Raw genomic sequence first — 144,179 nt, 5'->3', positions numbered from 1 at the left:
TGTTACAAACAGTTGAAAGGGGTGTATAGTCCGCGGTTTTTTACCCTGGGAATGAAATTGATGGAAGGGGTGCGGACTATGCAGTACTTCATGAATATTTTTTTTCCAGAGTTGGGATACGATGTTGAACGAGGTTTGGCCACGTAAACAGAAACATCATGTGTTGTCAATGTTATAATGTATTCTTGACAACTCTTTGTATTATTTAGAAATAAAAGTATTCTTGACTACTCTTTGTTATTATTTTTAAATAAAATAAACAATCTAACAGTGTTGACTTAGTAATTTGCATAAAAATCAGCCTTTGATCGAATGTCCGCTTTGTTTCGGATTTGGTAAAATTTGTGTCATTGCATCTTTAACAGTGTACATGAATCCTGAATATCAATAAAAGATGAACCCTTGAATGGTAAAACCATTATAGTCAAGATAAAACCTAGTGAAATCTTCCCAAGATCGATTTCGTTTAATGTTATTCACGTGTGTACAGTACAAGTAAACCACGATGCGCCACTTTGAATATGTGTGATTAAAGTATCAAAATTTTCGTATTCCGACTTTTTGTGTTTAACTCTAAACTTATCGACTTAAATAAATCAAGACCTAACATTTTTTAATTGTAAATTGTAACCATTAATACTGAAAGTGTAAACCTGAAAGAAGTGGAATTTTGTATACGAAACTATATATATATATTTCCAGGTGAAAGGTCACATTGTACAGGTGTATCGTCTTACATGAATAAGTTTACAGGTTTGTGAGTAAAGCAATTAATTAACCATGTCAACTTTAGATTTTCGTCTAAGTTCAGTAATTTTTAACTAAAACACGATAAAGGAAACCATCTTGAAATGACCTTAATTGACATCCACAAAATCTATAAATACGTATTCAAATGAGGTCCCGATTGATATTGCAATGGCCCTGATCGAGTATAATGTTTGGGGGTTTACACGATGCATAGCAAGTACGGAGAGACACGATGACAAATAATAACATCAGCTTTCAGCTTGCATTAAATAGTTAAATAAAATTCATACAATGTAGAAATAAAATAATCAAGTATTCTTACAAATTCAAGACTTACACAGATAGGAAGTAGGACAATGCTTTTAAATATTTACCTTTAGTAGGATGGAATCCACCAAATTCAACGGCGTAATAGCCGCAAAATAATATCCATGCGCCATTCATGCCATTTGGCAAATTTTAATGCCTTCATTACAAACATTTTCGGCGATGAAATTATTCTTACAATAGTTCACTTACATCTTCATCAAAAGCACAGACGATAAAAAGCTATGCTTAACTTTTTAATTAGCACTTTTTCAAATGGGGAACATCAATTGTTTTGGGAAAATCGACGATCATTTAAGGTAATCTTCCTTATATTTATTGTTTTTTATAACAAAAAGTGTGAAAAAAATGTCTAATTAGTTATAAAGAATCTACCAGACCTGCCAGATCAGAGCAATGGCACTTTTTCAAAAATTCCCAGAGGGGAACCCAAATCCAGGGTGCTCGCATAAGGCAGCTTAACTGCCTAAAAACCACACACGACTCAGAACTATGTCTAATTCACTTGGACTACTAATATGCAAACCTAAAAACAAAAAGAAATGTATCATAAAATAGTGATTGAAAAATTCACAACACTTTGAAAGGATAATCCAGACACGTGTTACACGGGGAGCATGTTTGTTTACAAATAATAATGTCACGTGATCGCGCACTGACCTCGCATGTTGCATCGCCCTTACAATTCACCAATACATAACCATGTTCATGCAAACATGCAACGTGAATGTGATTGGTTATCAAATAATACAAAAATAATGCATGAACCGTTGAAGAAAAAATTATTTCATCAAATAGATGGATTTTCACTTTCGACACGAATAGGTCGAGTTGACATTTCTGTCATCGGAGATAGTATTGAGATAAATGGGATAAAACGGACCGTCAAAAAGGTCTAGAGAAGCACATCAGTAGAACCTTAACATGAATAAGTAATACTTACAAAAAATTCTCTAATCGATAAACTATATGACTAAAATTTCACGAAAATAACAATAAATAATTTTGTTCTTCGTGATGAAACTGCTTAAATTGGCGCGAAAAAATATTCTTACTCCTACTGCTTCACGTAAAAAAAAATGTATAGAATTGAATTCGACTACAGTTCAGCATAAAAAAACGTGAATATGCAAAAGTCTGATAATATGTTAATGAAAAAGTGTGTATAAATTTTCGTAAACGAAGTTACCTGTATACTTCACCAAGAACTACATTTGAGCGCAAAGATCGTATGTGTGATTCGGCTTATGTAACAATCGTCAATCGGAACTACTCGGCTATTCACTTCGTGCAACCAGAAAGGCCGAGTAGTTCCGATTGGTAACAAAGTACAACATGATTAATGGAATTTTTTGCGTTGCTATTAAATCATTGAAACCACGTGATTGAGGCCATCTATTTTTATTGCGGGTTCCACATATCTAAATCGGAATTATAGAAAAAATGGAATTTTGTGAGCAGAATCAAAACAGAAATGATGAACACTGCAACATTTCCATCAAAATAAAAATAGGATGGAGGATCTGTGTATTCACATTATTTGTAAAACTCTCCTTCTTCCTGTGAAGCGTGTGCTTTACATCGAGGCTTATTATGCTAAGCATCGACGCCACAGTACTTCAACCAATCAGACAATGTTTATTTGGGGCATTCTATCTAATTTTACTCAGATTTTGGAATATTTTAATCGAAATTATAGAAAAATGGAACATTGTTAGTACATATAAAATAGAAAACGATGAATACTTTTAGCTGGAGATAATTTGGATGGGGGTTCTGTGTATTCACATTATTTGCACAACTCTCCTTACTGATGCCATATTTTGGAATTTCCGTGACCTAAATGGTTCGCGAAAATTAATATTTTTATATATAGTATAGTAATTATAACAAGGATTGGCGGTAAAAGGAATAGAGAATATATTATTGATCTTTATTATAACAAAGATTGGCGGTAAAAGGAATAGAGAATATATTCTTTACCTTTATTATAACAAGGATTGGCGGTAAAAGGAATAGAGAATATATTATTGATCTTTATTATAACAAGGATTGGCGGTAAAGGGAATAGAGAATATATTCTTTACCTTTATTATAACAAGGATTGGCGGTAAAAGGAATAGCGAACATATTCTAGATCTTTATTAGAACAATGGTGGATAAAATAAGGAAGTTATTTCGCCGGAACTCTCCAGACATGAACACGTAAGTCAACTGTTTTCCAGTTACACTCTCCCCAGAGTTAACTTGAGATTCATATACTCGTGTCAGGCTATTCTCCAGTCGCCGTTTCAGTCCAACACATTATGAATACTATTCTTTTGTGTCACTCTGTTTATATACTTTTGGTAACTGATACAAAATACTTCAATAACAATGCCGAAATACATCAAGAAGCACACAAAGACGTGCTCAGCGTCTACCACTTTGTCATGATAATCATAGTGCTTTAAACGAACGCGATCAATTTAAAAATTGTTGACAATTAAATTTTAAATGTCGTCGCAGCGTCCACCTACAAATATTTTCCACAATGCATTAGTTTCAATAACAACGTTAAATTGACAATTGCACTGACAAAATTGTTACATTGAAATCCTGTTGAAGTATTTATCTGAAGTGTGCTGACACTCAGTCATTATTAAAGGGGCCCTTTTATGGCAAGCCGTTCTCGTCAAAACTATGTTTAAACCATTTTTCGAAAAATTTACACACTGAGAATTACAACAAAGCACACTGAGATTTAAAAACATCAAAACGCACATTGAGAATTGAGAATTACACACTGAGAATTGAAAATTACACACTGAGAATTAAAAATTACACACTGAGATTTCATAAAGACGCACTGAGATTTCAAAAATGAAAAACGCACACTGAGAATTGAAAATTACACACTGAGAATTGAAAATTACACACTGAGATTTCAAAAAGACGCACTGAGAATAAATAAACTGAAAACACACACTGAGAATTAGAAATTACACACTGAGAATTTAAAATTACACACTGAGAATTTAAAATTACACACTGAGATTTGTGCGCACTTTTTATGCGCACATAACTTATTAGCATACTTAATCTGAATCTATTACAAGCTTAAAACAACAAGGGGACAAAACTCGTTAGTCCTTCGATTTGCAATCGTAACTACTCGGCCATTCTCGCTACGCAGTACAATAGCTTTTCTTCGTGCAACCAGAAAGGCCGAGTTGTTCCGATTGCTTCGATTTGGTTTCAAATTATTAATAAAAAAAACTTTAAAAATGCAAGAACAAGAAAAATACCAACTTACTCTTATTACAAAATATAACCAAATGGTGAAAAACTTTATTAAAATTATAAGAAAACATTGAAACAATCTGCAAAAGAATGGAGTGAATTTTTTACTCAAGAATCTATTATAGCATATATATAAACGTAACAAAAATATAAAAGATTAACTAGCGAAATCAGGGAAACAGTTGGAAGACTTTGAAAAGGGACACATGTTTAATTACTGGTAGTAATGATCTGAATGGGCGTACGACATTTGCGCCGATTTTGAAAATATTCATTCTTTCATTTGCGCCGATTTCATTTTTTCATTTGCGCCGATTTTATATTTGCTCCTAATTAGATTTACAGGTAAGTTAATACTTGTACATGTACTATGTACTGTACTATACTATTGGTAAAGTCTGGTTATAAATGCTGTTCATTTATGTTAATTTTGATTCATATTGTTCTGAAACTTCATAGTAACATGATAGACATATTGCACACTGAAACGAGTCGAGGAGTCAATTCTAATCATCGAGGGCCATACATATCGGATGATAAGTGTCCTGAAACACATTTTACTAATGTACCATAAAATCGTGTACAGCCAGAGTCACCACGGATTCTATTGTCAAAACACAGAACGAGCATAACCATGTGGTAGATGTCCGAAAGACAGCGGGTACAGTCAATGTAAAGTCTGGAGATGTATCTTGTAGGACTTCTTCCACAACAGTTATATACAAGTTATGATTGATAATTCATTAAATTTGTACAAGTGGCCAACTGAGGAGGTCTATAATGATAAATGAAAAAGAACATGACTTGGATTGAGTTCATTCATTGGCACTCATACCACTTCTTCTAATATCTATTCACCTGTAATTTACATGTAAAAAAAATCGGCGCAAATGAAAAATAAAATCGGCGCAAATGAAAGAAAAAATCGGCGCAAATGAAATGCAGATCGGCGCAAATGCAAAACGCCGATCTGAATTATAGGCAACAAACTTATAAATATGAGCGATGTTAAGTCTTGAAATTTATTACGAATGTTGGTTGAAGGAATCGCATTTCATTATAATGACAAGAGTTCTTGAGATCAAGATATAAATCTGTTGAATTATTCATCTCATGAATTTTCATTAGTAATTTGCATATTAATCTGATCTCAGTGCGTATTTTTGAAATCTCAGTGTGTAATTAACAATTCTCAGTGTGTGTTTTTCAATTTATTTCATCTCAGTGTGTCTTTTTAAATTCTCAGTGTGTGTTTTTTATTTTTTTAAATCTCAATGTGTAATTTCGATTTCTCAGTGTGTTATTTTAGGTTTTTAATTCTCAGTGTGTATTTTTTTCAAAAAAAGGGTTTAAACATAGTTTTGACGAGAACGGCTTGCCATACCCTTTCATTCGTCTCAACTAGGCCGATTCCGAACCCTCATCTAAGGAGAGTAGCGGATTCTACCGAGGATTGCCGAATGGGGGCCCTTTATGGCTTGCTGTTCGTTGTGACCCAAGGCTCTGTGTAGAAGGCCGTACTTTGACCTATAATGATTTATAGCTTTTACAATTATGAATTAGATGGAGAGTTGCCTCATTGGAATTCATATCGCATCTTCTTATATCTATGAATATTGTCAAATGTCGTATCATTTTAGCTTGACCAATTTTGGTGTATTGTGCAAATAAATCTGTCGTTATTATTTGGTTTTTTTTCAGAAACTTGTGATAAAACATTCAAGGAATGAAATCGTATCTTAAAATGTATATAAGTAGCGCGAAAGCGATATAAAATGAAAACTGTTCATATACTAGAGTTAAAAAGGATATGAAACTGTTTTCTTATATCGCGTTCACTTTCGCGCTACTCATATTTGCATGACACTCGCTCAAGCAAATTTGACCTGATTGGTTTTGGCTGTTCTTTTTAAAGGATTTGGGATTTATGTCTCGTCCTTTAAATGTATCTAACCAAACATGTGGTCCAAATGGAAACCCTGGATTAAGGTTATCTAAATACAACAAACAATCTAATAGAGTTTCTTTTTTCGGACACTGGATAATGCATGTAATCAGGCTGTTAGTTTTCTCGTTTGAATTGTTTTACATTTGTCATTTCACAGCTAGCTAGAAAACGAAGCGATCAATAAAAGGGAATCTTTGAAGCTTTATAGGGAAGAGAAAATTACAAAAAAAAATTGACTAATAATGAAAATAGCATACATGAATCAGCTAACAATTTTTTTTCGTAAAGTTTGTGGTAGTATAAGAAACATGACTGTGTCATTTCCTCCAAAGTAAATGAGTGTAGGAAAATTGGTACCGTTAATTTAATTACTACCACTGGGTCGATGCCTCTGCTGGTGGACTGTTATCAGCCCAGTAGCCAGTACGTATACTTCGTTACTGGCATGAAAATACGGATTTTTTTGTGTTATTAAAATTTGCTGTTACAAAATGTTAGAAATTATTATAAATTAAGGAATGTATCTCCCTCATGCAAAGCTTTGATTCCTTTCACGGATTTGGCTATACTTTTTGGACCTTCTTAATTATAGCTCTTCATCTTTTACATGAGCTTTGGATTTCAAATATTTTGGCCACGAGCATCACTGAAGAGACATGTATTGTCGAAATGCACATCTGGTGCAGGAAAATTAGTACCGTTAATGTTATTATACAAAAGTCGCTTTTCAACGAATAAAGTTCCATAACTCCTCAATGTTATTTCAGAAATCTATAAAAAAAAAAAAAAAGTCACAAAAGTTTCATGAAAACTGCTTAAAGATTTTTTGAGTTATTGTCCGAAAACTGGAAACACCCCACTGTGTATGAATAAAATCTAACGGTATATATTAAACTTAAAAAATTCGAAAGGGAGCTTACGTGAATAGATATAAACAATTCACCAAACTTTCAAACCTATTTGAGTTACTTTCCGACATACTGAGAACGACCGCGCTGAAGTACGTCCATTATTCATAGTTCATTATTCATTATTCAATAATGAATAATGAAATAGTTCTCTATTCACTATTCAATATTAAAAAATGAATAATGAATAATGAAATAGTTTATGTTTCATTATTCAAATTGAAGCGGTGAATAGTGAAATAAATATAAAAAAAAATTGACTTTTGACACTAAAGCTATATTTTGATTCGCAATGACCATAATAGGGTTTACGGAGGACCTAAATGCCACAACATGCGTAAAAATGAGGAAATATAAAAAAGAAGATGTGGTATGATTGCCAATGAAACAACTATCCACAAAAGACCAAAATGACACAGACATTAACAACTATAGGTCACCGTACGGCCTTCAACAATGAGCAAAGCCCATACCGCATAGTCGGCTATAAAAGGCCCCAATAAGACAATGTAAAACAATTCAAACAAGAAACCTAACGGCCTTATTTATGTAAAAAAATGAACGAAAAACAAATATGTAACACATAAACAACATAAACAAACTACAACCACTAAATTACAGGCTCCTGACTTGGGACAGACACATACATAAATAATATGGCGGGTTTAAACATGTTAGCCAATTTTGAATAATGAAATGGATATATTGAATAATGGCATGGACTGGCAGGACCCTTCAGCCTCTAATTACAGATATATATTATACATCGATCGAAAGCTTATTAAGAGAAGAACAAAAGGTATATAGTCAATATGTTCCGCAACGCATATTAGAGGAGTAACGAAGGACTTGAATATCGAAATACGCCTGAACATTGAGAAATAGCCAATTTTGAATAATGAAATGGATGTTTTGAATAATGGAATAGACTGGCAGGACCTTTCAGCCCCTAATTTCAGATATATATATTACCTCGATCGAAAGCTTATTAAAAGAGGAACAAAAGGTATACAGTCAATATGTTCCGCAACGGATATTACAGGAGTAACGGAGGACTTAAATATCGAATTACGCGTGAACATTGAGAAATAGCCAATTTTGAATAATGAAATGGATATTTTGAATAATGGAATGGACTGCTGCGACCCTTTAGTCCCTAATTATAGAAAAACCTTATACCTCATTCGAAAGCTGATTACAAGAGGAACAAAATGTATATAGTCAATATGTTCCGCAACGAATATTAGAAGACCTATACGCCAAAATACGCGTGAAAATAACGAAATAGCCAATTTTGAATAATGAAATGGATATTTTGAATAATGGAATGGACTGCGGCGATCCTTTAGCCACTAATTATAGAAAAACCTTATACCTCATTCGAAAGCTGATTACAAAAGGAACAAAATGTGTATAGTCAATATGTTCCGCAACAAATATTAGAAGACCTATACGCCAAAATACGCGTGAAAATTAAGAAATAACCAATTTTGAATAATGAAATGGATATTTTGAATAATGGAATGGAATGCGGCGACCCTTTAGCCCCTTATTATAGATAAACCTTCTACCTCATTCGAAAGATGATGACAAGAGGATCAAAATGTATATAGTCAATATGTTCCGCAACGAATATTAGAAGACCTAAATGCCAAAATACGCGTGAAAATTAAGAAATAGCCAATTTTGAATAATGAAATGGATATTTTGAATAATGGAATGGACTGCGGCGACCCTTTAGCCACTAATTATAGAAAAACCTTATACCTCATTCGAAAGCTGATTACAAAAGGAACAAAATGTATATAGTCAATATGTTCCGCAACGAATAATAGAAGACCTAAATGCCAAAATACGCGTGAAAATTAAGAAATAGCCAATTTTGAATAATGAAATGGATATTTTGAATAATGGAATGGGCTGCGGCGACCCTTTAGCCCCTAATTATAGATAAACCTTCTACCTCATTCGAAAGATGATGACAAGAGGATCAAAATGTATATAGTCAATATGTTCCGCAACGAATATTAGAAGACCTAAATGCCAAAATACGCGTGAAAATTAAGAAATAGCCAATTTTGAATAATGAAATGGATATTTTGAATAATGGAATGGACTGCGGCGACCTTTAGCGCCTAATTATAGATAAACCTTATACCTCATTCGAAAGCTGAATACAAGAGGAACAAAATGTATATTGTCAATATGTTCCGCAACGAATATTAGAAGACCTAGTTGCCAAAATACGCGTAAAAATTAAAAAATAGAAAATTGGAATAATGAAATAGATATTTTGAATAATGGAATGGACTGCGGCGACCCTTTAGCCCCTAATTATAGATAAACCTTATACCTCATTCGAAAGCTGATTACAAGAGGAAAAAAATGTATATAGTCAATATGTTCCGCAACGAATATTAGAAGACCTAAATGCCAAAATACGAGTGAAAATTAAGAAATAGCCAATTTTGAATAATGAAATGGATATTTTGAATAATGGAATGGACTGCGACGACCCTTGAGCCCCTAATTATAGATAAACCTTATACCTCATTCGAAAGCTGATCACAAGAGGAACGAATGTATATCGTCAATATGTTCCGCAACGAATATTAGAAGACCTAAATGCCAAAATACGTGTGAAAATTAAGAAATAGCCAATTTTGAATAATGAAATGGATATTTTGAATAATGGAATGGACTGCTGCGACCCTGTAGGCCCTAATGATAGATAAACCTTATACCTCATTCGAAAGCTGATTACAAGAGGAACACAATGTATATTGTCAATATGTTCCGCAACGAATATTAGAAGACCTAAATGCCAAAATACGCGTGAAAATTAAGAAATATCCAATTTTGAATAATGAAATAGATATTTTGAATAATGGAATGGACTGCAGCGACCTTTAGCCCCTAATTATAGATAAACCTTATACCTCATTCGAAAGCTGATTACAAAAGGAACAAAATGTGTATAGTCAATATGTTCCGCAACAAATATTAGAAGACCTATACGCCAAAATACGCGTGAAAATTAAGAAATAACCAATTTTGAATAATGAAATGGATATTTTGAATAATGGAATGGAATGCGGCGACCCTTTAGCCCCTTATTATAGATAAACCTTCTACCTCATTCGAAAGATGATGACAAGAGGATCAAAATGTATATAGTCAATATGTTCCGCAACGAATATTAGAAGACCTAAATGCCAAAATACGCGTGAAAATTAAGAAATAGCCAATTTTGAATAATGAAATGGATATTTTGAATAATGGAATGGACTGCGGCGACCTTTAGCCCCTAATTATAGATAAACCTTATACCTCATTCGAAAGCTTATTACAAGAGGAAAACACAATGTTTATAGTCAATATGTTCCGCAACGAATATAAGAAGACCTAAATGCCAAAATACGCGTGAAAGTTAAGAAATTATAGCCAATTTTGAATAATGAAATGGATATTTTGAATAATGAAATGGACTGCGGCGACCCTTTAGCCCCTAATTATAGATAAATATTATACCTCATTCGAAAGCTGATTACAAGAGGAACAAAATGTATGTAGTCAATATGTTCCGCAACGAATATTAAAAGACCTAAATGCCAAAATACGCGTGAAAATTAAGAAATAGCCAATTTTGAATAATGAAATGGATATTTTGAATAATGGAATGGACTGCGACGACCCTTGAGCCCCTAATTATAGGTAAACCTTATACCTCATTCGAAAGGTGATTACAAGAGAAACAAAATGTATATTGTCAATATGTTCCGTAATGAATATTAGAAGACCTAAATGCCAAAATACGCGTGAAAATTAAGAAATAGCCAATTTTGAATAATGAAATAGATATTTTGAATAATGAAATGGACTGCGGCGACCCTTTAGCCCCTAATTATAGATAAATATTATACCTCATTCGACAGCTGATTACAAGAGAAACAAAATGTATATAGTCAATTTGTTCCGCAACGAATATTAGAAGACCTAAATGCCTAAATACGCGTGAAAATTAAGAAATAGCCAATTTTGAATAATGGAATGGACTGTGACGACCCCTGAGCCCCTAATTATAGATAAACCTTATACCTCATTCGAAAGCTGATTACAAGAGGAACAAAATGTATATAGTCAATATGTTCCGCAACGAATATTAGAAGACCTAAATGTCAAAATACGAGTGAAAATTAAGAAATAGCCAATTTTGAATAATGAAATGGATATTTTGAATAATGGAATGGACTGCGACGACCCTTTAGCCCCTAATTATAGATAAACCTTATACCTCATTCGAAAGCTGATTACAAGAGGAAAAAAATGTATATAGTCAATATGTTCCGCAACGAATATTAGAAGACCTAAATGCCAAAATACGAGTGAAAATTAAGAAATAGCCAATTTTGAATAATGAAATGGATATTTTGAATAATGGAATGGACTGCGACGACCCTTGAGCCCCTAATTATAGATAAACCTTATACCTCATTCGAAAGCTGATCACAAGAGGAACGAATGTATATCGTCAATATGTTCCGCAACGAATATTAGAAGACCTAAATGCCAAAATACGTGTGAAAATTAAGAAATAGCCAATTTTGAATAATGAAATGGATATTTTGAATAATGGAATGGACTGCTGCGACCCTGTAGGCCCTAATGATAGATAAACCTTATACCTCATTCGAAAGCTGATTACAAGAGGAACACAATGTATATTGTCAATATGTTCCGCAACGAATATTAGAAGACCTAAATGCCAAAATACGCGTGAAAATTAAGAAATATCCAATTTTGAATAATGAAATAGATATTTTGAATAATGGAATGGACTGCAGCGACCTTTAGCCCCTAATTATAGATAAACCTTATACCTCATTCGAAAGCTGATTACAAAAGGAACAAAATGTGTATAGTCAATATGTTCCGCAACAAATATTAGAAGACCTATACGCCAAAATACGCGTGAAAATTAAGAAATAACCAATTTTGAATAATGGAATGGAATGCGGCGACCCTTTAGCCCCTTATTATAGATAAACCTTCTACCTCATTCGAAAGATGATGACAAGAGGATCAAAATGTATATAGTCAATATGTTCCGCAACGAATATTAGAAGACCTAAATGCCAAAATACGCGTGAAAATTAAGAAATAGCCAATTTTGAATAATGAAATGGATATTTTGAATAATGGAATGGACTGCGGCGACCTTTAGCCCCTAATTATAGATAAACCTTATACCTCATTCGAAAGCTTATTACAAGAGGAAAACACAATGTTTATAGTCAATATGTTCCGCAACGAATATAAGAAGACCTAAATGCCAAAATACGCGTGAAAGTTAAGAAATTATAGCCAATTTTGAATAATGAAATGGATATTTTGAATAATGAAATGGACTGCGGCGACCCTTTAGCCCCTAATTATAGATAAATATTATACCTCATTCGAAAGCTGATTACAAGAGGAACAAAATGTATGTAGTCAATATGTTCCGCAACGAATATTAAAAGACCTAAATGCCAAAATACGCGTGAAAATTAAGAAATAGCCAATTTTGAATAATGAAATGGATATTTTGAATAATGGAATGGACTGCGACGACCCTTGAGCCCCTAATTATAGGTAAACCTTATACCTCATTCGAAAGGTGATTACAAGAGAAACAAAATGTATATTGTCAATATGTTCCGTAATGAATATTAGAAGACCTAAATGCCAAAATACGCGTGAAAATTAAGAAATAGCCAATTTTGAATAATGAAATAGATATTTTGAATAATGAAATGGACTGCGGCGACCCTTTAGCCCCTAATTATAGATAAATATTATACCTCATTCGACAGCTGATTACAAGAGAAACAAAATGTATATAGTCAATTTGTTCCGCAACGAATATTAGAAGACCTAAATGCCTAAATACGCGTGAAAATTAAGAAATAGCCAATTTTGAATAATGGAATGGACTGTGACGACCCCTGAGCCCCTAATTATAGATAAACCTTATACCTCATTCGAAAGCTGATTACAAGAGGAACAAAATGTATATAGTCAATATGTTCCGCAACGAATATTAGAAGACCTAAATGTCAAAATACGAGTGAAAATTAAGAAATAGCCAATTTTGAATAATGAAATGGATATTTTGAATAATGGAATGGACTGCGACGACCCTTGAGCCCCTAATTATAGATAAACCTTATACCTCATTCGAAAGCTGATTACAAGAGGAACAAAATGTATATCGTCAGTATGTTCCGCAACGAATATTAGAAGACCTAAATGCCAAAAATACGCGTGAAAATTAAGAAATAGCCAATTTTGAATAATGAAATGGATATTTTGAATAATGGAATGGACTACTGCGACCCTTTAGCCCCTAATTATAGATAAACCTTATACCTCATTCGAAAGCTGATTACAAGAGGAACAAAATGTATATAGTCAATATGTTCCGCAACGAATATTAGAAGACCTAAATGCCAAAATACGCGTGAAAATTAAGAAATATCCAATATTGAATAATGAAATAGATATTTTGAATAATGGAATGGACTGCTGCGACCCTTTAGCCCCTAATTATAGATAAACCTTATACCTCATTCGAAAACTGATTACAAGAGGAACAAAATGTATATTGTCAATATGTTCCGCAACGAATATTAGAAGACCTAAATGCCAAAATACGAGTGAAAATTAAGAAATAGCCAATTTTGAATAATGAAATAGATATTTTGAATAATGGAATGGACTGCTGCGACCCTTTAGCCCCTATTTATAGATAAACCTTCTACCTCATTCGAAAGCTGATTACAAAAGGAACAAAATGTGTTTAGTCAATATGTTCCGCAACGATTATTAGAAGACCTATACGCCAAAATACGCGTAAAAAATTAAGAAATAGCCAATTTTGAATAATGAAATGGATATTTTGAATAATGGAATGGACTGCGGCGACTCTTTAGTCCCTAATTATAGATAAACCTTCTACCTCATTCGAAAGATGATGACAAGAGGATCAAAATGTATATAGTCAATATGTTCCGCAACGAATATTAGAAGACCTAAATGCCAAAATACGCGTGAAAATTAAGGAATACTAGTAGCCAATTTTGAATAATGAAATGGATATTTTGAATAATGGAATGGAATGCGGCGACCTTTAGCCCCTAATTACAGGTAAACCTTGTACCTCATTCGAAAGCTTATTTCGAGAGGAACAAAATGTTTATAGTCAACAAGTTTAGCAACGCATATTAGAGAAGTAACAAACGACCTAAATATCGAAATACGCTTGAACATTAAGAAATAGCTTACGTATTTTGAATAATGGAATGGACTACTTCAACCCTTTAGTCCCTAATAAAGGCAAATTTTATATTCCAAATTAACGCTTATTAATAGAGGAATAAACTGAGTATAAACAATATGTGCCGCAATGACCATTAGAGGGGTTGCGGAGTACCTAAATGCCAAAATACGCATGAAATTTAAGAAATAGCCAATTTTGAATAATGAAATGGATGTTTTGAATTATGGAATGGACTGCTGCGACCCTTTAGCCCTTAATTATAGATAAACATTATACCTCATTCGAAAGCTTATTACGAAAGGAACAAAATGTATACAGTCAACAAGTTCCGCAACGCATATAAGAGAAGTAACGAACGAGCTTAATATCGAAATACGCTTGAACATTAAGAAATAGCTTATTTTGAATAATGGATCCGGAATGACTACTACAACCCTTCAGTCCCCAATAAAGGCAAATAATATATTCCAAATTTAAGCTTATTGATAGCGGAATAAACTGAGTATAAACAATATGTGCCGCAATGACCATTAGAGGGGTTACGGGGGACGTAAATGTCAAAATACGCGTGAAAACTAAGAAACAGTCAATTTTGAATAATGAAATGGATATTTTGAATAATGGAATGGACTGCTTGGACCCTTCAGCCCTTAATTACAGACCTACCTTTTACCTCATTCGGAAGCTTATAAAAAGAGGAACAAATGGTATATAGTCAATTTATTCCGCGCAGTAACAAGGGACTAAAAATCGAAATACGCGTGAACATTTTGAGGGTAATTTCTGCTGGGACCGCACCTAAAAATCCGAAAATCTTGCACGCTCGTTGACGAGATTAAGAGGGCAAAACGTTGTTGGTTGGGTTTGAATCAACGATGGAATATAGAGCCATAGTATGGGACCCATACACGGTAACAAACACAAATAAGCTAGAAAGGATACAACGTCAAGCGGCAAGATTCATCACCATCTATTACAAGTCAAGAAAGGACGGTTGTGTCTCCAATATGATTGCCAAACTGGAACTACAAGACCTCTTTAAAATTGCAAGACGAACAAGCTAGAAGTTGAAGTTTATGTACAAAGTGGTTCAGGGGCTGATTCCCGTTATTGAAGCAGACGAATTTCTAAAAAAAAGCACGTCCTAAGAGAAACATAACTGCCAAGAAGTTCGAAGAATACCACGCAACAAATATTGTGGAAAACAAGTTAGAATCACTCTAAGTGTTTTGACATTCCACTAAGCAAAACACCACAATACTCAAACTCACTCTTTGAAAAGACAGTGGTCGCGTCGAATCAGCTACACAACACTGTAGACTAAGTGCTCGCATGAAGCGTAGAGAGCGTCAGATCTGCTCTTAATGCTCGTCAATATATCTGCGCGCTCTCTCAAACCGTTATATTAAATCCAGAATTGGTATCGACAATGTATTCATTTTTTTCGAAATATTCTTTCGATATATATAAAGCACAAAGGTGTCAGTTTTCACCTCAGAAACTAAGAAAACCCTTGAATAGACTTATTAAGAAGGAATATAGATACGATACTGTTGTCAGGTCATTAAAGATTGCATATTTTGGCGTTAATATTGATTCACTTATAGGGTTTTTGCATCGGAACTAAACACATTTATCAAAAAACAGTTGTTGGCATGACACGGGTTATGTTCTTCTCATATATGTTATGATGGTATGATACTAAACCCCTAACGGGAAGGATTGTGCCTGATGTTCATATTATGAAATCTTAATCTTTCAGTCAGTTTGATTGAAGATTGGAGCTGGCATGTCAGTTAACTGCTAGTAGTCTGTTGTTATTTATGTATTATTGTCATTTTGTTCATTTTCTTTGGTTACATCTTCTGATATCAGACTCGAATTTCTCTTGAACTGAATTTAAATGTGCGTATTGTTATGCCTTTACTTTTCTATATGGCTCGAGGTATAGGTGGAGGGTTGGGATCTCACAAACATGTTTAAACCAACCGCATTTTTGCGCCTGTCCCAAGGCAGGAGCCTCTGGCCTTTGTTAGGCTTGTATTATTTTAATTTTAGTTTCTTGTGTACAATTTGGAAATTAGTATGGCGTTCATTATCACTGAACTAGTACTAGTATATATTTGTTTAGGGGCCAGCTGAAGGACGCCTCCGGGTGCGGGAATTTCTCGCTACATTGGAGACTTGTTGGTGACCTTCTGTTGTTGTTTTTTCGGTCGGATTGTTGTCTCTTTGACACATTCCCCATTTCCATTCTCAATTTTATATACAGATACAAATACAGAGGATGTCGCGGTCGTTGTTAATGTGGAAAATAGGGTCTCCCCTGCACTGCTTTGTTTTCATGTGGTGGTGACAATGAATGAATATGTTTTTTTTTAGCCAAAATAGTAGTAATTTGATTTTTTTTAAGTGTTTTAGTAATTTTATTTTGTTTTAATCAATCTATCTAAAACTCTAAATCAAAGATGTGGATTGAGGACTCATTTCCTAAATCTACACCATATGTTTTTTTACCGCAAGTGTTATTTAAAAAATTTAGATCAGAATAATTTAGTGGTTTTGAGGACAACTAGAAAACAAAGTTTAATGACAAGCAACAAAACCCACAACAAAAGCATTTTCTTTTTATTTTGAAAAAAGTTGAATATTAAAATAGAAAATAGATATTTCTATGTCCGCCATTTTGGATATTACCGGAAGTAATGTTCTTAAAGAGATATTTCTTATACATTGTATCCACGAGAAGCACAAAAGAAAGGTTTGTTGCACAATGTAATGATAGTAGCAATACATTAAAGCACATTCCATTTACCCTCCCTAAAAATAAGCTTATTCTAGTAGTATGTTGGCCATGTTGGACTATACCGGAAGTAGGGTTTTTGAAGACAATTAATCTCTATCATATAGCCAAAGGTAGTAGATAACAAAGGTTGGTACTTAATATTATGTTAGTAGCATGATAATAACACCTTTTCACATATTAGCCTTCGATATAGGGCTGATTTAAGTATGATAACCGCCATTTGGATTTTACCGGAAGTGAGACATTTTTTGCAGATGTCTCCGTTTCTGAAATGAAAGAGTAATAGTTGTGGAAGGTCTATGCCAAATGTCATGCTTGTAGCAGGATGTGTAAAAATCGTCTGAAATATACGTGTAGCCGCCGCACTAATATCACTATTCCCAAGACTGCTGTTGATTCTGATGATATTTACAATGTGCTCCCCTTCTTGTATAGCCGTTTGTGATCAAACCGAACGTGTTAATCTGCCACTTGAATCCCAAGACGGTGTTGATCCTATTGACAACGTTGATAGAGTCTGGCGAGAGTCAGCGTTGCTCTTAGGGTCGCCCAGTTGGCATCGATGATGATCTTCATTTTGTGTTTGTTAAGCTGTAGCTTCCGCTGGATTTCATTGTTGATGTCTTTAATGTCATAGTAACATGTGCTCAGTGCGATGGAAAACCAGTTGGTACCATCGCCGGGAGAGTAGCAGAAGGAATTGTTACCTGTATGCCTATGAATGTTAGGGATGGAGTTATTGGTTTCCAGGTTCACCAATGCCATCTCGTAGGTCTTGGATTCCTTGAGTTGCAGTGGGGTTGAATCGGGTAAGGATTTGGCTATCGTTTCTAGAAACGATGAAAGAAAACCCATGCTTGGGGTTGGTGTTTTTATCAATTTGCTTGAACCATGTGTTATCGATTTATTTATGGTACACCATTGTCACATATATTTGCTTCCACTCTTCGATACCGTCATACTTCTAAGTTGTTTAATTACCTTCACCACGATTGCATATACTTCGGCAGGGCGGCTGGTAAAGAGGAGTTATTTGAAGGTGAATTTTATCCATTTTTTTTAACTTTTGTACACGACATTCATCTTCTGACCATCGGATTCAAACTGCAGGATTCTGTCGGAAATCACAAGTGCAAATACCTCGGTGTTTGCAGGTACTTTGCGCTCGAACTCGATCAGGATCTGAATGTCAACCCTCGATTCTTTCAACCGCTCGTACTGGTGACTCACATTAATGACAAGAAGTGGGTACAGTTCGACGAAATCGGAGAGGTTAATGTTGAAGTAGTTTTTTAAGAACTGCGACTTTCTTGTACACTCTGGCGATCTTTGTTTGTGTGAAACTCGCATTAAAGTCTTCCGCCGGGTAGCGTTCTGCGATGAGAGTGACATAGATAGTTCGCAACTGGCAGTGGTCGAACACGATTGCATTTTGAGTCTGATCGTACTACGATGATGTATCTCGGTTTTCCCCGACCGCTCTTGGCAGACAAACGCCAGTGGAACTGTAAGTTTGGGGTAACACTTGTAGAATCACACTGTCGTATTCGGAAACCACAATCGATCTTACTCTTGCTCTGGATGGTCTTGTGCAACCGCAGTTTTTTTTTCATCGAAAGGAAGGAAGGACGTGAGGAACAAACCAAGAGATCTTACTCATGTTGATATTCGCCACGTCCACAGGTTGATTTTTGTCACGTCGTTGACGGCGTAAGAGTGATAATTCGTGCTTGATCCATACACAATCTTGTTGTAATCGTCTGCAAAGCCGAAAATGTGTCTCGGAGGTATGGTGAATGAAAACGATCCTTTGTTGGCGGGCTTGGTGATAATAATTAATATACCCATGACCTGCTGCAAACCCTCTGTTTTCGGCCTCGGCTTCGGTAGATGGTTCTTTTACCACAGCTAGTTGAACCCTTGGAATTTGGAGAAATTGTTGGGATAAATCAACATTCCCATTATGATGATGGCAACGACTGGGATGTTCGATCAGATAGCTTGAGAGCTTGCATTAATTGTAACTGATGGTCTTGAAGAGATACATGATCCCATTAAGAATGAGAGACACTAGATCTGCATAAGCAGATGCACTACCGTCGTTATTGTACAGTCACCCCTCTACCAAGAGATAATTTACAGCGGGATGGAGGAACAAGTCTTGGGTTTCGATGTTGATTCGGATCTCACCTGGATTATTCAGGTTGGCACCAGCTTGAGGTTTGTATTCGTGAACCTGATATTCTTGGAGACTTTCGTCGAAGGCCAACCCTTCGGTGGTTATAAGGATGTTGGACATTATGTATTTATTTAAAGCGCTGCACGAAGTCGTGGATGGTACCAATGCCAGAACCGGAGATCAGGTTGTTCAACTTGGTTTGCTGCGGTTTGCTGCGTTGAACACTGGACTGTTGAGTGACATTCTGCGGTTTAGGGGGCGGGTAACTTTATCAACCACGTAGTCGACGGCTTTGGTGCCCCTTTTGCAACACCTTTTATGGCTGCATTGGTGTTTACACTCACGGCCTTACTTCCTGTTGTTTTGGTGGCAGATGAAGTAAACATGTATCCAGCCAAACTGGCGATTGTTTCAAACAGTCCTCTACCACCGTATGCGTACTTTCAGGCGTAACCTTTCTTGATTATCAACATTTACTTATAGGATGCTATGATGAAGCGCCATATATTCTTCGATGCTGATATGTCTACCCTTTTTCATAGCATGGAAAATTGATACAATTTCGTTGCTCACACCATTATTTCCTACTCGGTAAGCTGCAGCACACAGTTCCAAGCTGAAGTTGAAAAAAAGCACGGTTTGCAGCTCAATGCCAAACTTATACTTCTGGTAGATGTGGGACACGATTCCCTTCCACTTGTAATTCTTATTCGCCTTCGGTATTCTTGAAAGGATGGAATTGCCTTTATACATAGTACCGGAACTTTTAAGGATCTCTGCATAGTCGTCAGGGTCGTCGAGCTCGAACGATTATGGTTTCTTTTTCACCATGACTTCCCGGAGGCCAAGGGTTCCTTTGTACTTCACTCTATCCATAAAAACAATATCGCCGTCAAAAGTAACTAGTGAGCTTCCGATGAAGATACCAACGTTTGCAGATCGCAATCCAAAGGCGTAGTCGGCGGAAAAAGTCATACTGAGCTGCAAATGCTGCTGTGCTCGAGCTCCGAGGACGGTGTTTGTAGGTGGTGCAATGAGTAGTGGGTCGGCAAACTCTGGCGGTGGTGAAAGGATAGCTGGCTGGCACTGTTGCAAGAAGGTCTGCCATATTTTCGGTGATCTGTGAAGCTGCCTCTCGCTGAGCCTCAACCACAGGCTTGAACACCTTTTAAAGGTCCCGGCTAATATAAAAAAAGAAGATGTGGTATTATTGCGAGTGAGACAACTATCCACAAAAGACCAAAATGACACAAACATTAACAACTATAGGTAACCGTACGGCCTTCAACAATGAACAAAGCCCATACCGCATAAGTTCAGTCTTGTCGAGACGATGCTGCATATAACTGGCTTGAATCTTCCGTTTGGTGTCTTGCAACTTACGTCATTTATCTAATAGATCGAATGCTGTTGCACGCCGCTAAGCGTTTGTGTGAACGCCCTAATTTATGAGTTGCACATGAAGGTATTACACAGCTGATACGGATCCCTTTTCTTCGATAGATTCACGTATCATGGGTATGTGCACTGGTGGCCTCAAATCGTCTTGGCAGGGCATTGGGATTGAGAAAATTGCTCCACCTTACCATAATGGTGGAGGTCCATGCGTTGAAATCACCTCCACCGCTTTAGATCGGGTGAAGGATCACGCAACTGCATTTTCAACATATGCTCCTCATATCGACTGGAATCCACTCAAAATTGCATTTGCAGGGCCATTCGAACTTGCAGGTTTGGGTTCATCTGTGTCCAGATATTCATCATACTTAAAGAAATATTCGAGCTGATCCATTCTTTATCTTATACCGCATAGAACTCATTTAATTTGCATCGATATTTTCCATTTGCCTTGCACCAGCAATGCTTACACAGAGCTTCAAACTGTTTCTTGGTGAGATCGTTGCAGTGATTGCGTCGGATGTGGTCGATATTCTTAGCGTTCTGCTGGAAGAGGCAGGAGAAGTAGGTATTCTCCCGGGTCGACTGGCTGGGCAGTGTGACGTAGTTCTGGCACAGGTAGAAACAATCGTCGTTGTCTTCACACGTGTTCTGTTTTCTCAACATCGTCGAACACCATGAGGTTCACCATGAGGTTCTTGCGGCTGGGGTCAAGTTCTCGGGGGTCTAGTACATCGCTTCCTTGCTCGAAGAAAAAAGTGTCGATACTCCGGTGTCGTGGTGGTAGTAAGGTGTTGACCACATCGATCAACGAGTAGGGTGACTTGCCCTTGTACTGTAGGAGGTCTCGGATATCTTCTTTGGGGAAGCTTTATTCCAGCGCTTGCTCCAACAGCTGGGAGCTAGGTTAGTGAATGGATTATCCGAAGACGAACTGATTGTAGTCGGAGCCATCCATCGCGCAGGAATAGGTTGTTTAGCTGCGTCATCTTACCACAGTCCGACTTCCCAATGATCGACCGTCTTATCGATCATTGAAGTAGGAGGTAGTGAATACTGCTCGTGTGGGCATTGGCACTGTATAAAACGTCCTTAATGTTCATTTATTAAAATAGAATAGCGATTTTCTGTGTGAAAGTCGTAGGAAGACGGACACAGTTAACACCAGCGAGATAATGACCAGCAACGGGCGACGGTGAAAGGTTGGCAACTGCAAGATGTGCGATGCCAAGATGTCTGTTTGTTGCTACAACCGGTACAGGATTCATGAACAATCTAATCAACCGATTACCCATGGAAATGCATCTACCCGGACACAACTTCACCAGGCCAGGGACTTAACTTAGAAAGCGACTACTTCCCGACGGCACCCTGAAGGCTTGGTCAAAACCCATTAATCAAGTTGACGAGGCAGCATATCACCACGATCTTTGTTATGCCTAGTACAAGGATTCATCCGCACACAACTCCATCGTTCACGAAGCTATGTTTCAATGTAGCCTCGCTTAACACTTGGACTGCAGCATCGTCGGACTCATCATCGGTACCAAAGTTGGATTCGGTCTGGGTGTTAAAAAAATGTTCGCTAGACCGATGAGGTTGCTGAGGGGTTCACAAACCAGTTCGACGCTAGTTTCATAAACGCACCACGAAAGATAAAATGTTCAAATACTTTTCAGCCAACTCCACACGCACCTATATCGATGTCCGGGACGATCTTGTTCGCCAGTACAATACCACCAAGCACCGCTATCAAGATGGCCCATGTTGCCGCAAGTCATAAGGAGCATGAAAAACAAGTTGTATTGGAACCTTTCTCTCTCATACAACCACCGCGAATTTCCGAAGAAGAAAGTTACATTCGAGAAGGGATACACCCCCGCTGGACCGAGGAAGTATTCACCATTTCCCTAGTTTTGTCAGAGGCCCACTGGGCCTTCTACGATCTTTTTATCCATCTCCTCAAGAGTTTCAACAAAGTCCGCGGTGAAAATCTAGTTTCCCGAGTGAAAGTATCCCTCGTTCTCATCATCCGCCTTACCTGTTGGATTAATATTTACAAAGGTACATACAGTGCATGATCACATTGTTTTGCCCTTTAAAACGCCCAATCGTCTATAACTTTCATTCGTGACATCAGAGAGACCTTAAGGGAGGTATGCACGTCCATGCCAATAAGCGGGGTCATATTCCAGGTAGTAAATAAATCTTTAAACGTTTTTTTCGGCGAATGTACCTCAATTTTATCCGCAATGGCTTTCCTATCTTCCAAAATCTTTTCCTGCACCTTCTTTAGCAATCGATCTATCGACAGCCTGCTAACCCCTTTCAACCCAAGTTGTTTTGCCTGGGTGACAATCTCCTCGTGTGGGGTTTGGGACGACGATGGATTTTAAGATTTGTCTTCGTTTCTATCAACTCTCAACCAACTGATCTTTCCTCAACCGGGATTACCTTCGAAGGTGGTTCATTTTGGCTATACCCCTCAGGGCTTTGACGTTTTCAACTACTAACTCCATGTTCACTATTGGATCAATGTCTTTATCCTAACAAAAAAAATTTAGGTCACCCCAAAACCACCATTCCCAATTTACTGGTTTTTAGACTCAGTTTTCGGGCCTACAAAACATATATATTCGAACACCTACGATCCTACAATCCTTATAAAAAATAAGAAAGTCGTGAAACGTACGTGGTGCGTCATGATTTTTCATCCCATAGCTCACAATTTGCACAGCTCCATCGGTTCTCTCTTTGCCAAGACGGTAGTCAGCTGCTTATTTAATCTCTCACATCCCCATGTGCGAATAGTTTCCGCTTTCCAGCACAAGGTTATAATTTTGCAGGCCTTTACTTCGTGTCGAAGTCTTTAATGTCCCTCAAAATGGGGGTGTGGCAGAACTTTCATAATCATGCTACTGTTCATCTCTTAATAAGCTTTCAATTGAGGTATAAGGTATATCTGTAATAAGGGGCCAACGGGTCACAACAGTCCATTCTGTAAGACAAGTGTTCTGTAATTCAAAATATCCATTTCATTATTCAAAATTGGCTATTTCTTGATTTGCATGCGTATTTTGGCATTTAGGTCCTCCTTAACCCCTCTAATGGTCATTGCGGCACATATACTCAAGTTATTCCTCTATCAATAAGCTTTAATTTGGTGTATAAAATTTGCCTTTATTATGGACTGAAGGGCTGTAGTAGTCCATTCCATTATTCAAAATAAGCTATTTCTTAATGTTCAAGCATATTTCGATATTTAGGTCGTTCGTTACTTCTCTAATATGCGTGACTATATACATATTGTTCCTCTCGTAATAAGCTTTCGAATGAGGAAGAAGGTTTATCTATAATAAGGAGCTAGAGGGTCGCCGCAGTCCATTCCATTATTCAAAATATCCATTTCATTACTCAAAATTCGCTATTTCTTAATTTTCACGCGTATTTTGGCATTTAGGTCTTCTAATATTCATTGCGGAACATATTGAATATATACATTTTGTTCCTCTTGTAATCAGCTTTCGAATGAGGTATAAGGTTTTTCTATAATTAGGGGCTAAAGGATCGCCGCAGTCCATTCCATTATTCAAAATTTGCTATTTCTTAATTTTTACGCGTATTTTGGCATTTAGGTCTTCTAATATTCGTTGCGGAACATATTAACTATATACATTTTGTTCCTCTTGTAATCAGCTTTCGAATGAGGTATAAGGTTTATCTATACTTAGGGCTAAAGGGCCGCAGCAGTCCATTCCATTATTCAAAATATTCATTTCATTATTCAAAATTGGCTATTTCTTTATTTTCACGCGTATTTTGGCATTTAGGCCTTCTAATATTCGTTGCGGAACATATTGACTATATACATGTTGTTCCTCTTGTAATCAGCTTTCGAATGAGGTAAAATATTTATCTATAATTAGGGGCTAAAGGGTCGCCGCAGTCCATTTCATTATTCAAAATATCCATTTCATTATTCAAAATTGGCGATTTCTTAACTTTCACGCGTATTTTGGCATTTAGGTCTTCTAATATTCGTTGCAGAACATATTGACTATAAACATTTTGTTCCTCTTGTAATCAGCTTTCGAATGAGGTATAAGGTTTATCTATAATTAGGGGCTAAAGGTCGCCGCAGTCCATTCCATTATTCAAAATATCCATTTCATTATTCAAAATTGGCTATTTCTTAATTTTCACGCGTATTTTGGCATTTAGGTCTTCTAATATTCGTTGCGGAACATATTGACTATACACATTTTGTTCCTCTTGTAATCAGCTTTCGAATGAAGTAGAAGGTTTATCTATAATTAGGGGCTCAACGGTCGTCGCAGTCCATTCCATTATTCAAAATATCCATTTCATTATTCAAAATTGGCTATTTCTTAATTTTCACGCGTATTTTGACATTTAGGTCTTCTAATATTCGTTGCGGAACATATTGACAATATACATTTTGTTCCTCTTGTAATCAGCTTTCGAATGAGGTATAAGGTTTTTCTATAATTAGGGGCTAAAGGATCGCTGCACTCCATTCCATAATTCAAAATATCTATTTCATTATTCAAAATTGGCTATTTCGTTATTTTCACGCGTATTTTGGCAACTAGGTCTTCTAATATTCGTTGCGGAACATATTGACTATATACATTTTGTTCCTCTTGTAATCAGCTTTCGAATGAGGTATAAGGTTTATCTATAATTAGGGACTAAAGTGTCGCAGCAGTCCATTCCATTATTCAAAATATCTATTTCATTATTCAATATTGGATATTTCTTAATTTTTACGCATATTTTGGCATTTAGGTCTTCTAATATTCGTTGCGGAACATATTGACAATATACATTTTGTTCCTCTTGTAATCAGCTTTCGAATGAGGTATAAGGTTTATCTATAATTAGGGCTAAAGGGTAGCAGCAGTCCATTCCATTATTCAAAATTGGCTATTTCTTAATTTTCACGCATATTTTGGCATTTAGGTCTTCTAATATTCGTTGCGGAAGATATTGACGATATACATTTCGTTCCTCTTGTAATCAGCTTTCGAATGAGGTATAAGGTTTATCTATAATTAGGGGCTCAAGGGTTGTCGCAGTCCATTCCATTATTCAAAATATCCATTTCATTATTCAAAATTGGCTATTTCTTAATTTTCACTCGTATTTTGGCATTTAGGTCTTCTAATATTCGTTGCGGAACATATTGACTATATACATTTTTTCCTCTTGTAATCAGCTTTCGAATGAGGTATAAGGTTTATCTATAATTAGGGGCTAAAGGGTCGCCGCAGTCCATTCCATTATTCAACATATCTATTTCATTATTCAAAATTTTCTATTTTTTAATTTTTACGCGTATTTTGGCAATTAGGTCTTCTAATATTCGTTGCGGAACATATTGACAATATACATTTTGTTCCTCTTGTAATCAGCTTTCGAATGAGGTATAAGGTTTATCTATAATTAGGCGCTAAAGGTCGCCGCAGTCCATTCCATTATTCAAAACATCCATTTCATTATTCAAAATTGGCTATTTCTTAATTTTCACGCGTATTTTGGCATTTAGGTCTTCTAATATTCGTTGCGGAACATATTGACTATATACATTTTGATCCTCTTGTCATCATCTTTCGAATGAGGTAGAAGGTTTATCTATAATTAGGGGCTAAAGGGTCGCCGCAGCCCATTCCATTATTCAAAATATCCATTTCATTATTCAAAATTGGCTATTTCTTAATTTTCACGCGTATTTTGGCATTTAGGTCTTCTAATATTCGTTGCGGAACATATTGACTATATACATTTTGTTTCTCTTGTAATCAGCTTTCGAATGAGGTATAAGGTTTTTCTATAATTAGTGGCTAAAGGATCGCCGCAGTCCATTCCATTATTCAAAATATCCATTTCATTATTCAAAATTGGCTATTTCGTTATTTTCACGCGTATTTTGGCGTATAGGTCTTCTAATATTCGTTGCGGAACATATTGACTATATACATTTTGTTCCTCTTGTAATCAGCTTTCGAATGAGGTATAAGGTTTATCTATAATTATGGGCTAAAGGGTCGCAGCAGGCCATTCCATTATTCAAAATATCCATTTCATTATTCAAAATTGGCTATTTTTTAATTTTTACGCGTATTTTGGCATTTAGGTCTTCTGACATTCGTTGCGGAACATATTGACTATAAACATTTTGTTCCTCTTGTAATCAGCTTTCGAATGAGGTATAAGGTTTTTCTATAATTAGGGACTAAAGGGTCGCAGCAGTCCATTCCATTATTCAAAATATCCATTTCATTATTCAAAATTGGCTATTTCTCAATGTTCACGCGTAATTCGATATTTAAGTCCTTCGTTACTCCTGTAATATCCGTTGTGGAACATATTGACTGTATACCTTTTGTTCCTCTTTTAATAAACTTTCGATCGAGGTAATATATATATCTGAAATTAGGGGCTGAAAGGTCCTGCCAGTCTATTCCATTATTCAAAACATCCATTTCATTATTCAAAATTGGCTATTTCTCAATGTTCAGGCGTATTTCGATATTTAAGTCCTTCGTTACTCCTGTAATATGCGTTGCGGAGCATATTGACTATATACCTTTTGTTCTTCTCTTAATAAGCTTTCGATCGATGTATAATATATATCTGTAATTAGAGGCTGAAGGGTCCTGCCAGTCCATGCCATTATTCAATATATCCATTTCATTATTCAAAATTGGCTAACATGTTTAACCCCGCCATAATTATTTATGTATGTGTCTGTCCCAAGTCAGGAGCCTGTAATTTAGTGGTTGTAGTTTGTTTATGTTGTTTATGTGTTACATATTTGTTTTTCGTTCATTTTTTTACATAAATAAGACCGTTAGGTTTCTTGTTTGAATTGTTTTACATTGTCTTATTGGGGCCTTTTATAGCTGACTATGCGGTATGGGCTTTGCTCATTGTTGAAGGCCGTACGGTGACCTATAGTTGTTAATGTCTGTGTCATTTTGGTCTTTTGTGGATAGTTGTTTCATTGGCAATCATACCACATCTTCTTTTTTATATTTCCTCATTTTTACGCATGTTGTGGCATTTAGGTCCTCCGTAAACCCTATTATGGTCATTGCGAATCAAAATATAGCTTTAGTGTCAAAAGTCAATTTTTTTTTTATATTTATTTCACTATTCACCGCTTCAATTTGAATAATGAAACATAAACTATTTCATTATTCATTATTCATTTTTTAATATTGAATAGTGAATAGTGAACTATTTCATTATTCATTATTGAATAATGAATAATGAACTATGAATAATGGACGTACTTCAGCGCGGTCTGAGAACGCTCCGAAGGATGGACAATCCACGGACGGATGCGCGTATAACGGTATTATATAATACGTCCCACAAACGGGATAGTGATAAGATATGTTCACCATTTGCGAGTATGGTCTTGAAGAAACGATGATAGTCCGTCGGAGGGGGCGATAAATGGCTGACCCGTGTTTAGAGAGAGCCATATATCTTGCACGTAAAAGAACCCTTCGCTCTTATAGATTTCGAAAAAGAGGTTAATGCCGCTACAATGCAGCACTTGCACACCCAAAGTGTAAAGGAATTAGTTACAATAACTTGTTTCCCAATCCACTATAAATGAATATGTTTAAAACAGTAATAAGAGATGTGGTATGATTGCCAATGACACATCTAGTCACAACAGATTAAATGATGAAGTGGATGTTAGCAAATATAGGCAACCGTACAGCCTTAAACAATGAGAAAACCCATTACCATATAGTCGGATATAAAAGGCACCGACATGAAAGATTATGAAACAATTCAATTGAGAAAAAAAACGATCTAGTTTATAATAAAACAATTTACGAAAAACAAGTATGTAGATATAGGAAGATGTGGTATGCGTGCCAATGAGACAACTCTCCATCCAAGTAACATTAAATGTCAAGGTACGGCCTTCAACACGGAGCCTTGACTCACACCGAACAGCAAGCTATAAAGGGCCCCAAAGAATAACTAGTGTAAAATGATTCAAACGGGAAAACCAACAGTCTATAATCTATAAAAACGAGAAACGAGAAACACGTATGAACTACATAAGCAGACGACAACTACTGTACACAAGTCCTTGCAGTCATAAAACTTTCGAGTCTGTTTTGTGTACTTGTACTCGCAAATCAACCAATCAAAATGCTGGATTTCATGTTTCGAGCATGATTTTTGTGCTCCGAGCACTGAGCAAAGTTTTATGATTTCACAAAAAAACTTACGACTAAGATTGATTGTAAGTATACTGAATTGTTCATGACTTACGACAAATCTTAGTCGTAAGTCTTTTTTGTAAAATTGACTCCAGAATTCTGACTTAGGACAGGTGCAAACATTAACCAACGAAAAACCACTGAACTACGGGCTCCTGACTTTGGACAGGCAAATACATAATATGGCAGGGCTAAAAATGTCCAAAGGCGCCAAACCTCCTCCTTACATGGATCACTTAAAAATTTATGCAGAGCATTTTTTTTACATTTGTAATTCATCAAAAACCGATGAAAACAAGAAAACACGTCAATGAATCAAAAACATTTTCTCTCAATTCTAAACCTTCAAAGATTTGCATTTATTGATCTTTCGTTTTCTTTGAAACTGAATATTTTTTTCCATATCATATATGTGTTTAAAATGATACAACTCTCAACAAGAGACCAATTGACATAGAAAACAACAGCATTAGGTCACCGTACGACCTTTAAGAATGAGCAAAAACATACCGCATAGCAACAGATTTCGCGGGGGAAACTCAAAGTACTAGTAGATAAAAAAAAAACCAAAAAACAGTCACACTAATAAAAAGAAATCTTGTTATCAAACCGGAAAATCTCCTGCATATATTATATATACAAAAATCTTATTTATGACGCATTTCTGATAAAACCGTATCCACTTGTAATGTATTATAAGAGGTGAAATTTCTTTGCGTATGTAGCCCACTTTCTCGCGTCCCAAAAAAATAAATCGGATATTTTTAGTCAATTGTCCTCCAAGGTGAAAAGGGAAGTACATGTTCCATCAAACAAAAAAATCCATCGGTGGATCCAAAAGGGGGGGGGTCCGGGGGTTGGAACCCCCCCCCCCCTTTTTTTAGGGCGATCAACGCATTTGAATGAGGACATATAGTTGGAACCCCCACTTTTTAAAATGGCTGGATCCGCCCCTGAAATCATATCATTATCAATATTCATACATTTTCGTAATTAATACATAATCTTTAACCTTTAAATACCATATGAATACCTTATTAAATTTAAATTAAAAAAAAAATCTCTCCATTCTAAACCTTCAAAGATTTGCATTTATTGATCTTTTGTTTTCTTTGAAACTGAATATTTTTTTCCATATCATATATGTGTTTAAAATGTGACAACTCTCAACAAGAGATCAATAGACATAGAAAAAAACAACAATAGGTCACCGTACGACCTTTAACAAAGAGCAAAAACATACTGCATAGCAACAGATTTCGCGGGGAAAACTCAAAGTACTAGTAGATAAAAAAAAAAAAAAAAACAGTCACACTAATAAAAAGAAATCTTGTTATCGATCCGGAAAATCTCGTTCATATATTATATTACTGATATTATATATATATACAAAAATTTTGCATCAGATTTGACATGGTTTAGACGATGAAAACCACCACCAATATCATAAAGTCAGCTTGAGTTTGCTTTACAGGACAAGTGGAATAACATTCCTCGAGATCACATTAAACGTCCGGGATGATCAATTCCACGGCGCTGTCGAGATTGCGCTGCACAACGGGGTTGTAACATTTTTAGTTAGGACTGTGATTTGATGATTCGACATTGGATGTTTCGTTTATCTATTGGGCCCGAAAGATGACAATGAAACATTTTTGTTTGATATCGATCTATTGTTAGAATTGTTACTTTTCACGAACAATTCATTTTGAAAGATTATGATTTCTAATATAAATTTTATTTTTGAAAAACCAAGTGTTGCGTTTTCATTGGCACTCAGTATATATAAATAGAACCATACAAATAGTTAGCAAATACATATAAAAAAAGATGTGATATGATTGCCAATGAGACAATTCTCCACAACAGACCAAAATGACATAGAAATTAACAATTACAGGTCACCGCACAACCTTCAACAATGAGCAAAGCTAATGCAGCATAGTCAGCTATAAAAGGTCTCGAAATGACAATGTGAAACAATTCAAAGGAGAAAAATAACAGGCTTATTTATGTACAAAAAATAAAGAAAAAACGAATATGTAACACATAAACAAACGACAACCACTGAATTACAGGCTCCTTATATCATGTTCTCAGATATCATCTCCCAATTTAAAAAAAATCACGAAAAATTGAACCTATTATGTGTTGCTCTCCTAGCTATAAAATGTATCCAAAATCAAAGATGTGGAACATATTCTATCATAATCATTTGGTAACTAATGCAATTAGTGTCTCTTCCATGCCTGTCTTGAACATTAAAACTAAACTAAATATAAATTAAACAATACTCCTAATGCTCCGGTTGGTTGTCATCGTGCAACACAGTTAATAACACATATAGGAAAATCATAGAAATACATTTATTATAAAACACTGTCAAACATCCAAACATACTATCCACACTCATCTGTGTCCACACTTGTATATATACAAAATCTTATTTAGCATAAAAATCGTATCCATTTGTAATGCAGTATAAGAGAAATTTCTTTGCGTATGTAACCCACTTTCTCGCGTCCCAATAAATAAGTCGGATATTTTTAGTCAATTGTCCTTCAAGGTTAAAAAATAAGTACGGGTACCATCAAACAAAAATCTTATCATTATCAATATCCATACATTTTTGTAATTAATACATAATCTTTAACCTTTAAATACCATATGAATACCTTATTAAATTTAAATCAAATGATTAAAAATCAATATATAAATTTATTTAAATATAAATATCAAAACGAACACGCTTTATCAATTGATACTAAAGTCTTTCAATAAACAATGAATGTCATTTAAATCCATTTCTCAAATACGAAACTAACGGAGCATATCTTTAAATAACTTACCCAGGGTATACAATAGATTTGTCCTAATGTTTTGGAAACACCTCGAGAAAATACACATAGCTACACTAAATGAAAATTAAAATGTGGGATTTAAAAGAACCATGTGATAAAAATAATGGAATATTTTGAATTCAAGGTACGTAATTTATTTATTTAGAATATTTTTTTTATCCTTCATTCCTATCGATGCCACCGTGGGGATCATGCCACATGAACTGTGAACTATGTTCTGAAATGATATGTTATGTTTACAGTTATCGCAGAGTTATTTGTATTAAATAGTTCCAGATACTGACCTTCGAAAGAAATAAAATTATATATTATATATCAAAAGTTTTTTTTTAATTGGGAGCATATTCATAATGTTGGGAACAACCTCTAAAATGAGGGGTAAATATCCCTTTTATGAGGTGTATATTTCAACTTAAGGACAAGTGATAAAAAATATTTTTTTGTAAAAACCACTTTTAAGTACTGATGGTCAAATATATATCATTTGAAGAAACTTTCCGAAAGAACTATACATCTACCTGGTATTATATATTCAAAACAGTCCAAGATTGTTGTTATATTACTTGACTTATATCTTTTTTATTATTAAAAATAAGTGGACCCCTCTTTTAGAAAAGATGTTCTAAATATAATATTTTTCTCACTTGTTTTCTATTTTTGATTTTTACAATAGTAAAATGACCCCTGGTCTCCGGAACAGTTCCTCATTTAAGGAATATCCCTCATTTTAGAGGTAGTTTACCAACCTGTGCAGAAAAAAATGAGTAAATCAAACTTGGGCTACCTTGAAATATTTACCGATTAACAAATTAACTAAAACGACAAATATAATTAAGTTGCGCTCGGAAATATTAAGATGTGGTATGATTGTCAATGAAACAACTCCCCATCCAAGTCACAATTTGTAAAAAGTAAACCACCATAAGTCAAGTACAGCCCCCCCCCCCCCCCCCCTTATGAAAAGTTCTGGATCCGCCACTGAATCTATAAAAACGGGAAACACTTATAAACCACATCAACAAACAACGATGAACTGGAAACAAATCTTTTCAAACCAGTTTTCATAAAAACATTCAAATATCGCTGGTTAATGGCAAACAAGTAAGATGTAATGTTTATTGGCAATTGTTTTGTTTTTTGTTAAGATCAGGAGAGGATAATCCATCGTGATATATCCAGATGCCTAAAGCAAGAACCACCTTTTGTCTGTACATTTTAGTAAAAACAAGTCACGTCTACGTTCAGTCTCGTGAGAGTGTACAAATTCTGAATGGTAGTCGAGATATCATGTTTTCACTTATTTAAAATTTCCTGACCAGGGAGAAAAAATAATACAACCTTCAACGTAAAAAAATATTGGGGGCAATGAACATCGAAATTCAATTTTCTTAACATATGATAGTGTTAAAAATGTTTAGACTCAGAGATATTTAGCTTGAAATATTAAATAGACCCTTGTTTATTGGTGAAGATCGTATTAGTTAGGCTGGTCCTCTCCCTTGCAACAAACATGTATCTCATAGCCAAACAGATAATGGACAGAGAACCAGTCTATGTATTGATTATCTCTAAATTGGATATTATTTAGTCCGTTGGGTTAAAATTTATGTTTAAAAAATTTTAAGTTCAGAAATTTCTAACTACATTGGGTTTACAGAATAGATGATAATGGGCAAACAATTTAAAGAATAGAGAATTATTCAAGCTACCATGAACAATCTACAAATTAACAAATTAATTAAAACGACAACAACATCTCTTAAGTTCCGCTCTGAAATTAGTTTGGTGTTCTTTTGTGTCCGATATTACTACCATATATATATATATATACGGTTTTTTTTCATATTCTATTTTTCATTACATTCGTCACGTCCCTTCTATGAGACATCGTAGTATAGTGTCAGTGGTCAACTTTTCGTCTGTCAACCAAAACTTTCTAGTTGCAGTCTTACTGTTGTTGGTTTTTTTTTTTTGTTTCATCGCAAATATGGACATTGCAAAAAGTTATTTATGAAAAGCTTAGTGTCATATAGTGTTGCTGGTCATTTCATACCCCAAATGCAAATGACAAGGGTTTATTCCTTGAATGCCAACATCCTTTGATCTACCGACAATATACCTGTAAAATTATGTTGGCGTTCAAGGAATAGGTGCAAGTAGTTATCACAACAAAAGTGCATGCTTATCAAAACAATCATACTAATTAAACAGATAGGTAAATACAGATAGCTAAAACAAGTTCATGTTTTTCAAGTTTTTGAAAATCATGTGTTGCTGTTACTGCATTTGTACTTAAATAAATATGGATTATCTTAAAATGAAACAAAGTCAATATGTGCATAAGTCAATATGTGCATATTGTCATGAAATCCAGTTTGCTCAAATTCTCATTGGACTTCAAAGTTTTTTTTCAACATTTATATAGTTGTGTGTGCTGTAATATTCTCCCATATTACTTGATGGAATCAATTTCTTGAAATTTTGTATCTCATGTTAGATTACTATGTTTTATTTTGTTCAGTTTGTTCAGATATTTTTCTTGTTTTTAATATGTCCCCCTTTTTGTCGAGCCTGCGACTTTTGTCGCAAAATCGCAAAAGAGATACATAGCCATCCTACATTCCCTTGTAGCTGGTGGCGGCCTCCATAAATATTCATTCTGTGGTAAAAGGTTTAGAAATGATAATAACTTTCTCAAATTGTCATTGGCTTCTGCCAAACTTGGATAGAACCTTGTTTATGATCAAAAGCTAGTATCTAGTTCCGTGGAACCTTTTAGAATTTTCTATCGTAGGGTTTCATAGAATAACATTGTTAAGGTGATTGTTATGGTCACAAGTCATCAGAATTCTTGTTACCCTATTTTATGGATTTTTCTTAAAACCTTGTAACGTTTCCAGCTTGGAAGTTATCAAATATACTTTTATATTAATTAATTCTGATGATTTTTAAAGGTAAACAAATTGTTAAATTGAAATCTTCGTATAGTTTATATTAACTTATAAAATATTTAAAATGAAATCATGGAATTGAATAAATGTTTAATATTCTTTTTTTTTTTTTTTAGAAATATCTGTAATCAACTAAAATTTCTTTGATATATCTAATAAGTCTTATGTAAATAAACACTTCCATTCCCAAATTATCTTTTTTTTTTCAAAAGAAAGCAAGGAATTGTAAAAACATTTTAATTTTATTTATTTCTTTAAAATTCATAATAATTTTAATTTTAAAATCTACCATTTTTCTTATCAAAAAGTAATAAAATGTTGCATTTTTATCAAGTTCACTAATTATTTTAAACTTTTAAAAACATTTGGATAGTTCTAAAAACACCTATTGTTATTATATAAACATCTATTGAAATATTTTTGTTGGCATTCAAGGAATAGATCACATATAAAATGTTGGCATTCGAGGAAGACACCATGACAAGACATAATATTGAGTGTACTTTTAAAGGTATTGCCTGGACAAATAACAAATTTAACACAAAACCAACGTTCGGAATTTTTGCTCCTCAAATTCATATTTTTTTTGCCATTTACTTTTTTGATTCGAGCGTCACTGGTGAGTATATTGTAGACATACAGATTAAGCCTTGTATCTTTTATGGGTTTATTATTGTTTATACCCGTCTTATTATGTAAAACATTTGAACTCCAATATATTATTAAAGATCATTAAAGTGGATTTTAGATTGAACTTTGATAATTAAAGGTCAGAGTGTCATAACCCCAAATACTTACCTTAACCCTGCGTTCTTATGTCATAGTTCGTAATGTGTAGATAGATTCAAAATGTAATCTCCGTTTAAGTTTAAACAAATTCTAAAAACGATTAAAAGCTTGACCTATTGTACAGACACCTGTCGGCTAGTTTGTTTGTTGTATTAATGTCCCATTGACGAATTTAATATGAACCCCCAATGGCGGATCCAGGGGGGGGTCGGGTTTGAACCCCCCTTTTTTTTGGACGATCAATTCATTTGAATGGGCAGAGGCGGATGTAGGGGGTGCCCAGGGGGCCCGGGCCCGCCTTCTTGGGAAAACATTGGTTGCTTATATAGGGAATCACTGAAGCGTTACTGGAGCGGCCCCCCCTTAGGCAGTCAGTGGGCCCCCACTTATGAAATTTCTAGATCCGCCAGTGATGGGGACATATACTTGGAACCTCCCTTTTGTCCTCGGTTGGGAACCTTTTTAACATGGCTGGATCCGCCCCTGACCCTATTATCTCCTTTTATTTTTATTATTTAACATTGGCGGATCCACGATCTCATCCTTTGATTAATTAAATTATGTTGGACCCCCCTTTTTACATGCTTAATTATGTGAACGTTTCATTGCGTTCCGGAGGTTAAAATCACCATTTTTAAAATGACTGGATCCTCGTCTGCTATACCCACTAATATATACCCTAACATTAACCCTAACCATTACCCTCACCCTCACCCTCACCCTCACCCTCACCCTCACCCTACCCTACCCTACCCTACCCCTACCCCTACCCCTACCCTACCCTACCCCTACCCTACCCTACCCTACCCAAACCCTCACCCAAACCCTTATCCTTACCCTGATCCTTACCCTTGCCCTATATCAATCTGTATAGGAATTTAGATCTAGAATTATATAATAACTTAATTAAATAATTGATAGATATAAATATTGATTACAATAGAGGTTACCTGTAGAACAATTCTATTGATCTACGTCACCATCACAACACTGCAAACTCTTATGTATATGTTACATCAATAGTTATGGCGGTTATTCTGAAGGTAAGTTCAGAAAGAATGTGTTCATTGTGGTTTAATATGTTTATCGTGTATGTCCTTTACCATGTATATCTTATTGATAGAGTAGGAAAATGTCGACGTCTTGTTTAACAGTGTGTTGTAATTACGTTTTTGGTATTGTCGTTGTCCCATTATGTCTATGCCATACATATACTTTTCTAGTCATGGCAGTCATCATTGTAAACACAATACCACACTACATCCTATTTGGATGCAAAAAATCATCACACACCATAGGCAGATCCAGGAAACCAGCCCCCTTTTTTGGTGGGGAAAATTTGGTTGATTATATAGGTAATCACTGAAATATGACGGGAGCCTCCCCTTTTTATACGTCCGTCAAAATTTTGACGGGACGTATTATGGTATACAAATGTCCGGTGTCCGTCCGTCTATATGTCCGTCCGTCTATCTGTCCGTCCGTCTGTCGTACCGTCTGTCTGTCCGTCGTAAACATGACGCACCGTTACTTGAGAACGACTTATCTAAATTTCATGAAACTTAATATAGTTTTTTTATGATGGCCAAATGATCTGTATACTTTTTGGTGAAAATAAGATTTAAACTTTTTGAGTTACGGAACTTTTGAGTTATTGAGTATTTTGTAAAAAAAGGGGGAGGGTTTTTTTTACATGTCGCGCCGTATCTCAAAAACGATTTATGATTATTGCTTAAAACTTTACACACTTCTTTGTTATATTAATCTAAAGATCTGTATACTTTTTGGTGATGACTCAACATTTTATTTTTGAGTTATTGAGTATTTTGTAAAAAGGGGGAGGGGTTTTTTACATGTCGTGCCGTATCTCAAAAACAATTAATGATTATTGCTTAAAACTTTACATACTTCTTTGTTATATTAATCTAAAGATCTGTATACTTTTTGGTGATGATACAAAATTTTATTTTTGAGTTATTGAGTATTTTGTAAAAAAAAGGGGAGGGTTTTTTTTGCATGTCGCGCCGTATCTCAAAAAAAATTTATGATTATTGCTTGAAACTGTACACACTTTTCTTTGTTATATTAATTTAAAGATCTGTATACTTTTTGGTTTGATTCAAAATTTTATTTTAGTGATATTTGTAAAAAAAAAATAGATAGGGTGGGGGGGGGGGGTTCACATGTCCCGCCGTGTCTTAAAAACAATAAATGGTTATTGCTTAAAACTTTCTCAGAAACTATTTATGATTATTGCATAAAACTACCACACAAGACGTCGGGCGTATCATGCGCTCATGGTGCAGCTGTTTATTTTAGTCAGTCAGCCCCCCCCCCTTTTTATGAAAAGTTATGGATCCGCCATTGTACACCCCCTTTTACGCAAGACATCATAACCAAATACACAGATACTTGGGGACAAGACAATTGTCCATGTCATTAGCTTATGATATATACAGCGTTTGAAATACCATCGAGGTTCACCATGTAACAAAAGTTCGGCATAAAAAAAAGTTGCTATCAAGTGTATTACATAATTACAAGGTTACTCTGATATCAGCGGCTGTGCTAAACAAGCATTCTGTAGTTTAATATAAATAGTTCTATTTGTCAATGATATGTCCGCTCCATGTAAGATCATGTAAATGTATCTGATTATTTCGTGTCATATTATGTAATTGTAGGATGGGATGTGGATCAAGTAGTGATGCTCCAGAAGGTCCTAGGACCGTTGTAGTTTTCGGGGCAACTGGCCTACTGGGAAGCTCTGTAGCGCGGGCGCTACTCGAGGACCCATTTAGATTTAAAGTAAAATGTGTAACTAGAAGATCATCCAGTGATAAAGCCAGAAAGTTGGCTGAATTAGGTTTGTTCAATTTTATACTTAGTTTGATAGTAAACATTAACTCGAACTATATTAAAGTCGAACACTTTCTTCCGTTGACCAAAATCGACAGCAACGTGATGTCAAATTTTAATTTTTTTTACTAAGAGTCTGAGTCTAAATTGAAAAAAACATGTAAATATTGATTTTCAATGCTAAACAGTATATTTTAAAATCTCAGTGATATATTTGCCTTTGATATGAACTGTAAAAAAGTCTTCAAACCCGGTTTGATTAAAACATTCAGCAAATATCGCTTGTTGATAGAAAACCAATAAGATTTAATTCTCATTGGTATTTTTGTTTTTCGTTACGAAAAGGAAGGGATTAACGATCTAGATATATATGACCAGAGGGTTAAAACAAGATACATTATGACCAGTATCCTTTGTCTGTATTTTTAGAAAAACAAATTACGTCTCGTGGGAGTATACAAAGTCTGGTCGGTACTATATATAGTGTTGATGGGAAAGACGAGATAATATATTTTCACTACTAACAATAGTAATACAAATAATTTCCTGACAAGAAAGAAAATCTTACAGTCACTGCAAAGGGGGTAGGGACATCGGAATTCAGGGGCGATGGACATCGGATTTCAGGGGCGATGAACATCGGATTTCATTAGTGATGACAGTTTTTATAATCTTTTTGAAAAGCTTTCCCAAACATTCTTTTAACAAAAACGATGACATAATTGATCTTTAAACATGAAATAGACCCTTGTTCATGTGGCTAAGATCGTATTCTGTACGTTAATCTTTGCTCGTCAAAGGTCAAAAGTCCAGAATACTTTCTTTGAATAGAGCTCTAGGTGGTAACCTTTGACTAGCAAATTTAGAATTGAGAATGGAAATTGGGAATATGTCAAAGAGACAACAACCCGACCATAGAACAGACAACCGAAGGTCGACAATGGGTCTTCAACGCAGCGAGAATATCCCGCATCCGGAGGTGGTCCTCAGCTGGCCCCTTAACAAATTTGTGTACTAGTTTGTTAACTTGTACTGTGTGATATCATTTGATCCGTTGGAGTGAAATTTAAGGTCGGAGAAGAAATACAAATTGTTTATGTAGTATAGGGGAATGCTGACTATTCTTTATCCCGTAAAATATTAAAGTCCCGATGGTTGGATTAGAACCTAATACCACAGAAAATCCTTCAACAATGAGCAAAACTCATATCGTAGGCATTCCTATTAATCCAACAATATATATCATCTGATATTACTTAACAATAAGATGGTAATTACATACTCGTCAATCTTACAATGGAAGAAAGTTGGTAGTAATCAACTCATGTTTACTATTAATTGAATATAAATTGCAACTGTACTTGTAAACACCTTGTAACAATCAACAGATTGCTTCATCTTGAAAATGCATGGAAAACTTACAAGAAATATATATAACATGATTCTATTTCATTAGTTCCATTTATCTGATAAACTATCTGATATGAAGAATAAAAATAGACGTGATTATAACATCAACAAGGGGACATCTACAGTGATCAACAGTCTTCAACAATAGACGCTTTGTTCATATTTTTATACTTTACAAAGCTATCATATGTAAAACAGTTTTAGCAAAATCTAAAATTTTAAGAGTTGAAATCCACATTTTAAGGTCATTTATAACTACATAGATATAAAAAGATGCGGTATGAATGCCAATGAGAGAACTCTCCATCCAAGTCACAATTTGTAAAGAAAAAAACCATTATAGGTCAAAGTACGGTTTTCAACATGGAGTCTTGGCTCACACCGAACAGCAAGCTATAAAGGGCCCCAAAAATGATAAGTGTAAAATCATTCAAACGGGAAAACCAACGGTTAAATCTATATAAAAAAACGAGAAACACCTATGAACTACATCAACAAACGGCAACTACTGAACATCAGATTCCTGATTTAGGACAGGTGCAAACAAATGCATCGGGTTTAAATGTACATTTATGAGTTGTTTTTTTTTTTATATTTGCAGGTGCTATAATATGTACAGCAGATTTAGATGACCCTAAAAGTTTAGAGAGGGCCGTAGATGGAGCAGATACTATGTTCCTAACTACTCATTACTGGGAGGATAAAAATAAAGAAAAGGAAGTCATTAGAGTATGTATGAGGCTCTGGAGGGGATTTACAGTATACAGATTTTACAGAAAAATCGCCCAAGTAAAGAAAAAAGAACAAATAGACAAACAAATTTGTATAGAGTAAAAAAGGCAAAAAAAAGAAAGAATTAAATGATAGATTAACTTCCACGACATGACAATGGTCTACTGGAAAGTATACCAAACAATTTTATAACTTGATAATGACCTATCTTAAGAATAGATTAATAGATTAGTATCTGCAAATTTCATAACATTTATATAAAAATCTGAATTTCAGGGATTGAACGCTATTGATGCTGCTGTCCACGCTAACATTAGACATCTTGTTTTCAATGGATCTGAACTGGTAAAGAAATACGTAGGCAGAGAATGTGCTCATTTAGATTCTAAAGCAGGGATAGAGGAATACATCCGGGAAGTTGGTATGCATTCAAAAATGTCACGTGATTAATAGCTGGCTGTTTTCATTGGCTTAATCTGTTGTATTGAGTCAGCAATCTAAATGCCGCTTATTATGCATGCACTCTAAAGAATGTTTCGGCGGTTTGCTAAACTTTATATGTTGTATTAAGTCAGCAATCTAAATGCATGTACTTCAAACGATGGTTTTGCTTTTTTTAAACTTTAATACGGCGGAATTTTAGGATGAACATATTTTAAACAGCAAATGATCGTCCGATCTAAAATATATTTATACTGTTCGTTAGAATATTTATCCCATGTTGCTGTCTTGTAAAATGACACATCTGTTATATATATATATACACACTTGCCAAATAATTATTAAAAGGGAAATCTGGAATGGTTGTACTGAAGATGATTGTTAACATAATTCCTCCTCAAATTAATGATTTTAGACATTCCACTTTCTGGGGTCGCTAAGCTTATTGATTAAATTATTAGTTGCTGGCTCGACTGATTCGTCGCCGCTGTATATCTAATAGTAATAATTGTGAAACTAGACGAAGCCTTGCAAATTACTCGGCTTTGTAACTTGCTTTGTATAATTCCTGTTCCTATCATATAATTGAATAACGAAATCATCCAACTGAAATGCATCACGATACCATTCTAACAATATGGGAACGATGGGTAAGGGATACATTTGACTTTTTTTACATATCAATCTTCATATCATGAGTCCGTTAAACAAAATTGTACAAAAGAAGAGGACAGACCCGGGTAAAGGGAGATAGCTCTTAAAATCTGTAATGCGTTTGTTAAAGGGAGTTACATAAATTCTTTTAAACATTCGTGAGAAATATAATTTAAAAAATCTAGGTTATTTAGAAGCTTAAAATATTTTTATGAAAAAGGTTGTTAAACAAAAATTCTAGAGATTTGAAAGAGTTGTGTCATTTAAGCTGGTCTGGTCCCCTTAAGTTACATTTTAAGATATTTTTAAATGTTTAAATTTTGAAAAAATCATTTCTTTTACATAAACAGCAAACATAGTACCAGGTTTGTAACAAAGAGTTTGTGTTTTATTTCAGGGATTCGAATTCACGTTGAAACGATCGATCATAGGTTATAATGGATTATTAAAAAAAAGTGCACTGCATTACTCTAATTTTTTCAATGTATACTGTGAACTAGTTTATTTTTCTAATAATCGTTCTATTTTTAACTGTTCGGATATTTTTACTATTCATGTAACTGAATTCTAACTAAAACTATTTCCCGCGAAAATGTAATAATTCGGTACTCCACATTGGAATTACTGAGACATATTTTTTTATCAATAGTATTATAGTAATATACTTCCCTAGTTATTCAAATGCGTTTCTTTAAAAAGAAAGTTGCAGACTTAAAGATAATGAATTCGAATTCCTGTAAATGCAATATTTTAAATGGTATTTTATGACTTAACCTCGGGTATGATTTTAATTCAAAACTGCAGTGATTTAATCCTTACCAATACTATTAATCAATTACGCTGCTCATAATTAAACCACTGCCTGCATCACCCTAGCTAGGTCTTCTTAAAATATTTTATTGATCTTCATTGCGCATGTGTGCGTCTATTCCACCCTTCCCAGAGCATCGTTAAATTCCTTATTGTTTCCTGCATGTACCTTTATCATTATGGCCAGTTCATTGTTAAATCTCAGGAATGGTTCTTTCTTGCATGCAACTGAATCCTTTCAGAGTCCTTCTTTAAATCCTTTATTGGTCGCCAGTGGCAGAAAGTGATGATCGGTCAATATATCAACCTTGACCATAGAATCGAGACAATAGTGTAGTTTTATGAGATGACCATGATAACAAGATTTTTGCAGTTCGCTATATTTGTTATTTTACTTTCTTAGCGTAATATCACACACACAAAAATACATTGCTAGAAGAGAAGATGAGGCATTGTTAGTAGAGAGGGTGAGGTATTACTCAAGGTTATGAGCCCATGAGCCCTGAACTCGTGAAAATCTTGCTGGACTTGTCGTATCAAAACTGTTGAGTCCAAAGATTCACCAAGATTGTTTAATGTAATATCAACTGACTGGCACATGTATCATAATGTTATTATAAAAGTTAAAAAGGGTTCTAAATTTAACATAATTTAGTTAATCTATTTTGTCGACTCATGGTAACTTAAAAAATAGGGAAAATAAATTATGTACATGTAGCAATAAAATTCCATCTACACACTGTTTGCATCGCCATGACCAAAAATGTTAAGTTCCTGGACTCGTCTTTTAAATCTCTAGTGTGAACCCTGATTGCTTATAGAGAGAAAAAGAGACTAACGGCGGACATACTAGGTGATAGGAGAGAGAGGGTGAGACATTGATAGGAAAGAGAAGGATGAGAAAGATATTGCTAAAAGAAAAGGAGAGTATCCTTTTTAGACATCCCGTACCTTTGACGATATTATGGCTAGTTGTGTTAAACTCTGATCAAATTCTTATATGATGGTTTGAGAACCAAGTGTGAGTAATTAAATATAAATATATATTTTCAGGAAGTAGAGCTGGTCGAGCAGGTATATGACAAATTCCCCTCCACATACATGTTGTGTGAAACCTCTACTTGAATTTACAAAAAAAAAACAATGACCATAACATGCATAAATAACATCCTGTAATAACATCTTACGTTTGTCCAGTTGTGTGTATCAACTTTTCAACGTTTTTAATAAACTTTTTTTATTTTAAAAAAAATGAAGGCCTTGAGAAGCACTTATTTAACAGAAATTGCGCATCTGTTGCAGTAAATTTGGTACCGTTGCTATTATTTAGACATCAATTAATGCGAATAACAAAGGAATGCTTAACCAGTTTACAATGTTAGGAGTCTATGTGGCTGTTTTTAACTAGAAAGGACAGATATTGAAAAAAAAAATGGATTCGTGTCGTATGATAATAAGATTAGCCTCTATCAAAATAAAAAAATAAAATAGATAAATAAAAATCTTTATTTCAAGTTAAACCCAATCTACCTAAGAGTCCACAATTGGGTTTTTTATACATTTTTTGTTAGGGGTGGAGTAGGGTAGAGGGCGAGGAATTTTATAAAAGAATTCAATTAGAGGTGTTTACATATAACAGTGTTCATATATACAGTGTGAACATTGTACGTTCTTCTATTGAGTGTACAATTGTTTGTGTAACAAAACTACACCACTAAAATCATCCGTCTTGTACACTGTGTTTGATATATTGTTTGCTGAAATTTATTTATAAAATTCACTTGCAATTCCATTTCAGTGAACACGTCTGTGGTTAAATTACACAATAATAACTTCACTTCAGTAACAATTGTTGTTTTTCAAGCAGTCGGCAAAGCACAGTCAATTAGAGTTATCTCGCTTAGATCTTATGTATTTTAAACGGTCAGCACGGATGTATAATGTATCTTATTTTTAAATAAATCTACGTTTCAATCAATTTAATTTGTTTTTTGTTATTGCAGGAATCACGTATACAATCATACGACTCCCATTCTGGTACGAAAATTTCTTCACAATATTCAAACCACATAAAATTAAACACGGAGTGTATGCCATAGGTAAGAAATATTCTTATTATTCTTTTACTTGTCTTGGTTTTAAAGGTTTTCGTTTCCGTGTGAGGTCAAAATCGATCATGCCTACTTGGTTAGTACCTATATCCGCTGTACTGATGATACACGGTTCTTCCAGAGGAAAACATTCTAAATAACCTAGTCCACATTTAATTGGCCTTTTTTTTTTGTAATGGTGGGGATTGATTTTAATGTTAATTCCTCTTACTTACAAATCTTTTGTATTTCTTTTAATCCATACATTTGATTTATATAGATTAGACAGTTGGTTTTCTTGTTTAAATTGTTTTACACTAGTCATTTTGTGTCCCTTTATAGCTTGCTGTTGCCCTTTTAAACTTGCTTTTGACCTTTTTAACTTGCTGTTGCCCTTTTTAACTTGCTGTTCGATGTGAACCAAGGCTCCATGTAGACGGCCGTACTTTGACCTATAATGGTTAACTTTTCATACAACGTGACTTGGATGGAGAGTTGTCTCGTTGACATTCTTACCACAACTTCCTGTTTATATCATACAATAGAGTGTCAACCCTGTGTTGATAAAGTAAAAGTTTTGACAATTGTGATAATTTTTTTTATATAAAATAGCTAAATAAACTGGTTTATTTGGATATCTACATTGATAAAATAAAATTGAGAATGGAAATGGGGAATGTGTCAAAGAGACAACAACCCGACCATAGAACAGACAACAGCAGAAAGTCCGCAACAGGTCTTCAATGCAGCGAGAAAATCCCGCACCAGGAGGCGTCCTTCAGCTGGCTCCTAAACAAATATGTATACTAGTTCAGTGATAATGGATGTCATACTAAACTCCAAATTATACACAAGAAACTAAAATTAAAAATCATACAAGACTAAAATAGGCCAAAGGCTCCTGACTTGGGACAAGCGCAAAATTGCGGCGGGTTTAAACATGTGTTTGATAGTTATTTGTATTTTTTCAGCATTGCCTTTAGAAGACAATGACATGGAAGCAATATCGGTCGAGGACGTCGGAGAATGTGTAGCTACAATATTTAACAAGCCAAAATTATATGCTGGAAAAACCATAGGTTTAACTGCTGGTCGATTAACAATGAAAGCTGTTGTTGAAGGATTTAATAAACAATTCTCAAACAGAAAATTTGAAGATCCTAAGGTATAAATGTACAGTGATTGATACGGTAAAGGTTTTTATTGGTGATTTTACAAGTCGAAAAATAGATTTCGCTATTTATTTCCCTTGAAGATTGTCGTGGGTTGAGGTAATGCTGTACTTTAGTGGATATTTGATTTACTGGTTTTGTCGTTGGCCGTTGTATGTATGTTCCGTATCTCCCTCCTTTGTAGGAGCACCACCATGGGTTATGGTGTAAAAAGGAAGACATTTAACACACTGTATCGGTACAGATTTAATGTGAGCATTTGCCTTTCCAGTCTCCCAGCCTGGCCGTGACGGGTCTTACAACCAGAAAGTTAACCTTCCCCAAAACAATAAGTACAATGTAATAAAGCATACGAACACACCCACTCACCTGACTCGCTCATCCTCAAAAATATAAAATATGCATAATATAAAAAAAAAAAACATTATATACAAAATAAGGGATAAGGTCACCCCGGATGCCGCACAAATGCCTAGACAACGAACGGGAAACCGGAGAGGACATACTTGGAATCCAAACCGATACCGCTAAATGCCCAGCTGTATTCCTGGTAGAGGAAAGCCGAAAATCCTATGATAAAGGATCTCGGAAAGAAACTACCGATCCATTAGGGGAACAGCTAAAACCCTCAGACATCAAATAGATTGGTCTGATAGTTTCCCACATGGAAACTACTAATGGATCCCATCTGACTACATGTCTCAAACAAACCTGAAAATATCTGCAGAAACCTTTCTCAACAAAAAAATATAATCCAAATCATAAAATATACGATGTAAGGATAATAATATTTATCCATGAAATCAATTTGACAAAACAATTTCAATGATGTTGATGGATTGTCTCTGCAAAAAATTTCACGTCCGCTCTCATCGGCATGCTCGACTCTCCCCGTTTTGTCTATAGGAAGTTTGTAATTTGTTGAAAAATGGCATCCCACGCAGTTGAAAATGAATCCACACTTATGTCATTTAGTTTATATCATGGATGTCTCATTGACACATCTCATTTTTTGTATGCCTACACAAAAGGATATAATTAGTTACACAGTGTGCAATTGTCCTAATACGAGAATTTATCGGGTCAATAAAATTCATATCGGGTGAGGCGAAGCCAAAACCGATATGAATTTTATTGACCCGATAAATTCCGTATTAGGACAATTGAACACTGTGTAACGAATTTATCCTGATTTTGTTATTTTACATATTATTATGCATGTTATATACAAATTCATTTTGAGGACAATATCAATCAAATATATTAAAGATATTTAATCTGAAAATGTGAAATTTTTAAATATTAGCACTATAAAGCAACTCATTTTTTTTATTAGGTCAATGGTATAAGGGAGATAATTCCAATTGACGTGATAAAAAATTGTACTGAAATTTATAAGGACAATATAAGCCAATCAAATTGCGAGAAGTTACTCTGAATCAGGATAAAATTATTTATCTGCTTGGTCTTTTAATTGTGCGGAATATTTTTTATTTTTTTTTGTTCTTTTGAGAATATGTTTAAAAAAAATAACTGACAGCTAGGAAAGGCGCTGGTTGAAGTGATCCTAATGTTGATAGCTAGTCACATAATTGTGCTCATCTGTCCGTCCTCAACCCCAAAACTGCATTTTGTAGCTTAGCTGTTATTTTTCATGATACCCATTCTCTTCTTTTTCAGATACGATGTAAAGATTTTGAAAGATTTCAGTTCGTCGGAGCAAAAGACTTGGCGGCCATGTTTGATTTTTTCACATCAGATCATTGTGTACGAGACTATAAATTAACAAAGAAATTAAATTCTGACATTAGATCGTTTGATAAATGGTTATACCACAGTAGAGAAATTATAGACGAAGAATTAAAGAAGGATTGATTATTATCTTATATGCAAATTTTCCAAACATACTTTGGAATTATACTCTTCAGTTGTTGTTATATATGCGGTTTTATAAACGCTTGTCTGGTATGGGAATTTTAAACAGGAAAATAAAACCCTTAACTCTGACTTACAAGTTAGAAACAATAGGATTTTGTTCCACAGTTTACATATTTTTTTGAATATTTTAATTTAGCCGCCATTGTTGATCCAGAAAATGTTTTGTCTTAGAGATTCCACTTTATTAATGGCAAATTTGATTACAGATTATTTTGAATATAAACAAGGTTTTGGAAAATATGATATACTATAATGAAGAGATGTTGTAATTTTGCCTAACATTAATGTTTTTAAAATTATACATCTTTACAATTAAGAACCAGGGGACTGTTAATCGAAACTGTCCTAAGATCAGTCCTAAGAATTTGTTAGGACAGAAGTTAGGATAAAGTTAGGACCGAGTTACGACACGTCTCAGCATGCACGCTATCTTAGAATTATATTAGTTAGTACTTCCTAACTGATGTCCTAAATATTGGCAGAAAAGACAATACAAATTGAATATGAAAAAAAAAATTATGATATCATATTTTATCAATAATTTTATTTCAAATATGGTTAAACTAATAACTTATAAGTAGTTTTAAATTAAAGGTAATAAATATTTTTTTGTAAAATAATTGTACATTTAAACTGTATGACACAAAATATGAGACAAATATAAAAATTTAACAAACTAACTGTAAATAAGATGCATAATATGTAAAAATCATAACATAACAGTGAGTTGAATTCGAAGTGTCCATTTTCATTCTTTAACAGTTCAAATGCAAATCTCGTGCATTATTCATATCAATATTGAGAATTTCAACCATTTCTTCTTCTGCTTAAATTAATTATTATTAAAAATAATACGCGTGAAAGACGAAATTCGAATGTATCTTAAAGTCAGGACCATCCAAAGACCATCTTAAGACAACTAAATTGTTATCCTAAAGTCAGGACAATTCCTAGGATTTTCCTAAGTTGCGACATGTTTGATAAACCCATTTAGGACTAAGATGTGTCCTAACCGAAGTTGGTCTTAGGACGCGTCCTAATCCTAAGAGAGCTTCGATAAACAGGCCCCAGATTGTGGACTTTTTGAAATTCAATTCAAAGCCATTTTTGCCAAAATTTTCACCCCTGAGACATCCTATGCAAATACTGTGATCTTTATTGATTTTTGCTTTTGTTATTGGATTGCTTCTTCCTCGACATTTCCTTTTAATCCTGAATGTTTTACATTTCACTTTTATTTCTTAATACTTTTCTATTTTATTTTTTTTTATATAATTTTAACTTACAATATTTCATTTCTGTTTTATAAAGTATTGATTTGCATTTTAACATAGTATTATTCTTGAATTTTAAGAATTTTAAATATGTTGCATTATTGTAATATGATCAGTGGCGGATTCACGGGGGGGCGTAGAGGGCGTACGCCCCCCCTTTGCTCGGACTTTTTTTTTTTTTTTTTGTAAAATTATTTTATCAGACTAGACTTCGTGAACTTTGCCATTTCCCGAGTATTTAATTTTTATACGACAATTCTTTACTTAATATAAAGATATTTTTCGGTGGTATTTACTGATTGTCAAAGTCATGTGATTTGCTATGGTGGAGTTGACCAGTGCGTTGAAAAAACGGCACACGACGGTCATTTTGAAATTAAAATTACAGTAATAAACATTGCTTAGGCTGAGGATGTCATGACAATCAGGAAACCTTCAAAGCAACACAGGATTGAGCAAGAACGTATTGACTTCTATTTCACTATTCCACCAAACAGAAAGTAATAGTAAATACTCTATAGACTATTGCACCCTCAAGAAAAAGAAATTCCACAATATTATTTACCTACGAAAACATGTTTAACCCCAAATGCACCAGCTTATTTTATAAATAACAAATTGAATAAAGAACCCCTGTCACCCCGCCTCATTTTTGCGCTTGTTCCAAGTCAGGAGCCTCTAGACTTTGTAAGTCTTGTATTATTTTATTTTTAGTTTCTTGTGTACAATTTGGAAATTAGTATGGCGTTCATTATCACTGAACTATATTTGTTAAGGGAGCTACCATTTAATTTTTATGGGGGGGGCTAGGATGAAAAATTTTGTCCTGCATTTTTTTTTAGTTGTAATCTCTGTCCTGCCTTTTTATTTTTCACTATATTCGGTCCTGCCTTTTTTTTTATTAGTTTATCCTGACTTTTTTTACCTAAATTGTCATCCTGCCTTTTTTTTTGCAAAGTGTCTCATCCTGCCTTTTTTTTTTACTCAAAACTCCTGTCCTGCCTATTTTTTTCAAATTTCATCCTAGCCCCCCCCCCCATAAAAATCAAATGGTAGCTCCCTAATGGACCAGCTGAAGGACGCCTCCAGGTGCGGAAATTTCTCGCTACATTGAACACCTGTTCGTGACCTTCTGCTGTTGTTTTTTTGTGGTCGGGTTGTTGTCTCTTTGACACATTCCCCATTTCCATTCTCAATTTTAGTATAAGCTCTATAAGAATTTCAAGTCTCAGGTACGAACCATTTGATTTGAGGAGACAGTCTTAGATATTTGAGAGAGAAAAATTGACTCTGATTCTTGCCTTAAACAAAAATTCTGAACCGTATCTGGATTAAAAACAATAGTCTTGTCCAGTTTTTTGCTATTAAAAACGAAAATTTCCAACAAAATTATTTAGCATGAAATGAACATGATGAAAAAAACGGGCGTAGTTTTTTGGGGCCGGGGTTTGCGTGTCTGACTTGAATGTCTGTTTCGCCGGACTTATATATATTGAATACTTTGTAACCTGCCTACTGGGTGTGACCTTTATGTCTCCATTTGTCGACCATCAGTCTAAATTCGTTGTCATTTCAGACACTTTCGTAATCTTTGGGGGATTTGGAACCCCTCACTTCCGTTCTCTAAGTTATGTTGGGTGAAACATATATCAATCAAACATTTTGATAAAAACTGCTTGTTTGTCTTTTTTAACTCGTGTTGGTCGTATTGTAAATTTCATCGAATGTCCATGTCCATAAAAAAATGTCCAACCCTTACACTTTTAATACAGCAACTATAAAATATACATGCCCCAAGCCAGGAACCGTTTAAATTGTGCATATTACACTTATTTTATGTTTTTAGCCGAAAAAAGGTCCCAAAATTTTTTCGCCTCGCTTCGCTCGGCGACATTTATAATCTTCGCCCCCCCTTTACAAAATCCTGGATCCGCCCCTGATGATATTGAATTAGACGAACAGTATAAAAACTCTAGTATAAAATAACAATGATGTGCATTTTATTTTGACAATTTGACCAGTTTTGCATTTATTTTATCATTGCTGTTATAATTTTTGTTTTCATATACAACAATAAATTTGAGAAAATAAAATGTGTTAGAACGTCCCACCATTGTAACCATGGTTACTAGTTAAAAATGAAGGAATAAATTAAACATTACTTTACAATACTAGTGGTGACGCAAGAGCGAACCATTTAGCTTTTTGTTCAGTTCAGTCGAATGGAATAATTAAAACATAAATTTAATTTGAAAATAACATCTATATTGATCAAGCAAAATGATAAAATATTACACAGTAAAACACAACAGTTATGTAATTCCAAGTTTAAACATGAAATAAAAACATAGTTATAGCAATCATTTATTCTTTTGTCTGCGTTGGAGGCGTCAACAGTTAGGTGGAGTCCATGGTTTCATATTTTACAAAGGAGCTTGTCTATGACCAGACTATTGTATCCAAAGCAAAATTTAAAAAATTAATTTTTCATTTTTTCGAATTTTACTGAAAAAATTGACTTTTTTCGCGCATTCTGTTATTCAGATTCAGTCTGAGGTTACATTTTTTGAAGTCACTAATAACTTTGTCAAACCGTCACGGAATTTTATGAAATTTTGACAGAATCTTGTTTATGTTCAAAGCACAGTATCAAGAGCAAAATTTGAAAAATATTTATATTTTAATATTTCCATATTTTAATGATAATTGAACTTAATTTATTTTACAATTAACAAGTAGATACAGTCTGGGGTTAAAACTTATTACACATCAAATTCTTTGTAAAACCTTCATAGAACTTTATGAAATTAATCACAACAGAAGCTTCCTTGTGATTAAGTGCAAAATTTGGTTCAAATTTTGAAAATATATTTTCATTTTCAGTGTTTTTCGGATTACACTTTTACTTTAACATCAGACATCGTAGGCGAGAGACAGGGATTAACGGAACCCCTTACGAACTTTATAATATACCTTTTAATTGAAGTGAATCTCATGATCCCAACTCTAAAGATCTATTTTCCCCGAATGTGACTAACCGAAATAACACTTATCACCGGGTATGAATCTGGCTTACCCAGTTTCGGAGCTTCTGCAATCACCTCCAGTTTTTGTCGAGCCTGCAACTTTTGTTGCAGAAAGCTCGACATAGGGATAGTGATCCGGCGGCGGTGTTAGCTAACTCCTTAAAAGGTTTATATTTTAGAAGGTGAAAGACCGGATGCTTCATACTTTGTATATAGATGCCTCATCATCGATTACGAAGTTTCCGTCAGTCACATGTCCAATGTCCTTGACCTCATTTTCATGGTTCAGTGACCACTTGAAAAAAAAGTTCAGAATTTTTGTAATGTTGAATTCTCTCTTATTATAAGTAATAGGATAACTATATTTGGTATGTGCGTACCTTGCAATGTCCTCATGCCCGTCAGACAGTTTTCACTTGACCTCGACCTCATTTCATGGATCAGTGAACATGGTTAAGTTTTGGTGGTCAAGTCTCAGATACTATAAGCAATAGGGCTAGTATATTTGGTGTATGGAAGGACTGGAAGGTGTACATGTCCAACTGGCAGGTGTCATCTGGCCTTGACCTCGTTTTCATGGTTCAGTGGTTATAGTTAAGTTTTTGTGTTTTGGTCTGTTTTTCTCATACTTTATGCAATAGGTCAACTATATTTGTTGTATCAAATGATTGTAAGGTGTACATGTCTAGCGGGCAGATGTCATCTAACCTTGACCTCATTTTCATGGTTCAGTGGTCAAAGTTAAGTTTTTAAGTTCTGGTCTTTTTATCTAATATTATATGCCAAAGGTCAACTATATTTGGTGTATGGAAATATATCATGATCTATATGTCAGTCCCGCAGGTTTTATTTGACCATGACCTCAATTGCACGGTTCATTGCACAGTGTTAAGTTTTTGTGTTTTGGTCTATTTTTCTTAAACTATAAGTAATAGGTCAACTATATTTGTTGTATGGAAGCTTTGTTAGCTGTACATGTCTGCCTGGCATGGTTCATTTGACCTTGATCTCATTTTCATGGTTCATTGGTCTTTGTTTAGCTATCTTGGTTAATGTTAAGTTTATGTAACAGTTGTAATAAAGCTTTATACTTAGGACTATCAACATAATATCAATGAGTAAAGAAGGCGAGACATTTCAGTGTGTTCACTCTTGTTGAAAAGGTTTTTGGTGAGGTTTGTGTAGCTCAGTCTTTGGTTTTCTATGTTGTGTTTTGGTGAGGTTCGTGTTGCTCAGTCTTTGATTTTCTATGTTGTGTTTTTGGTGAGGTTCGTGTTGCTCAGTCTTTGGTTTTCTATGTTGTGTTTTTGGTGAGGTTCGTGTTGCTCAGTCTTTGATTTTCTATGTTGTGTTTTTGGTGAGGTTCGTGTAGCTCAGTCTTTGGTTTTCTATGTTGTGTTTTTGGTGAGGTTCGTGTAGCTCAGTCTTTGGTTTTCTATGTTGTGTTTTTGGTGAGGTTCGTGTTGCTCAGTCTTTGGTTTTCTATGTTGTGTTTTTGGTGAGGTTCGTGTAGCTCAGTCTTTGGTTTTCTATGTTGTGTTTTTGGTGAGGTTCGTGTTGCTCAGTCTTTGGTTTTCTATGTTGTGTTTTGGTGAGGTTTGTGTAGCTCAGTCTTTGGTTTTCTATGTTGTGTTTTTGGTGAGGTTCGTGTTGCTCAGTCTTTGGTTTTCTATGTTGTGTTTTGGTGAGGTTTGTGTAGCTCAGTCTTTGGTTTTCTATGTTGTGTTTTTGGTGAGGTTCGTGTTGCTCAGTCTTTGGTTTTCTATGTTGTGTTTTGGTGAGGTTCGTGTAGCTCAGTCTTTGGTTTTCTATGTTGTGTTTTGGTGAGGTTTGTGTTGCTCAGTCTTTGGTTTTCTATGTTGTGTTTTTGTGAGGTTCGTGTAGCTCAGTCTTTGGTTTTCTATGTTGTGTTTTTGGTGAGGTTCGTGTTGCTCAGTCTTTGGTTTTCTATGTTGTGTTTTTGGTGAGGTTCGTGTAGCTCAGTCTTTGGTTTTCTATGTTGTGTTTTTGGTGAGGTTCGTGTTGCTCAGTCTTTGGTTTTCTATGTTGTGTTTTTGGTGAGGTTCGTGTTGCTCAGTCTTTGATTTTCTATGTTGTGTTTTGGTGAGGTTCGTGTAGCTCAGTCTTTGGTTTTCTATGTTGTGTTTTGGTGAGGTTCGTGTAGCTCAGTCTTTGGTTTTCTATGTTGTGTTTTTGGTGAGGTTCGTGTAGCTCAGTCTTTGGTTTTCTATGTTGTGTTTTGGTGAGGTTCGTGTAGCTCAGTCTTTGGTTTTCTATGTTGTGCTTTTGGTCAGGTTCGTGTTGTTCAGTCTTTGGTTTTCTTTGTTGTGTTTTTGGTTAGGTTCGTGTAGCTCAGTCTTTGGTTTTCTATGTTGTGTTTTTGGTGAGGTTCGTGTTGCTCAGTCTTTGGTTTTCTATGTTGTGTTTTGGTGAGGTTCGTGTAGCTCAGTCTTTGGTTTTCTATGTTGTGTTTTTGGTGAGGTTCGTGTAGCTCAGTCTTTGGTTTTCTATGTTGTGTTTTTTGGTGAGGTTCGTGTTGCTCAGTCTTTGGTTTTCTATGTTGTGTTTTGGTGAAGTTCGTGTTGCTCAGTCTTTGGTTTTCTATGTTGTGTTTTTGGTGAGGTTCGTGTAGCTCAGTCTTTGATTTTCTATGTTGTGTTTTGGTGAGGTTTGTGTAGCTCAGTCTTTGGTTTTCTATGTTGCGTTTTTGGTGAGGTTCGTGTAGCTCAGTCTTTGGTTTTCTATGTTGTGTTTTGTGTACAGTTGTTTGTTTGATTTATCGGCTCGCTACCTGTCAAAATTCTAGTTGCAAGTAGTTAATACATATTCACGACGGATATAAAATTCACACAAAGGAGAGTTTAGCTCTCACGACGGATATAAAATTCACACAAAGGAGAGTTTAGCTCTCACGACCCATTTGGCAATCCTCGGTAGAACCCGCTACTCTTCTTACGGAATCGGCCGGGTTGAGACGAATGCTCACAACCATGTTCAATCCCGCTATATTCTTTGTGTGACTATCCTATGTAACGAACCTGTGATATTTCACTGAGTTGTTACCAGTGTTTGCTATCTGTCCAATTTGTCTTTTGTTCCAATTGTTTTTAGCTTATAAATCAAACCGTTTGTTTTCTTTTCTTCATACCAGTACCATGTGTAGCCTATACTGTATGGATTTTACTCAGTGTAGAAGGCTTTAATTACATGTGTAGTGTCCTTGTCTTCTTGACAATAATATATACATCATTTGTTTTAGCTCACCTAGCCCGAAAGGTCAAGTGAACCTTCATTTGGTGCCCGTCGTCCGTTGTTAACTTTAACAAAATCATCTTCTATGAAACTAATTATCCAAATTTAATTAAACTTGGCCACAACCATTATTTAGTTATAGAATGTGTCCGATGACACCGTCTGCCAACCAAGATGGCCGACATAGCTAAAATTGGAACATAGGGTAAACTGCAAATTATGTCTGTTATCTTCAAAGCCACTATAAAAAAAAAGAGAAAAAATGAAAAGGACAAAAATGTTTTGAATGCATGAGGATATCTTTATCTAGAATGCATCTATACTTCTTAACGGTCAGACGAATTTTCATAGGAGTTATTGCCATTAATGACGAATTTTACCAACTGTTTTTAAATGTTTGCCTTCTCCCTTAAAAAGTATAATAATAGTAGATAGAGATAAACTTCAAATAGAAAAATTATCAACGAGTCAAGTATTGAAATCTTCTGACGACCCCTTATTGGAGTTATTGTCCATTTATAATGGGTTTTGCCATCATTCTTTTTTTGTGTATTTGCCCAAAAATATATTTGAAAAGACTATAATAGATAGATAGAAAAGAAATGAATTAGCAATAAGGATCAGCAAGACAAGATCTACAAATAAGATATATATGGTTTAAATAGGACCCCGTAATGGAAGTTCTTTTTAATAACGATTTTTGTTATATTTTCAAATTAGGGAGGGGGTGAAGTATGTGAAAAACTATACATATAAAAACTTAAATAAGCAAAAATGATCAGCAGGACTATATCAACAAAGTGGGTATTTGTTACATGAATTCTTTTCTAGTCAACGAAGATGAAAGTCAGTCCCTCATCAATTTTGAATAGTAAAATACTAAAATTTGACTTTCCTTTGTTAAAAAAAATAAAAGTCTCTGTTCAAATATTTTGCCACGAAAATCAGTAAGGTGAAATAATTATAAAAAAAAACTGTTCTATAAATATGGATATATATGAGGGGCTAGGTACAGAATATATATATCTAAAAATGGGTCAAAAGATCAAGAATAAATTAAAATGAGAGAAAATAATTGGATGCTTCTCAAATATGAGGTCCGATCTGGACTGATATGATTTACAGATAGAGAATAGTTTAAAAAGGCTTCATATTGTGTCGAACAAAAAAAAAACATGACTAGTTTGTTGTTGTAATTCATTAAATTTAGTATAAGAAAAATTAAACATCACATAGATGAACAGTTGATAGAGCAGATAGTTACCCCTGGAAAAAAAACCAATGTTAATTAAAGGCAACATGTTCGAAATTCATAAACTCGATTGAGGAAAAAACAAATCCGGGTTACAAACTAAAACTGAGAGAAACACACCAAATATAAGAGTAGAACAACGAAAATGGTCATTTTCCTGACTTGGTACAGGACATTTTAAGAAAAAATAGTTGGTTGAACCTGGTTTTGTGGCTAGCCAAACCTCCCGCTTATATGGCGGGCACAGGACGTTTGAGATTTTTTACCTGTAAAACGATAGGACATTTGCGCTTCAAGTACTATGGACATTTGCGCTTTTAATTTGATTCACCTGTAATAAATTGACAGGACTTTTGCGCTTTTTCCTTATAGTCGTCTACCTGCAAATGAATTTAAATTAAACATGTATTTAACAATTCATTATAGTAAGACAAATGGTCCAGAATCCTTCCATGTCCACTATAATGAATAGTTCTACCTCAACTCATCCCATTTATTTTTTAAATATATATTTGAAGAGTATCATTGAACAACAGTCGGCGAATTACATTAAGATTCGTTCTTATGATGAACAGGCACCACAGTCATGAGTTGAGAAAGAGAAACTTAATTATTTATTTGAAATGTTGGCACAATACCAGTCAGAACAGATAACAAGGGCTAAATATGTTCACTCTTTGTACATCAGATATCAAGCGAAAACTGACCTGTGATGACTGTACGTGATTTAATGTCTTTAAACTATTTACTTTTAGCTCTATATAATCTTTAAATATATGTCAAAGTGCTATGACATGAATGTGCTATGAAATTTGCTATGAAGTGATTTTGATGCTTATAACCATAAAGGAAAATATGACCAGTCCCAAGTCCGGATAAAAGAGGATGAGTAGTCATGAAAACCAAATATTGCAAAAGCGCAAATGTCTTATGTAAAAAGCGTAAATGTCCTTTTCTTAAAAGCGCAAGTGTCCAAATAAAAAAGCGCAAATGTCCTATGAAAAAGCGCAAACGTCCCGTGCCGTTTATGGTAATGTTAAATATAACATTAAAATGACATCAATAAATGACAGGACTTCAATACAAATAAATGGGAGAACATACAGAACAGAGATCGAAACACAAATAATAGCTATCGAAATAATTTATAATCTAATACGCCAGCTAGACGCGCTTTTCGTCTTCATCATGTGACGCTCATTAACCTTGGCTCAAGTTTATCTCAGTTGAAACATTTTTTTTCAGGGTTATAATATGCTCTCAGTAAAGTGTTACAGTACCTGGCCAAAAGTATTCGTCACTTGCATTTTTTTGCTATATTATGTATTTCATATAAAAACACATTTATTCAAAAAAAAATATTTTGAGGGCATTTATGGTTGGATTTTCATCAACAAGGCCTTAAAAGACGTAGAATTGTCTAAGTATGTTTGCTTTTTTAGTACAAGTTTTGTCTTCAGGTGTTTTTGTTTTCTCTTTATGTGAACACATACAATATTTTTTTAGAATCTAATTTGGTTGAATATATAGCGAATTTCTGACCAGAAAATAATATCTGTGTTCATCTTGTAACAAAATGAAAATGATTCACAAAAAAAATATAATCAAATAAACAAATAAACCTGTAACAATTCTGCTTCTTTTGATACCAATTTGCTTAAAATCAAGCCAAAAATGACCTCAAAATATTTTTTTGAAAAAATGCAGTTTTATATACAATATATAGCGAAAAATATCAAGTGACGAATACTTATGGCCACACTCTGCATCTATAAATAATATGATATAATTAAAATCTGATTTATCAGGGGATTGTATTTGTTTGTATCATTGCATGACAAAACTCAAGTATTTGAACTCAAGTTGTTTGTTTCGCCAGCAAACCAGAAGATGACTTTTTAGGGAACGACCATTTAACTTCGGCAAGGTCAATGGTCTTATGTTTTTTCTTTAAAAATATTGACCCCAATTTGATAAAAAAAAATCTTGTCAGGCGCAGTAGTTCAAATAATTATGACGTCTTAAAAAATTGCTTTGACGCCTTCCTATGTAAATTAAGGCATCAAAGACAAAAAAAATAATAGCCTTTCAAGATGTCATAATTATTTGGACTAGTCAGGCAGGATATGAGCTCAGATGACAAATACAGATCTCCACCATACGGTGTTAAGTTTTGAAACAAATATAATTTTGATTGATTCTGTAGCGTCAGACTCAGAAAAAAATACATAACCTCATAAAGAGCATCTTTAGTATTGCGGGTTCATTCTCTAATCTGTATAAATATCCGTCCTCATACTTGTAAGTAGTTTTTCCGTAAAAAGAACTATGCTTTTCGGTTTACGAGAAAGTTTTTAGAATTTTATCTGGTTCCTGGTTTACAAATTTCTGACATTCTTTCCTCCTGATACATCTATTTCAACTTGTAGAACCAGACCAAGACAATATGTCTCCCACGTGATTTTAACAATCGGAATATATTCAATGACAATTAGTGTATAGCATTGAAATTACATAATGGCACAGATTTTGAAATTGTACATGCGTGCTGTTGAGAAACATCCTTTACGAACAAGTGCATGTACAACAGGTAATTGTGACGGAGCTAAATTAACAGTTCATTATTTAGGTCGATGTTACAGACACAGTTTGGTTCGTGACTGTTTCTGTTTTTTTGTCAAGTTCACATCTTATACCAAAACCTTTTATATGCTCCATTTATGGGCAATTTTTTTCTCGTCTGTTAGTCCGTTCGTTCGTCCGACCGTCCGTACCGCGTCCGTCCGTCCGTCTGTCCCGTCTCCATGGTCTCAGGTTATAGTTTTTGGTCGAGGTAGTTTTTGATTAAGTTAAAATCCAATCAACTTGAAACTTAGTATACATGTTCCTTATGATATGATCTTTCTAACTTTAATTCCAAATTAGAGTTTTCACCCCATTTTCATGGTTCACAGAACATAGAAAATGATAATGCGGGTGGGGCATCCAAGTTCTACAATTATGGACAAAGGAAGATAACCAATTATAAAAATGTCTTTTAACAATTACATCATTGATATTTTTAGAACAGATATTAAGTTTTAAGAAATAAGTGATGTAAGCAATACTTTATTGTAATCTTAGCATGGGCATGATGGGTAGGCATTATATTCTTGATTATTTTTGCCCAAGCGATAGTGAGGGCTAAAATAACACAAATATATATAATGCCTATGCCGTTCGGGTTAATCAGGGTCACCCAAGCCATGCAGTTTAATCCAATATAGCGACTTGCTTGGTCAATAACTATAACTTATTCTTAAGTAGTCAATATACCCATATGCAAACAAATTTTATTGGATTTAGAGCATGGGTTTATTCATAAAGTGAATGAAGCACGTCCTATTTGAATCCTATTTTTTCATTCGTAAAGGGAGGTAACTCTTGAGCGGTAAAAGTGACGCCTCCAAAATTCAAACTTGATCTGAGTTTTGTAGTAACAAGAATTTTGTATTATTTAAATAATATTTGGTTGAAGCAAACTAAAGTTGAAGAACGGAAACCAACTTTTGGACGTACCTACAGAAGGACAAGGGTTAAACTTAATGCCCCCTCAGCTTAAAAAAGGTATACTGTAGATAAAATGTAATTGTATAATTATGTCCACATGAGAGAACGATCTTTAATTTAGCATGCAACTAAATTTAAGGACAACAATAGACAATAAAGAGTTTAAATTTATAAACATAACTATTAAAATCTACTTCTCATCATAATTGCACATCAGTAGATTTTAAACAACCAATCATGAATCAAATAGACCATCAAACATCAGTCCTGAAGGTATGGACCATTGCACTAAGGCGTAGACCAATCGCACTTAAGCTTCCTCATCGCACCTCCAAGTCCTACATATACATGTACAATGTACATTTGTATATGTCTGTTTACTGTTACCCCTACTTATACATGTACCGATACATGTATATGTCTGTTTACTGTTACCTTACTGACCTTACAATTGAGCAGCAGCCCTAAGACTAAAAAGTCATTTTATTCCTGTTTTAATATTCAAACTTAACTTAACTTGTGTCAAAACAATGGTATAGTTTCTAATAAAATAAACGATTGCGTAGTACTGTACAGCTAAATGTTCAAAGTTGTGGATATGACTGCTTAGTCTTAGTCTACAGTCAAGGGTGTAATTTCAATAAGTTATTAGAGAAAAATAACATACATGTACTCTTTCATGAGTTGTCTGCTCTTTCTTTTTTAATTTGTAGTAACATATGTTTGTCATGTTTGTTATAATTATTAGTTAATATTTCAAAAATATTTTTATTTTTAGTGGGCTCTAAGGATTTCTTGAATCTTTGTCAGAAACTTAATACATAGCCTTGATAATTAATTTTCCACTTCAATCAATACATTTTTGATAAACCATGGTTAATCAATGATACATTTGTACAAGGCTTTGAAGGGATATAATAACTAAGCTGTAATAACAAGGCTTAGTTATTATAGGCATGTAACTTTTACAATAATGAGAAACTTGGGAATTATTTGGCAGAACCTTATTGCATACTCTTTCTAAAGCTTAGTATGAATAAAGTCAAACCAATAGAACTTGTATACAATTTAACAAAGTAAGGGATGTATACTCTAAAAGATATCAAAATTATCTCCCCTTGACCACTGATTCTTTCCTCATGCATTTGAATTATTATTTTATTATTTTATGTTTCTTTAATCACTCTGTAATGTTTATGTCATGTTGTAATTAATGTTATGCTCTTAATGGGCCCTTTAATTTGGAAAATAAAAATATTGTATTGTATTTAATATTGCCTCTTTGAAACATGTAACATACATCATAGATATAGGAAGATGTTGTACATGATGTATGGGTGCCAATGACAAAATGAATGAGACAACTCTCCATCCAAGTAACATTTATACAAGTAAACCATTATAGGTCAAGGTGCAACCTTCAACATGGAGCCTAGTAGGCTAACAACAAAGAGCAAGTTATAAAAGGGCCCCAAAAATTACTAGTGTAAAACCATTCAAATGGGAAAACCAATTGTCTAATCTATATAAAAACGAGAACACGTATGAACTACATAAACAGACGACAACCACTGTTTATCAGATTGCTGACTTAGGACAGGTGCAATTATTTGCAGCGGGATTAAACATTTTAATGGTACCAAACCTTCTATGTTATTACAGGTTTTTTTTTTATATTTTAGCCAACAATAACGACATGTTACTGTCATGAATGTTATTTTTCTGTAATGACTTATTTCACAAGTTACACCCTTGACTGGTTTAAAAAAACTCATGACTAGCGTAACTGAAATAATCACTTTGCCGCCATATTTTTCCAAAGGAAATATTCCAATTATTAGAAATACAGGTCAACTCACATTATATCAAAGACGAAACAGTACGACTCAAAATCATATCGCACAAAATGAAATAATAAAATCATTTTCCAGTTACTAAGGATTCATTATTATTAGTTGGATTCTAATTTTCGTGGATACTGACATGACAGAACCATGAAATTAAGTATTCAATGAAATAAAAAATTTCTATAAGGTAGTGCTAGCAAACCCAGGAAATCAAATATCCAAGAACATGCAAGTTTTCCTCAATCCAAGAAAATAAGTACCATTGGCGGATCCAGTTGGGGTCTCGGGGTTAGAACCCTCCCTTTTTTATATGCCCGTCTTTTAGACGGGATGTATTATGGTATACCGTTGTCCGTCCGTCCGTCGTCCACACCTAGGACAATAACTCAAAAACACTTTCACCAATTTCCATGAAACTTAAGTGAATTGTTTATATCTATTGACGTAAGGTCCCTTTCGTTTTTTTTTAATTTCAGATTTTAAGTTTTGGATTTATGGGGCTTTATTCATAAAAAAGGGGGGATTTTCAACACTTCGGACAATAACTCAAAAAGGCTTTCACCAATGTCCATGAAACTTTGGTGAATTGTTTATATCTATTGATGTAAGCTCCCTTCATTTTTTATAAATTTCAGATTTTAAGTTTTGGATTAATGGGGCTTTATTCATAAAAAAAGGGGGATTTTTAACACTTCGGACAATAACTCAAAAAGGCTTTCACCAATGTCCATGAAACTTTGGTGAATTGTTTATATCTATTGATGTAAGCTCCCTTTCAATTTTTATAAATTTCAGATTTTAAGTTTTGGATTTATGGGGCTTTATTCATAAAAAAAAGGGGGATTTTTAACACTTCGGACAATAACTCAAAAAGGCTTTCACCAATGTCCATGAAACTTTGGTGAATTGTTTATATCTATTGATGTAAGCTCCCTTTCAATTTTTATAAATTTCAGATTTTAAGTTTTGGATTTATGGGGCTTTATTCATAAAAAAAGGGGGATTTTTAACACTTCGGACAATAACTCAAAAAGGCTTTCACCAATGTCCATGAAACTTTGGTGAATTGTTTATATCTATTGATGTAACAAATAATACTTAATAAAATCTGATGAAAACATAAAATTTGTAAAATCTTTAGTTCAATTTAAAACATTAAATTTCTTGTAAAAAATACATGTAGGTTCCATGAATGTCATACGTTTGTACTATTATTGAATGGTTGCAAGGATGAAAGCACATTAGCAGTCCCTGAGATACTAACTGTTTCCTGAGGCATATATCATTTTATGATTACATTTTTACTATCTAAGCTATGGATAAAAATCAAATACTGTTTTTGCATATAGGATGTTTTACTCTTGTTAAAATTGGTTGCAATTGAAATCACAAATGATACCTTAGCATTGCAGCTTTTTTATAGAGTTCGGTTTCGGTGGAAGGGTTGAGCGCAATAAAAAATGTTATAAAACATAACTAGTCTACAATAGCACATAATAAGTAAACAAGTGACAACATGAAAATCCTAACATGTGACTAAATATTCCTTAAATGTTAAAGGGTGTCATTTTATGAAAAAAATAAGGAAATCAAGTCTCCTAAACATTTATCAATATGATCATCTTGTGAATATTCTAAACAATAAAAAGGTAATAATCATTATCCACCATATTAAGCACCATTTGAACAACTTTTGCATACAGCTTTGTATAATTTAGTATGCATTCCTTACTGTGTTCAACAGAATCTAACTATGAGCAATATACCCCAAGAAAATTACCTTCTTTCAACATGTTCAAACTACTATAAAATTTGGAAATCAGCCATAGAATTACTAAAAGCCATAATCATATATCACTTTCCTTATATTGCATTGAAGACTTCTATGTTATATGCCAATGTTAATGATATTTGTTTTTTATGCTAAATATTGAAAAGCTGAACTAGGTTTAATCATCAGTGTCTTCTTCACTGTAATCACTGTCCTCATCATCAGAAAAATCCTCATTTTCATTCTCAGAAGAGGCCTCCTCATCATCAATGAAATCTTTATCTTCATCATCAATGAAATCCTTACTTTCATCACCTACTTCCTCATTTAGATCATAACTTTCAGTAGAGTCACTTTCACCATCTTCACTTTCCCTGTTATCTTCTTGCTGCTCCTCATTGTCATTGTAGTCTTTTTTGCCATTTTTATACGCCCGTCGTCAATGATTCCTTACTTTCATCACCTACTTCCTCATTTAGATCATAACTTTCAGTAGAGTCACTTTCACCATCTTCACTTTCCCTGTTATCTTCTTGCTGCTCCTCATTGTCATTGTAGTCTTTTTTGCCATTTTTATACACCCGTCGTCTTTCAAACAACGGGCGTATCATGCGCTAAAGCGCAGCCCTTTATTTTTGGATGATCAATGCATTTGAATGGGGACATACAGTTGGAACACATCCCCCCTCTTTGTCCTGGGTTTGGAACCCTGCCCCTTTTTAAAATTGCTGGATCCGCCCCTGAGTACCTACGAAAATGAATGAATTCACAGAAAATGAATACCAACCTACAATGTATCTACATTATACCCTATTTTTTAATCATGTAACCTTAATCAGACTTTTTTAGAGGGGCTAATATTTACAATTCAACTAACTGCCTGTACAATGACTTATCCATGTTATTAGAATCAGTAAATCTAAAACATCTTAACATGCTTAAGTGTCCCAGAGCTGTCAAGTTTTCCTGAAGCAAATGATTGAGATTTGGCAAAAATTGTAAAGCTGAAATAGAAAAAAAGCAGATCAAAGGAAAATGACCCCAAATAAGCATGAAAATTCAGATAATTAAGGTTGAAGAGACTTGACTGCACTGCTAAATTTTTGTTAAGATCAGTACTATTAAGAGGGTCAGAATGGGGTTTACAGAATAGAGATTAAAGGGCATCAAAACAAAAAATAATTGTCAAGGACTAGTTATTGCCCCTTTCATTTTATTCTAGAACGAAAGCTTTGCATTAAATTAAAACTAACAATTATTTTAATGATGCCTCATTTTCATGCACATGTATATGTAGAATACTAGATGTTAGGTGTATCATGCTTATTATAAGTATGATACACCTAATATCAAGTATGGTTGATGTTTAGACGAGTTGTATATATACATAATGTACACAGCCATGTATCACCATCATTGCTGGTGATCCGATGGATAAATCTGTTGTAGAGTTGTCACTGACTCAGACAAACTTTTAAATATAATTATTTTCTGTGACTGTATCTTGAATTAATTTGTAGGATCCTTTACTATAGATATTGAGCTGATCTGTAACAATAACATCTCCATGCCTTATATCATGTAAGTACTGTATTACGACGCTAGATTAAAACTGACTAGGAAAGGTAACACCCAGCAACCGAAAGCTTTATTATTGTGAAGCCAAGGTGGTCATGTGGTCTAGCGCACCGGATACAGTGCAGGCGATTTGGTGTCATGATATCTCAGTAGCATGGGTTCGAATCCCGGCGAGGGAAGAACAAAAAATTTGTGAAAGCAAATTTACAGATCTAACATTGTTGGGTTGATGTTTAGACGAGTTGTATATATATATATATTGGTCTTTAAAGGGGCACTAGCTGTCAAATTCATTGTAACCGATTTGACTCAAATTCTCATATTTGGTTTATAACAATGTAAAACATTTATCCAAACTATCAAAAGTCTAAAATAAACAGTTTACAGAGCATGGGGTAGATAATATATAGGTTCGTTTCGTGTGTATTTTAGTCCAGACGCTATCTAATTAACTATCGATTTGACCTCAGATGACCATATAAGCGTTGTAAACAAAAATAAAGATACGAATAGATTAAACCAACACGTGCAATTGCATTTTTATAGGTCTGTTTGATTTTATTTTCTAGATTACACACTGTTAAAAATAGATGTTTAACATTGTTTTTAACCATATAAGAATGATTTTATGTGCATCGAATTAGTAATCAAATGATTTACCGTAGTTTCACTTTCATTGTTGACATTCTTTTTCTTTAAATAACCAGTACACGTACAATGCATGCGTTGTCAATCTCTATCTAGGGGTTAACTTGAAGTTCACATGAATACCGGTTAGAATGATGATGACGTTTTCACTTGCAAGTGAATCAGTCAAAAATTATGTTTAATCGCTTATTTCAACAAAATTAAAGGAAATTGATTGCTAAAAGCAAATTATTATTTCATTATTCCAATTTGATTAATGATTGATCTAAAAAAAATCATACTTTATTTTTTTATATATATCGTAGCTAGTGCCCCTTTAAGTTAACCAATTTTGATTAAGTTTTGACAAGTTTAAAGAAGTCATTCATTAATTGGAACATTTAATTTTTAATACATGTCATTTATATTTTGTTATAAATATTAATTGACAATATGGATTACCTCCCTTTTTTTCAAAGTTATAATTTGTGATACTTTGTTATTTAAAAAAGGGAGGGCTAGTCCATTAAACATGTAAATTAAGACCTTCTGAGAGTCGGATTATTTATGTCTTAACTCTGACTGGTAATTAAAGCTTTGATTTACTTTATAAGTTTATTTTAACATGTTTAAGTTATTATTCTGTGATGAAATTTTGTAAATACGCTAGTTAAAATATCAGCCAACTTTAAATATGGATAACTTTAAACTCACAAAAAAATATTTGATTTTATAATCCAAAATATGTTGTATGTTTTTAATCCAGATAATTATTATACATGTACATGTAGTAACCATTTTAAGATTAAAATAAATCTCGTCATAAATAGTACTTTCTTGGCTTCAAAATCAGCACAATTTGGATACAATTGTTTGGACTAGAATGATTTTGCACCATAAATCAATTATATGGCTAGCAAACTATTACATTATTGAAATACATACATCACGTATATATGTCCTTTTTTTTTATGTATTAAATAATCGCCCCATAAAAATCTTATCAACCTAGAATGTCATACTCATAGATCCTTAGAATATTAACGTTTTGAACTGCACATTAATTTCAGATAGCAAATAGACTGGTTTCACTGTATAGTAAAAGTAAGCTGCTAAAACTCCATCCTTAACAGTTACAATTGTATTGTCTGAATGGCATTTAACAGAAAAATTGTTCAATACTGCAGAAAAATTTGACTCAAAAAACAAAGAATAGAGAAAAATGGGCCATCAGAAATAAAGATGAGAATAATTGGGTGCTGAATCATATACATGATATAGAATAGAGAATAATGGCCAAAAAATGTAAAGGATGCAGATTCGTAGAACCCCATAATCATGATAATGAGACCCCCATATATCACTTTTATTCTTACAATATATTTTTTCTAACAAAAGTAGGGTAGTGACAAAATGTTTATATTGATGATCTAGCTAATTTTTCATCAATGCATTTGTATATATAACTTCTTTTTGTATAGTTTGAAAAGAGGTATTTAAAAATTCTTATGTACATGATATGAGGTAGCTGGTTAATTCTAAATGTCTATGTGCATGTATAAGTTCTGGTGGCCTCTGTGGTCAAGTGGTCAAACTACTGTATCACAATCCTGTCAACATTGAGATTGTCAGTTTGAATCCAGTATGTGGCAGTTGTGCTCGATTCCAACCTTAATTAACAAGGATTGGTAGTTTTTCTACTAAAGGTGTTTCTCATAGAATACTCCAGCTTCCTCCACCAATAAAATTTGCCCTCCTGGAAATACAAAAATGAAATAGCACAATAGTGCTGCAAGTGGTGTTAAACACCAATCAATATACAATTGTAGGTTTGTTGTTGTTGGGTTTTTTTTTGCATTTTTTAAGTCTAAAATATTAAATGTAGCTGATTTCTTCAATGTGGGTTAACCACATGTTATTCATGTGATCAAGTGCAATTGTTGTTATTTATACAAGTTTATTAGGCCAATTAAAATTAATTGGTAGATTTTCATCCCCGCCCGCCCCTCTGAAATCGTCCCGCCCCGATTTTTGTTATTTTGAAAAATTTTCGATTTCCGGATTTGTTCATCTCCGTTTCCGGTAACCGTCAAAGATTGTGTTTCCTTCCAAACTTCCTGTTTCAAATTTTGAAAAGAAAATTAAAAAATAAAATCCTCCCACCCGCCCCATTTTTTTCAAAAATTTGGATGAAAATCTACTTAATTAATTTTAGTTGGCCTTAAAGTAAGACGTCATTATATAAGTACATGTGTAATAATAATTAAATAAGGATGAATATTAATTGAATCAGTAAACTGTTGCTGTTGAAAGTTTGCCAAATTATGTATTTTACATTAAATTCACCATTCAATACCTTCCCTTATCATAGCTTATGTAGTCAACATAATGACTCTCTGACTGCACTGTAGTGATATATAATAAGCAAATAGATTTTATTGACTTGAGCGAGTTTAAAGTCATGAATGAATGAATTATTTACGGTTGCTGATTCACACGTATTTAAACCATGGCAGGATAAGTGGAAATTTTCCACAGATTTTAAAAAGAAGAGAACTTTGTGTATTTGTGATGGCTTTAGCTTTGAGAATTTATTCACATGCCTACTTTCGACATCCCATGTCAACATGTGCTATTTCTACAGGTATTGTTTTTTTTAATGATTATTTCTTTAATGTCTCTGCAGCTCACAGAGATGGAGTTTGCTAATGGCAACTACCTAGTTTGAATTTTAATTATCAATGTATTAAATTTTTGCAAATAGCTATACACAGTAGTGATGCTGAATCTTGTAATTTAAGTCTTCCATTAAACTAAACGCTTTAACATGTTTAAATGTCTTTGTTTAACTAATCCATTTTACTCTCAATACCATATATAAAATTATTGATACATGTAGCTTTGAATATTAACTTTTATAAATTTTAGGGGTTGACCCAAGATTTTTGAAAGTGGGGGCATATTTTAAAATTTTATACAGCGGTATATTGTATTTTGATTTTTGTCCTTTAATTTATTTTCATTTTAGATTATTAGTTTCTAAACATAACAGTGTAAATTGATATTAATTATAACCATGATACAAATTGAACCGGTTTGCATGGTTGAATATATAGGTTTTTTCAATTGAAACTATTTAATCATTAATCCAAGGTAATATAAAAGATGTACTTTAAGTTGTAAGGCTCAGTACACCTGAGTCAGCAATAGATTTAGGCTTTGTGATATTGCCATGCTATTTTCTTAAGTGTTATTACACATTTTATTGATTGGTTAGACATTGCTATACTTGCTGAATAATTCAATTTACCAGTAGATATTGTAAAGCTTACATAACTTGTTATTTTTTACTCTGTTGAAAATGTCAATTAGTGTATTAAAGCAATATGCATTTTAGATTAAGATGATAAACGTGATTCTGTTTTATCATGTTTATCATCAATGTGAATGTGATTATATAGTTGGAGTCCTCCCTTTATCCTGGGTTGGGAAACCCCTTTTTAAAATGGCTGGATCCTCCACTGATACTTTACCTTGGTAGAAATAATTTATGTTTCCCATGAGAAAAAAACAAATACTATAGCACCATATAAAAAATTAATGGAGAACTTTAACAACAAAACAACTGGTTCATCTGTTGTCTGTGTGCACATGTTTAATAATTTAATTTTGGATGTAACACGTCTTCTGATTGGCTGATGTTATTTTGTTATCAGCCCATAGACACAACTTTGTCCTGTGACTGTGACGTCATCAATGTTTTTTCATGGATTTCTACGGTTTAAAATGGAATTTAGATTTAAATTATAAGAAATGACTAATATTTTGTCTGTCTATTCGAAATAACATAAAAAATGTGGTGCAAACTGCTAAATAACCCACTACACGCGTTATTCAGTTTGCACCAAATTTTTTATGTTATTTCTTCATAGACAGAAAAGATATTACAGTCATTTCTTAAATGAAATTGTTAAACAATGGACATACATGTAAGACATGAGATAATAAGGGGACAAAATCCACTATAATTGTAGAAAAATCAATAAAAGAAATAATTAAAAATTAAAAAATATAATTTTCAATGTACTTAAATGAACTCAATATCTATCTATCTATGACTAACATAGAACCATCATCAGAAACGGTACGGTATATCCGTTTCTTTTTGAACATTAAAATATGTTTGAATTAAAAAAATGTAATTGATACGTCCCCTTTTACAGGTTAAGCCTGCCTCATATTAAATTATTGCTATTTCAGAAAAGGCTTCGTAGAAAAAATGCTTTCAAATTTTTCAAATGAAAGTTTTTAATTGTTACAAAATTTTTCACATTGCAATTTTTGCAATAAAAGCAAAACTTACCAAATTCACCGAACCTAATGGGACAGAACTACATGTACAAGATAAGCACGCATATACTCAGGGCTAAAGTCTGCCTCTACTGAACCTAATGGGAATGGAACTACATGTACAAGATAAGCATGCATATACTCAGGGCTAAAGTCTGCCTCTACTGAACCTAATGGCAATGGAACTACATGTACAAGATAAGCACACATATACTCAGGGCTAAAGTCTGCCTCTACTGAACCTAATGGCAATGGAACTACATGTACAAGATAAGCACACATATACTCAGGACTAAAGTCTGCCTCTACTGAACCTAATGGCAATGGAACTACATGTACAAGATAAGCACACATATACTCAGGGCTAAAGTCTGCCTCTACTGAACCTAATGGCAATGGAACTACATGTACAAGATAAGCATGCATATACTCAGGACTAAAGTCTGCCTCTGTTTCAGTTGTAATTCATGATATTTTGGCAATATGCATCTGTTTCAAACAGTTTTTTGGAAAATGACGCAGTCATTGTTCCATTACTGGCGACCTGAACTTCATTACATTTCTCTGCCTACCGCGCTTGGTTTCGTATTTACTATTTTCTATACAAACTGGAATCTGCTTGTGTTATCATTAATTATGCATGAGAGGTCATTGTGTAGTAATCAGCCAGGAACCAGTTTACAAACTAACTGGTTTCTGCTTGTATTCCACTACACTCGGACAAAGTGTTGTAGTTTGACAGGAACCAGTTTAGAATTTGTAAACTACAAAACGTAATCGGTTATTGTTCCTTCCGTTTTGGTGTTTCATACCGACTTTTATGGTTTGAATAAGCTTAAGACCCTTCAAACATTAATGTGATAGGTATATTAAAGACTGTTTTACAAAAGGATGGAACTGTTTTGCTTTCAAAGTCGTACTATAGTGATATCTGTTATGTACGGATTTCCACTCTCACCGGTTAATTTCTTTTTTTACACGTGCTTTTGAAACTTCCTGTTTAAACATAACCCGAATAATTCAGTCGTTATATTCCGCTGATCTACGAAGACTACATTAACGCCTGAACGTCTTCCTCGATCAAGATCGTCAACCGGAATTTTCACACCGCTTTGCAATATGGGAATTTTGATTTAAATTGGCAGCTAAAGAAGGAGGAGTTCCGGATGTTAATTGATGTTAAATGATGTAAACTGATGTTAATTGATGTTAAATATTTATAATCGGATTTGTGTTAATTGAACGCACGTGTTTGGTAAGACAATTACAAGAGAGTTGCGCAGACTCATTATCCTCATCGCCGCTGATTGGCTCTCTCTCACAGAGAGCAGGCGACGCGGCCAATGATCACAAGGAGTTCAAGCCCTCGTGTGGGAGAAAATCGGACACGGAAAGGGCTTGAATTATTCGAGTTAGTTTAAACATCGCAAGTTTTAAAATTGTTTTTTGAGTGAATTTAACTTATTTTAACAATCATGAAGCATTCCAGAATCATTTTCAACCAGTTTCTTCTTCTCTTTGATGATGAAAAATAGGTTTTTCTCAAGAAAATACCGCAAACGATCGCAGAGGAATTGAAACGTACAAGTCAAGTCGGCACCTATTTGACGTCAATTCGGCATCCAATAATATTTGTTATAATATTTTCTATTCAATTAATTAATAATTGTTACCAAGTACATAGTGAATATGTTGTTGTGTATTTAGGTAAACAACGAAACCAAAGTGAAATTATGTTGTTGTGTATAAAGGTAAACAACGAAGCCCTTACCCAAGCTGTTGTTTTAACAATTAGACAATTATTAAAAAAAAAATGGAAAACTATGAGTCCCTTTCAATAAATCAAACTTTCATGCCAAATAATAAGCAAATTTAAGGTGTTATTTTTTTCAGTAAAGTTTAAAAAGCATTAAACAAACAATCCTGTAAATTGCTCAACTGGTTTAAATAATGCATAAAAATATCCAATATCTCATGTATTAGTCCAAATAATTATGACGTCTGGCAAGGCTATTTTATTTTTTTTCTGTGACGTCTTCCTACGAAGTTCGTAGGAAGGCGTCCCAGAAAAAAATTAACATAGCCTTGCGGTCATAGAAAGGTGTCCCAGAATAAAACTAAAAAAGCCTTGCCAGACGTAATAATTATTTTGACTACTCATATATATATCATTAAAAATACACCAAAAATGTCATTTAGTTGAGAAAAATAAATATATACAAAATGTACAATGAACACCCAAAAATGTGAAAGTTAGTATTTAACTCTTTTTGCTTAAATACTGAAAAAAATTCTGGCAACCCCTTACTTATTTTTACTCTTTTTGCTTAAAATACTGTTAAAATATATATTTAACATGGGTGACGAATTGACTATATCAGGTGTCGATTTAACCAGGTGCTGATTTGTCCAGGTGCCAATTTAACCAGGTGCCGGTTTGACTAGAATTCTTTGACAAATGTTTGAAATTACCTGAGTTTCATTAGACCTTTGATAACAGTAACAAAAATATTATTTACTTAATATTTTGTGGTATCAGGTCTGTTCGCGCCCAATACACTTTCTCACCTTGCACGTTCACACCTCGCACGTTCACACCCAAGGTCCGTTCGCACTCTACTCATTCGCGCTCAATTTTAATTCAAATTCAAGTTGAATAATTGGAAAATCATGATTGTTGTTTTAAATTGCTTTGGTGTAAATACTGAATGTATTTATAGCTTGGTATGAGTAAAACATTGAAGATTTTAAAGGAAAAACACAAAAGATAATTGTTTTTAACAGCTTGGTCCCTTTGATCTGAAACAACGAAACAATAAAATATAGGAACCAAAATATAGCAATCCACTATTATAACCAAAACATGATAAAATCTATTCAACACACAGAAAAAAACATAGTCAGAATCTCACTTCATTTTGAAAGAAGTCAATGAAACAAAGTTATAGCAATACACTAACCAAAACATGATTAAGAGTTATTCAACACAAAATAAAACGTTGACAAAATACCACTTTAATTAGAAAGGATTATTATTATTTTTAACAATACGCTATCCAAAACATGATTAAGATTTATTCAACACAAATAAAAATGCTGTCTCACTTTATTTTGAGACAATGACAACAATTATACTTATAAGAAAACACTTGCTTACAGAGTTATTAAACACAAAACCAATTAAGATTGGGTGCGAACATTTAGGGTGTGAAAGTGAAAGGGGGCGAACATGAGTGGGCGCGAACGGACCCAGATTCAGACTATGTACCAGTGAGAAATATACAAGCCTTTCTACGGTATTTATTTGTACAATTCAGGTAGTCTTGACCTATTCATTTGTCTTAAATTTAAAAAACAGCCAGTTGTCACCTTCACTTCACACACACACATATATACGAATATCAATTATATGCTTACGAGACATGTTGCATTGTTAAACTAATTACGGTATGTGAAAATCAAGACTTGCATAAAAACTATCCCAATATTAGAGACAGTGGCGTCATTTTTCTTCAGAGCTTTCAGCTCTTTGATTTTTCTATTTTCAGGAACGTTAATGGCCACAGGTGATTGTATATGTCAGTTAGTTATAGAAAGGACACATAACTATGATTTTCATCGAACAGGCAGATTTCTAGGATTTGGTCTATTTATAGGCGTACGTATTACTAAATGCTGAACTTTTTACCAATGTGTATGTAAAAAAAACTGACTGTTTAGTTTAATTGCCAGTTGTGTTCAAAGGGAGATAAATATTGTAAAATAAAAAATAAAATGCATAGTAAATACAAGAATAAAGATATATTCATATGAGAATTGTAGGACATTATTGTTTTACCCAGAGACAATCATTTTACTTTTCTTTTTGAACTGGCATGTTAAGATCTTTAAAAAGCAGGATGGTGGACTATTTTGTATGTCTGACAACTACGTAAATAGGAAAAAAGAAATTTTTTTTATACACACCATGCTCATTAACAAGACAGCAATTCAATAGTTCAAAAAAATATACATATAATCTTCAACTATAGTGAAAGGCCTATACAACAGGTCATGCTCAGTAAATTAACTTCATTGTGTAAAATATGTGATTTTTTTTAACAGGAACTTATAATCAAAGATTTACCAATAGTCCATCATTAACAATTTGCCTTAAAGACTGCAAGTTTTATTTTGCTACAACAGAGTCCAGAAAGACAATTTACTTCGTTCTTTCTCATATAAGTTGACTATTGCTATTTAGATCTTACTTCATGTACTTGTGATGCTTTAATTGCTAAAAAATTGTCATAATATTTTCAGATTTTATGCAAAAAAAATTAATTATTTTTAATATTTCAGGGTCCAATTTTTAGAGTATGGTATAAAACTATAGATAAAGTATTTAGAGGTACAAACTATGCTCCAGTGAAAATGGTCCTAGCTGATCAGGTAAAGATATACACAATTCAGTAGCATTTATCAATAAAAGCACATAGTTGTACTTATTGAATTATCTCCCTTGATAAATCTGATAAGAATGAAATTGAATTATCTCCCTTGATAAATCTGAAAAGAATGAAATTGAATTATCTCCCTTGATAAATCTGATAAGAATGAATGGACAAGACATTGGCATTCAATTCAAAATATTTAAAAAGATAAATCTGTGTTAATATGAATTTTTATATAAAGAAAAGAGCTCTGATTTTATTTTTTGGGGTTTGAAAACAGGCAAATTTCCACCCAACGCAATTTAGAAATTCGTGAAATTTTGAAGGAAATTATGTTTTTATACAAAAATGCTATTAGAAATTTTATTTTTGCAAACCTGCACTTTTTCATTAATTTAAAATTAAGAAATCATTGTTTCATGAGTTAATAGAGCTTAAGACTCAAGTAATTGTTTAACAATGGACAAAAAAAAAAGATAGATCATTTCATTTCAGGAAATGCTGCTTTAATACAAATATATCAAAATTTAGAATGCAGTTTTTTTTACGTTTTTAAAACCTACATCAATTTTCACTTTAATTAAAAACATTATAAAAAAAATTGCATTTACAGTATATATTGTAATAAGCCTATGAATTCAGGAAAAATTTGATACATACCACAGTCCACATGGTGAAGAAAAATGTTATCAATGGGTGCCATTTTGAGGTTTATGTCATTTGTATTGTATAAGGCACCCTCTTCTGTCAACATAAGACAAAAAATTTAAACAAATAAATAATTTATTTTATTTTCTATTTTGAACTTATTTTCTTTTGTTTTCCCTGATGTAAGAGAAATGGCCTGGCAGAAGTCTCTGATGGATGTGAATGTAGATAATGGGGTTTAAAATTTCTGGTATTTAGTATGTTTTTGATGAATTATTTCTCGTCTATTAAACAGCATACTCATTTCAAAGGGAGATAATTTATATTATAAAAATTGAGTTTAGAAAAAGTCTTTAGAACTGATATCATATAATTTCTATAGAATGCCAAGAAATTTTGTTTGACAAATACAAGAACAGTGATTTTAAAGACTTATTTAGAATTTTTTAGATGTATTTAAATAATGATTACATTTGAAATTCTGATATCAGTAAATGTCATATGGGAATCAAACCACCTTTATTTCTTTAAACCAATTTAATTTTTATTAGTAGATACTTTTTATCATGCATACCCATTACTCGCACCAATTTATTTTTCATAATATTACAACTTTGTTGATGTTCTCTAGTATTCCAGAATCAAAGTTTGACATATATTTATTCACAAAAACTTTCTGGTTAACAGTCAAAATCCATGATTTTTATCATTTTCCTTGGTTGTTTTTTTTAACCATTCTTCTGTTTATTAACGGGGTAAATATTTTAATCAGTTGATATACATAATTAATCAATTTTATCCCCTCTTACTATAATTTTAAGAGTTTTATTGATTTAATTTTTTTTTAAGAATTATGAATAGTTTTATTGTGATATGAACACTTATGACACAGAAACCCAACAAAAAAATAAAATCTAATAAATTCAAAAGGTAAAGGGTTAGCTAAAGTGTGGTTTATAATTTACCAATAGAAATATACCAGGTTTTAAAATAAAAACGCCACCACTACTTATTTTCCAGCCATGCCATTCCAAGAGCATTTTCAGGCTACAATTTGGTTAGAGACCAGAGCTCTGTTATAATTCCAGGTATTGGTTGTGTTGAACATTAACCATTAGTTGTACATACAAATCATACTTATGGGTTTTCATTCATATCAATATGAGAAATAAGATAGAACTTTTCTGGTGAAATAATTAAAAAATAGAATAAAAAATTGCAAAGTTAAAGAATTTTAATATTTTTTATCTTACATTTGATTTTTGTCAAGCCTGCGACTTTTGTTGCAGAAAGTTCAACATAGGAAGAGTTAACCGGCGAGGGTGGATGTTAAAGTAAAGCTTTATATTTACGACTATCAACATAATATCAATGATTAGTAAAAAAGGAGAGACATTTCAGCGTGTGCACTCTTGTTTTAATTTTCTAAGAACTTAGTTCCATTTACAATATCTCTTAAAAACACTAAAATTTTTAATTTTATCTTGGGAAATTAATGTGTTAACTCCCTTTAACTTAAGATTAACTATGTTTAGATAATTTTCTTGTTATATGATGGTTCTATTAGTACACATAAAACTGATGGATACATCTGAATTGTTTTCATTCATCAATGTTCATGATTAACTACTTTTGTATCTTTTTCAGCTATTTAAAAATATAATCCCTGATATGCAAATGCATGAAAAATATCATTTACTTTTACATTTTTGAATAGTTTCTAAACTTGCGTCATGATAATTTATTTATTTCAAGGATACAAAATTTCAATGTCTTAAGGAAAACTTGCATTTTTAATGAATAGATTTGCCAAAGTCTAAATTCAAGCTTTGAGAAATTGAGAAAATATTTGCCTCCGTGAAGTTTAACATCCTACTTTACCTTTATCCAGCTGGCAAACAATGAAAATTGGGATCCCATGAATTATAATGAATCAACAGCTTAGCAATTTCATCAAGATTTTGCCACTACCTGTTAATTTGCTGTTTTATCAGAGAATGATCTTTCAATGTACAATGTATTTGTTTTACCTTTATTAATTTACAACAATATGATAAAAAAGTGAAAATCATGAAAAATCCTAACTGATCATTTACTTTATGTAACAGTTTAGTCTGTCAAAATTTAATATGATACTACTAGGCAAAAATCCAAGTCTTCTGCCAAAAAAAAGTAATGTGTGTTTACTGAGCCCCTACCTACCCTATTAATTTTTTTTTGCCATTTTTGATTAAGCACTGTCATGACTTTTAAAGTCACAATGTTGCTCCCATAGACTCAATTTAAAAAAATAAAAATCCCTACCTTAACCTATCCTCTTCTTTTTCAGCATGTGACAGATAACACACATACTTTTTTGTTTGGCCTTATCAAAAACAGGTAGTGGCAAAATATTTGGCAAGAGAAAAACTTTTGCAGTTACAGATTGGTGAATCTAACAAAATAAGGCTCCACCTTATTATTTTAATGTACATCATGACCATAATGACATGTTTTTAACTCTCATCAAATCTTTTGTTAAGGTTTTACAGTAAAATATTTAATTGTTTATTTCTACTTACAGGGATTGTTCGCTCCAGTGTTCTTGCCATTTTTTCTTGGAACTATGGGATTTTTGAGAGGGGAAACAGTGGATGAGTTCAAAAATCAAGTTAAAAAGGTAACAAGTATTATTTATACTGTAATCTGCTTTGTAAAGTCTGCAATGATGTATTGTTCACACTGCTTTTTTTGCCACCAGAAATTAAGAGTAAAAACCTTTCTTATATTGTTGAAATGTTTAATTTAAAGCGTGCAATATTTTCAAGGAAAATGCTGTTTACTATCATCAAAAATTAAGAGTTGAAAATGCTCGTTTTCTATTGTTTCCTTTCTAATATTTGAGATCAGAAACCAGTTCTAACTGTTTCTATCTTTTGAATACTTAGAACATAAGCATAGTAAGAGTTTGAAATATTGTGCTTTTATTTTTGAAATCATTTCACCATTTTGTTTATTTCAGGATTTTATACCAGTAATGAAAGCAAATTATAAGGTGAGTTAATATTGTAAATACCTTTTAAGGTGGTACCCAACACGTTCACTGAAATTTATTTGGCTCGTTTAATTTTCATAAAATTTTGACAATTGATTTATGTTGACCCTATGACAAAAATATAAAAATGTCCGAAAATTTGAACCAACCAATTTATCAGAAAAATTACACTGGTTATATAGCAGTTTGACAAACACTAATTTTGATCATTGAGAAGCTTAATATTCCTTCAACAACACAATGTAATTAAAATGTTTAGCTGATTTTACAGAGTTATCTCCCTGTAGTGTTATGTACCACCTTAAGGCTATATCAATATCAATTAAAACAATAGTTTGTAACCCATGATGTAATGTGATATCCATGTTTTTTTAGTTTGTGTTCCATGAATTACTGTAAGCCAACTTATTTTCCAGAATCTGTATTATCGCATTTAGGGCATTCAAGCCCACTTCACAGCAATTTAATTTCAAAATTTGCAAATTGACTTGATTTCGTTAAATAAGAAAGAACAATTTAACATATTTGTGTACAAAAATTAGTTGGTTTACATTAGTGTGTGATCCATGATTTAGAATTTTTAAAATTTCTCTTAAGTACATCCTTAACACTTAAGAAAAAGATAACGTAAATTTAAGTTTATAGCTGACACAAACCAGGTGATCTCAACAAATGAGTGGGAACATTTTAATATCAATCACTGTAAATTAAACTGTTTTACGTCAAATCAAATGAAAAAAATAAAATAACTGTGAATATTTTATTCAGTTATGTCCCTTTGACCAATATTTTTTTCAGAAATTAGGTAACTATCCACCAAAGTTAAAAACGAAGTGGATGTAAGTAATTATACCAATCTAAAAGAAAAAACATATCGTATAGTCATGATAGTTGGCTATAAAAGGCCCTAACATGAAAATTAAGAAAAAAATCATTTGAGAAAACTAATGGCCTAATTTATAAGAAAACAATTATAAAAAAAATATGACAGACATGAATGAAAAATAACCACTGAACTACAGGCTTCTGACTTGGGACAGGCACACATAGAATGTGGCAGATTTAAACATGTTTGTCCCTTGGACCTATTGTTATATTTTTCAGATATTAAAGTTATGTCCCTTTGACCAACTGTTATATTTTTCAGGTGTGGCCAGCAGTCCAGATTTGTAACTTTATGTTTGTGCCTTTACAACACAGGTAAGCATATAAAGGCCACAACAATTTAATTGTAAGGTTATTGTCCTCTTACATTAAAATATTGGGCAGGTATAACCATTTTATTATTCTATTTACACTATTAATAGAAATAAGAGGATCTGTTATGGGTGCCACTGAACAGTAACCTTTAAAGGCCCCATAATGACTAGCATGAACAATTCAAACATAAAAACAGTCTAATCTATATAAAAAACTGAGAAACACAGCAACAAACGACAACCACTGAACCACAGGCTCTTGACCAAGGACAGATGCATACAACCACAGAACCACGGGCTCTTGACTGAGGACAGATGCATACAAATACAGAGGGTTTAAACGTTATACAACTTCCCCAGGATTTTTAAAAAGATTTAAAAAATATGAAATATGAATAAAATTGTAGATGTAAATCATAGTAAGACTAAATATTACTGTTGCAAAAAATCGCTTGTTTTGAGATATATAACTGTTTGGCGGGAAAAAAATTCTAAGGATTTCTCATACAGAATTTAAGGTGTGATTTTAAATCATAATGTAAAATTAAAAAAATGTCCAGATGGAATAACATGAATTACAAAAAAGAAAGTGAAAACCTGACTGATGTACAAGAATTACAAAAAAAATTTAACCAAATTACAAAATTTACAAAATAAAATTCGACTAAATTACAAAAATTACAAAAATTTCGATGGTTTTGGAATATTGGTTGTTGACTTTAGTGTTTGTTTGTTTTGTACAGCTTATAATTTCCCCTTTATTTTCATGATTTTATTTCAGAGTTTTAGCAGTGAATGTAGTATCAATATTTTGGAATACTTATTTAGCATGGTTTGCAGAAACCAAAAATAAAGACAATTTAAATTTGATTGAACAAGAACTTATACTACATGAAGCAGTTCACGAATCACACGACATGCAAACAGTCAAGTCCACGTCGCCAACAACTGTAGCTGAAAGTGTTGTAAGCTGAAACTGGATGGATTTTTGCTAGTCCCCGTCCTCTTCAATAACTGTTAATGAAAGTGTTGTTAGCTGAAACTGGAAGCAATTCTAAATCCTCTTCAATAACTATTAATGAAAGTGTTGTTAACTTAAAGAATAAGCCAGTCTTCTTCAATAACTATAAATGAAAGTGTCGTTAGTTGAAAGAATAAGCCAGTCTGTAAAAATAAGTAAACACTACTATTATACCATGTTAAAAGGTTCACATCTACACTCAGTGATTTCGTGATTTATGTTCAGTTTTAGACGGTGCATACCCTTAAGTGCAATTTATTGTTTTAAAGTCTGAGAGTACTATAAAACTTCTTTGATTCATGGAATATTTTGTTTGTGTAAAATTATGTGCCATTAATTTTTATTGATGAATGTGACGTGACCATTTGTTGCATAAGTGAGACATAGGGACCTACATTCTATTGCCTGTGTCAGCATCATCATCAGTTGGGCTCATAGTAAAAATGGTTGTTATTAATCAAAAACTTTATCAAACCTTCATGGATGTTTTAAAAGCTTGGACAACAGCTCTCTTATCATGCTTATGACCATAACAAAGAAATTTAAAATACTTTTTATTTTTCCATATAATAATTTAACAGGCATTTTTTTTGTAATTATTTTTAGAAACAGTGTTGGGTTAAAGTTGTTTTTATAGAAATTAAAACTTTGTCAAATCTTTAGAGACTTGAAACATGGTGATTAACATGAAACATCTAAATCAAAATTTGATTTTTTTTTTCTATTATCTTTTGCAGTATTTTTAATAATGAATGAAGGACTTAGTTTTTCGTGCAGGGAACATTGACATACATCAGAGTCAACAGCATAATTTAAGAAATGTTATCCATATTGGATAAAAAGTATAAATCCTAGGTATCTAATTAAATGTTATCCGTATTGGATAAAAAGTCTAAAACCTAGGTATCTAAAGGCCCCAAGGATCTGATGAATGACAAAGTCTAAATCCTAGGTATCTAAAGGCCTCAAGGATCTGATGAATGACAAAGTCTAAATCCTAGGTATCTAAAGGCCTCAAGGATCTGATGAATGACAAAGTCTAAATCCTAGGTATCTAAAGGCCCCAAGGATCTGATGAATGACAAAGTCTAAATCCTAGGTATCTAAAGGCCCCAAGGATCTGATGAATGACAAAGTCTAAATCCTAGGTATCTAAAGTCCTCAAGGACCTGATGAATGACAAAGTCTAAATCCTAGGTATCTAAAGGCCTCAAGGATCTGATGAATGACAAAGTCTAAATCCTAGGTATCTAAAGGCCCCAAGGACCTGATGAATGACAAAGTCTAAATCCTAGGTATCTAAAGTCCTCAAGGACCTGATGAATGACAAAGTCTAAATCCTAGGTATCTAAAGGCCTCAAGGATCTGATGAATGACAAAGTCTAAATCCTAGGTATCTAAAGGCCTCAAGGATCTGATGAATGACAAAGTCTAAATCCTAGGTATCTAAAGGCCTCAAGGATCTGATGAATGACAAAGTCTAAATCCTAGGTATCTAAAGGCCTCAAGGATCTGATGAATGACAAAGTCTAAATCCTAGGTATCTAAAGGCCTCAAGGATCTGATGAATGACAAAGTCTAAATCCTAGGTATCTAAAGGCCCCAAGGACCTGATGAATGACAAAGTCTAAATTCTAGGTATCTAAAGGCCCCAAGGACCTGATGAATGACAAAGTCTAAATCCTAGGTATCTAAAGGCCTCAAGGATCTGATGAATGACAAAATCTAAATCCTAGGTATCTAAAGGCCCCAAGGATCTGATGAATGACAAAGTCTAAATCCTAGGTATCTAAAGGCCCCAAGGATCTGATGAATGACAAAGTCTAAATCCTAGGTATCTAAAGGCCCCAAGGACCTGATGAATGACAAAGTCTAAATCCTAGGTATCTAAAGGCCCCAAGGATCTGATGAATGACAAAGTCTAAATCCTAGGTATCTAAAGGCCCCAAGGACCTGATGAATGACAAAGTCTAAATCCTAGGTATCTAAAGGCCCCAAGGACCTGATGAATGACAAAGTCTAAATCCTAGGTATCTAAAGGCCCCAAGGACCTGATGAATGACAAAGTCTAAATCCTAGGTATCTAAAGGCCCCAAGGATCTGATGAATGACAAAGTCTAAATCCTAGGTATCTAAAGGCCCCAAGGATCTGATGAATGACAAAGTCTAAATCCTAGGTATCTAAAGGCCCCAAGGACCTGATGAATGACAAAGTCTAAATCCTAGGTATCTAAAGGCCTCAAGGACCTGATGAATGACAAAGTCTAAATCCTAGGTATCTAAAGGCCTCAAGGATCTGATGAATGACAAAGTCTAAATCCTAGGTATCTAAAGGCCTCAAGGATCTGATGAATGACAAAGTCTAAATCCTAGGTATCTAAAGGCCTCAAGGATCTGATGAATGACAAAGTCTAAATCCTAGGTATCTAAAGGCCCCAAGGATCTGATGAATGACAAAGTCTAACTCTCAATCACATTTTTTGCTGTTGAAAAAGAAAATATAAATTTGCCAAAGATACTTTTATTTAAGGTCAACAAATGCTAAGAGACTGATCAGACTGAGACGATTTTTGTTTTTTTAGACGCACTGATTGTTTATAACTTGCCATATTTATCTGATTGTTGATTTAAATTGTTTGTGTCCAATATATTTTTAAGAAATCCATTAGACCCAAAAAGTTATGTTACAGAAATCCAGGCCTATGCCATAAGGATTGTTATCAGTTTAAAACTTTTTTTTTACAAAAAACATGCTGGGGTTTGGTCTATAAGAAAATCCAACTGCAAGCCACTATTTGTAGTATAGAAGAATTTGTACATTTTTCCTGGTCCTTCTGTTAATTCAGATATTATTGCGATGTTTTTATAATTTTGAAAAATGCAAAATTTTTTATATGAATCAAATAGGATTTTCTGAAAAAATTAGAATTGCATTTTAGTCTTAAATGACAAAATCGCAATAATAAATGCATGCAATAATTTCTGAATTTACAGTATTCATTTATGGGTTTTGTAGCAGAATGAAAATGAAACAAATTACTGTTGTGTTATATTGCAGGCATTCTTTTTATGAAGTGTCATATTATTATTTGTAAGTTCTAACTAATATGATTGGATCAGAAAGTGTCTCATGTTCAACTGATTTTTTTTCAAATATAGACTTAAAATGGCAGATAGAATAGTGATATTTTCTCAGTATTTTTGAAATATTTAAAAATTGAAATCTCAAAAAACAGGCAGGCAGTCATAACAGCCATGAAAATGAGTTACTGCTTTATTTCTGGCGGATAAACAATTATAATATCACAATTGTAGCCTTTGTGTCACATGGATATGATTCATGAAGATATACTGACCTTTAGAAGTATATCTACCTCAAACTTGATCCACAGTAGATATACTTCTTTCAGGTCAATATATCCTCAGATCAACCTCATACAAAGGCTATAAATGTAAAATATTTATTTAAAAATGACTTGTAAAATTCTGCAGCATTTAACCAAATACATATTGATGAGGTGAGAATTTCCCGGTTTTAATAGGAAGTTGGATTCATATTACTGTAAATTCAGAAGTTATTGTGGCGATTTTGACATTTTAGACTAAAATGCGATTTTAAATTTGCGATATTGAGAAAAATCCTGTTTTACTCATAAAAAATTTCAAAATGTGAGATTAAATTATTGTGATTATAAACCCTGTATTTTTAGCAATTATAAAAAAAATGGCAATAGTTTCTGAATTAACAGTACATGGAATGTTACATTTAATTATAATGTTGTTGTTTTCAATAAAATAGAAGATGTTTATTATGGAACATAACTCTATATGTCTTTATCATGGGAGAGAACTCTATATGTCTTCAACCTTTGTATCAGTGATATTAATTTTGTTGCTCATATTTTACATGTTCTTGTTGTTATGAAGATGGACCAATATTTGGCCTTTATTTCAATAAAACTTACTTACTTGTATTAAATGTATCATTTTATTACAATACTAGAGGCTCCCGCAGGGTAAAAAACGACCTGCGACCTCTGGGCTTTTAAGAGGCGACTTCCGACCTGAGTGCCTTCTGAAAACGACCTGCGACCTGTAAAATTTGGAAAAAAATGACCTCTGACCAACTTCCGTCCTCTGTGTTTGGAAATACGACCTGTGATCTGTACATTTCCCTTAAAAACGACCTCTCGACGAATTTAAAAGCGACCTTGCGACCTGAGGGGGGTACCCTGTGGGAGCCTCATACTACAAACAATGATGACAGGTTATATTCAATATACAAAATTTAATCGACTTTCATACAAGTGAGAGGTTTAGCAAGCTATAAAACCAAGTTTGATCCACCATTTTCTACATAATGAAATGCCTGTACCACCAGGAATATATATAATGAAAGTTGTTATCCATCCCTTTAATGCATTAGAGCTTTTGATTTTGCCAATTTTTAAGGGACTTGTTGTTTGGAATTTGTCTTGGAGTTCTGTATTTTTGTTATTTTACTTTTCATTCATGTAAGTTAACCCAGTTTGTCTCACAAAAAGGATGTGGCTTGATCATCTGATTTATTCCTTGTTGGTTTCATATGTTCCCAGGAGGACAACATTATAAGTTATCTACGTTCATATCCGTAGATATGAAAATTTTAACACCCTGAAGTACCCCAGTACACCATGAGGTGTAGCCGAAGGGTTTACAGGGTAATGAAGGGTGTTAAAATATCCATATCTACGGATATGAACGTAGATAACGAATTTATCCCCGGTCTTAGTCCGAATCGGGTGAGTTTAATTGAAATTCGGGTACAAAGTGTAACGTGAAATAAATTTTTATTCATTATCTAAAAAACTTTTATTCAAATTTGGAAATTTTACATATTTTTTACCAAAGGTAGTACCCTACAGTTTGTCAAATATACGACGTTTTTAATACGGAGACAGAGAAACTGGATTGAGTCAAATTTGGCGCTCAATGTTGTGAGAGTTACGTCATAGATGGTGTGACGTCAACGTGGGTCATTTGCATAGCTAAGTTAGTAGTCCTATTCCTTGAAAATGTGGCAGTCAAATGCAAGTGATGCATTAAATGAAATGAGCGTAAATGATCAGCATAATAGGACAAAATCGTTAATGAATTAAATATTTAAATACAAACATCATGGATAATTTACAGAATTCAATATTTCACAAGGAGCAATCATGGAACTAATGAAAACTTGCGTGAAGTTCCCCAGGATAATGGTTAGCAACGTCCGGGGGCTATGGGTTTTGTAAAGAAGTGCATTAACCAATCAAAATCCTAGATATATACTAAGCCAGGGATAATATGGAGTAAACCCTTGTTTTTCAGTAATTGTTTTATACATTGTTAAGTATTTCACTTAGTAAAAAAATAAGAAGAATTGTTATATTTGCCAATGAGACAACTCTCCACCAGGGACCATATGATGTAGAAGTTAACGAGAGTTCATTGTACGACCTTCAACAATGAGTAAAACCCATACTGTATAGAGATGGGTTTAAAATTTTAGAAAAGGTCAATCTTCCTAAACCTAGAACATACTATTATAGTCAATATAAAAAGAGTTAAATTAAGGATGTACTTAGGTGAGGTTTTGGAATTTGTGTCAGATATTCTGACTCAAGCCTGGACCTTTTCATTGGTTGTCTGATGAAATATCCACATATTCAAGTCTAGACCTTTTCATTGGTTGTCTGATGCAATGTCCACATGTTCAAGTCTGGATCTTCTCATTGGTTGTCTGATGCAATATCCACATGTGCAAGTCTAGACCTTTTCATTGGTTGTCTGATACAATATCCACATGTTCAGGTCTGGATCTTCTCATTGGTTGTCTGGTGAAATATCCACATGTTCAAGTCTGACCCTTCACATTGGTTGTCTGGTGAAATATCCACATGTTCAAGTCTGGACATTTTCATTTGTTGTCTGATGTAATATCCACAAGTTAAAGTCTGGATTTTCACATTGGTTGTCTGATTCAATATCCACATGTTCAAGTCTGGACCTTTTCATTGGTTGTCTGATTCAATATCCACATGTTCAAGTTTGGACCTTTTCATTGATTGTCCGGTGCAATATCCACATGTTTATGTCTGAACCTTTTTATTGGTTGTCTTATACAATATCCACATGTTCAAATCTAGATCTTTTCATTGGTTTTCTGATTCAATATCCACATGTTCAAGTCTGGACTTTTCATTTGTGTTTGAAATTATATCCACATGTTCAAGTCTGGACCTTTTCATTGATTGTCTGATGCAATATCCACATGTTCAAGTTTGGACCTTTTCATTGATTATCCGGTGCAATATCCACATGTTTATGTCTGAACCTTTTTATTGGTTGTCTTGTACAATATCCACATGTACAAGTCTGGATCTTTCAATGATTGTCTAATTCAATATCCACATGTTCAAGTCTGGACCTGTTTGATTGGTTGTCTGATTTGATATCCACATGTTGAAGTCTGGACCTTTTCATTGATTGTCCGGTGCAATATCCACATGTTCAAGTGTGGACCGGTTCATTGGTTGTCTGATTCAATATCCACATGTACAAGTCTGGATCTTTCATTGATTGTCTAATTCAATATCCACATGTTCAAGTCTTGACCTGTTTGATTGGTTGTCTGATTTAATATCCACATGTTCAAGTCTGGACCTTTTTATGGGTTGTCTAATGCAATATCCACATTTTCAAGTATGGATCTTTTAATGGTTGTCTAAATCAATATCCACATGTTCAAGTCTGGACCTGTTCATTGGTTGTCTGAATCAATATCCACCTTTTCAAGTCTGGACCTGTTCATTGGTTGTCTGAATGAATATCCACATGTTCAAGTCTGGACCTGTTCAATGATTGTCTGATGCAATATCCACATGTTCAAGTCTGGACCTTCTCATTGGTTGTCTTAAACAATATCCACATGTTCAAGTATAGATCTTTTAATGGTTGTCTAATTCAATATCCAAATGTTCAAGTCTGGACCTTCTCATTGGTTGTCTTAAACAATATCCACATGTTCAAATCAAAATCTTTTCATTGGTTTTCCGATTCAATATCCACATGTTCTTGTCTGGACCTGTTCATTTGTGTTTTTATGTTATATCCACATGTTCAAGTCTGGACCTTTTCATTGGTTGTCTGATTCAATATCCACATGTTCAAGTTTGGACCTTTTCATTGGTTGTCTGATTCAATAGTCACATGTTCAAGTCTGGACCTTTTCATTGGTTGTCTGATTCAATATCCACATGTTCAAGTCTGGACCTTTTCATTGATTGTCTGATGCAATATCCACATGTTCAAGTCTGGACTTTTCATTTGTGTTTTGTTATATCCACATGTTCAAGTCTGGACCTTTTCATTGGTTGTCTGATTCAATATCCACATGTTCAAGTCTGGACCTGTTTGATTGATTGTCCGGTGCAATATCCACATGTTTATGTCTGAACCTTTTTATTGGTTGTCTTATACAATATCCACATGTTCAAATCTAGATCTTTTCATTGGTTTTCTGATTCAATATCCACATGTTCAAGGCTGGACTTTTCATTTGTGTTTTAAATTATATCCACATGTTCAAGTCTGGACCTTTTCATTGATTGTCTGATGCAATATCCACATGTTCAAGTTTGGACCTTTTCATTGATTGTCCGGTGCAATATCCACATGTTTATGTCTGAACCTTTTTATTGGTTGTCTTATACAATATCCACATGTTCAAATCTATATCTTTTCAATAATTGTCTAATTCAATATCCACATGTTTAAATCTGGACCTTCTCATTAGTCGTCTTATACAATATCCACATGTTCAAATCTAGATCTTTTCAATGATTGTCTAATTCAATATCCACATGTTTAAATCTGGACCTTCTCATTGGTTGTATTATACAATATCCACATGTTAAAGTCTGGAACTTTTCATTGTTTTTCTTATTATATCCACATGTGAAATTCTAGAATTTTTCATTCATTTTTCGTTGTCTGATGCCATATCCACATGTTTTTGGTGGTTTTCGTGTTGCTTAGTCTTTGGTTTTCTTTGTTGTGTATTGTGTTTTATTATGCATACATTTTTATTTTTCATTTCGAGCCATGGCATTGTCAGTTTATTTTCAATCTTTGAGTTTGACTGTACCTCTGGTATCTTTGGCCCTTTTTTTTTACTAAAATTTATAATCGGTACAAGGACATAATTCGTAAATATAAATCCACAAGCAGACGTACATCTTATACGTTGCAGTATTGCACATTCAATCTTTTATCGTAGTTTTCTTTACAAAGCACAAAAATGTTGGCGTTCACAACAAAAGTTAAGAAAACCTTTAATCAGAATTATTAAGAAGGGATATAGTAGCGATAATCTTGTCAGGTGATTAAAGATTGCATATTTTGCTTTCATATTGATTCACTTGTATGGTTTTAGCATCGGAAAAAAACACAAGTTTATTCTAAAACCAGTTGTAGACATGATACGGGTTATATTATTCGCGTATATACATTTTATGATGGTGTGAAATTTTACCCCTAACTAAAGGGATTGTGCCTGATTGTTATATGATGAATAGAAGACATAATCTTGCAGTCAGTTTTATGATCTTTTATTGAGGTCTGGAGCTGGCACGTCAGTAACTGTTCATAGTCATTCGTTAATTTATGTATCATTGTTATTTTGTTTAGTTGCCTTTGTTACCTTGTCTGACATCGGACTTCTTTTAAATTGATTTTTACTTTGTGTATTGATGTGTGCTTTATTTTTTCTACATTTATAGGGGAGGGTTGAGATTTCAAAAATCATGTTTAACCCCCAACGCATTTTAGTGCATGTCCGAAGTCAGGAGCCTCTGGCCTTTGTAAGACCAAATCTTGAATGATTTTTAATTTAAATTCATTTATATATACATTGGAATTAAGTTTTATATCAATCATCACGGAACTAGTACACATGTTTGGGGACTCATTGGTGGGTTCTGATCCCGGATCCCGCTTACTGTTTTGTCAGATTCCCGTATACCGCTTACACTATGTACGTAAGGGAGCTACCATTTGATTTTTATGGGTGGGGGGTGGGGGGTGGGGGGCTAGGATGAACATTTTTGTCCTGCATTTTTTTTTAGCTGTAATCTCCTGTCTTGCCTATTTTTTTCAAATTTCATCCTAGCCCCCACCCCCCCTAAAAATCAAATGGTAGCTCCCTAAGCAATTCTCATTTTTTTGTAATTTCCCGTGTCCTGCTAGACTTCATTTCCCGTTTTCACGGCATAAAAATTATACTTTCACGTGTCACGCTTAGACCCCAATGAGACCTACAGGTTTGTTTAGGGACCAGCACGCCTCCGGTGTGGGATTGTCTCGCTGTATTGAAGATCTATTGGAGGATTTCAGCTGTTTTCTACTTTTTGGTCGGTGAGTTGTCTCTTTAACATATTCCCCATTTCCATTCTCAATGGACACAGATGGATTCATGACAAAATTGTGTTTTGATGATGGTGATGTGTTTGTAGATCTTACTTTACTCAACATGCATTCTTGCTGCTTACAATTATGTCTATCTATAATGAACTTGGCCCAGTAGATTCAGTGGAAAATGTTAGTGAAAATCTACAAATTTTATGAAAATTGTTAAAAATTTACTATGAAGGGCAATAACTCCTTAGGGGGTCAATTGACCATTTTGGCCATGTTTGACTGATTTTTAGGTCTTACTTTGCTGTACATTTTTGTTGTTTACAGTTTATCACTATCTATAATAATATTCAAAATAATAACAAAAAACAGCAAAATGTTCTTAAAATTACCAATTCAGGGGCAGCAACATAACAACCGGTTATCCGATTCATCTGAAAATTCCAGGGCAGATAGATTTTGACCAGATCAACAATTTCACTACCTGTCAGATTTGCTCTAAATGATTTGTTTTTTTAGTAATAAGCCAAGAACAGCATTTTACCACTATGTTCTATTTTTAGCAACGGCGGCCATCATGGTTGGTTGGCTGAGTTACCGGACACATTTCTTAAACTAGATACCCCAATGATGATTGTAGCCAAGTTTGATTTAATTTTGCCCAGCAGTTTCAGAGAAGATTTTTCTAAAAGATTACTTAGATTTACGAAAATGGTTAAAAAAAAACTGACTATAAAGGGCAATAACTCCTAAAGGGGTCAACTGACCATTTCGGTCATGTTGACTTATTTGTAAATCTTACTATGCTGAATATTATTGCAGTTTACAGTTTATCTCTATCTATAATAATATTCAAGATAATAACCAAAAACAGCCAAATTTCCTTAAAATTACCAATTCAGGGGCAGCAACCTAACAACGCCCGGAGTTATTCGATTCATTTGAAAATTTCAGGGCAGATAGATCTTGACCTGATAAACAATTTTATCCCATATCAGATTGCTATAAATGCTTTGGTTTTCGAGTTATAAGCCAAAAACTGCATTGTACCCCTATGTTCTATTTTTAGCCATGGCGGTCATCTTGGTTGGTTGGCCGGGTCACCGGACACATTTTTAAAACTAGATACTCCAATGATGATTGTGGCCAAGTTTGGTTAAATTTGGCCCAGTAGTTTCAGAGGAGAAGATTGTTGTAAAAGTTGACGACGACGGACGACAAGTGATGAGAAAAGCTCACATGGCCCTTCGGGCAAGGTGAGCTAATAGTCTTGAAAATGTCCTTAAAGAATGAAACATGTTGTGATAGTTTCGTCCCTCCTGTTACCATGTTCAAGAAATTTGGGGTATTGAGAAAAGATTTCGATACAATTTTCTGCTCGTTTTTCAAAGCCATATTATATGTATAATATTAGATGGTTTTCAAGCGAAAAACTTCAAAATAATTTTATTCTGTGAAATGCATCTACACATTTGTTTTCAAAGGTTATAAAAAATAACCACCAGCGATGCAAGTCTGAGATAATAAATAAGCTTTATTTGAGTCGGCTAGGTATACAAACATAAGCTCTTATGAGCTTTTAACCGAAATGAGATAGGCAAGTAATTCAAAATGTTCGGCATCTCTTTCTATTAAATAAATCCAACATCAAGTTATTCCACTATATGTCATTTTTAGAGTTTTTAAAGTTGTTTCTGTTAAAAATCTATCCCGTTACTGTTAAAAGTATTGGGATAGACATACTTTTTGTAGCGCAAAAGGGATGCATGTATGTTAAAAACACATGCTTGATATGGGAAGATATGATAGAAAGTCCTGGACAACATGTATGCACGTTTCCACAATAAAGTGTATCGACAGATATGTATTCCTATGGGCACTTATTGTGCCCCTTTGATAACAGTTTTATTCTTCTACTGCTATGAATCTGTTTATGAAAAGACTATTTAAAGACATATAAACGTTTAATCCCGCTACAAATGTTTGCACCTCGCAAGTCAGAAATCTGAGGTACAGTAGTTGTCGTTTGTTTATGTAATTTATACGTGTTTCTGGTTTCTCGTTTTTTTTTATATAGATTAGACCGTTGGTTTTCCCCTAGTAATTTTGGGGCCCTTTATAGCTTGTTGTTCGGTGCGAGCCAAGCAGTCAGGAGTCTACTTCGTCAAAATTATCTCCCCATTACGCCAGTTCATTTTCACAATCGTAGAAATGGAAGCCATTGTAGGGATGACGCGCTACCAATATTGCTCTTGGAAACCGATAAATTTATCCACATTGCACCATTACGATCCTTATATATCAGTTGTATTTTAAAAGACAAATGTATCAACTAGCTAATGAGCATCGGTTAATAATCTTGTCAGCATTGATTCAACTTAAAACTATTGTCTGATCGGTTGTCAGGTGGAATTTCCGAAAATTCATAAACATTTAAAAAAATTCTAATTAAATATTTCGTGGAAGGGCAGACTAGATTTTTTTAGTGTATGAAGACTATAAACCCTAGAAATCACACACAAAAAATTAGAATTTTTCGAAGATATGCATTTTCATCATCCAACTTGAAAGACTGTCGTCAAGAAAGTTCAGTAAAAAAATAGCTATTCGAACACACCTTCTCTGTTTTTGTGACTCATTATATAGGTATTTCACTTGACCCATATATTTCATCTTTTAGTACTGTGATTTTTTTTGGTTATAAAGTCAACCTGTAGCTTTAATATATAAAAATGATAGAATCTGAAGCGAGACGATGTATGAAATATTCTTACTTTGTACGATATCAAGACAAAATAATCAACTCAAACACGCCCCAACATAAAAAGGTGCACTTGATTTTCTCTTTTCGATACAATTGTTACCCATTTTTTGGAATTTTTTCTTCAGTCACATAATAGAAGGGCAGACACGAAAATTACTGAACTAATAGATTGATGTTTTCAATCCGTGGTAATTTTTTCATAAAAATCGGAGGTTATGCATTTTCTGCATCCAACTTGAAAGATACCCATGTCGTCGACTTGATATCTAATTGTTCTGCTTTACTATGTACTAGATAAATTGAAAACTTATGCAAATGGTGTTTTTAAAAAAAAAACACCTCGTAATTGAGAAGAAAATTGTAATTTTGTTTGTTTCTATTAACTTTTAAAATTTTTGTCACTATAGTAAACATTTATCGCCTTCTACAACAAAGAGCTTCGATTCTTTTGTTCTATTTCAACCTGGTTTCCGACTGCAACGCTCTGTGTTGAAGGCCGTACATTGACTTATAATGGTGTACTTTTTAAAATAATTTGGAAGGAGAGTTACTTTTTTAAATTGTTATTTGGATGGATGGAGAGTTACTTTTAAAAATTATTATTTGGATGGAGAGTTGTCTAATTGGCATTCACACCACATCTTCCTATATGTATGTCAATTTTACATTTGTTGTACTCTTTCAACAAAACCTACCGTAATCATCATGAAATAATTTTGTCGTGAATGAAGTCAGTTCTCTACATACACCATCGGAATTTACCCAAGGGACTTACTTTATATAAATTGTAACAATAATAGCATTTATCCTATCAAAGATAGACATTTCAATTTCTGAATGGAAACGAACATACCAAGGAAATGACCATTTCGCTTTAAAAAAGGGGAAATTTTGGACCCTGTGAAAATAATATAAAACCAGCATGTTTTGGGAGTTAATTTACAAGACTATTTCTTTTATTAATTTTTTTTAGAACCGATTTTTTTTAGAACCGTGATGCCCCTTAGGCTCCTTCAGTGTTTATATATATATCAATATTGGTTTTCGTACTGTTGTAGCATTTGTATGTTTCAACCCCGTTATAGCCAACAATAGTAGAGGTTTGCTCATTGTTAAAGGTCGTTACAATTGCTTACACATTTTATAATTTGATGAATAGCAGTCTAGTTATGAATAATACCACATCTCATTTCTACACATCCATACAAGTTTCAAGATAAAAATAGAATCAGACAGAGTTCCTAATCCATTTCTGAGCTATATTGTATTGTACTATTATACAAATGTGAATTTAAAGCATCGTTTTAGCTCAAAGATGAAATGGTCAAAATCTTTGTCAAAGGGGGGGGGGGGGGGTCAAGAGATATTCTAGTTTTTAAGAAAACTACCAGTCCCAGCACAATTAAATGGCAATCAAGACGTACTAAATTTACTATCCATTCCAAAACACAAATGTTAATTTACCCCCAAATTTCCTTTCGATGTATAAATCCTTGAGGTAACTTGGATATTGAAAGGTGCCATTTAACAAAGACCTCTACAGGAACCCCGAAAAAATCCATGCCAACAAAATAAATTATGCCGTCAAATGCAAATAGTTCTTTTAAAAATCTTTTGAAGTACTATTGTCATGTAAAACATGTACGGTCTTCATTTATTAAGGTACGCTGATGCTTCTCTGGAACTATGAAGACCAGTCTGACGTGAGCAATAAGTGACTTTTTTTTTTAATGTAGTTACCATGATGCAGATAGTTAACCAACTTTTCTTTCTATTTTTTACTTTGATCTAGTATAAGGATTGTGCATTTCCCCCCATCTTGATCAGCATTAAGTGCCCAAGAGATTATGTTCTCTAGGTGCAGTTCTGTCCGTGGCTAGTTTTCACATCCACATCCCCAATTCATACAATTTTACTTCAATAGGACATTTACAAACACCAAAAGGTCTCTCATTAGCACATACCATTTTGTTTTTTTAAGTTTTACTAGCAACTGGCAAAAGAGCCAGGCCGAAATAGTATTTGCTCACCCTTTTTCATGATGCCTGCTCCCAAGAAAGATTCTGCAATTTTGATTATCAGGTAATTTCGTTTTTTGACTAGACTGGGGATCAAACTGCCTTTCATTGGAAAGCAAACAAATCATAGGTATAATATAAAAACAAAAAGATGTAGGCTTGTTTTTTTTAATTATTTTTTTATTTTTAACATAAATAAAATTATGCCATTGCCTATAGCATTTACAAGTTTTTCCGCCTGATTTCTTTACGATGAATTTTACTTCTAAGCAACCAAATTGTCCAATACATAATTTGCTGTGGTCTTAAATTTTGACTTAAAATTAGTTTGTTTTTTATTACGGTCTTCATTTCTATATCAACATCATCCCACGCCTCACATCATTTCTTGCCACCGGCCTTTGCTGCAGATTTGGTAACCTTGCCACTGGCAGGCTCTGCCTTTGTAACTTCTTTGATGACTCCTACGGCGACAGTTTGTCTCATGTCTCGGACAGCAAAACGTCCTAATGGGGCATATGTTTGGAAGGATTCAACACACATAGGCTTTGATGGTGTCATGTCAACTATACCAGCATCCCCAGATTTGATGAATTTTGGGAATTCTTCAAGTTTCTTTCCACTTCTTCTGTCGATCTTTTCTTTGATTTCAACAAATTTACAGGCAATATGAGCTGTATGACAATCCAAGACTGGCGCATATCCATTCTTAATTTCTCCAGGGTGGTTCAAGATGATGACCTGTTAAATAAGAACAATTATTTATAATAATGTGTTGATTACTGTTGTTTTGTCCAATTGTAAATTGCAATGTCATTTTTTCAAACCAAGTTTTTCTTTCCTTTTGATAAATTTACCTTTAATTTACTGCCGTGTCAGACTAAAAGGGTTTCACACCAGAAATAATTAAGGATTCATTAATGTAACAACTAGAGCAAATGTTGCCCAATTCATCCAAAACATATACCCATCATTAATGTTCAAATACCAACAACAAAATATGCACAATATTTGAGAGAAACCAAAAGCAAGCACTCTAAGACATAAGCCCGAATTTCCTAATATTTTTCTATAAATTTATCTCAGCATGTTATCAGTAATCAGTTAGATATAAATTATGTGGACACACTTGTTTAGTGGTTCACTAATTATAACCAGATGTTGATCACAAAATGATAAGCTATACATTTATATTTCTCTGTGTCTTTCCTCCTAGCTTCATTGTATTTCTGAACAATAAATTTGAAAAGAAAAAAAAATATCCTAAAGAAAAAATATATATTAAAAATAATAATATGCATAATATGCATGTTTAGTTTATTGCGATGTAATGGACAACTTTCCCTACATTTATCTGAAATAATTTTGTTCCTCAACTTTTATTCTATATTAAATAACTTTGATTTCTTTCAAACTGATGTGAAATCGGGGAAAATTAAAAAATTACCATAAACGATTAGCATAACTTTGAAAAATGATCTGGTCTATGCCATAGACATTGGCTAAAAGACAACTTTTTTAGCCCTCCCCCTTTTATCCAAGTCTGGTATTTTTCTTAGTTTTCTATCAATTTCAATTAAATTCATGTTTTTTCTATACTATATCACAATAAACATGCTCAAATTAAATTGTATTTGCTACTTGCTTTTGATTCTAAGTTAACTTTACACAGCTAGAAATTAACAGTAAAAACTCCTTGTCTTTAAGTACTATGATCTATGCATGATAGAACCATATTCCAAAATTAACAATGATTTCCAAAATTTAAGTGTAACTAGAGGCTGTCAGAGTGACGGCAAACCAGATTTCCTGCAAAGGTTGAAAGCGGAACAGCCGAGCAAGTATGGACACAACATTTAAGCTTAAAACAGCTCTTGATTTGGATTGTGATTGAATATTTGACACAGCATAGGTTTGTGACACAAAATCAATGTGGTCAAAAGAACTGATTTTTATTAAAAAAAATCAATTTGATTACCAGAAAACGAAAAAAAATCAATTAATCCTCCAGATGACAATCCCCCTTTTTTCTTCAAAACAATAGAATGTGTTAATCAATGTGTTCTCTTATTTTCTATCATACCCATGATTGTTTGACAAAATTAGATTTATTTCATCTTTTTTTAAACGTGTGTACATTTGCTACTGTGCCAAACGATATTACATACTATAAATTACAATAAAAACGTAATCACTTTAAATAGTTTTCTGTTTTTATTTCAACTTCCTTTCACATATTCAATTTCTATATCAATATTCACCATGTTCACTAGGAATCATTTATACACATTTGTAACTGTACTGAAAATGATATATAGAAAGTAATATAATATGTATGTGACCAGTTATTTAGGGGATTAAGATCAACAAACCCAGCATGATGCATGATCTAGGGTAATTGACATCAGCATGATGTCTGATAAGACCACAGCTACAAAGTAGCTGGAAATTCGGGCTTATGTCTTAGAGTGCAAGTTCGAATTCAATACTTTATAAAAACATGGAAAGTGTGTCCACAAGACGGATGATGCACCCACTTCATAAAATGAAATAAAGGGACATCAACTCTGTCAAGTGATACTATCCAAATATTATTTTTTTGGTCCTGGTGTTATAAGCATTGTGTTAAAGAAAATAAAAATCAACTTTGCCAAAATTTCCAAACGATCTCAAAATGTATTTTCATCTTCATTATTCATGACAGAAATGTTCGTTTTGTTCAACCGCTAGCTTTATACCGGCAATTGAAAAACAAGTAATTAGAAAAACCAAGTAAAATCATATCCGACTGACAAAAACAAAATTAAACCAGATGCTCCGCAGGGAGAAGCTTTATACGACAGCAGAGGTCGAACCCTGAATGGTTGGGACTAGTATGGACACAACACACCCTCAAATGTACAAACAAAAGATTATTTGAATTTATATACAAGACAATTACATTTTACATTAAACATGTAATACAAGTGATTTTGACAATGAAACACAGTTAACTTAACCCAACACCAAAAGCACATTAATTTGGCGTCTTACAGAGTTGGGGAAATATTTCAAGTAAAGTAGGACCTGGAATTTAGGTTGTGGACCTTTCAGTTTGGAGTGTCAACGGTCCTCCCCTGCAATGCCCTTTCCATTTCAACAGTGGCATAAGAATTGTTCATTTTTTTGTTAAATTGTCAGACAGAGGTCCATAACCATGTTTTCCATAGCATCAGAACATGATTTCTACTTTCTATCTAGCTTTATTTAAGCAAGTATGATAAACCAGTAAAGATGGAGACTTTACCAATATTTAATTAGACTTGCTGTGGTCATTAACATTCTTATACTATCTTGTTAAGGTTTATTTGATTTAGGGTTAAGACGTTTAATGAATGGAGTTGGTGCCCTCATTTGCATACGTTATAAAGGGACAAGTTCCAACATTCAAACAAAACATGGTTTGTGTTTGGTGGCAATTAGCATTGTGTACTCTTTAGCTTGAATGCTTACCTGTGCAACAAAACTTTTGGCTCCCTTGGGTGGGTCATTTTTGCTGTCACCACAGACCATTCCTCTACGAATTTCCTTGACAGAGACGTTCTTTACGTTGAAACCAACATTGTCTCCTGGTAAAGCTTCTGGGAGAGACTCGTGGTGCATTTCTACGGACTTTACTTCAGTACTGATGTTGGCTGGAGCAAAGGTAACAACCATACCTGGTTTGATGATTCCAGTTTCTACTCTACCTACTGGCACTGTTCCAATACCTAAAATTTATAGTAAAAAAAAACTTTTAATTTCAATATCTTAATTGTATATGAATTATTTCATCTTTTCCGAAGTAAAATGGTGACGTATTTTATAGAATGGAAACCAGTTTTGATATAATACCAAATCATTTAAAATTCTAATGTGTTGCAAAATTGCCTTTGAGATATCTCTCCAACAGTGACTTAGAATAAGGCAACTATGTCAACTAAAACCCTTCAACATGGCAAATTCCACAAGTAACTAGCTATAAAAGTCCAAAGACTACAAATGTAAATCACAACTAGAAATGGCCTAATATCTATATAGATTAGACCGTTGGTTTTCCCATTTGAATGGTTTTACACCAATAATTCTTTGGGGCCCTTTAGAGTTTGCTGTTCGATTTGGGCCAAGACTGTGTTGTAGACTGTTGTACTTTCACCTATAATGGTTTACATTTATAAAATGTTACTTGGATGTGGAGTCAACTCATTGGCACATATACCACATCTTCCTACATTGTATAACTAATATCTGTTCGATGTTAACATGATTACTAGTATTGATTAGACCTTACCTCCAATTTTGTAAACATCCTGGAGTGGGAGACGGAGAGCTTTGTCTGTGGGTCTTGATGGTGGGAGGATAGAATCAAGAGCCTCGAATAAGGTCTTGCCACTGGCATTTCCTTCTTTCCTTTCAATGGCCCACCCCTTGTACCAACCCATCTTTTCAGATGGCTCAATCATGTTGTCTCCGTGCCATCCAGAAATTGGAACAAAAGCTACACATTTTGGATTATATCCAATTTTTTTCAAGTAACTGCTGACTTCCTTCTGGATTTCCATGAATCGGGCCTAAACAAGAAATCAATAAATTAGCTTTACAATACTTTTTTTTTTACATCAAATTTTTAAATGGGAGTAAAATCCTGAAAAACATTGCTTGTAATAATCTGCAATAGTTTGAATGATTTAAAAAGGAGGTTTATCCCCAAAAAAATCGAGATTCAAGATGCTTCAACAAATGCAAAACATGTCTGAGAAATTTTAAGTTATAATATCAATTCTAACCAGAATTAACATGTACAGTTTTAATTTAGTACTACATTGTGAAATTTTAACACTTACTTCACTGTATGGTGGTTCAGTGTTGTCCATCTTGTTGACTCCGACAATCATCTGTTTGACACCAAGAGTGAAAGCCAATAGGGCGTGTTCTCTGGTCTGACCGTTAGATGAGATACCAGCTTCGAATTCACCAGTACCAGATGCAACAATCAACACAGCACAATCAGCTTGAGATGTACCTAAAATGAACAAAATGAATCTCAAATTTTGTCGTTGTATAAAGTAAATACATGTATGCTTGCAATATAGTTAATGCATGATGTATAGTATAGTGTATACCAAACTATCGGACAGAACTACAGAACTAATTTTTTTTAGTTGAATATATCTAGTAGAACTACTTTTAGTCAGACAAACCATATAACAGTTAAGCAGGCTGATGATTAATATGATCAAATATAATTTCTTTTTCCACCCTTAATACCCTCAAGGAATCATCTATCAAGAATCTGGTTTTCAGCCACTTTTGCTAGGCCACGGTTTTTTAATTTGTTGGTTTACGGATTTTCTCCATGAAAAAGTCGGGTCGGGCGGTCGGGAAAAAAATAAAAAAAATATCTTTCAAGACAGAAAACTGCAGGGATGATTCCACTATATAGTTTAGGGCCGCTTAACGGCCCTTAAATCGGCCAGCGGCCCCAAAAAAATGTTTGTCAATATAAATTCCCAATTCAGGAAAATAAAACAAAAATCGGTATTTCTGGAAAAGTTTCCGTCACCGATTACGGCAACTATAATTTTTCATAGTTTGTCTTCAAAACATAGTAAAATCCGGATAAAAATGCTGACTATGATCGCATTTTATTAACAACGATTTAATTATGTCAACATGAGGTAAACAATTTTAGCAGCCGGATTCAATTGAAGTTAAAATGTTATGAGAGTATGTGGTCTCGTAAAAGTCGATCGGTCAGCAGGTTGATAAAAAAATATGCTTTTTGTCAAAATGGGTGTCAAAACAGACCTTGGCAAAGAGCAAATTTTATATAACATTGATGAATGAATTTGAATGGTAAAAGCAGATCGCCCAGCAGAGCCGGTTATGTTGATTAAAACTTGTTTTTTGTAAAAGAAATTATTTTATATTTTGCTCTTTTTTCCGCAAAAGACAAAAGTTTGAGCGTTTTTGAAAATAATGTTGATGATAGACCATTCATGAAATGAGACCCCCCCCCTTGAAATACGATGTCATCATTATGGAACTGTTTCAAAAGATATGAAAATGATCCAAATAATTTTAAAGTTCACTGGTTCAATTGCTTTAAATAACTTATCAATTAAGCATATATTATATATACTTTTGTAATTGCTTTTCTTAATTCAACAATTGGCCAGTTCTATTTGAAATATATTTAAATTTTTTCACTGGTTAATATGGCAAGCCGTTTTGCTATTTAATCTAACTTCAAGATATCTCATAAACTTTATAAGATATCTTATATAATAGTTCATTAGATATTTGATATAGTTTGAAAGATATCTTATAAAGTTTATAAGATATCTTATATAGTTCACAAGATATCTGAAATAATTTATGAGATGTCTTATACATGTAGTTTATAAGATACATGTATCTCATATAATTTTCTTAATATGATATCCAATGAACTATATAAGATATCTCATACAAAACATATTTATAAGATATTTCATATACTTTAAGATATCTTAAATAAATCTTATATATTATATGAGATATCATATATATTATGAGATAATTTGAAATTCGAATAATGGCTAAAGGGCCTGCCATAGGTTTATGTTAGCTGGTACTTGTGGTATACATGTTTTTTTGTAATAGGCCTCGTTTACCAAAGTTAAGATGATAGTGCATCATATATGCAATGATATTCATGTATTACAACTTCCCTGGTCTGAATCCAATAATTTCTTCAATCAGTGTACAGAATAAATTAACTTAATATTCATTTTCCGTTTTTACAGGAAAATGATATATTATTTCGTCTTATATTGTATGCATAAAAAATTCCCAATTGGGATAAAAATTCCCAATTTGATATTCAAGGGACCCATTTGTAAACATCTGGAATCATCCCTGAACTGATATGCAAAATAAATATATATTTCACCTTTCTATAATAATATGTTTGTTATCCTATTTTGTCATCATTTCTTAAATTTTAGTTTAATGAAATATTATTGCTCAGTTGTAATAAAAATTGCATGACATTGCCTAATAATTTCCCGTGAAAAAGGGGGTGCACGGACAAAGACGTAATTAAATTTCATAAAGGAAGACAAATTCACATAGCTCTTAATCAATTCCAGAAAACTTGGTGAATAATGATCTTCAAGAACGAAAACTGATAAAGAAATAAATGTAAAAGCGTGGTAAGAAAATAATTTTCAACACGCGCGTCAAAAACGTAATAGACTCGTCCACTGGAAAAAATGAGAATATCGGGTTAATCTGTTGTCACGCATTCCCGTTTTTATCCAAATGGACGAAATTTTTTATTATCTATGAAACAAGAAAATTTTAAATGATCTGTTAATATTCAGTACTTTAACTTGATGTCCTGAACTTCCACCTGTCCACATTTGGACAAGTCTATTTCTATGAGAAGATGCATCTTACGGACTGTTGACAAATGAGAGAAACGAACTTATTGTGTAATTGGTTTTAAACACGGGTTTCGTTCCACAAAAATATTTGTCCAAACGACATGTCAAGGCCATTAATAATTGATTTATCTATTTTTAGAAACGTAAACTGGAAGTTTCATTTTTTCACAACAGAAAGTGTTATCAATTCTGTTAGTGATTAATGCATTTCATTTTATAAAAAAAGGATAATTTATTTATTTTTCAGGGATAATGAATTTGTTAGGGTCGGCGGGAATGAAAAAGCATGAAAAGTCAATTTTATTTTTATTCTGGAAATCGGCAAAATCAGGTCGGCGGATCCGTAAACCAACAAATTAAAAAATCCTGGCCCTACATTTTCAGTTTCAAGATTTACACTCACCAGTGATCATGTTCTTGATGAAATCTCTATGTCCTGGGGCATCAATAATGGTAACATAGTATTTGGTGGTTTCAAACTTCCACAAAGCAATGTCAATGGTAATACCACGTTCACGCTCAGCCTTCAGTTTGTCCAAAACCCAGGCGTACTTGAAGGAGCCTTTTCCCATCTAAAAAAGATATTTCAAGACATTAACACTAGCAGTATTGTCATACACAGATCTTTTGTTTTGTACATCAATTTGCACCCCTATTTCGAGTATATTTCTGTGTTTACAATGATCATATGCATCACTGGTCTTTTAAGTACATTTTTAAATGTACGACGATTCAGTTCAAAACTTTTTTTTATCATATTGATTTTATCAAAAGAGCAATTTGACCTTTTAGTCCAGATATGTTGCAACCCATCTCCTTAATTTATATCTGGTTCACTTTCGGGAGCACTTAAAATTACACCAATTTGTGATGGGGTTCATGTTGAGTATTCTGTTTAATTATTTGTCGGTTAGTCTTTTTCTTTTTTAGCCATGGCAGCGTCATAGTTTATTTTTGATCCACGAGTTTGATCAGAATGTCACTCTGGTATCTAAGATATAGGAATATGTGGTGAGAGTGCCAATGAGACAACTCTCCAACCAACCAACAATTAATAAAAGTAAACCATTACAGGTCAAGGTACAGCCTTCAAAATGGAGCCTTGGCTCGCATCAAACAAAATGCTATAAAGGGCCCCAAAATTACTAGTGTAAAACCATTCAAACAGGAAATTTCGAATGCACCTTTTGCAAGGATCGCAGAAACACCCTTTTATAATGAACATGTACTGATGAAGTATTCAGACATGCAGAAAAACAGTTATCAATGTCTCTTAGTTGTATTCAATATATACAAAATGAAAATATGACATTCTATAATCTAAACTTGCCTCAGCTGCTTCCTTCTCGAATTTTTCAATGGTTCTTTTGTCGATTCCACCACATTTGTAAATCAAATGGCCAGTTGATGTTGACTTTCCAGAGTCGACGTGACCAATGACGACAATGTTGATATGAATCTTTTCCTTCCCCATGGTTGCTTAATGCTTAGTTAGGCTTCTGAATGTGGACCTGAAAAATGTACATTTCTTTACTTTTCGTTGTAGCCTTTTTACACGAGAGTGTAAAGCTAAGTTTTGACAGCTAAATAATTCAATATAATATATATAATGCAAAGGTCGGTAATTACACGTGTACTTTTCGTTTCATCGAGTTCCAGTAGAAATATATACTCACATGTTCAAAGAATATCCCGACTTGATTACATTTATAAATGTTTCACTGAATCGTACTTGTTTCAGAGATACATTTGTGTAGACAACATTTTCTTTTTAACCCCCCCCCCCCTTTTTGATGGGACATCAAACAGTCAATTATTAGAGAGTATACAATAAATACACGAAACTCGTGCATACATTCCAGTATAATTTTCTTCCGGTAACCTATTCATCCGTATCCCACGTGTGAATAATCGCCATATTAGTCATTTGATACTTGCAACGCAATATGGGCAAACTTTCTAAATCGGAGATGACAACGGAGTCAAAGTCTCGACAACTTCATTTCTCAATTGGAGAATTTCCAATGAATTTTATCATCATAAAACAGAATGAATTGTTTTACGCTAAAGTATAAAGTTCCTTTGTCAAAATGTCGGCGCTGAATGTCTCGGTTTTGTCGACGTGGTACAAAAAGCCGGTCTTGAAAATATATCACAAGAACATAATTTTTCGTAAAAATAATGACTGTAAACCATAAAAATACCTTGTTCCAGTCAAATTGAACACTTAATACATCAGATGACTTAAATTAATGTTAAATTTTAATGGATTAGAAATAGCTAAATTTTCATCATACTCACTATTATTTGGCCACAGCGTAAAAGAGATCGAGGCTGGGTTGTCACGTGGTATATATATGTGACCTAAAAATGACGTCATAAAATTATTTTATGTCAGCAAAACGCTTTTCTAGGCGACGAACTGTATTCTAAACGTAAGCACTTTTTAGAACTGAAAAGGTTGGGCAATTTCCGGTACTCCAACTCGCATGCCCTTAAATGGCATAAATTTCAAAACAAAATGATAACACCTAAAATAGAAATATACTTAAATCATTTGACTAACACAAAATTTGAATAATTATTTTGATATTTAAAAATGAAAACACTAAGTTTGTATAACGTAGTGTAATTTTTGTGGATAGATTTAAGACAGTTTTCTTTACATATGTTATCATTGAGTTGTCTTCGAACCAAGATGGCAGCCTCCATAGTCAACAGAGTTGCAATTTCATTACGAAATACATTTGCTTTTAATCACAGTAAAACAGTAATTTATATTTTTTTCATTCAGCAAACAAATTGGCATTGAACTTGTGTAGAAAAATTTTTGTTGACAGTTTTTTTGGTTACTCTCTCATAAACTTGATCACAGGAGTTTGAAATCCTATCAATAAGGGGGTAAAAATATACCGAAGTCGACTATCACAGTAGAGCTTCTCTCGAATTTCAAACTCCTGTGACTTGATACATAGTTTCTACAAGGCCAAGGGGTTGTGTCATGTGAAGGGCAAATATCTTCATGTATGGGCAAGAATATTTCACTAACAGACATAACGTGTGACATTGAAAATAATATGGGGACGAAGTCCCCAATAACAGTATAAAAATCGAGAAAATTTTCCCGAAATATTTTTCATTGTACTAAGGCAGCAACCATTTGATTTTCTGGGGGGGCTATGGTTTTTTTTTCTGGACATTTTTGAAAAAAAAAATTGAGAAAATTTTTTTGATGTCATGTTTTGAATTCACGCATCTGCACAGAAATCTACAATGTACTTCCTTTTTCAGGTCTCGTTTGTATGAAACTGAGTAAAATATATATTTATCAGTTTGTTTACATTGCATATGACGTCATAACTTAAATAACGTCACAACTAAAATCCCTAACAACAGAACCAAAATCGGAAACGTTACAGTATTTCCGTTTCTTTTTTTCAACAAATATGTAAGTTACAAAAAAATAATTCATACAGACTTGTCCCCATTTACAGGTAATGCCTGCCTCATATTATGGGGACAAAGTCCCAAATTATGGTAGAAAAATCAATAAAAAAAAATTTTTTAAATTTTAAAAATCGGGAAAATTTCCAGAATTTTTCATTCTACTAATGAACTCAAAATCTGCTAATCGTTAACTTTTTTTTCAGATCTACTTCCTGTTCCGGTTTTCCCCGCATTTGCGCAGAAATCTAATTTCTTTTCTGGTCTTGTTTGCATGAGACTTTGAATGAAATATATATTTATTAGTCTAGTAAAATATAAGATTGGAACTTAATACAAATTCATTTTTATACGACCGCAAAAATTTTAATTTTTTGGTCGTATATTGCTATCACGTTGGCGTCGTCGTCCGAATACTTTTAGTTTTCGCACTCTAACTTTAGTAAAAGTGAATAGAAATCAATGAAATTTTAACACAAGGTTTATGACCACAAAAGGAAGGTTAGGATTGATTTTGGGAGTTGTGGTCCCAACATTTTAGGAATTAGGGGCCAAAAAGGGCCCAAATAAGCATTTTCTTGGTTTTCGCACTATAACTTTAGTTTAAGTGAATAGAAATCTATGAAATTTTGACACAAGGTTTATGACCACAAAAGGAAGGTTTGGATTGATTTTGGGAGTTTTGGTTCCAACAGTTTAGAAATTAAGGGCCAAAAAAGGGCCCAAATAAGCATTATTCTTGGTTTTCGCACAATTACTTTAGTATAAGTGAATAGAAATCAATGAAATTTTAACACAAGGTTTATGACCACAAAAGGAAGGTTGGGATTGATTTTTGGAGTTGAGGTCACAACAGTTTATGAATTAGGGGCCAAAAAGGGGCCCAAATAAGCATTATTCTTGGTTTTCGCACAATAACTTTAGTATAAGTAAATAGAAATCTATGAAATTTAAATACAAGGTTTATGACCATAAAAGGAAGGTTGGGTTTGATTTTGGGAGTTTTGGTCCTAACAGTTTAGGAATAAGGGGCCCAAAGGGTCCAAAATTAAACTTTGTGTGATTTCATCAAAAATTGAATAATTGGGGTTCTTTGATATGCCGAATCTAACTATATATGTAGATTCTTAATTTTTGGTCCCGTTTTCAAATTGGTCTACATTAAGGTCCAAAGGGTCCAAAATTAAACTTAGTTTGATTTCAACAAAAATTGAATCCTTGGGGTTTTTTGATTTGCTGAATTTAAAAATGTACTTAGATTTTTAATTATTGGCCTAGTTTTCAAGTTAGTCCAAATGGGGGTCCAAAATTAAACTTTGTTTGATTTCATCAAAAATTGAATAAATGGGTTTTTTGATATGCCAAATCTAACTGTGTATAGATTCTTAATTTTTGGTCCAGTTTTCAAATTGGTCTACATTAAGGTCCAAAGGGTCCAAAATTAACTAAGTTTGATTTCAACAAAAATTAAATTCTTGGGCTTATTTGATATGCTTTATCTAAATATGTACTTTGATTTTTGATTATGGGCCCAGTTTTCAAGTTGGTCCAAATCAGGATTCCATATCAAGTATTGTGCAATAGCAAGAAATTTTCAATTGCACAGTATTGCACAATAGCAAGAAATATCTAATTGCACAATATTGTGCAATAGCAAGAAATTTTCAATTGCACAGTATTGCACAATAGCAAGAAATATCTAATTGCACAATATTGTGCAATAGCATTTAATTTTCAATTGGAGTTATCTTTCTTTGTATAGAATAGTAGTTGATAATATATGTTGGAAATTTGCCAGACATGACTATGATGTCATTTTCTATTTTTATTTGCCAATAACTTTATGTAAATAACTTCATTGGAAATTTGCCAATATAAAATGTTGCTGATGAAGTTTTTTTATTTTTTTATACAATAAACAATGTATATTCACTTTTACTACCAACCAATCTTTACCATTCAGTGATAACAAGCACTTTATTTTACATTTTAATATTTTATGATGTATTTAAAAGAGTAGTTATTGTTGCAAACTCCATTAGAAATTTGAATTGATATCAGTTTTGGAAAAAGGGAAATGGGGATGTTAAAAAAGGGGGGGGGGTTAAATTTTTCTCATTTCAGATTTCATAAATAAAAAGAAAATTTCTTCAAACATTTTTTTGAGAGGATTAATATTCAACAGCATAGTGAATTGCTCAAAGGCAAAAAAAAACTTTTAAGTTCATTAGACCACATTCATTCTGTGTCAGAAACCTATGCTGTGTCAACTATTTAATTTTAGATTTAAATAAGTTTGAAGAAGAAATCTTTAATTGATTTGTAAAATCTTGACATTTGTTTTGTGTAAAAAAAACCCATGTAATGTCAAAAATTTGATCACAATCCAAATTCAGAGCTGTATCACGCTTGAATGTTTTGTCCATACTTGCCCCAACTGTTCAGGGTTCGACCTCTGCGGTCGTAACAAGCTGTGCCCTGCGGAGCACCTGGTTTTTTATGGGCCCAGTTTTCAAGTTGGTCCAAATCAGGATCCACAATTATTATATTAAGTATTGCACAATAGCAAGAAATTTTCAATTGCACAGTATTCAGCAATAGCAAGAAATCTTCAAATTGCACAGTATTTTGCAATAGCAAGAAATTTTCAATTGCACAGTATTGTGCAATAGCAAGAAATCTTCAATTGCACAGTATTGTGCAATAGCAAGTATTTTCAATTGCACAGTTGCACAATAGCAAGAAATATCTAATTGCACAATATTGCGCAATAGCAAGAAATTTTCAATTAGAGTTATCTTTCTTTGTCCAGAATAGTAGTTGAATCAACTTGAATCATTGTTTTATACAATATACACTGTATATTCACTTTTACTACCAACTGATAAATTAAAACAATCTTTACCATTCAGTGACAACAAGCACTTTTTTTACATTTTAATATTTTATAATGTATTTAAATGAGTAGTTATTGTTGCAAACTCCATTAGTAATTTGAATTGAGATCAGTTTTGGAATAAGGGAAAGGGGGATGTGAAAAAAAAGGGGGGTCAATTTTTCTCATTTCAGATTTCATAAATAAAAAGAAAATTTCTTCAAACATTTTTTTGAGAGGATTAATATTCAACAGCATAGTGAATTGCTCAAAGGCAAAAAACAAATTTTAAGATTATTAGACCACATTCATTCTGTGTCAGAAACCTATGCTGTGTCAACTATTTAATCACAATTCAAATTTAGAGCTGAATCCATTTTGAATGTTGTGTCCATACTTGCCCCAACCGTTCAGGGTTCAACCTCTGCGGTCGTATAAAGCTGCGCCCTGCGGAGCATCTGGTTTATCAATGCATTCGTTTCTTTTTACTGACATCTCTGTGCACATCATAATATTATGATACTCATCATGCTCATCTCCAAGATCTTTAGAGTTATATAATTTACAATTTCGTCTGTCTCTCTGAATATTTGTCCATCTCCCTATCTCAATGGGTAATTTATGGTTGATGGTTCTAAATTTGCATAAAGTATAAATATCACGAATCTCCTACCTCGAATGAAAGGTTACCACAGATCTCAATGTAAACAATATTCACATGTTAATGTACTGGTAACATTCCCAAGTTATGTCTCTGTGAGATGGAACACAGAGAGCATAACCATGATAACTGGGAACCAGTATGTAAACAAAATTAATTTTCTATGAATATTCAAGATCTCCCCAAAAGAGGCGTGTTTTTAGAAACAGCTGTATTTACAAAGTGCAACCTTGAGGGAATTTTTTTTTAAATGGGAAGATGAGGGGAGGTGAAAAAATTTAGGCAGGGGTTAAAAAATCCTAGCCCAACGCCCAGGACTTGAGCATTTATGCCTCGGGCAATCAAAATTTTAACCCAATATGCCTGACGGACTAGTAAACAAAAAATTCTTGGCGTTTCCAAAATAGAAAGTGGAAAATCTCTTCATCACTATTCTATCTTAGCCAATCAGATTCAACTACATCATCCAGGATTCCAAGAATTTGAACTGGTCCTGTTGTACACATTTTAAAAAAAGATAAAATAACTCTGGGTTGCCGGTAAGTGGGGGTATGGTAATTTTTTTTTTTGATGAGATTTTCAATTAATGGTACTGGGGGTATGATGTATTGATCGGTATTGACCAGTCTTGTCAGACAGCTGTTGAGCATGAAACCAATCCATGCAACAAAATATTTCTAAATATTTTAGTACGGGCACCCCAGGAACTTTGTCAATGAAAGGGGTAATGAGACTGACAATTCATCCGCCAAATATGACAAGGAGAAGCGGAATAGTGTCTCTGAAAGAAAGATTCCGCTGGGCAAGGTCGGCCATATTGCTGATGAAAAAATACAAAAATATATTGCCGTTATTTTCCCGAGCACGCCAATGAAAAGTCTGTTTTTTATGGGGGAACAACTAAGTTAGGATAAGCACCATTGTTTGTTTACCAACAGAATAAAAAGCAGGTCAACAAAAATTATTAAATACAGTGTATATAATGCCACCTTCAAAACAAGGGACACCCACTTTGTAATTATGCAGCAAACTTTTGATTTGTAAGGCATTCTCGGGCTAGCAGATCAGTTTTGATTGGCTAGCAGTTCTTCCAAAAGGGCTAGTAAAATCCTGCTGCAAACAAGTCCTCGGCTTGTTACCTGTAACAAAAATTTTTAACCCCTGTTAGGTGGGAGGGGGTAAAGAAGAAAATGTGGGAATGGGAAATTTTTCTCATTTCAAATTTCAGAAATTAAAAAGTAGATTTCTTCGAACATGTTTTTTTTGCAAAAAAAGGGTGGGGTGGGGTGTCAATTTCACAACAGCAAAGTGTATTGCTCAAAACTAAAAAATTGAATATAAACTCAAATCATTTAACCAATTCTAAGTATCCAGCTGTGCTAAGCGAAGCAATTTATTTATAACTTTGGAGCTCTTGTTACGTTAATGCCATAAATCGATGAATTAATTTTTCATTGATACCAATCTGTGTGGAAAATGGAAAAATTGTACTTCATGGTTATTTGATATTATGATTTTATTCAAAATCACAGTAACAAGCCTAAAGATAAATTTAATTTTGTTGGTAATAAACTCATCATAGATACCAGGACTAAATTTAGTATATACGCCAGACGCGCATTTCGTCTACAAAAGACTCATCAGTGACGCTTAAATCCAAACAAGTTAAAAAGGCCAAATTACACACAGAAGAATACTTTACAGTATGGCAGTACTATTGTGATACATTAAACATCGTTTACTTATGATGTTATCTGTTGTTTCAGTCATCAATACAATTTCCATTCTCAATTTTAAATTCATATAGTTTAGACGTCTTTATATCATTATACATGTAGTTGTAATAAAATCACTCTACAAAAAAATTCATGGGTCATCTGTACCAACTAATTCAACCACTATATTAATTGTTGGTAATTTATTGTAGGTTCCTTTATTATCAAAGCCACTGACAGAATCATTTTCAGCACCATGGAAACTGTGCACACAGATAAGAACGTGTGCAGACACACCAAAGGAGTTTGATCCATTTGCAGAACCAAAATTTAATCATCAAAAAAGACTTTTAAAATGGGCGGCAAACAGAGACTATAACAATCGTAAATTAATTAAACAATATGGACCACAACGATTGAGACTTGTGACCATGAAAAAAAGCAGAGTTTTACCTCATCCTTTCAAGGTAAACATGTAAACGTCATATTAAAGATAATTTGGAATTTTATAAAAATAGAGTAAGAAAAATTAGAACAATGGGTTCAGGGTAGGGTTAGGGTCATTGAATTTGTGTCCTCAGATTTAATCTAGACACAGCCATTTTTTTAACTATACTCCTACACACTCATAAAAAAGAAAAAGAATTCCACATCTTAATACTTTATCTTCCCTGAAGTTCATAACAGGTTTCTGAAAATAGCATTTCTTTCCCTATGTATTCCTTGAAGCATCTTCTTCATGTTCTTCACTGTCATGACTATGTTCTTCACTGTCATGACTATGTTCCAATTTGAAAAATATCAAAATACTTTTTCTACATAAGGCCAATGAAAAATACATGTGTTTACATCATTAAAACAAATAAGGTATTTCCAATTTTTTCTTCCAAATTTATTATTGCTAGAAATAGTATTAAAGATTTTTGTAGGTGAGTTCAAGAACTTACCTTTTCATGCTTTTATTTTTGCAATTGTGTCCAACAAACAGCATGAAGAAAATAAATAACAATATTTTTATTTATTATTTAAGTTTTCATGACTCAAAATAGAATTAATTTGTTAATCATCATATAAAATTGCAATGAAATGATAATAAATGGACTCAGTTGATATTATCCCAGACCACTCTGACCACCCAAATTTTGTGAAAGGCCTAACACAATTTTAAAATACTATTGGGAACAACAGATTTTTGTCACCATGGTAAAAAAAAAACAGTTTTGAGAATTCTGCAATCTTGATATCTCAAGACTTGACTTCCAAGTTTCAAAGTGATGAGTACTTGTCCAGGCAGATGTTCATGAGACCATGACTTATGGACTCTTCTTAGTGAGAACCCTCCAATTAATTAAGGCCAAATAAAATAGATTGTGTGGTTGAAACTTCCAGTTGCATCTAAACTAAAGTAAGGTTAGGTAGGTAGGGATTTTTATACGACTGCAAAAAAATTTTGGTCGTTAATTGGTATCACATTGGCGTCGTCATCTGCGTCGTCGTCGTCACAAGGTTTATGACCACAAAAGGAAGGTTGGGATTGATTTTGGAAGTTTTGGTCCCAACATTTAAGAATTAGGGGCCAAAAAAGGCCCAAATAAGCATTTTCTTGGTTTTCGCACTATAACTTTAGTTTAAGTATATAGAAATCTATGAAATTTTGACACAAGGTTTATGACCACAAAAGAAAGGTTGGGATTGATTTTGGGAGTTTTGGTTTCAATAGTTTAGGAATTAGGGGCCAAAAAAGGGCCCAAATAAGCATTGTTCTTGGTTTTGGTACAATAACTTTAGTATAAGTAAATAGAAATCAATGAAATTTAAACACAAAGTTTATGACCACAAAAGGAAGGTTGGGATTGATTTTGGGAGTCAGATCTGAACAGTTTAGGAATTAGGGGCCAAAAAGGGGCCCAAATAAGCATTTTTCTTGGTTTTCGCACCATAACTTTAGTATGAGTAAATAGAAATCTATGAAATTTAAACACAAGGTTTATGACCATAAAGGGAAGGTTAGGATTGATTTTGGAAGTTTTGGTCCCAACAGTTTACGAATAAGGGGCCCAAAGGGTCCAAAATTAAACTTTGTTTAATTTCATCAAAAATTGAATAATTGGGGTTCTTTGATATGCCAAATCTAACTGTGTATGTAGATTCTTAATTTTTGGTCCCGTTTTCAAATTGGTCTACATTAAAGTCCAAAAAGTCCAAAATTAAACTAAGTTTGATTTTAACAAAAATTGAATTCTTGGGCTACTTTGATATGCTGAACCTAAACATGTACTTAGATTTTGATTATGGGCCTAGTTTTCAAGTTGGTCCAAATCAGGATCCAAAATTATTATATTAAGTATTGTGCAATAGCAAGAAATTTTCAATTGCACAGTATTCAGCAATAGCAAGAAATCTTCAATTGCACAGTATTGTGCAATAGCAAGAAATTTTCAATTGCACAGTATTGCACAATAGCAAGAAATCTTCAATTTCACAGTATTGTGCAATAGCAAATATTTTCAATTGCACAGTATTGCGCAATAGCAAGAAATATCTAATTGCACAGTATTGTGCAATAGCAAGAAATATCTAATTGCACAGTATTGCGCAATAGCAAGAAATATCTAATTGCACAGTATTGTGCAATAGCAAGAAATATCTAATTGCACAATATTGTGCAATAGCAAGAAATTTTCAATTGGAGTTATTTTACTTTGTAGTAGTTGAATCAACTTAAATCATTGTTTTATACAATATACAATGTATATTCACTTTTACTTTCAACTGGTAAATTAAAACAATCTTTACTATTCAGTGATATAAATCACTTTTTTTACATTTTAATATGTATTTAAATGAGTAGTTATTGTTGCAAACTCCATTAGAAATTTGAATTGGGATCAGTTTTGGAATAAGGGAAAGGGGGATGTTAAAAAAATATTGGGGGGGCGGGGGGTTCAATTTTTTTCATTTCAGATTTCATAAATAAAAAGAAAATTTCTTCAAACATTTTTTTGAGAGGATTAATATTCAACAGCATAGTGAATTGCTCAAAGGCAAAAACAAATTTTTGAGCTCATTAGACCACATTCATTCTGTGTCAGAAACCTATTTAATCACAATCAAAATTTAGAGCTGAATCCAGCTTGAATGTTGTGTCCATACTTCACCCAACCGTTCAGGGTTCGACCTCTGCGGTCGTATAAAGCTGCGCCCTGCCCAGCATCTGGTTTGACATTTTATTTTAGTTTTTGACATTGAGTCTCTGACTTTAATAGTGCTTTAAATAATGAAAAATGACAAAAAATCTTAAGAATAAGCTATTATTACTAAAAAGTATGGCAGGTTACTGTAACCAGACATATATTTCAGTTTGGCCTAATCTGTAGACTGACCCATATTTCTCTTATTCCAGGAGTTAGTTGCAGCAGAATTACATGAGTTACCAAGGAGAAGTTCTGTTACTCACACATTCCCACGATGCATTTTGACAGGAAAGGCACGAGGTAGATTAAGGAGATGGAGACTTAGTCGGATACAGTGGAGAATATTAGCAGACTATAATAATCTGTCTGGTGTTACACGTGCTCAGTGGTGATTGAATAGTGACAGTGGCTTATACATTATAAGCAAACTATATATAGATTTGTCTAGTGTGAAAATAGAGTCGGTGGTATGGTATGAGAAGAAAAACAATTTCATGATTTGTTAACATTTGTTTGTATTTTCAAGCTTGATCTATAAACATGATAAAAGAGATGTGAGATATATTTGATGATTAGAAAATAAATTGTTTGTTTGATGTTATTTCTATGAAACAGAACAATTTGTAGCAGTCATTTGTATTAACTGAAGAATATACATATGAGGGGAGATTCCTGATTTTGGACTGCAGAGTTCAGGCACATGGGGTTAAACTAGTTTTTAGCTCTTTTGGACCTAAGGGCCATGATTGTCTTATGCTGACACTTGGTGTCTGTCATTGTCAGTCGTTCCTTGTAAAGTTGTTAAAAAATCTTCTCTGCTGCAATTACTGAATTCATTCAAACCAAAGAAGTAGGTTCATGAAGGGTTAAAATTGGCCCTTAGAATTTGATGTTTTTTTAATCAGGCCAAATTCACATAGAAATAGTTGTGACATTACTATTAACACAAAATAACTTCATTTTGGCACATCACATTAAAAATGATGAAGTATAGACTCCTTAAGTATGCATTATTTGTGTTGAAACATCAGTTTTGGTAAAATTTCAATCATAAGTCCCTACCAAAGAAGTTGAAGGGGACTTTAGGTTTGCATCCGGGCCATCTGTCTGTTTGTCCATCCGTCAGTCCGGCAAATCAGTTTTCCAAACTTTTTTTCTTTGTGCTTGAAGATATTGAATTGATATTTGGTGTATTGTTTAATCATGACAAGTTACAGATCAAGTTCGAATTTTGTTCTGGTCTGATGATTTTGTGCAGAGTTATGGTCCTTGGACTTAGAAAATTCTCTTGAATAATCAGTTTTCCTCATTTTTTTGCATTATGCTTGAAGATATTGACTTGATATTTGTTATAAAGTTTACACCATGACAAGTTAAAGATCAAGTCTGGGAATTCCACGTTACAATGGCAACTTTTAGCTACAGAACATTTTGGATTATAAGTTGCAACCAAGGGTTTCATTCAACTTGACTCAAGCTTTTATGTCTGAAAAATGCATTAAATTTTATTTTGACAATATATCCATAATGTGCTGATTTTGAAGCCAAGTATTAGTTATAGAATAACTATTCACATATTTCAAATATTCAAAAGTATTCAACGAGTGAATGAACAACACATTAATGCGCATGAGTTAATTTTCAGTGTTGTTATGTCACGAGTTGAATATTTTTCGATATTTGAATTCTTTGATTAGTATTTTTTTTTTATTACATTGACCATGGGCTTTTTAATGGAAATAAAGTAGAAAATGCAAGGAACTATATCTTTTTCTATGCATTCACAATTTGCTTTGATGCAACGTCTTGACAACACCTATTGTATGATGTTAGAGGAATGAAATTGCAACCAATTTAATCAATCCATGTAACAACCAAATTATGACCATTTTGAAATTTTATGATAAATTTTGAAATTCAATACCATATTTGTTTTAAAGTGAATCTTTTCCTTTGACAAGATCTATCTTTTGTATCTTGATTATAGTTTATCTGTCTTTTACGGTATCTTTTGAGTGTTTAATACCACTTTCAGTGACCTTGGCTATATTATGTTCATTGTTTGTCAGATTTTTGTCTTGTCTGCAAAGAAAGATGCATAATGCAAGAAATAGAAACAAACGAAGGCGGCGACGACATAAACTGTTTGTATAAAGCTCTAAAAAGTAAAGGACTATGATTCTTGTTACCATGCATGCAAATACATTATGTTATGTAGTTTCCGTCTGTCTTATTTTCATTGTCCTTGACCTCATTTTCATGGTTTAGTGACTGCTTGAAAAATATTTGTAGGACAACTACAATCATGACAATAGGTATATAGGATCTATGCAAGGTCTACATGTCTGCCAGACAGAGTTCAGACAACTCATTTCCTGGATCAATGGTCAAGGTTTAAGTTTTGTGGTCAAGTCCGTATCTCAGATTCTTACAGCAATAGGTCCTCTTTATTTGGTGCATGGAATGATTGTAAGATGTACATGTTCAACTGACAGGTTGCATCAGACCTTGACCTTTATTTCATAGTTCAGTGAACACAGTTTTTGTGGTTTGGTCTATTTCTCAGATACTTTAAGCAATAGGACACTTTATTTCTCGCATGGAATGATTGTGTAAATATATCTGTCTGGTAGGTTTTATATGACCTTGACATTGATATTTATTTCATGGCTCATTGGTCTATTTTAAGTTTTCATGGAATTGTCAGTTGATCAGATACCATAAGCAATAGGGCTACTATATTTGGTATCTTGAATTATTGTAAGGTAGATAGATAGATAGATAGATTATTTTATTTACCAATCATGGTGCCCAAAATTTGATTTTTATGGGGGGGGGGGGGCTAGGATGAAATTTGAAAAAAATAGGCAGGACAGGAGTTTTGAGTAAAAAAAAAAGGCAGGATGAGACAATTGCCAAAAAAAAAAGTCAGGACGACAATTTAGGTAAAAAAAAGTCAGGATAAACTAAAAAAAAAAAGCAGGACCAAACAGAGTGAAAAATAAAAAGGCAGGACAGAGATTACAGCAAAAAAAAAAAGGCAGGACAAAATTTTTCATCCTAGCCCCCCCCCCCCCATAAAAATCAAATGGTAGCTCCCTAAGGTGTACATATCTGTCTTGCAGGTTCATCTGACATTAACGTCATTTTTATGGATCCTTGGTCAATGTTAATCTGATACTGTAAGCTATAGGTCAATAGTACTTGGTGTATGGAATGATAGTTTGATGAACATGTCTGTCTGGCATGATTCATTTGACCATGACCTCGTAATTATTATTCAATTTTGATTAAAAAAAATATGCGGACGAGACATTTCAGTGTGTGCACTCTTATTTTGGTTAAAAAAGGCAAGAAAACAAGGTTCCACACTTATTGATGTGTGGTAGTATAACTGATCACTCGGAGAGGACGTTACCACTTGAAGACAGTGGCGGATCAAGAACTTTTCATAAGGGGGGGGGGGGGGGGTGGCGCTCCAGTCATACTTCAGTGATCCCTTATATAATCAACCAAATTTTTCCCACAAAAAAGGGGGGGCTGGGCCGCTCTAGTCATACTTCAGTGATTCCCTATATAATCAACCAAATTTTCCCCACAAAAGCCCCCCCCCACCCTGAATCCGCCTATGGAAGAGATAACCATGTGGGAGGAACAAATGGTCCCAAAAATGCAGCTCCAGTTCAGAGCTGTAACGTTAGCTCTCTAAACTAGTGGTCAACATGACAGTCCTCACACTGACTAACAGAAGGCACCATCTTACAAAAAGCCAACCAGAACCAATGGGATAACTCATTTTTTTAAAGAAATTCTTTAGTAAATTGTTTGAAAAATTTGTGCCAGTTTGTTTTGTTATTTTGTATTAACTAATTTTCTGAATACTATATACATGTATAAAAAAAATGTTATTAAGTGGCATCCTTTAATTAGATATATAATCTATTCTTATTACAATACCGTGTGTAGATAAAAGTTGTTGATACTTTATAGATAAGTTACAAATCTATATTAGTTTGTGACAAATGAAAGAAAAAATATTTGGAACTATTAATTACATTTGATTATAATTTGAAAATAGATATACATTGTATTACATCATATCTAATTTTAGAGAACTATTAATCGTATCCAATGTTGAGAGTGTTTTCCACACTTTTTATCATGACAAGTTCCAGATCAAGTTCAAATTTTTGTTTTGGTCTGATAACTTTCTGCATGTTATGGTCCTTGGATTTGAAAAATTCACTCATATAATCAGTTATTCACACTGTTTTTAGTCATGCTTAAATATAATGACTTGATATTACTATTTGTTTACACCTTGACAAGTTATAGAACAAGTTAGCATTTTGTTCCCGTATAATGTAATTCTTACCCGGTAGGGGACTATGTATTGCCATGCAATACTCCCAGAATGCTTGTTTTGATTGTAAACCTTGCTTGAAAACTTTTTATGCCCCTGCCGTAGCGGAGGGGCATTAAGTTTTACCCTTGTCCGTCCGTACGTTCCAAAATTGGTTTCCGTTCTCTTTAGTTTGCCTCAACAAAATGTTATGAATCTTATACACAATGCTTATTACTACAAAACACAGATCAAGTTTGAATTTTGGTGGCGTCACTTATACCGTTCTAAAGTTATGCCCCCTTTACAAATGGAAAAAGTGCTCAATTTTTCGTTTCCCATCTCTTTCTTAAGTTTTCCTCAACTAAATGTTATATAACTTACTAGTATACACAATGCTTATTACCATAAAACTCTGATCAATTACAAATTTGGGTAGTGTCACTTCTACGGTTCTTGAGTTATGTCCCTTTATAACGTTATGTGAAAGCGGGCGCATCATCTGTGTCCCATGAACACATTCACCATTTATGAGAAAGAGCTTTTAAAAAAATACTTTCTTGTCTGTGTGTTAAAAACCGAAAACAGTTTGCTCATCAATCGTATAGATATAAATGAAGAAACAATATAACATGACCTTAACCTCACCACTTAAAGAAAGAAAATGAAAGAAACAAACTTACCTGACCGTGACCTCGTCACTAAAAAAGAGAAAACGAAAAAAAAAAAACTTGCTTATTTCACAAATATGATATGATGATTTTGCAATTTGTCACATGTTTCTCACTAATACAAATCATGACAACTTGCCACATGTGTCTCACTGTAAAATACATCATGAAAAGTTGTCGCATGTGTCTAACTGATAAATCATGACAAGTTGTTACATATGTCTCACTGTAATACATCATGACAAAGTTGTCACATATGTCTCACTGTAATAGATCATGACAAGTTGTCACATGTGTCTCACTGTAATACATCATGACAAGTTGTCACAAGTGTCTCACTGTATTACACCATGACACGCTTTCAAATGTGTCTCACTGTAATACATCATGACAAGTTGTCACATGTGTCTCACTGTCATACATCATGACACGTTGCCACGTGTGTCTCACTGCAATACATCATGACAACTTGTCTCATGTGTCTCACTGTAATATATCATGACAAGTTGTCACAAGTGTCTCGCTGTAATACATCATGACACGTTGTCACATGTGTCTAATTGAAATACATCATGAGACATTGTCACATGTGTCTCACTGTAATATATCACAATAAGTCACATGTGTCTCACTGTAATACATCATGACAAATTGTCACATATGTCTCACTGTAATACATCATGACAAGTTGTCACATGTGTCTCACTGTAATACATCATGACAAGTTGTCACAAGTGTCTCACTGTATTACACCATGACACGTGTTCAAATGTGTCTCACTGTAATACATCATGTTAAGTTGTCACATGTGTCTCACTGTCATACATCATGACACGTTATCACGTGTGTCGCACTGCAATACATCATGACAACTTGTCTCATAACTGATAAATCATGACAAGTTGTCATATGTCTCACTGTAACATTATGACAAGTTGTCATATATGTCTGACTGTAATACAATATGACAAGTTGTCATATATGTCTGACTGTAATACATTATGACAAGTTATAATATATGTCTCACTGTAATACATCATGACAAGTCACATGTGTGTCATTGTAAAACATCATGTCAAGTTGTCGCATGTGTCTAACTGATAAACATGACAAATTGTCACATATGTCTCACTGTAAGACATCATGACAAGTTGTCACATATGTCTCACTGTAATACATCATGACAAGTGATATGACAAGTTGTCACATATGTCTCAATCTAATACATCATGAAAAGTTGTCACATGTGTCTCGCTGTAATACATCATGGCAAATCGTCATATATTTCTCACTGTAATACATCATGACAAGTCACATGTGTCTCACTGTAATACATCATGACAAGTTGTCGCATGTGTCTAACTGATAAATCATGACAAGTTGTCACATATGTCTCACTGTAATACATCATGACAAGTGATATGACAAGTTGTCACATATGTCTCACTGTAATACATCATGACAAGTTGTCACATATGTCTCACTGTAATACATCATGACAAGTTGTCACATATGTCTCACTGTAATGCATCATGACAAGTTGTCACATATGTCTCATTGTAATACATCATGACAAGTTGTCGCATGTGTCTAACTGATAAATCATGACAAGTTGTCACATATGTCTCGCTGTAATACATCATGAAAAGTTGTCATATAAGTCTCACTGTAATACATCATGACAAGTTGTCGCATGTGTCTAACTGATAAATCATGACAAGTTGCCATATATGTCTCACTGTAATACATCATGACAAGTTGTCATATATGTCTCACTTTAATATATCATGACAAGTCACATGTGTCTCACTGTAATACATCATGACAAGTTGTCGAATGTGTCTAACTGATAAATCATGACACGTTATCACATATGTCTCACTGTTATACATCAAGACAAAGTTGTCACATATGTCTCACTGTAATACATCTTGACAAGTGATATGACAAGTTGTCACATATGTCTCACTGTAATACATCGTGACAAGTGATATGACAAGTTGTCACATATGTCTCACTGTAATACATCGTGACAAGTGATATGACAAGTTGTCACATATGTCTCACTGTAATACATCATGACAAGTTGTCACATATGTCTCAATGTTATACATCATGACAAGTCACATGTGTCTCACTGAAATATATCATGACAAGTTGTCACATGTGTCTCACTGTAATACATCATGACAAGTTGTCACATGTGTCTCACTTTAATACATCATGACAAGTTGTCACATGTGTCTCACTGTAATGCATCATGACAAGTTGTCACATATGTCTCACTGTGATACATCATGACAAGTCACATGTGTCTCACTGAAATACATCATGACAAGTTGTCACATGTGTCTCACTGTAATACATCATGACAAGTTGTCACATGTGTCTCACTTTAATACATCATGACAAGTTGTCACATGTGTCTCACTGTAATACATCATGACAAGTTGTCACATATGTCTCACTGTAATACATCATGACAAGTTGTCACATGTGTCTCACTGTAATACATCATGACAAGTTGTCACATGTGTCTCACTGTTATACATCATGACAAGTTGTCACATAAGTATCACTGTAATACATCATGACAAGTTGTCACATGTGTCTCACTGTAATACATCATGACAAGTTGTCACATGTGTCTAACTGTAATACATCATGACAAGTTGTCACATATGTCACTCTGTAATACAGCATGACAAGAAATGATGCTGTTCTTGTAGATTGGCAGATTTATAAGGCATTAAAAGCGAACCGTATTTGGTCGGACACTTACTTCTAGCATTAAATTATATATTTAATTACATATTTCTGCATCATAACGATACACAGTGATCAACAATGTTTTATCATTAAAAACCGCAATTTTCATCGAACCCTAGATAAGACTCTGCAGTACAAACTTCAACATTGACGAACAATGTTTGCAAATTATTAGCTTCCAAAGCTGGGTGTTTACAATAATGAATCCATACGAAATGCAAGGGCGGATCCAGCCATTTATAAAAGGGGGGGGGGTTCCAACTAAATGTCCCCATTCAAATGCATTGATCGTAAAAAATAGGGGGTTCCAACGGTTCGCGGAACCACGTGTCTCTGCTGCTGTGGGCGGGGCCCCTGCTGTCAGTGTAAAAGTGTAAGGTTAATTGACAAAATCTGAATTTCATTTATTTGCAGTAATATACGAAATGTCACGGGCTCGAAAAAGATAGGCATGCGTTGGGCAAGTACAAATTGATATTAGTAACAGTGTGCTAGTGACATAATACGATATTAGTTAAAATTACTGGGTATGAAACTTCACATCGACCAATGAACCATTAAATTGAGATCAAGGGCAGATGATACCTGCCAGACTGACAGGTCCACCGTTAAACTATCCCAGAAACCAAATATTGTTGACCATTGATTATAGTATAAGAAAAACAAACTAAAACACAAAATCGTAACAATAACCAATGAACCGTGAAAATGAGGTCAAAGTCAGATGAGATCAGCCAGAGTGACATGTACAGGCCCATTATTCTATATTCTTTATATGTTAGCACTCATTATTCTATATTCTTTATATGTTAGCACCCATTATTCTATATTCTTTATATTTTAGCACCCCATTATTCTATATTCGGTATATTTTAGCACCCCATTATTCTATATTCTTTATTTTATGGGTCTGTTTTTCTCTTTTTTTCTTAATTTTTGGCCCTTCATTCTGGACGTTAAATTCGCCATTTAGTCTCTAATTCTGCTAAACCCATGCAGACCCTTATATACCGGTATGCAAACGCACCTCAGACTAGATTGCAGGTTAAACTTAAACCACTTTAAAAACAAATAAATAGGTCAGAGTAACCTATTTTAGTAGAAGGCCGAAATATTTCACCTTGAGACATCCTTGAAGTCAGTTATAATACATAAATGTCGGTCATATAGAAAATGAGATAAGAACTGATATGGATTTTGCTCATTGTTGAGAGACTACGGCGATCGGCAGTAGCTTATTTCTACATCATTTCAGAAATTTGTCTCATTGGTAATCACCACATCTTCATATTTTTATCAGTAGTACAGCTTAATTCATGTCACCGGAGTTTGAAATGTACAGGAAGAGTAGCAGATGTTATGCTCCTAGAATACATATAATAAAAACAAGGAGATGTGCAATGATTGCCAATGAAACAACTCTCCACTAAAGAGTACATGCCAAGGGTGTCACAATACAGCGCCTTCAATAATCCGAAACAGCACAAAATGTTTCAATTGTCGTTACCACAACCCTGTCCTCCTTTTCTCTAAATGTGACCTACCGAATTTGACTTATCACCGGGTTTGAATTTACATGAGCAACACCACTGGTGCTACTTTTGGAGCATAATCTGCTTACTCTTCGGGAGCACATGAGATCTCTCCCCGTCATTTTTCTTTTTCTTTTTTTGTGGGGGGGGGGGGGGGTCGTGTTACTCAGTCAGACTCTGAAGTTTTCGATGTTGTGTTTCATATACTGTTGTTTGTCTTTTTTTTGCCATGGCATTGTCAGTTTATTTTCGACTTATGAGTTTGAATGTCCCTATCTTTCGCCTCTCTTGTAATAAATTGTAAAATAGTTGGAAAGGGCTTTGACTCATCAGATTGGTATTAAACTTAAATATAATTTTATTTAATAATTTTAATAAATAAATGAATATGGTATAAAGGCAAGTTACGTTACGTCTTCAATTTATCTTTTGCCTGCTTTCTGTGCAGCTTTGGTGACTTTTCCTTCTGCAGCTTCAACTTTTGTAACTTCTTTGATGACTCCTACGGCGACAGTCTGTCTCATGTCTCGGACAGCAAAACGTCCTAACGGGGCATATGCTTCGAAGCTTTCAACACACATAGGCTTAGATGGGAGCATGTTTACAATGGCTGCATCTCCAGATTTGATCATTTTAGGATTTTCTTCCAGTATTTTACCACTTCTTCTGTCAATTTTTTGTTTTAACTCTGAAAACTTGCAGGCTACATGAGCGGTATGACAATCCAAGACGGGTGAATAGCCAGCATGTATTTCACCAGGGTGATTCAAGACAATAACCTGTCAAAATAAATTATTGCAGTGCTTAGACGACGCAAAAACACTTGTGAGGTCGGACATTGTTTTTCTTTTCTCGTATGATTTTTTTTTTTTTAAGAACTCTTAATTACTTAATGACAGATGATATCTGCCAGACTGGCATATCCACCGTAAAACAATCCCATACACCAAACTATAGTTGACCTATTGCTTATACTATAAGAAAAACATAAACCAAAACACAAAAACTTAACATTGACCAATGAAACGTGAAAATGAGGTCAGTCAGGTGAAACCAGCCAGAGTGACATGTACAGGCCCATTACCCTATTCTATAGTGACATGTACAGGCCCATTACCCTATTCTATAGTGACATGTACAGGCCCATTACCCTATTCTATATTATTTAAAAGTTAGCACACAATCATTCACTTTTCTTTATATTTTTTGCATATTTTTCTCTATTCTAAATGTGACCTTAGCATGAAAACAACCCTTATCGTTGCAACATGAGGCCAAGGTAAGGTTGCTCCTAATATAAGCGTATACTCTAAACATGATTCGATAGACCAATTATATTGTTTCCCTGTGACTTGTGGTAGCTAAGAAAGTTGCCGTAGCACGTTTTATGTTGTCCTGTGACTTGAAATAGCTAAGAAAGTTGCCTTAGCACGCTTTTGTTGCCTTGTGACTTGTGGTAGCTAAGAAAGTTGCCTTAGCACGTTTTTGTTGCCCTGTGACTTGTTGTGGTAGCTAAGAAAGTTGCCTTAGCACGTTTTATGTTGCCCTGTGACTTGTAGTAGCTAAGAAAGTTGCCTTAGCACGTTTTATGTTGCCCTGTGACTTGTGGTAGCTAAGAAAGTTGCCTTAGCACGTTTTATGTTGTCCTTTTAGCCCATTGTTCTCTACTCTGTAAACCCAATCCAGGCCTTGATATATTTTCACTTTATTTTGTTCAATGTAAACACAAGCTAGACGGGATAAGTCAAAACAAAAAATATATGCACATCAAGAATATTGAATTTTTAGGTGTTCACTCTTCCAAAGTGCTGACACAGCTCCAGTTTAAATCAGAAATCAGATGATTAAATGGCATAATTATTGCTTCCTGCATTACAAGACAAAAAATTAAGCTAAAAGCTTACCTGTGAAAGGAAACTTTTGGCTCCTTTGGGTGGGTCATTTTTGCTGTCACCACAGACCATTCCTCTCCGGACTTCTCTGATAGAGACGTTCTTTACGTTGAAACCTACATTGTCACCAGGCAATGCTTCAGGGAGAGCCTCATGGTGCATTTCTACGGACTTAACTTCAGTACTGATGTTGGCTGGAGCAAAGGTAACAACCATACCAGGCTTGATGATACCAGTTTCTACTCTACCTACTGGCACTGTTCCAATACCTTATGAATTATAGTATACTATATCGTTATTTTTAAATTTATTGCTTTATTGTTGAAGAAAATATACTAAAACTTTCATGCGTATAATCTGAATATAGTGATCCACGCACACACACACACACGCAAACACATACATGTGATACAATTTAAACTTTACTTAAAGCATCATACCAGTCAGTCATCTGTATTATGTATTTGTAATAGATTTTTTAAGGTATTAAAGATTATTCTTTTCTGGTTAAAGGGAGTTAACCCAATTTTAACAGTGCACAAGAAAACAGGAACCTCTAGCTTTTTTTAAAGTCTTGTGTGTTTTTTTAATTTTGGTTCATTTGTTTGTTTCGGAGTTTAGTGTGGCGTCCATTTACTGGAACTAGTACATTATACATGATAGTTTAGGGGCCAGCTGAAGCCTCCCTCCAGGTGCGGGATTTTCTCGCTGCGTTGAAGACCTAATGTTGGCCTTTTGCTGTTTTCTGCTCTTTGGTCGGGTTGTTGGCTCTTTGACACATTTCCCGGTTCTATTCTCTATTCTATCCACTGAGCCCTTTACAAGATCTAACAAATACATTATTATACACGTTGTGTATAAAGCAAGAATCTCTATTTGATAATTCTTGATATTTCATGTTGGTAGTGTATATGTTGCGTATGGCCTTACCACTATTCTTATTCAACAATAATATGTAAGAAAGGGGGAGGGGTGTCGGAGGGGTCCTGATCCCGAAATCCCGAGTTTAAAACATGAAATCCCGAGGTCCCGAATTTAAAGAAATTTAAATCCCGAAATCCCGAGCTTAAAAACACCCGATCCCGACGTCCCGAAAAAGGTCCTGCCCCCTTCTAAGAAGATATACATGTATATAATTTAATTTTGGATGTAACACGTCTTCTGATTGGCTGACGTTATTTTGTTATTAGCCCATAGACATAATTTAGTCAAGTTAAATAACATAAAAAATGTGGTGCACACTGTTAAATAACCCGCTACGCACGTTATTCAGTGTGCACCAATTTTTTTATGTAATTTCTTCATAGACAGAAAAAATATTACAGTCATTAATAAAATATACCTCCTATCTTGTACACATCCTGGAGTGGGAGGCGAAGTGGTAGTGTTGATGGTCTCTCTGGTGGTAGAATAGCATCAAGAGCCTGAAGCAAGGTCTTGCCACTGGCATTTCCTTGTCTCCTTTCTATGTCCCATCCCTTGTACCACGGCATCTTTTCCGATTCTTCAACCATGTTATCTCCATGCCAACCGGAAATAGGAACAACAGCCACGGCTTTCGGATTGTATCCCACTTTCTTCAAATAAGAGCCGATTTCTTTTTTTATTTCATTAAAACGAGGCTGAAAAAAATAATTTGGGAGATAATTGTATTGTATTTGAAGATTTTTGCCATTGTGAACATCAATTGACGATTTGATAGTCGCAAATCGAGTTTACTATCTGCGCATTAGCGACCATCAAATCTTCGAAGTACAATATTTGTATTCTAAATCTAAAACATCTGACAAAACCTCAGTTTAAGCATGCACTTTAAGGCAACCATATGTAATGAAGGTGCTGTAAGTGATTTTTGTTTAATTATTATTATCGACTTATTTTGATAAAGGGGGACAATCCTCAGAGATTAAAAAAGGGATAACAATCAATAAAAGGTGTTAACGTTGATTAAGTTCATAGCCTTCCTGTTACAGGTGTAAGGTCATAGATTTTCAAGCATTCTTCAGGATTCGATAAAAGTATTTTCGTTGGTTTCTGCGTGTCATGTTTGTATTTTATTGTTCGTTTTGTTATAAATCAAGCCGTTAGTTTTCTGTTTTGTTGTTTCACACATTGTATCGTCAGGTCTTTTTGTAACTGACTATATTGTATGGCTTTTGCTTATTGTTGAAGTATGAGTATGCCTAAATTGCAACACATTAACAAAAGATGGACACTTTGATTCAATTCTATCTAATATATTTCTGTAGTGCCAATACAAATTTTGAACGCTAGTTTTATTACGTATATTTTCTAAAGCCATTTTTAAAAATCTTATAAAATCCTTGCTACTTTTTCAGTGTTTGAAAGAAAAAAGGTGCAAATGTTCAATCTCTGAAAATATAGTGAGAATCATTTCCAGCCAAATGTTTAATTGATAAAACTCAAAAACAAGCCAGAAGGACTCAGACCTGTATATTTTCCCTGCTTTTTAACTTCCTCTATATTTATAAACTATCACTTTAAAACAGTCTTTCATAACACTTATTATTTTTAAACAGAAGAGCAAACATTTGTGTTAAACATACAACCGTTCGCAATTAAAAGTTTCGGAAAACAGGAAAAAAGATTTCTGACAGACCCAAAAACAGTACACTATTTACAACTCTTCATGGTTAGGGATGTTCGCTACTCAAAATAACAAGCTTTTTAAGGGAGTAGACCTTGGTTCAGTGAGATAACTCTTTAAATCAGTTAAGCGTTTGTAAAAGTCAACCTCATCAATGTATTTTAAGCATTTACTTGAAACAGATTGAAAATAGTCTATGTAACCTAGAAGCTTAGAATATATTTTTGAAAATGGTTGACACAAGTGTACTGATGATTTTAAGAGTAATTTCCCTTAACCTAGGTCTACCTCCTTAAAAGACTGCTATAAATTGATAGAATACAAATATCGGAACTAAAAAAGCAGAAAAAAATGAAGGGTGTTTGTCCTTGTTTCCGATATATATAAGCCATTGAAAATTTAGCGGGAAATGATTCTCTCCATGCGGATTTCCAATACATTTAACATTGACACCTTTTTTCTTTCAAAACCTATGAAAAAATAACAAGGATTTTATTAGATTTTCAAATATGGCTTTTTAAACAATATGTAATAAAATTATGAAAAGAAAAGAAGAGGTAAGTGGGCAAAATTTTTATGGCACTATATGGATAAAACCAGAGGATTCCAAATATCTGAAAAAAGTTATAAAAAAAACCAAGAGTATCAAACATCCTTAAGCTAATGGCCAAATGATAAGTCATTCAGTTGAGTAGTATTGGAGAAATGTGTGACGAAAACGTTCATTTGATACATATTGAAAAATTCAAAGTATCGGCAAACAGGAAATAGGGATCCGACAGGTCCGAAATTTGTTCACCTGTAACAACTCACCACAGTCAAGCTTCGGGCTTAATATGACGAAGTTTCTGAGAAAATTCTGACGAAAGTTTTTGTTGGACGAACGAATGGTCAAACAGACGGACGAACGAATGGACGGAGAAGGTGATTACAATATGGTTTAATTAGTTGCTTACTTCACTGTATGGTGGCTCTGTATTGTCCATCTTGTTGACGCCGACAATCATCTGTTTGACACCAAGCGTGTAAGCCAGTAGGGCATGTTCTCTTGTCTGACCATTTTTTGAGATACCAGCTTCAAATTCACCAGTACTAGCAGCAACAATTAACACGGCACAGTCAGCTTGAGATGTACCTGATTAAAAGATAAATCAAATACCTTCAAAGATCTTTATAGAGATGAGGGTCTGGATGGGGGTCCTTCATTTCTTTAACTTTTTGTGCCATTTTTATTTATTCTTTATTGATGTTGACCCTTATTCTCTTTTGATGATATTTCAGCACCCTATTATTCTCTATATTTTTATGGCCTATTTTTCTCTATTCTATATATGTTTCGTACTGGCCTTTGTTAGTCTTGTATGTTTTTTAATTTTAGTTCATTTATATGTTTTGGAGTTTAGTGTGACGTCCATTTTCACTGAACTAGTACACAATTTTATTTAGGGGCCAGCTGAGGACCACCTCCGGGTACGGGATTTTCTCGCTGCGTTGAAGACCCATTGGTAGCCTTCGGCTGCATGTTGTCTGCTCTGTTCGGGTAATTGTCTCTTTAACATATTCCCCATTTCCATTCTCAATTTTATTTGCTTTTATTCTGCACGTTTTACCCATTATTCTCTATTCTGTAAACCCTATCCAGACCCCCAGATATCCTCACCCAACTGATCACAGTTTATATCCAGACCCCAATATATCATCACCCATCTGAACACAGTTTATATCCAGACCCCCAGATATCCTCACCCATCTGATCACAGTTTATATCCAGACCCCCAGATATCCTCACCCATCTGATCACAGTTTATATCCAGACCCCCAGATATCCTCACCCATCTGATCACAGTTTATATCCAGACCCACAGATATCCTCATCCATCTGATCACAGTTTATATCCAGACCCCCAGATATCCTCACCCATCTGATCACAGTTTAGATTTATTTAGACTAGCTTACATATCAGAGTTATAAGCAAATAAAATCATTTGTAAGGATCTTCTTTCTGAATTTTTATCAACTCTCTCTCTCTCAACTCATTGAAGCTGGAAATTATTCAATCATTTTTCAAAAATGGTAACAAACGACATTAATGAATGTCATACAAAAGGTGTTCAAAATATAAAATGAAAATTAATAGAAACAGCAAATATCATACCCACGTGCATTTTAAGAGCATATTGCAATAGTTTTCAATTTAATAAACTTCCATTGGTCGCCTTTTTTTATATATCAAAACTTGAATCGACCATCAAGAAATGCCCCCAGAAATACCATCTCTTAGTCCCTTAAATTATTAATAAGGCGATAATTTTTCTTAAACTGGAGTGATTTTTGTTATATTTTGTTTTCGTTTTGAGGCGAGTTCTGCTGACGGTAATTAACTTTGAAAAATTTTAATTTAATTTAAGATAAAAAAATAATCAAAAATTAAACGAAATACCAACAATTTTTACGAAAAGACATCTTTCAAGTTAAAGATCGAATCCTAGTTGACGAAATTCCCTTTTTTAAACTCACCGGTGGTCATGTTTATGATCTGTAATCTCTGCGTCAAGGAGTATTGACGAGATTTCCCTTTTCAAAACCCGCCAGTGATCATGTTTATGATGAAATCTCTGCGTAAAGGAGCATGACGAGATTTCCTTTTTTTAAAACTCACCAGTGATCATGTTTTTGATGCAATCTCTGCGTCAAGGAGTATTGACGAAATTTTCTTTTTTTAAAACTCACCGGTGATCATGTTTTTGATGAAATCTCTATGTCCGGGAGCATCAATAACGGTGACATAGTACTTGGTCGACTCAAACTTCCACAAAGCAATGTCAATGGTAATACCACGTTCACGCTCAGCCTTCAGTTTGTCCAAAACCCAGGCATACTTGAAGGAACCCTTCCCCACCTAAACAAATAATAAAAACGTTTTATTTTAAAGATGACATCTGTTGGGAATCTGCCAAAAAATAACTATGATAATAGTTTTACTTTGTTGGACAGTTTCTTCAAAATCTTAAAAGAAAAGTACTTTGATGATAGATTTTTGTAGGTTGTCACAGGAAAAACAACCAGCATCACAGCATTATCAAAGTGCTTGATTTAATACATCAACAATATTTTTACTGTAAAATTCCAATTTCCGAGAATTTTTTTACATTTACTCGTGTAAATAGATGTGTTATGGAAAATGAAACTTTTAGTATGTGCATTTTAAAGTGATATATTCTTAAATGGATCTCATCGCCAATTTTACCCGTGTAATATAAGCCCTATTGATGATTAACATTATTGTGCCCGTGTATATAAGCCATAAACTGTTTAAAACCCTAGGGTAAACATTGCTTAAATTATCTATGGGAAGTCAAATTGAATATTTCTTTGTTTAAAACATTAGTTGTAGTTGATTTAAGTACAATTATGGACAAAGGAAGACAACTCTAATTTTTAAAGATGACTTTAACAATGACATCATTTATATTTTTAGAACAGATATTTTATATTCCTACACCTTACAAAAGTTATGTAATTTTCTTGACAAGTGTAGTATGATGTATATGCAGTATATTTTGTGTATTATATCAAAAGTATGATCAGCCTTGGAAGATTTAGATATCAAGTCGGTAACATAGGGTTCTGATTGCATTTCCTGCAATCTTCCTCCAAAAATTAGTTAAAAAAAACTAATTTTTAGTTGATTTTCAATCTGACAAATGACGCGATAAGGTAGTTTTCATATATTTTCGTTAACTAAGTCTGAATAGTAGAAAAGACAGGCGAAAGATACCAAACATTAAAATTCTTAACTCATAAAAAAATAAAAACTGAGCAACACAACCAAACTGAAAATTGGGGTGATCTCAGGTGCTCCAGAATGGTATCCTGACTGCAAGCAAATTGTCAGTTACAAATAATATCAAGTGATTGAAGAGGGCGTACTACGTTTACGGTATAAGCTTAAATTGATATAGGATCATATAGGTGTAACCTACTGAATATTGCGATCGGGAACCAGTCTAACGCAAGATAAAACCGGAAGTAAGCTTAAGTGTCCCGGAAGAGTTGTATCACTTACCTCAGCTGCTTCCTTCTCGAATTTCTCGATGGTTCTTTTGTCGATTCCACCACATTTGTAAATCAAATGACCAGTTGATGTTGACTTTCCAGAGTCGACGTGACCAATGACGACAATGTTGATATGTGTCTTCGCCTTACTTGCCGACATGATTGATTGGTAATCTATTTATAATGAGATGATATTGTCAACATTACAATAAAACAAGTTAGTTTCTATTTTTTTTTTGGAAAAGGGGGGGGGGAGGAGTAATTTATTTTAAGTAATTATATATAAGACCGAACAACAAACGACTCTAGGTATTCGGTTGCTAACTGAAAGGTATAAATAATATTTTTATATATATATTTTGATACTTTACTCTTGAAGAGCACATACAAACAGACTTAAAATGATTAATAACAAAATCAAATAATCAAACAATACAAATAAGAGGATGTGGTATGATTGCCATTGAGGCACAAATCAATCAATAAATAGCACACTGTAAAAAGTAAACAATTATAGATCAAAGTAATGCCTTGGCTCACAACGAACAGCAAGCTATATAAAGGGCCACAAAATTACTAGTGTAAAACAGGAAAACCAACGGTCTAATAAAAATGTCTCAAATTCAGCAATAGTTAAATAAAATAATAAGATCTTGAACACATATTTTCACGGTGCAATACATGTAAAACTATTAATTATTCCTTTTAAATAGAAAAAAACCCAAACTTTTTCATTATTCAAACTTAGAAGTTGAAAAAAAGGAACTCTTTCATTATTCATACCTATAAAAGTTGAAAACTGAATTCCGAAAAATGAATAAAGAATAATGAACCTACTTCTACGTGGTGGTACATTTTCTTAGCTATGTATCCCGCATTATAATGACCAATTTCCTTCTTAAAGCGTATTTTTTTCAAACAAAAATAAGAATGAAATTTCATTTATTCCATTTGTTCGTGTGCCTAAAATCCGTAAAATCCCTCCTACGAATGATCAGTTCTTTATTTCAAACATAATGAAATATAATGATAAAATAAACATAAAAACATTCGATTATTTTTTGAGAAAATAAACCAGACAGTCTTACATATCGTAACGTTTCAAACTGAATTCATTGGCCTAACGATAGATTTTTATTCTTTATTCAAAACAAAACAAAAAACGAACAAAAAAAAAAACCAAAAAATGTCAAAAAAATAATTAAAAACATCTTTTTTTTTGTAACCCATACAATCTTACCTTTCGTTTCAAACGATGGAGACAAACTGTTGGACCTTATCAAATCATCCGGGACCTGGTTGAACTTTTAATAGCCTGCGCGGCATCCTGAAACGCATAAGACCTTGACACGTCCGTATCAAGGACATTATTATCGCCCTGCATCCTTGATTATTTTTATCCCTTGCATCATGTCATCGAACTTTTTTAAAGATTATAAATTATAAATAAAATATCTCTTTAAATAATCTGTTTTGTCAACACAAGTAATAACATCTCGGTTGGCTTACTTTAGAATGAAATAAACATTATTTTTGTTGATGTCGGGCGACCTTGGAAAAAGAAAAGAAATTAATAAGTAACTGTAAAGTCAATGAAAATGTATACTTTGATATTGAGTGCAACAGGCTTTGAACCTAGTTTCATAGTCTATGCTTTTACATTAACTACTTTTTAAAATATAAATATAACCAATTTAACACATATTCAGAAGTAAAGTCATCTTAAAATTGATATACTTATAGTTGTTGTTTTGCCAACTTCTTGTTCAACAGATGTACCAAGGTGTAAATAAAAAAAAAATAGCCAACAAAATTTTGTGCTATGTAAAATTTTAACACTAAATATCTGCAATATTTGTGCAATTTGTCATATACACCAGGGATAAAGTTTTAAATGCAACAAACACGGGTGGAACTTATTGTTTCAAAACAACAAGATGTTCAAACGACTGTTATAGATTGATAGTATAAATAATTCAATTCAATTCAAATCCTTATTGCAATAACACTATATATATCTTATATAGCATGTCACGTCACAACATAACAAAATGAAAACATTCACTAACAAAAAAAAACCCAGCATTACCAGGGGCGGATCCAGCCGTCTAAAAAAGGGGTGGTGGTTCCCAACTCAGGATAAAAAGGGGGGCAACTATACGTCCCCATTCAAATGCACTGATTGTCCAAATTGAGGGATTCCAACCCCCGGAACCCCGTCCCCTGGATCCGCCACTGCTGAATACATAATAATTAAAGTAAATATAAAGATAAATATTTCAAGAGTCCGCTGTCCTCAGTTCTATAGAATGTTTTAAAAAGGCCCCTAGCTAATTTACCTAAATGTGTGAATTTGGGTTGAGTATAAATAGAATTTTATCTATTATTATATCATTTAAATTTCTAAAGTGCATTTTTTATATATATAAAAAAATCAACGGTTAATATCACATCTATAAAAAGAAATGAAACTAAAAAAAACAGAAAAAAATGTAGGGTCCGTGTGCATGGTTACGAGATTGAAGCCATTGAAAATTTGGCGGGAAATAATTCTCTCTAGACTTTTCACACATTTAACATTAGTACCCTTTTTATTATAATACAATAGGGGTTATGGGAGACATTTTTCTTATGGCATTACATGGACAAAGCCAGAGGATTCCGAGTATGTGGCAAAATATTCAAAAACAAGAGGAGCGAACATCACCTTAACGGTTTCGGCACTTAAAGTTAACCACCGAGGGTAGTAATGAATATTCATCTTTACCGGATGATTGGCATCGATGTAAATAAAAGCATGAGAGTCATTACCGGAGTCAGTTGCAATTATTGTGTGCAACGTCAGATCAAATTAGTTCAATTTAATTGTTAGAAATACTGTTTTCTGCTGAAAATTAAAAAAAAAAATGAATTGAATGGAATGGAATTGAGCTATGTACAATACAGTATAAGTTATATGGTTCGCTACTGACCCCATACGGATCCATAGAGGGTTAGTAAAATCCATAGGGGGTGAGGCCGGAGGCCGAGTCCCCTATGGATTTTATTCACCCTCTATGGATCCGTAGGGGGTCAGTAGTTAACCGTATAACGAATTTATCGTAACGGCTGGACTTTTGTTGCTGCGTTTTGTTGAAAAATAATCAAAGAAACACAACAACATTAATAGATGACGTCACCATTACCGCGTCACGAACCCCCTATGAAATTTACTAACCCCCTACGGTCTCATAGGGGGTCACCACGTGACGGCGTTAAACCAATCACAACGTGATAATTTAGCCGCGGTACGATAATAAATATTAGCAATTAGAATTAGACGGTAGACACTAAGCATATTTTGCCTATTGATTCTTTTTGCATGCCTATTTGGTTATACTATAATGCACTAATTGTTTCGATACTGTTTAATGTTTAAATAAGACCTTTTTGTGAACCATTTACGCACTATTAATATAAAGATCAGATTCATACAGGATCATACAGTTCAAGCTAACTATTTTATGTACGAAAGCTAATACTTATGTAACGGTGATGCTGAGATAATCTCCCTTTGCTAGAATATGGGATGACGCAAAATGAACTATATCACTGTCAAGAACGGAATAGAAAAGTGAATATATAAATCAAACTATATTGCGATGATTTGGTAAACGTTTAATCCAACTTACTGGATATTTTATGGAAGATTTTGCCATTTGTATAGAGGAATTATACCTTCTAAAATGAACTTAGGAGAATAATAAACTAATTATACAATTTACAGTTACAATAAAGATGTAAACCGCCTTGAAAACTCGCCCACTGATCTCTTAAGTGATGCTTTTATTGAAAGCTCCTCTCATAAAGCTGTGGCTGATCAATCATGGTATGCAAACATAAAGTTTGTTAGTGAAAAACTTGATTTACATTAGCAATTTGTAAAAAACTCAGTTAAAATAAATTCAAAATTTTACTTAGAAAATGTATCAAAACTGATTTTTTAACATATTGGAGCCATCAAAAAGACTTAATTAAAAAAGATGATCACAGTAAATTGAGCAACTACTTTAAATTTAAACATAATTTCACTTTTGAAGATTACTTCAATATTAAGAACAGAGATAAGAGAGTTATACTAACTAGATTTAGAATAAGTAATCATTGTCTCCGCATAGAGAGAGGCCGTTACGAACGAAAAATTGATGACCATGGAAAAAATATTACACTGCCAAGATCAGAGAGAACATGCCAGTTTTGTTCAATGAACTCGGTTGAAGACGAAGAACATTTTTTATTTAAATGTACCCTTTATAATAAGGAAAGAAAAACCTTTCTGGGATGAACTCTTTGCAAAATACCCATATTTATCCCAAATATCTAATAGTAATCTGCTTATTTGGTTTATGTCAAACGATAGCCTTCATTTTAACTCTAAATTATGTGAATTGCTATCCTCATTTTACACATTGAGAAACTAAATATTTGCTTAACTGAAACTTATAAAACTTATTTATAGTCTTCACCAGTTCATTGTAACATTATATACTTGAATTGTTCTTTTCTGGGCAGTAAGAGTTATCCTTCGTTCCATATATACAATGTAGGCAACAGTTTTCTGACTCTCCTCATAAAAAAATACATTTGTATTGGTATTTTTATCTGTATTTTATTTTTTTCATTTACATGTTGTACTGTTAAATCAATCATCCTTAATCAGAACAATAGTTGTATGTGTGAGTGTATGAGAGTGGGAGAGAAAGGCTTTTTATTTTTACTTTTTGTGATTACATGCTTGTTATGAGCCCTATGATTAGGAAATAAAATATCTTTATCTTTATCTTTATCTTTATCTTTAAACTTGTCAAATATCACATCAAATACTAATATTGATGCGTGCTATCATTAATGCGATGTTTGTCACTACAAACTTGAACTATAGATTTTGAATAAAATGATTATAAAAAAAATCCTCTTTAATTTCATATATAATATTTCAAAATGCGAGTTTTATTATTGCGATTACAACTCTGTCGCATTTGCGCAAAAATAAAAACCTCGCATTATTTCTGAATTTACAGACATCTGTACCGTGATCTGTTATAGGTTTTTATAGTTAATTCCTGTGTCATTTGGTCTCTTTTGGAGAGTTGTCTCATTGGCAATCATGCCAGATCTTCTTTTTTTATATAATAAAACGAAAACCTGAACGTCTATACATCATGAATTAAAATTCATCTTTTTTTAGTCGTGCTGGAGACAGAGTCAAATGAACAAATGGACTAGATGAAACTGAATGAAAAAAATAAAGAAAACACCAACTTGATCTGATTCGAGAAAAGATTATATTTGCCGCAGCTTTTTCCATTTGCGCCAATCTGCACTTAATTAGAGCCTTTTTTTTTTTATTTCTCTACGCCAATTTTATTTTCTTCATTTGAACAAATTAACCGGAAAACACAAGTCATGAGGCATATAAGATGTATAGAATTTATTTATATAATAACAAAAATATTCCTTCTGGCCTTTTGACACCTGTCACTTGCTTACACGTGACGGGGAGGAGGAGGGGGAATTGAAAGCAGGATAAGTTTATTGCAAAAGTTCTAAAACTGTGTACATCACACTTGAAGTAGCACTTTATAAAATAAGATAGTAACAGTTTGACATAAAAAGCACATTTGCATATGCACAAATCTTTCTTAACCGAGTATTGTCATGCAACACTTCTGTTGAACTGCAACCTTGTGCAATATCTTCCCTACAATAGAGATCTGATTATCATTTTTACAAGTTAATGCCTGTATTTTCTTTATGGCATCGGTTCCATATATTAAAGTAAATGTTCGGGTACCAGACGTGTGTTTAAATGATGATACCCATGAGCTCAACATGTGTCTATATACACATTTATCTATATGATATCTTGTATTCATTGAACTGCTGCGTTTGGTTTAAAAAGATTTTTTTTTTCATCTAAATTTATCAGATCTAACCTTTCGAATTAATTTGGCGCTAATAAAAAATTGTCAATGTGCGCAAATGAAAACAAATATGATTTTTCGATATATTCAAAATTGGCGTAATTGTCAAACGTACATTCACCGATCACATATTACTGGTTAGATTAAAAAATAATATGATATTTAGATTTAGAAGCGCCTTAAGAAATTCATTGATTTTTGTTACCATCAGTACAGCCGCAAATATTTCAGAAAAGTTCGGGGAGAAAACTAATTAATAGATACAATAGGGACTTAATGTTACTGTCTTCGGTCATTCAGAGTGAAGTATAGATACGAAAATTTGGACTGCCGATTGAACATGGTATGTTTTGATATTGCATAATAACAACCGACGGTAGGTATACACAAATACTGTTGATAGACGGTACATAGGAGCACTATACTGTATGTTAACCACCGACGGTAGGTATAAACAAATACTTTGATAGACGGTATATAGGAGCACTATATTGTATGTTAACCACCGACGGTAGGTATACACAAATATTGTTGATAGACGGTATATAGGAGCACTATATTGTATGTTAACCACCGACGGTAGGTATACACAAATACTGTTGATAGACGGTATATAGGAGCACTATATTGTATGTTAACCGCCGACGGTAGGTATTCACACATACTGATGATAAACGGTATACAGGAGCACTATATTATATGTTAACCTCCGACGGTAGGTATACACAAATACTATTGATAGACGGTATATAGGAGCACTATATTGTATGTTAACCACTGACGGTAGGTATACACAAATACTGTTGATGGACGGTATATAGGAGCACTATATTGTATGTTAACCACTGACGGTAGGTATACACAAATACTGTTTATAGACGGTATATAGGAGCACTATATTGTATGTTAACCACCAACGGTAGGTTTACACAAATACTGTTGATAGACGGTATATAGGAGCACTATATTGCATGTTAACCACCGACGGTAGGTAGAGACAAATACTGTTGATAGACGGTATATAGGAGCACTATATTGTATATTAACCACCGACGGTAGGTATAAACAAATACTGTTGATAGACGGTATATAGGAGCACTATATTGTATGTTAACCACCGACGGTAGGTATACACAAATACTGTTGATAGACGGTATATAGGAGCACTATAATGTATGTTTACCACCGACGGTAGGTATACACAAATACTGTTGATAGACGGTATACAGGAGCACTATATTGTATGTTAACCAACGACGGTAGGTATACACAAATACTTTTGATAGACGTTATATAGGAGTACTGTATTGTATGTTCACCACCGACGGTAGGTATAGACAAATACTGTTGATAGACGGTATATAGGAGCAATTTATTATACGTTAACCACCGACGGTAACTATAAAGAAATACTGTTGATAGACGGTATAAAGCGGCACACTATTTTATGTTGACCACCAACCGTAGGTTTAGAAAAATACTGTTGATAGACAATATATAGTAGTTCTATATTGTATGTTAACCACCGATGGTAGGTATATGCAAATACTGTTAATAACGGGAATACAGCAGCACTATATCATATGTTAACCACCGACGGTAGGTACAGACAAAAACTGTTGATAGACGGTATACAGGAGTACTGTATGGTATATTAACCACCGACGGTAGGTATAGACAAATAGAGTTGATAGACGGTATATATAGGAGCACTGTATTGTATGTTAACTACCGACAGTAGGTATAGACAACTGTCAATAGACTGTGTAATGGAGCACTATATTGTATGTTAACCACCGACGGTAGGTATAGAAAAATACTGTTGTAACTTGATAGACGGTATATAGGGGGACTGTATTGCATGTTAACCACCGACGGTAGGTATAGACAAATACTGTTGATAGACGGTATATAGGAGCACTATATTACATGTTAGCCAAGGATGGTATGTATAGACAACTGTAACTATGGTATAGATATATTGTCATGCTTTGGTCACTTTACACCGGAACTCAAGGTGTGACTATGGTATAGATATATTGTCATCCCTTGGTCAGTTTACACTGACACTCACGGTGTGACTATGGTAAATATATATTGTCACCCCTTGGTCACTTTACACCGGATATCGAGGTGTGACTATGGTATAGAGATATTGCCACCCCTAAGTCACTTTACACCGGATATCAAGGTGTGACTATGGTATAGATATATTGTCATTCCTTGGTCACTTTATACCGGATATCAAGGTGTGACTATGGTATAGATATATTGTCATTCCTTGGTCACTTTACACCGGAACTCAAGGTATACTGTTGATAGACGGTACATAGGAGCACTATATTGTATGTTAACCACCGACGGTAGGTATAAACAAATATTTTGATAGACGGTATATAGGAGCACTATATTGTATGTTAACCACCGACGGTAGGTATACACAAATACTGTTGATAGACGGTATATAGGAGCACTATATTGTATGTTAACCACCGAAGGTAGGTATACACAAATACTGTTGATAGACGGTATATAGGAGCACTATATTGTATGTTAACCGCCGACGGTAGGTATTCACACATACTGATGATAAACGGTATACAGGAGCACTATATTATATGTTAACCACCGACGGTAGGTATACACAAATACTATTGATAGACGGTATATAGGAGCACTATATTGTATGTTAACCACTGACGGTAGGTATACACAAATACTGTTGATGGACGGTATATAGGAGCACTATATTGTATGTTAACCACTGACGGTAGGTATACACAAATACTGTTTATAGACGGTATATAGGAGCACTATATTGTATGTTAACCACCAACGGTAGGTTTACACAAATACTGTTGATAGACGGTATATAGGAGCACTATATTGCATGTTAACCACCGACGGTAGGTAGAGACAAATACTGTTGATAGACGGTATATAGGAGCACTATATTGTATATTAACCACCGACGGTAGGTATAAACAAATACTGTTGATAGACGGTATATAGGAGCACTATATTGTATGTTAACCACCGACGGTAGGTATACACAAATACTGTTGATAGACGGTATATAGGAGCACTATAATGTATGTTTACCACCGACGGTAGGTATACACAAATACTGTTGATAGACGGTATACAGGAGCACTATATTGTATGTTAACCAACGACGGTAGGTATACACAAATACTTTTGATAGACGTTATATAGGAGTACTGTATTGTATGTTCACCACCGACGGTAGGTATAGACAAATACTGTTGATAGACGGTATATAGGAGCAATTTATTATACGTTAACCACCGACGGTAACTATAAAGAAATACTGTTGATAGACGGTATAAAGCGGCACACTATTTTATGTTGACCACCAACCGTAGGTTTAGAAAAATACTGTTGATAGACAATATATAGTAGTTCTATATTGTATGTTAACCACTGATGGTAGGTATATGCAAATACTGTTAATAACGGGAATACAGCAGCACTATATCATATGTTAACCACCGACGGTAGGTACAGACAAAAACTGTTGATAGACGGTATACAGGAGTACTGTATGGTATATTAACCACCGACGGTAGGTATAGACAAATAGAGTTGATAGACGGTATATATAGGAGCACTGTATTGTATGTTAACTACCGACAGTAGGTATAGACAACTGTCAATAGACTGTGTAATGGAGCACTATATTGTATGTTAACCACCGACGGTAGGTATAGAAAAATACTGTTGTAACTTGATAGACGGTATATAGGGGGACTGTATTGCATGTTAACCACCGACGGTAGGTATAGACAAATACTGTTGATAGACGGTATATAGGAGCACTATATTACATGTTAGCCAAGGATGGTATGTATAGACAACTGTAACTATGGTATAGATATATTGTCATGCTTTGGTCACTTTACACCGGAACTCAAGGTGTGACTATGGTATAGATATATTGTCATCCCTTGGTCAGTTTACACTGACACTCACGGTGTGACTATGGTAAATATATATTGTCACCCCTTGGTCACTTTACACCGGATATCGAGGTGTGACTATGGTATAGAGATATTGCCACCCCTAAGTCACTTTACACCGGATATCAAGGTGTGACTATGGTATAGATATATTGTCATTCCTTGGTCACTTTATACCGGATATCAAGGTGTGACTATGGTATAGATATATTGTCATTCCTTGGTCACTTTACACCGGTATACTCAAGGTATACTGTTGATAGACGGTACATAGGAGCACTATATTGTATGTTAACCACCGACGGTAGGTATAAACAAATATTTTGATAGACGGTATATAGGAGCACTATATTGTATGTTAACCACCGACGGTAGGTATACACAAATACTGTTGATAGACGGTATATAGGAGCACTATATTGTATGTTAACCACCGAAGGTAGGTATACACAAATACTGTTGATAGACGGTATATAGGAGCACTATATTGTATGTTAACCGCCGACGGTAGGTATTCACACATACTGATGATAAACGGTATACAGGAGCACTATATTATATGTTAACCACCGACGGTAGGTATACACAAATACTATTGATAGACGGTATATAGGAGCACTATATTGTATGTTAACCACTGACGGTAGGTATACACAAATACTGTTGATGGACGGTATATAGGAGCACTATATTGTATGTTAACCACTGACGGTAGGTATACACAAATACTGTTTATAGACGGTATATAGGAGCACTATATTGTATGTTAACCACCAACGGTAGGTTTACACAAATACTGTTGATAGACGGTATATAGGAGCACTATATTGCATGTTAACCACCGACGGTAGGTAGAGACAAATACTGTTGATAGACGGTATATAGGAGCACTATATTGTATATTAACCACCGACGGTAGGTATAAACAAATACTGTTGATAGACGGTATATAGGAGCACTATATTGTATGTTAACCACCACCGTGTATCATCAGTACACCGGATATAGGTACTAAGCAAGCGGAGCATCATCAATTTTGACCTGACATGGTAAGAAAATCTTTGTTTTGTTTTATCTACATATAGTGTACATTTCTCAACATCTGAAATTCCTGCTCCCAAATAATTTTCACATCGATTACTTCCTATTTATAAGACAACTTTTATATTCTAATATGAATAATCAACTTTTACTTGCGCAAATAGTTGTGAAGGTTAACAGGAATTTTCAATTTCGATGCAGTTGTCGAGCCATTTACATGGTTTATCTGAAAGCTAATACAGTGCAAAAGTGATAGTTACCAATCATAAACCTACCTTAGATAACTCATTCCATTAAGCATTTTAGGTAAAAAACAAGTGTGAAAAAAAGTTTTTGTGTACGGTGTACAGCCGCGGGTGTGTACGGTGAATAGAAAATAATTCGATATAAACTGTACGGTGTTTTTGTAGGCAATTCACTTCAATTCGCATCATGTGCAATCTCGTTTCTCGCCTATTACTTGAAATATTTTAGCTTTCAATGTGTTAACAAAATATCTATTTGGGAAATGTATTGGGGAATCATGTATTAAGAATAAAATTCAAAGGTAACATTGACGTTCCTGGGCATGTTCATCGCGTTTGTTTTTGCGACTTACAAAAAATTCATATAATGCACATGTTTTTGATAAAGTGGATGTATTGGTGATTTCTTATTTACTGTGATGTTTTCTGGTCTAAATGTAATGGGTAGCCCATACTTTTCCTGTCCATACTTTGAATGTAAGCTTGACACCTTCACATCAAGCATATACCATGGGATAATTGAACATTCAAACCTTGTGATAAAGGTACGAAAGTCAACTGGGGAGGCAACAACCTTGAAAACTTTTCGTTTAATTCCTGAAGTATGTAGAGACGGCTTAAAACTATCAATGATGTAAATGAAACCATTTATGTTTCAAAATGCAGCAGTGTACCAAAAGAAAGTCCTTACAAAGAAATAATAAAATTAAATAATGATACAAGTGCTCAAGAAGATGAACTTAAACCGAAAAACTGGGACAAGCA

At 33.8% G+C, this 144,179-nt stretch overlaps 5 protein-coding genes across 15 annotated transcripts; 3 read left to right on the top strand and 2 right to left on the bottom strand.

Moving 5' to 3' along the window:
* Positions 1-32,027: 32,027 nt before the first annotated feature.
* LOC143054858 (nmrA-like family domain-containing protein 1) lies at positions 32,028-49,280 on the top strand. 5 transcript variants are annotated; one of them, XM_076227926.1, is made up of 9 exons: positions 32,028-32,177; positions 38,478-38,659; positions 40,664-40,791; positions 41,071-41,215; positions 42,240-42,254; positions 43,753-43,773; positions 44,703-44,798; positions 45,761-45,954; positions 47,642-49,280. In XM_076227926.1, exons 2-9 carry the CDS (start codon positions 38,479-38,481, stop codon positions 47,834-47,836), a joined length of 975 nt encoding a protein of 324 aa, XP_076084041.1. In that variant the 5' UTR covers positions 32,028-32,177; position 38,478; the 3' UTR covers positions 47,837-49,280. The 5 variants fall into 5 exon arrangements, with proteins under 5 accessions (XP_076084041.1, XP_076084043.1, XP_076084044.1 ...); XM_076227927.1 differs by lacking the exon at positions 32,028-32,177 and adding an exon at positions 36,756-36,836; XM_076227928.1 differs by lacking the exon at positions 42,240-42,254.
* A 9,844-nt stretch (positions 49,281-59,124) lies between these two features.
* LOC143054857 (mitochondrial inner membrane protein Mpv17-like) lies at positions 59,125-84,739 on the top strand. Of its 5 annotated transcripts, none has more exons than XR_012971849.1 (8): positions 68,428-68,719; positions 73,974-74,083; positions 74,767-74,856; positions 78,070-78,165; positions 78,508-78,540; positions 79,688-79,740; positions 80,521-81,615; positions 81,713-84,739. XR_012971849.1 is itself a non-coding variant. In XM_076227925.1 (7 exons), the coding sequence occupies exons 1-7, from the start codon at positions 59,221-59,223 to the stop codon at positions 80,711-80,713; spliced, it is 648 nt and encodes a 215-aa protein (XP_076084040.1). In that variant the 5' UTR covers positions 59,125-59,220; the 3' UTR covers positions 80,714-84,739. The 5 variants fall into 5 exon arrangements, 2 of the variants coding, with proteins under 2 accessions (XP_076084040.1, XP_076084039.1); XR_012971850.1 differs by having other exon boundaries at positions 80,521-82,006; positions 82,105-84,739; XR_012971851.1 differs by having other exon boundaries at positions 80,521-82,055; positions 82,350-84,739.
* A 10,392-nt stretch (positions 84,740-95,131) lies between these two features.
* LOC143054855 (elongation factor 1-alpha) lies at positions 95,132-104,781 on the bottom strand. 2 transcript variants are annotated; one of them, XM_076227920.1, is made up of 7 exons: positions 104,727-104,781; positions 103,756-103,936; positions 102,829-102,997; positions 99,840-100,018; positions 99,287-99,566; positions 98,470-98,726; positions 95,132-95,718 (listed from the first exon to the last, which is right to left on the bottom strand). In XM_076227920.1, exons 2-7 carry the CDS (start codon positions 103,897-103,899, stop codon positions 95,359-95,361), a joined length of 1,389 nt encoding a protein of 462 aa, XP_076084035.1. In that variant the 5' UTR covers positions 103,900-103,936; positions 104,727-104,781; the 3' UTR covers positions 95,132-95,358. The 2 variants fall into 2 exon arrangements, with proteins under 2 accessions (XP_076084035.1, XP_076084036.1); XM_076227921.1 differs by lacking the exon at positions 104,727-104,781 and adding an exon at positions 104,630-104,692.
* Positions 104,782-105,048: 267 nt separating this feature from the next.
* Positions 105,049-114,880, top strand: LOC143054856 (small ribosomal subunit protein uS14m-like). The gene is made up of 3 exons (XM_076227923.1): positions 105,049-105,195; positions 111,333-111,587; positions 114,524-114,880. Exons 1-3 carry the CDS (start codon positions 105,094-105,096, stop codon positions 114,704-114,706), a joined length of 540 nt encoding a protein of 179 aa, XP_076084038.1. The 5' UTR covers positions 105,049-105,093; the 3' UTR covers positions 114,707-114,880.
* Positions 114,881-123,968: 9,088 nt separating this feature from the next.
* Positions 123,969-133,488, bottom strand: LOC143054854 (elongation factor 1-alpha-like). Of its 2 annotated transcripts, XM_076227918.1 has the most exons (7): positions 133,426-133,488; positions 132,196-132,359; positions 130,860-131,028; positions 129,085-129,263; positions 126,863-127,142; positions 125,533-125,789; positions 123,969-124,407 (listed from the first exon to the last, which is right to left on the bottom strand). In XM_076227918.1, the coding sequence occupies exons 2-7, from the start codon at positions 132,343-132,345 to the stop codon at positions 124,051-124,053; spliced, it is 1,392 nt and encodes a 463-aa protein (XP_076084033.1). In that variant the 5' UTR covers positions 132,346-132,359; positions 133,426-133,488; the 3' UTR covers positions 123,969-124,050. The 2 variants fall into 2 exon arrangements, with proteins under 2 accessions (XP_076084033.1, XP_076084034.1); XM_076227919.1 differs by lacking the exons at positions 130,860-131,028; positions 132,196-132,359; positions 133,426-133,488 and adding an exon at positions 130,789-130,811.
* Positions 133,489-144,179: the final 10,691 nt, after the last annotated feature.

The sequence above is a fragment of the Mytilus galloprovincialis genome, chromosome 12 (genome assembly GCF_965363235.1).
Source record: "Mytilus galloprovincialis chromosome 12, xbMytGall1.hap1.1, whole genome shotgun sequence".
NCBI classification, from domain to species: domain Eukaryota; kingdom Metazoa; phylum Mollusca; class Bivalvia; order Mytilida; family Mytilidae; genus Mytilus; species Mytilus galloprovincialis.
The sequence above is the reverse complement of the archived record's forward strand: the minus strand, read 5'-3'. Positions and strand labels throughout refer to the sequence as shown.

Excerpts from the sequence above, each read along its gene's own strand:
- LOC143054857 (XM_076227924.1), top strand. The coding sequence starts at position 68,545 with ATGAATTATTTACGGTTGCTGATTCACACGTATTTAAACCATGGCAGG. Across the intron at positions 68,720-73,973 it reads AACATGTGCTATTTCTACAG|GAACGTTAATGGCCACAGGT; the intron begins GTATTGTTTTTT and ends TTCTATTTTCAG. Across the intron at positions 79,741-80,520 it reads TTTGTGCCTTTACAACACAG|AGTTTTAGCAGTGAATGTAG; the intron begins GTAAGCATATAA and ends ATTTTATTTCAG.
- LOC143054854 (XM_076227918.1), bottom strand. The coding sequence starts at position 132,345 with ATGTCGGCAAGTAAGGCGAAGACACATATCAACATTGTCGTCATTGGT. Across the intron at positions 129,264-130,859 it reads CATCAAAAACATGATCACCG|GTACATCTCAAGCTGACTGT; the intron begins GTGAGTTTTAAA and ends TCTTTTAATCAG. Across the intron at positions 125,790-126,862 it reads GGATGTGTACAAGATAGGAG|GTATTGGAACAGTGCCAGTA; the intron begins GTATATTTTATT and ends ATAATTCATAAG.
- LOC143054856 (XM_076227923.1), top strand. The coding sequence starts at position 105,094 with ATGTTATCATTGAGTTGTCTTCGAACCAAGATGGCAGCCTCCATAGTC. Across the intron at positions 105,196-111,332 it reads CTTTTAATCACAGTAAAACA|GTTCCTTTATTATCAAAGCC; the intron begins GTAATTTATATT and ends AATTTATTGTAG. Across the intron at positions 111,588-114,523 it reads TTTTACCTCATCCTTTCAAG|GAGTTAGTTGCAGCAGAATT; the intron begins GTAAACATGTAA and ends CTCTTATTCCAG.
- LOC143054858 (XM_076227926.1), top strand. The coding sequence starts at position 38,479 with ATGGGATGTGGATCAAGTAGTGATGCTCCAGAAGGTCCTAGGACCGTT. Across the intron at positions 43,774-44,702 it reads AAGTAGAGCTGGTCGAGCAG|GAATCACGTATACAATCATA; the intron begins GTATATGACAAA and ends TTGTTATTGCAG. Across the intron at positions 44,799-45,760 it reads ACACGGAGTGTATGCCATAG|CATTGCCTTTAGAAGACAAT; the intron begins GTAAGAAATATT and ends GTATTTTTTCAG.
- LOC143054855 (XM_076227920.1), bottom strand. The coding sequence starts at position 103,899 with ATGGGGAAGGAAAAGATTCATATCAACATTGTCGTCATTGGTCACGTC. Across the intron at positions 98,727-99,286 it reads GGATGTTTACAAAATTGGAG|GTATTGGAACAGTGCCAGTA; the intron begins GTAAGGTCTAAT and ends TATAAATTTTAG. Across the intron at positions 95,719-98,469 it reads CCAAAAGTTTTGTTGCACAG|GTCATCATCTTGAACCACCC; the intron begins GTAAGCATTCAA and ends CTTATTTAACAG.